This window comes from Scyliorhinus torazame, chromosome 2, assembly GCF_047496885.1.
Source record: "Scyliorhinus torazame isolate Kashiwa2021f chromosome 2, sScyTor2.1, whole genome shotgun sequence".
NCBI lineage: Eukaryota > Metazoa > Chordata > Chondrichthyes > Carcharhiniformes > Scyliorhinidae > Scyliorhinus > Scyliorhinus torazame.
Genome location: NC_092708.1, coordinates 242,756,762 through 242,900,940, shown reverse-complemented (window position 1 = coordinate 242,900,940; position 144,179 = coordinate 242,756,762). Strand labels below are relative to the sequence as shown.

Genomic DNA, 144,179 nt, shown 5'->3' with positions numbered 1-144,179 from the left:
CAGGGACTACATTATTCTTATTGACTACTTCTCAAGTTATCCGGAGGTCATACGCCTGCACGGCAGGAAACCTTTGCTTGCCATGGAATTCCGCTCACCGTCATGTCTGACAACGGGCCTTGCTTTGCGAGTCAAGAATGGTCTTCCTTTGCCACTTCATACAACTTCACACACTTGACGTCCAGTCCTTTGCATCCCTAGTCGAATGGCAAGGCGGAAATGGGTGCCCACATTGTGAAGCGGCTCCTATGAAAGGCTGCTGATGCCGGATCTGACTTCTGTTTAGCCCTGCTGGCCTATCGCTTGGCCCCACTGTCCACGGGCCTCTCGCCAGCCCAGCTGTTGATGGCTCGCACCCTCAGGACCACTGTGCCGTCCATTCATGTTCCTGACCTCGACCATGCTCCAGTATTGCGAAGGATGCAACAACAGTGTGCTCAGCAGAAGATAGCACATGACGCTCGGGCAACTGATCTTCCTGCCCTGGCGCCTGGAGACACCTAGCGGAGGGTGGCTGGTCGGCAACCGCCGAGGTTCTCCGCCACGTGGCTCCCCGCTCATTCCTGGTTCGTATGCCTGATGACTCTATTCGCTGCCGTAATCGGCGGGCCCTTCGTCTGGTTCCGCGCTCGCTATGAGATCATGCACCGGTGCCACGCCCTCCTGTTTTCCCTGATGTCGACTTTGTTGATCTTCCTGCCACTCTGCCTCTTCCTCTCTCGCCCATGGCCAGGCCCATTCCTCAGCCGGTGGATCCTGACCCACCCTTGAGGCAGTCAACCCGAATTCGTCGCCCACCTGAGAGACTTGACTTATGAGCCTGTTAGCACATTGGACTCACTGAATTGTTTTACAGTACTGTTAATGAGTTTCTTTTCTTGTCGTTCATAGTTCCAGACGTTTTCTCTCGTCGTTTGTTGATTGCATTTGTTCTGTTATTGGTACAACTTCGTTGTTCTGTTGCACCGGACACCTTCCTCTGTATATAGTTTAGCCTCATGTACATGTTTTAAATATTGCACACACATACTCAGATGCACTCAGTACACATTTCTATTTATTAGCATGTAGGCACATATCCTTTGTGAAAGGGGGGATGTCATGATATCCACATCAGCATATCATGGTGCAATCACACACACACTGATGGACAGGCAGTTGAACCAACCAGCACACACATAACATCGCAGCCAATCACCAGTGAGAGCACACGCACTATAAAACAGGGAACACCACAGTTCCCGCTCATTCTACCAGGAGATAGCTCAGAGCACAGAGCTCACAGTGCGCCACTCAGACATAGACCATGTGCTGAGTGCCTCACTGAGATAGTGATAGGGCTGGGTCCACAGGTTAGCTGGTGAAGCACGTACCCAAGCCAGCAGTTAGTTGTTACCGTAGTTAAGACAATAAAACAGAGTTGTACCATCTACAGCCGTGTTGGATCATTTGTGCATCGGAACACCCAACACGACACTCTCCACTTTCCTGGATGAGTGCAGCTCCAACAACACTCAAGAAACTCAACACCACCTAGGACAAAGCAGCTCGCTTGATTGGCACCCCGTCCATTACCATCAGCATCCGCTCCCTCCACTACGACACACAGTGGCAGCCATGTGTACTATCTACAAGAAGCACTACAGCAACTCACCAAGGCTCCTGAGACACACCTTCCAAATCCACAACTGCTACCATCTGGAAGAACAAGGGCAGCAGATGCAGGTTCTCCTCCAAGCTAGGCACCATCCTGACTTGGAACTATATTGCCGTTCCTTCACTGTCACTGGCTCAAAATGCTGGAACTCCCTCCTTAACAATACGCTGGGTGTACCTACACCACTTAGCCTGCAGCAGTTCAAGAAGGCAGCTCACCACCACCTTCTCATGGGCAATCAGGGATGGGGAAAATATGCTGACCCGTGAATTAATACATTTTTGAAAAAAACAAGATTGGTTTGCACAGAACTTGAAATGTGAGGTTTCTTCTTCCCTAATAATTGATGTTGACTGTGCTGTTCAATGGTTTAATTTTTCTGCGTTTGATGGTGTGAGTCTGTTTACTATTGATGCTCACAGCGTTTGATGGTGTGATGACTCAGAAAAAAGTTTTTAAGAACTGTAAAAAAAGTTGAAGCCTGAGCTGAAGCATGGGGTAGACATTTTGAAGCACTGTGAATGAAACCTGTTAGAGACATAAACGAGTGTAATCTCTGCATAGTTCTGAGATCTAAAATATACAACATTGACATCTGTCGTAATTGTAAATACCACACAATTCCTAGCATGTAATCTGTGCTGGGCTGGAGTTACTGGCCCTCATGAGCTGGGTTTACAGTGCATTATGTTGTGTTGCCAGTACTGTGTGCGGACGATAGATACTGAGAAATTAACTACAGAGCTCACACTTCACAGGATCATATATTGGAGTGCCCAATGAAATGGAATTATTCCGTTTCTCAGTCAACGGTCAGCCAATTAGGTCTCTAAAATGACAGTGACATCCTGCTTGTCTGCATTTTTAAAAGCCTGCGAATGAACTGTTGTGGGGTCATTCTGACGGAACTTCAAAAAAATGTGGCCTTGGTTCAAAGTTGACGCAGTCCAGGAATTGAACTCATTCGTACCTCAGCTGAGTAAACCGACTTCAGTGTGCCATATGTGAGTGGAAACACAAAGAGGCCAAGTGAGAGGAATTCTAATTTTCTGAGCCCTAACCTAGTATTAAAAAATTAACACAGTTTCATTCTTTGAGTGAAGTTGGGGTTGCTGGTATTTATTGCCCATCCTTAATTGCCCTTGAACTGAACATTTCAGAATGCTATGAAGCGTCAACCACATTGTGTGAGTCTGCGTGTAGGCGAGACATGATAAGGGTGGCAGATTGAGGCAGCCGTGATACATTCAGTTCAATAAAGACACTACGCTAGACATACTGTAGTCTTTGAGCTCGTAACATGGTGTCAGACGTGGAGCTGAGATTGAGTTTTGAAAAGCCGTAAGAGAAGCCACAGCTACTGAAAGAGGAACATTGAGATGTTTCAACCTGCTAAAAAGCTGCTACAATTAAAACCTAACACAGGCTGAAAGCTGCAAGTGAAATACTGCTGAGCCAAAACTGGGTATAAATCTTCCACTTCCAGCTCCTGTCAAAGTGAAAGGTGATGTGCTGTGGCAAATGTTCCACTTTCAATGGCAAAGCTACAAGATGGCAACCGATTTAATTCACAAGACAGAGCTGATACAAGGAGCAACATTTTTAACGCTGCTGGGGAGAAACCAGTACAAACTGTATTCCACCCTATATCTATCCAAAGAAGCGAAAAAAAGATGTTAGAGATTTTAAAATCCTTAAATACGGCCATTGCGTTCGCTTCTCGGACTCTCGCTGTGGCTGAGTGGAATTTCGCCCAGATCGAGAAGGAGATTTGGCCGTGGTATTTACAGTGAACAAGTTCCATCAGTACGTCTATGGGCGTGCTTTTACGGTATGAACGGATCACAAACCCTTGCTCGGCTATTCCTCTCATCGCATCCGCGCAGATTCAAGGTTGGTCTTTACTGTTGGTGGCTTATGAGTATGTGTTGGAACACTGCCCCAGGAAGAAGATCCCTCATGCAGACGGTCTGAGTCAGCTTCCCCTGTTGACCAGGTCATCGTGGCTCTACATTTTGTGGACACGTTACTCGTTACTGCATCCCAAATCCCCGCTTGGACCCAGACGGACGCCCAGGTAGCTCGTGTCCGGCACATCATTTTGTATAGTGCCCAACACCGCGCCTCGCCCAGCGAGCTTAAAGACTTCACGACGAAGATCGCGGAATTCAGTACAGAAACAGTATCTGACCAGGTCAAATAGATGGATGGATGGAACGTTACACACTGCAGGCCAAGCACTAAACCTCATCAAAACTGGACAACAAAAAATTAAAGGGGATGAGCTAATAAAAAGGAGGCAAGAACATAGGATGGATAGACTCAGGAGATGGAACAACGGGTGGGATTCTCTGTTGGCTGACGCCAAAATCGGGAAACGTGATTGGGCAGAGAATCGTTTCCGACGCCAAAATCGCGGCAGGCCTCGATTTGACGCCAAATCACAATTCTCCATTAATTTGACAGCAGCGTCAATGTGTTCACTGGTACTTTTAAAAACTGTGAAACCGGCGTGATGGCTGATGAGGGAGGAAGAGGAGGTAGGACACAGAGAGATGAAACCATGGGCTGCCGGGCCAGATACTGGCCAGGCTGGCTGGAGTGGGGGGGGGGGCCCTGCCAGGGCTGGGGGGGGGGGGAAACAGGCCAAGTGGCCGGGGTGACCCCCAAGGGACTGAGGCGGTGTCCAGGCACGGACCGGCATTACCGTGGCCTTCAAGGCAGCCATCATGCTGCGCACCCCACTGACCATGCACCTTGGGCCCTGGTTCTGCAGAGTGACACCAGCCGTAGAGGTGTCCCATTCCCTCCACCCTCATCCTAACCTGGCCACCACCTGCCGGCGGACGACCGGGTGGGGACCACGGAGCGTCCCTCTGGCATGGGCAGTGCCAGTCGAAGGTACCCCTGGCATCAGGGATGGGCGCCAGAGCCAGCAGCACCCATGGTGCCGAGCAGCGGTGGGCCCAGGGCTGCAGGGATCGGGAGGAGGAGCGGGGGGGGGGGGGGGGGGGGGGGAACATGTGGGGCAGGGTCCACAGTGCTAACCAGGGCCATCGTGTAGCCCAGTGGACCTGGTTGGGCATGGGGCTACTAACCATGCTAACATGCCGGCCTTTCACCCCAGGAAGACAATGGATATTGGAATTCAACCAACAATTGTAGCCTTCCTCCTAGTCGCTGCAGCCCTGGGGGATGCCCTGCAGCTGTACAAGCTGGAGCTGTTCAAGGAGGAGGAAGCTGCAGCAGTGGAGCATGCAGCAGTGGAGCATGCCCCAGAGGAACTGGAGGCAGCCGTCCAGGATGGGAGCCAGCCGCCCAACAGGCCGAAGAGGAGGAAGTGCCAAGGAGGCATCGCGTGGACCGGCAACACCTGTCATTCGAGGACCTGCCGGACCGGGCAAAGACAGTGCGACTTATCTGCCAGATCATGGCACACCTGGCACCGTGGGGACATGGTGGAGGACACCTGCTCCCAGTGTCCGTCAAGGTGACTGTCGCCCTGAACATTTACGCCATGGGGTCCTTCCAGGCGCCAAGTGGGACTTGTCAGGGATCTCACAGACCTCGGTGCACAGGTGCATCAATGCCGTCACAGACGCCCTCGATGCCCAGGCGGATCAATACATCAACTTCAATGTGGACCAAACTCACCAGGATGCCCAAGCAACGGGGTTTCGCTGCCATCAACGGAATGCCCCAGGTCTAGGGGGTGATTGACGGGATGCATGTCCCCCTATGAGCACCGACAGATGACAGGCCGCTCCACACAAATTGAAATGGGTTACACTCGATGAACGTACAGCTGATATGTGACCATCAGCTGCACATCATACATGTTTGCGTCCGATACCCAGGCAGTGTGCTCGACACCTTCATCCTGGCAAACTCGACGATTCCTGATGTGTTCAAGAAGCCCCCCCAGCTGGGGGTTGGCTCCTGGGTGACAGGAGTTATCCACTACGGTCATGGATGATGATGCCTATCCTGAGGCCAGAGGGCAATGCCGAGACCCACTACAATGACGCCCATGCAGCAACCAGGGGTGTGATCGAGCAGTGCTTCGGCCTCCTGAAGATGCGACTCAGGTGCCTGGACCGCTCTGGAGGGATCCTCCAGTATGATGGAGAGAGGGTCGCCTGCATCGTGGCGGCCTGTTGCATCGTGCACAACATTGTGCAGCAGAGGGGCGACGTGCAGGAGGAGGAACATCAGGCCAGGATGGGCAGGACATGGGGTTCAGGCAGGCATGGGAGACCGCACAACGCTTGCGCCAGGGCCAATGTGCACGTGACGCTCTGATCGCCTCCAGGTTCACCAACTAGAGGGGGGGAGGGAACTGTCCAGAGCCCAGACACCGCATCCCACCTCTATACCCCTCACTCCACACTCCACCCCACACTTGAACTGTCCCTGCAGATTAGAGGGTAGCTCACGTCACTCCGATATTCAAAAAGGGAGGTAGAGAGAAAGCAGGGAATTATAGACCAGTAAGCCTAACATCGGTAGTGGGGAAAATGCTTGAATCCATTATCAAGGACTTTATAGCGGAACATTTAGAAAGCAGTCGCATCCTCAGTCAGAGTCAGCATGGATTTATGAAGGGGAAATCATGCTTGACAAATCTGTTGGAATTCTTTGAAGAGGTAACCAGTGCAGTCGACAAGGGGGAGCCAGTCGATGTGATATATTTGGACTTTCAGAAGGCGTTTAACAAAGTCCCGCAGAAGAGATTATTATGCAAAATTAAAGCGCATGGGATTGGGGGAAATGTATTGAGGTGGATAGAAAACTGGTTGGCAGAGAGGAACAAAGAGTAGGGATTAATGGGTCCTTTTCACATTGGCAGATAGTAACCATTGGGGTACCACAGGGATCGGTGCTGGGATCCCAGCTATTCACGATATATATTAATGATTTGGATGAGGGAACAAAATGTAACATCTCAAAGTTTGCAGATCATACCAAATTAGGTGGGAGGGTGAATTGTGACGAGGATGAAGGGATCCTACAGCAAGATCTGGACAGGTTGGGCGAGTGGGCAAACCAAAGGCAGACACAGGATAATTTGGATAAGTGTGAGGTTATTCATTTTGGAAGCAAAAACAGGAAGGCAGATTACTACCTGAATGGTTGTAAATTGGGAGAGGGGAGTGTGCAGCGGGACCTGGGTGTCCTTGTGCACCATTCGCTGAAGGTAAGCATGCAGGTGCAGCAAGCGGTAAAGAAGGCTAATGGTATGTTGGCCTTCATTGCAAGAGATTTTGGGTATAGAAGTAGTGATGTGTTGCTCCAATTGTACAGGGCCTTGGGCAGACTTCCAGTGGCGGCAATGAGTGAGTGAGCCGCACATTCAGGGGCTCTCACTCCGGCGGGATTTGAGGACCTGGTTCCCCGGTTTTGCAAGACTGTGGAGCGCTGAAAGGACGGCCACGCGGGGCTAAGGAGCGAGCAGAGCTGCATGGAACTGCGGAAGAGCAGAAAGCAGCACAAACGGGAGAGGAAGGGACAAAGGCAAGGTGCAGGGGAAGCTGACCCGAGAGCAAAGATGGCGGACCTACAGACCTCAGACCCGGTGATCCAGCAGGCGCTGGAAAACATGCTGCAGGTGATAAAGAGCAGTTTTGAGTGCTTGAAGCGGGATAACTTGGACCCACTCCAGAAGGCAGTGGATCAGCTGAACCAGAGACTGGATGCCCAGGACGAAAAAGTTAAGGAGCTGGGAGAGGTAGTGGAGGAGCAGGCGGTCGCGCAGACGATTGCTGCGCTATAAGTCGACGGGTTGAAGGAGAGACAGAGAAGACTGCTGGACAGAGTAGAGGAGCTGGAAAATAGAGCCCGTAGACAAAATCTGAGGATCATCGGCCTCCCGGAGTGGGCGGAGGGAGCTGATGCCACAGCGTTCGTGGCGGACCTGTTGATGCAGCTGATGGGCGCGGAAGCCTTTCCGCGACCTCCGGAGCTGGAGGGGGCACACAGAGTACAGGCGAGACAGGTGCGTCCGGGCGGTCCCCCCCGTCCGATGGTGGTTAGGTTCCACAGGTTTGTGGAGAAGGAGCGGGTGCTGCAGTGGGCAAAGAGCGCTAAGAGCAGCACGTGGAATAACAGTGTCCTTCGCCTTTACCAGGACCTAAGCCAGGAGGTGGCCAGGCGGCGAGCAGCCTTTAAACAAGTTAAGGAGCTGTTGTTCAAAAAGCACGTGAAGGTTGGTCTGCTCTTCCCGGCCCGTCTTTGGGTTACGCATCAGGGCCAACACCACTACTTCTCCGAGCCCGAAGAAGCGATGAACTTTGTGAGGGATCAGGGGCTGGTCTCGAAAAAAGGACCCACGGACGCACGCTAGGGTCCGAGAATTACTGTTTGAAGGGACACCTATTGTGCCTGGACTGCTGGTCGACTGTTTACTGCTTTAAAGATGCCTTGTGGTGTATTTTCTGTGGGCAGTTTTTGCCTGTGGGGGATGTGGGGGGATGGTACCCGCCCCCCCCCCCCCCCCCCCCCCCCGCCGCTTTTCGAATGGTCTTTTTCCTTTTTTTTGTTGTTTTTTTTTCTCTCTTTTTTTTCTCTTCTGTTGTGGTGGGTACCTTTTGTTGGCCTCTCTGAGTGCGCTGGAGCCTGGTAACAAAAGGGTGGCCGGTCAGCAATGGGGATTAAAGATGTTGGTTGGGGGCTTTTATTTCATTTATGTCTATGTTTTTTATGTTTGTTTCGGATGGGGGATGTACTGGGTTATTGCGGTGTTATATATATATATATTTTTTGGTGCTCAGGAAGGGACGTGGGTTAACACTTTTCTCTGTACATAGCTGGAACTGTATTGTACCTGGAGCAGCCTCGCGGTGCTGTTTGATGTTTACATCTTGTTTGATCTTTCCCATCTTCGTGAGACTGCTCCAGTGGGTCGGAGTGAGGGATGGTGTTCTGGGGAGTGGGGAGAGGAGGTAGGGGAAACAATGGGAGTGAGACAAGGGGGCACCGGAGCGATGAGTCACCAGGCTAGCAGATTGGCTAGTCAAGGGGGGAGGAGAATACAGCCAGTGAATGGCAGGGGTGGGGTTATCGGGGGATATTGCTAGGGGGGGGAGTTATTTTGCTGACGTGGGGGGGATCTGAAGTAGGTAATGGAAAGGAGGTCGGGGGTGGAAGCGGCCAAGAGGCGAGCCAATAATGGTGCGGCGCATGGGCCGGGGGCGGGCCTAAGAAAGGTTATGGCTGACCGGCAGGGAGGGGGGGGGTTGTGCCCCCCAACCAGGCTGATCACCTGGAATGTCAGGGGACTAAATGGGCCAGTTAAAAGGGCACGTGTGTTCGCGCATTTGCGGGCTCTGAAGGCGGACGTAATTATGTTGCAGGAGACACATCTGAAAGTGTCTGACCAGACTAGGCTAAGTTAGAGCTCGATCAGACAGGTCTTCCACTCGGACTTGGATTCTAAGTCCAGGGGGTAGCAATTATGATGAATAAGCGGGTTCAATTTGAGGCGGAGGGCGTAGTCGCAGACGGCAGGGGCAGATTCCTTATGGTAAGGGGCAAGCTGGAGGGGAGAAGAGTGGTGCTGGTGAACATATATGCTCCGAACTGGGACAACGTTGACTTTATCAAAAGAGTGCTGGGGAAGATCCCGGACCTAGACTCACGTAAATTTTTTTAATGGGGGGGGGGACTTTAATACGGTCCTTGACCCGGGGCTGGACCAGTCATGTCCCAGAACGGGTAGACTCCCAGAAATGGCAAGGGAGATGAAAGGGTTCATGGAGTAAATGGGGGCTGTGGACCCATGGAGAGCCAGACAGCCGACGGGAAGGGGCTACTCGTTTTATTCGCATGTTCATAAAGTATATTCTAGGATTGATTTTTTATCGTGAGCAGGGACTGTGTAGGGGAGGTAAAGAATACGGAATACTCGGCAATCACTATCTCGGACCATGCCCCGCACTGGGTGGACCTGCAGGTCGAGGTGGCGAATTACCAACGCCCGCAATGGAGGTTAGACGTAGGTCTGTTGTCGGAGGAGGGGATATGTGAGAGACTTCGGAAGTGTATGCAAAATTTCTTGCAGGTGAACGATACGGGGGAGGTTTCAGCAGCGACCCTTTGGGAGGCGCTGAAGGCAGTAGTGAGGGGGGAGCTGATCTCAATTCGGGCTCACAGGGTCAGGGCGGACAGAGCAGAAATGGACAGATTGGTTAGGGAAATTCACCGGATAGACGAGGAGCATGCGAGGTCCTCGGGGGAGGACCTACTCAGGGAGAGCCGGAGATTGCAGGCGGAACTGGGGGTGCTGTCCACGTGTAGGGCCATGGAACAACTTAGGAAGGCGAGGGGAATGGTGTACGAGCATGGGGAGAAAGCCAGTAGATTGCTAGCGCAGCAACTCAGGAAGAGGGAAGCGGCCAGGGAAATAAGTAGGGTGGTGGACGGGAAGGGGAGCAGAGTGGAGGTTCCGTCAGGACTGAATAAGGTATTTCGGGACTTCTATAGTAAGCTGTACCCTTCAGAACCCCCGAAAGAGCCGGAGGAGATGAAAAGGTTCCTGGATGGACTAACCTTCCCAAAAGTAGGCAGGGAACTAGTGGATGGCTGGGGGCCCCAATTAGAACGGAGGAGGTATTGGGGGGCCTAAAGGCCATGCAGTTGGGGAAAGCCCCGGGACCGGATGGATACCCAGTCGAGTTTTACAAGAAGTTCTCGGAGATAGTGGGATCGGTCCTGACAAGGGTTTTTAATGAGGCAAGGGACAGAGGGGCCCTGCCACCGACGATGTTGCAAGCCACCATCTCGCTGATACTGAAGCGGGACAAGGACCCGGAATCCTGCGGGTCATACAGGCCAATCTCCCTGATCAATGTGGATGCCAAGTTCCTGGCCAAGGTTCTGGCGATTAGAATTGAGGACTGCGTACCGGAGGTGATTGGGGACGACCAAACAGGGTTTGTGAAAGGCAGGCAGCTGACAGCTAAATTGAGAAGATTGCTTAATGTGATCATGATGCTCCCGACGGGCAAGGAGGTGGAGGTAGTGGTGGCAATGGACGCTGAGAAGGCCTTCGACCGGGTGGAGTGGGGCTATTTGTGGGAGGTGCTTGGATGGTTTGGGTTCGGGGAGGGACTGGTTAATTGGGTCAGACTATTGTACCAGGCCCCAAAAGCTAGCGTTAGGACGAACAGGATAATGTCAGATTATTTCAGACTACACCGCGGGACCAGACAGGGGTGCCCACTCTCCCCGTTGCTGTTCGCGCTGGCCACAGAGCCGTTGGCGATTGCGTTGAGAGCTGCGATGGGGTTGAAGGGAATGACTGGGGGGGGGGGGGGTGGAACATAGGGTCTCTATCTAAGCGGACGACCTGCTCCTGTACGTGTCGGACCCACTGGCCGGGATGGAAATATATACTGGAAACATTGAGGAAGTTCGGCCGGTTTTCAAGGTACAAATTAAATATGGGCAACAGTGAGATGTTTGTAGTGCAGGCAATGGGGCCAGGAGAATATGCTGAAGGAGCTGCCATTTAGGCTGGTTGGGTAAAGTTTCCGGTACTTGGGGATACAGGTGGCACAAGACTGGGGCAGGTTACAAAAGGTAAATTTGACTGGAGTGGTGGAACAAATGAGGAGGGAGTTTCGGAGATGGGATGCACTCCCGCTGTCACTTGCGGGGAGGGTGCAGACGGTAAAGATGACAATCCTCCCTAGATTCCTGTTCATCTTCCAGTGCCTCCCGATCTTTATCCCACGGTCCTTCTTCAAAAGGACGGGCAAAATCATCATGAGCTTTGCCTGGGCGGGAAATTCCCCGCGGGTGTAGAAGGCGATGCTTGAAAGGAGCCGTAGCAAGGGTGGGCTGGCATTGCCGAGTCTGATCAACTACTACTAGGTGGCTAACATAGCCATGATAAGGAAGTGGATGGTGGGCACGGGGTCTATCTGGGAGCGAGTGGAGGCGGCTTTGTGCAGGGGCACCAGTTTGGCAGCCCTGGTCACAGCTCCCCTACCGCTGTCGCCGGCCATGTACTCCACCAGCCCGGTAGTGGGGGCGGCCCTGCGGATATGGGGTCAGTGGAGGAGGCATGTGGAGGGGGGTGGGTGCGTCGGTCTGGGCTCCAATATGTGATAACCATCGATTCGCCCCCAGGAACATGGATGGAGGGTTTCGAACATGGCGGCGGGCGGGGGTGAGGAGGGTGGGCAATATGTTCCTGGAGGGGAACTTTGCGAGTTTGAGGGGCTTGGAGGAGAAATTTGGGCTGGTAAAGGGAAATTACTTTAGGTACTTACAGGTGCGGGACTTTGTACGCAGACAGGTCCCATCCTTCCCACGCCTCCCGCCAATAGGGATCCAGGACAGAATAGTCTCTAGAGGAGAAGGGCAGCACGGTAGCATTCTGGTTAGCGCAATTGCTTCACAGCTCCAGGGCCCCAGGTTAGATTCCGGCTTGGGTCACTGTCTGTGCGGAGTCTGCACATCCTCCCCGTGTGTGCGTGGGTTTCCTCCGGGTGCTGCGGTTTCTTCCCACAGTCCAAAGATGTGCAGGTTAGGTGGATTGGCCATGCTAAATTGCCCTTAGTGTCCAAAATTGCCCTTAGTGTTGGGTGAGGTTACTGGGTTATGGGGATAGGGGGGAGGTGTGGCCTTGGGTAAGGTGCACTTTCCAAGAGCCGGTGCAGACTCGATGGGCCGAATGGCCTCCTTCTGTACTGTAAATTCTATAAGGAGCAGAGTCTCGGATATCTACAAGGTGCTCATGAAGGGGGAAGAGTCCCAGACGGAGGAACTGAAACTCAAATGGGAGGAGGAGTTTGGCGGGGAGATGGAGGACGGGCTGTGGGCGGAAGCCCTGAGTAGGGTAAACTCAACCGCAACATGTGCCAGGCTTGGCCTGATTCAATTTAAGGTCGTTCACCGGGCCCACATGACGGTAGCTCGGATGAGCAAATTCTTTGGGGTAGAGGACAAGTGCGCTAGATGCGCGGGAGGACCAGCGAACCACGTTCACATGTTTTGGACATGTCCTAAGCTTAGGGGGTACTGGGAGGGATTTGCGGGGATCATGTCCCGGGTGCTGAAAACAAGGGTGGTGATGAGTCCAGAGGTGGCAATTTTCGGGGTTTCGGAAGACCCGGGAGTCCAGGGGGAGTAAGAGGCTGATGTTCTGGCCTTTGCTTCCCTAATAGCCCGGCAGCGAATACTGCTGGCTTGGAGGGACTCAAAACCCCCGAAGACCGAACTGTGGCTTTCGGACAAGTTTTCTGGGTATGGAAAAAATTAAGGTCGCCTTGAGGGGATCTGTACTGGGGTTCACCCGAAGGTGGCAACCATCCATTGACTTCTTTGCGGGAGAGTGAGCGTCAGCAGGGGGGGGGGGGGGGGGGGGTGGGTAGTGTCTAGGGGAGAGGAGCGGGCATGTGCAGTATGGTTTGACTGAAGTATTGGTTTTATATTGATGTTTGCACATTTTTATTATCTGTAACTGTTTACAATGCCAAAAAAATACCTCAATAAAATTGTTTGTTCAAAAAATTGTACAGGGCCTTGGTGAGGCCACACCTGGAGTACTGTGTGCAGTTTTGGTCTCCTTCTCTGAGGAAGGATGTTCTTGTTCTCGAGGGAGTGCAGCGAAGGTTTACCAGACTGATTCCAGGGATGGCGGGACTGTCATATGTGGAGAGATTCACTAGGTTAGGATTCTTCTCGCTGGAGTTCAGAAGAATGATGGGGGGGGGTCTCATAGAGACTTATAAAATTCTAACAGGATTAGACAGGGTAGATGTTACCAATGATGGGTGTGTCCAGAACCTGTGGTCACAGCCTGAGGATTCAGGGTAAACCATTTTGGACAGAGATAAGGAGACATTTCTTCACACAAAGAGTGGTGAGTCTGTGGAACTCATTACCACAGGAAGTAGTTGATGCTAAAACTTTGAATATATTCAAGAGGCGGCTGGATATAGCACTTGGGGAGAATGGGATCAAAGGCTATGGGGAGAAAGCAGGATTAGGCTATTGAGTTGGATGATCAGCCATGATCGTGATGAATGGCGGAGCAGGCTCGAAGGGCCAAAAGGCCTCCTCCTGCTCCTATCTTCTATGTATCTATGTATGTACTCTCCCCACCGGTTACTCTACTGCCTGCAACCCCCTCTGTGATACATACCTGCCGCACTACGAGCTGTGGGCCTTGGGTGGGAAGTGACAGCGGCTACTTGGATGAAGGTTGATGACAACCTGCTCTGCGATGGGCTCTGATGCTCCGCATCATATGACGAGGTCTGACTCCTACCCACGGTAGCACTTTGCACTGTCCACCTGGGTGATCCCTGCATGCAAGCTGGCCATTCCATCACATCGTCCCATCGGATCCCTGGGGTGGAGGGGGAGGAAGGGGGAGGGGGGAGTCTGGACCACCCACAACGTCCGCCCATTCCCTCCCTGTCGGGGACCTGCAGTGACTTCTGCCCTGCAACAAGGGTCTCGGTTGGCGGCTGCCTTTTGGGGCAGCTGGGCCTCGATGGGCCCAACTGCTGCTCGGGTGACGCAGGTGGCATGGTGCCACCCTGTCGTCCGCCCGCTGACCACCAGATGCACCAGGGACAGGAGGGAGGGAGTCCAAGGTGCTGCGGTGTTCCGGCACATCCCCTGCGGAGTCACTGGCACGGGCCCCATCACCTCCTCCTCCCTTGGGGTGCCTGATGGCCCATGGGCTACTCCATGGGATGGAGGTGCGAGCGGAGCTATCACCTGAGGTTCACCTGCTCTGAGCTCGACCAGGGTCCGCACACTCAAGGCCATGGAGCACGGGGAGTGGACCATCTCCAGCTGGGACTGTGCCACCACCTTCTGGGTTTGTATCACATCAGTCAGTGATTGCACCATCTGACTCTGGGACTGGGCCACCTCCCTCTGTGTCTGCGCCACATCTTTAAGCACCTGGGTAATGCCACCGACGTTCCCAGCCATGGCCTGTTGTGACTGGGCTACGCTCAAGAGCGCCGCTGTGATTTCCAGGTGGCTCTGGCACATGGTTGCCTGTGAGGTGGCAACCCTGTCCTGGGCCTTGGCCAGAGCCTGCACAGAATGACCCAGACTTTGGACATGCTGCTCCATAGCCAAAACCGTCACCCCAATGTCTCGTCACCCGTGCGGTGTTGGCCTGGGTGGCACGCATGGTCGGCACCACCAACGGCTGCTGCACGCGGTTGAACTCCTCCACCTGCACCTGCAGATGCTGGATGCTCGCCGACAACCCCTCATGTAGTCACTGGCTCTGCAACTGCATCGCCACAATCAATAGAATTGTCATTCCAGAAGCCCGAAACCCACCTGGACGGCAGCTAGTCCCTGGGGTTGGTCTGCCGTCCCGACCGCCTGCCCCCTCGGGAGTTCCTACCTCCATCTGCTGTACCGGATCAGCTGTGTAGTGAGCACCAGATAGTGTCCCAGGAGCCTCTTCACTAAAGTGCCCAACCAAGGTGAGTGTCTCTGGGATGGTGGAGGGCGTTGGAGACAGCTGTGACGAGAAATCTGTGTCATCCTCAAGCTCCGAGGTCTCCTGAGTCTCGGGCGAAGGGCTGCCGTCCAGGTTGCTCCCCTCGTCGCTGCTCGGGGATCCAGCTGTGGCACTGGCTGGGGGTCGGGGACATCGGATGGACCCATCCCATCACCAACAGGCCCTGCAAGATGCAAGGCAAAGAACAAAGTACAAAGAAAATTTACAGCACAGGAACAAGCCCTTCGGCCCTCCCAGCCTGCGCCGATCCAGATCCTTTATCTAAACCTGTCTTCTATTTTCCAAGGATCTACTTCCCTCTGTTCCCCGCCCGTTCATATATCTGTCTAGATGCATCTTGAATGATGGTATCGTGCCCGCCTCTACCACTTCCGCTGGCAAAGCGTTCCAGGCACTCACCACCCTCTGCGTAAAAAACGTTCCACGCACATCTCCCTTAAACTTTCCCCCTCTCACCTTGAAATCGTGACCCCTTGTAATTGACACCCCCACTCTTGGAAAAAGCTTGTTGCTATCCACCCTGTCCACACCTCTCATAATTTTGTAGACCTCAATCAGGTCCCCCCTCAACCTCCGTCTTTCCAACGAAAACAATCCTAATCTACTCAACCTTTCTTCATAGCTAGCACCCTCCATACCAGGCAACATCCTGATGAATCTCCTCTGCACCCTCTCTAAAGCATCCACATCCTTCTGGTAATGTGGCGACCAGAACTGCACACAGTATTCCAAATGTGGCCTAACCAAAGTCCTATACAACTGTAACATGACCTGCCGATTCTTGTACTCAATACCCCGTCCGATGAAGGCAAGCATGCTGTATGCCTTCTTGACCACTCTATCGACCTGCGTTGCCACCTTCAGGGTTTAATGGACCTGAACTCCCAGATCTCTCTGTACATCAGGACTCTTCCATTGACCGTATTGTCCGCTCTTGAATTAGATCTTCCAAAATGCATCACCTCGCATTTGCCTGGATTGAACTCCATCTGCCATTTCTCTGCCCAACTCTCCAATCTATCTATATTTTGCTGTATTCTCTGACAGTCCTCCTCGCTATCTGCAACTCCACCAATCTTAGTATCTGATGCACGATCAATGGCCACTAAAGCGAGGTTGTAGTCCAACTGAAGGCTTTAATAAGCTAGATGTATCCGCCAGCAGCTCAGGTACAGAATGAAGGCTGCTGGGGTGGGATTGGTTCTCATACAGGCCCTAGCAAGGCGGAGCTATCGTACATTCTAACCAATAGAAATCATACAGTTTCCACCAATGGTGCTTTAGCCTATCAGGTACCGTAATACCTATAATACCACATTCACCCCCTGTTAAAAAAGAGTCCGGCGGGGGTGGTGTCCTGAAACTACAAAACGTGGCAACGTGGTATAATTAGTTATGGAGGTACCGTAATACCTCCGTACAGAGTTTAGTAACTATTTACAATTCTGATAGCTATGTACATTTGATGGTTTATATTTACAGTTTACAATTAAAATGAAGCAATCAGTCGATCGGGAGCCCTGGTCATCCTCTGTGATCGTCGGAGCTTCGGTGGTGACTCCGGAGGAGACTCGGGCATCTATGATTCCGGGAGCGTGGCTTCAATCTCCATGGCAGCTTCATCACCCCTAGATGGTGCTGGTGGGGAAAACGGTTGACCTAGGAAGGGAGCGCCTGTGGGGGGCGTCGGTGGGTGGGGCGGCCTAGACAGGGCCGGCGGAAGGAATGATCCTCCTGTAAGATGCTGCGGTGGAGGGGACGGTGGGACTGGTGGCTGGGATGTGCGTGGGGTTCCGGCAGGCGCCAGGTCCTGTAAGGAGACCGTATCTTGTCGGCCGTCGGGGTATGCCACGTAGGCGTACTGGGGGTTAGCATGGAGCAGATGGACCCTCTCAACCAACGGGTCCGACTTGTGCAGCCGCACGTGTTTTTGGAGCAGGATGGGTCCGGGAGCTGCCAGTCAGGTCAGGAGCGAGGTCCCAGAAGAGGACGTCCTAGGGAAGACAAGGAGACGTTCGTGGGGTGTCTGATTGGTGGTCGTACAAAGCAGTGACCGGATGGAGTGGAGGGCATCCGGGAGGACTTCTTGCCAGCGGGAGGCTGGGAGGTTCCTGGACCGTAGGGCCAGTAGGACGGTCTTCCAGACCGTTCCGTTCTCCCTCTCTACCTGTCCGTTACCCCGGGGGTTCTAACTGGTCGTCCTGCTCGAGTCGATGCCCTTGCTGAGCAGGAATTGACGCAGTTCGTTGCTCATAAAGGAGGACCCCCTATCACTGTGTATGTAAGCGGGGAACCCGAACAGTGCAAAGATGCTATGGAGGGCCTTGATGACGGTGGTTGCGGTCAAGTCGGGGCAGGGGATGGCGAATGGGAACCGGGAGCACTCATCAATCATGTTCAGGAAGTACGTGTTACGGTCGGTGGAGGGGAGGGGGCCTTTGAAGTCTATGCTGAGGCGTTCAAAGGGACGGGAAGCCTTTATCGGGTGCGCTTTCTCTGGTCGGTAGAAGTGCGGTTTGCACTCCGCGCAGATTTGGCATTCCCTGGTGGCTGTCCTGACCTACTCGATGGAGTAGGGCAGGTTGCAGGTCTTGACAAAATGGAAAAAGCGAGTGACCCCTGGGTGGCAGAGGTCCTCGTGGAGGGCTCGGAGGCGGTCCACTTGTGCAGTGGCACATGTGCCGCGGGACAGGGCGTCAGGAGGCTCGTTTAGCATCCCGGGACGATACAAGATCTCGTAGTTGTAGGTGGAGAGTTCGATCCTCCACCGTAATGGCAGCCCGGTAGCATTGTGGATAGCACAATTGCTTCACAGCTCCAGGGTCCCAGGTTCGATTCCGGCTTGGGTCACTGTCTGTGCGGAGTCTGCACATCCTCCCTGTGTGTGTGTGGGTTTCCGCCGGGTGCTCCGGTTCCTCCCACAGTCCAAAGATGTGTAGGTTAGGTGGGTTGGCCATGATAAATTGCCCTTCGTGTCCAAAATTGCCCTTAGTGTTGGGTGGGGTTACTGGGTTATGGGGATAGGGGGGAGGTGTTGACCTTGGGTAGGGTGCTCTTTCCAAGAACCGGTGCAGACTCGATGGGCCGATTGGCCTCCTTCTGCACTGTAAATTCTATGATAATCTATGATAAGATCTTGTCGTTTTTTATCTTGCCCCGCTGTGCATTATCAAACATGAAAGCAACCGACCGTTGGTCCGTGAGGAGAGTGAATCTCCTGCCGGCCTGGTCATGCCTCCAATGTCGCACAGCTTCTACTATGGCCTGGGCCTCCTTTTCGACTGAGGACTGGCGGATTTCAGAAGCATGGAGGGTACGAGAGAAGAAGGCCACAGGTCTGCCCGCTTGGTTGAGGGTGGCCGCCAGAGCTACGTCGAACGCATCCCTCTCGACCAGGAAGGGGAGGGACTCATCGATGGCATGCATCGTGGCCTTTGCAATGTTTGCTTTGATGCGGCTGAAGGCCTGGCGGGCCTCCATCGACAGGGGAAAAGCTGTGGATTGGATCAGGAGACGAGCCTTGTCCGCGTAGTTGGGGACCCACTGGGCATAGTAACTAAAAAACCCTAGGCAATGTTTCAGGGCCTTGAAGCAGTGAGGGAGGGGGAACTCCATAAGGGGGCGCATGCGTTCAGGGTCGGGGCCTATAACTCCATTTCGCACTATGTAGCCGAGGATGGCTAGGCGGCCAGTGCTAAACACGCATTTATCCTTGTTGTATGTAAGGTTAAGGATTTTAGCGGTCTGGAGAAATTTTCGGAGGTTGGTGTCGTGGTCCTGCTGGTCATGGCCGCAGATGGTGACATTATCGAGATACGGGAATGTTGCCCGTAAACCGCACTGGTCAACCATTCGGTCCATCTCGCGCTGGAAGACCGAGACCCCATTGGTGACACCAAAGGGAACCCTTAAGAAGTGATAGAGCCGCCCATCTGCCTCGAAAGCAGTGTATTTGCGGTCACTAGTGTGGATGGGGAGCTGGTGGTAGGCGGACTTGAGAAGACCTTATAATGAGCCATCCTGTTTACCAGGTCGGATATGCAGGGGAGAGGGTACGCATCCAGCTGCGTAGACCTGTTGATGGTCTGACTGTAGTCGATGACCATCCTCTGCTTCTCCCCGGTCTTTACCACCACTACTTGAGGTCTCCAGGGGCTGTTACTGGCTTCAATGACCCCTTCCCTCAGTAGCCTTTGGACCTCTGACCTAATAAAGATCCGGTCCTGGGCACTGAAGCGTCTGCTCCTGGTGGCGACGGGTTTGCAATCCGGGGTGAGGTTCACAAACAGGGAAGGCGGGTCGACCTTAAGGGTCGCGAGGCTGCAGACAGTAAGGGGGGGGTATAGAGCCGCCGAATTTGAAGGTCAGACTTTGAAGGTTACACTGGAAGTCTAAACCCAGGAGTGTAGCCGCACAGAGGTGGGGAAGGACGTAGAGACGGAAATTTTTGAACTCCCTTCCCTGGACTGTGAGGTTTGCTAAACAAAACCCCTTTATCTCCACTGAGTGTGAACCGGAAGCCGGGAGATTTTTTGATTAATGGGGTGGATGAGGAGAGAACAGCGCCTTACCGTGTCGGGGTGTATGAAGCTCTCCGTGCTCCCAGAGTCGATTAGGCAGGACGTCTCGTGCCCGTTGATGAATACGGTCGTCGTAGCAGTTGAGAGTGTTCGAGGCCGAGACTGATCCAGAGTCACCGAGGCTAATCGCAGCAGTCGAGAGTTCATCCAAGATGGTGGCTCCTATTGGTCGCACATGGCTGGGGGTGCACAAAATGGCGGCGCCCATCCCTCCAACGTGGCGTCCGCGGAACAAGATGGCGGCGCCCGGGGTCCGCATGTGGCCCTGAAATATGAAGGTGGCGGCAACCGCTGGCCGCACGGGGCCCGTGGAGAAGTTTGTGGTTGCTGTCCACATTCGCCGCCGGAGACCGCGGCAACCGCACGAGCCTGACATACCCCCACGAAATGGCCCTTTTTGCCACATACCTTGCAGGTGGATGCGCGGGCCGGGTAGCGCTGGCGGGGGTGCTTGGCCTGCCCGCAAAAGTAGCAGCGGGACCCCTCGGGGTTGCCAGGCCACCTTGCAGCGCAGGCCTGTGGGGGAATGGGGGCAGTCTCGGGGTCAGCCGCGGAGGGGTTCCACACTGCCCAGGGGGCTGCCGCGCGGTCGGGAACATAAGCGCGGGCATTCCTGAGGCCACGTCCTGGGAGCCTGCAAGGGCCCGTGCCTCCCTGAGACCCAGGGTGTCCTTTTCCAACAGACGCTGGCGAATGTGTGACGATAGCATACCTCCACGAAAGCATCCCGGACTAAGAATTCCGTGTGTTCGCACGCCGAAACCTGCGGGCAGTTGCAGCTTCTTCCCACCACCAGGAGTGCACGGTAGAATTCCTCCAGCGATTCCCCAGGGGTTTGTCACCTTGTTGCAAGCAGGTGCCGGGCGTAGACTTGGTTTACCGGGCGAATATAGTGTCCTTTTAGCAGCTCTATTGCTGCACCGAAGTCTTCCGCTTCCTCGATGAGGGTGTAAATCTCTGGGCTCACCCTTGAGTGCAGTACGTGCAGTTTCTGCTCTCCCGTGGGTGCGTTTTCGGCCGTCCCGAGAAACCCTTTAAAGCACCGAAGCCAGTGCTTAAAGATTGCCGCTGAGTTCGCCGCATGGGGGCTAAGTTGCAGACACTCCGGCTTGATTCGGAGCTCCATCTTTTCTTCTTAAAAAACTAGCTTATTAAATTGATGCACGATCAATGACCACTAAAGCAAGGTTGTAGTCCAACTGAAGGCTTTAATAAGCTAGATGTTTCCCCCAGCAGCTCAGGTACAGCATGAAGGCTGCTGGGGCGGGATTGGTTCTCATACCCTGCCTAGCAAGGCGGAGCTATCGTACATTCGAACCAATAGAAAGCATACAGTTTCCACCAATGGTGCTTTAGCCTATCAGGTACTGTAATACCTATAATACCACAGTATCATCTGCAAACTTGCTAATCAGACCACCTATACCTTCGTCCAGATCATTTATGTATATCACAAACAACAGTGGTCCGAGCACGGATCCCTGTGGAACATCACTAGTCACCTTTCTCCATTTTGAGACACTCCCTTCCACCACTACTCTCTGTCTCGTGTTGCCCAGCCAGTTCTTTATCCATCTAGCTCGTACACCCTGAACCCCATATGACTTCACTTTTTCCACCAACCTGCCATGGGAAACTTTATCAATCGCCTTACTGAAGTCCATGTATATGACATCTACAGCCCTTCCCTCATCAATTAACTTTGTCACTTCCTCAAATTAGGTTTGTAAGTCATGACCTTCCCTGCACAAAACCATGCTGCCTATCACTGATAAGTCTATTTTCTTCCAAATGTGAATAGATCGTATCCCTCAGTATCTTCTCCAACAGTTTGCCTACCACTGACGTCAAGCTCACAGGTCTATAATTCCCTGGATTATCCCTGCTACCCTTCTTAAACAAAGGGACAACATTAGCAATTCTCCAGTCCTCCTGGACCTCACCCGTGCTCAAGGATGCTGCAAAGATATCTGTTAAGGCCCCAGCTATTTCGTCCCTCGCTTCCCTCAGTAACCTGGGATAGATCCCATCCAGACCTGGGGACTTGTCCACCTTAATGCCTTTTAGAATACCCAAAACCTCCCCCTTCCTTATGCTGACTTGACCTAGAGTATTTAAACATCCATCCCTAGCCTCAACTTCCGTCATGTCCCTCTCCTTGGTGAATACCGATGCAAAGTACTCATTAAGAATCTCACCCATTTCCTCTGACTCCACGCATAAATTCCCTCTTTTGTCTTTGAGTGGGTCAATCCTTTCTCTAGTTACCCTCTTGCTCCTTATATACAAATAAAAGGCTTTGGGATTTTCCTTAACCCTGTTAGCTAAAGATATTTCATGACCCCTTTTAGCCCTCTTTATTGCGCGTTTGAGATTTGTCCTACTTTCCCGATATTCCTCCAAAGCTTCATCAGTTTTAAGTCGCCTAGATCTTATGTATGCTTCCTTTTTCATCTTAGCTAGTCTCACAATTCCACCCGTCATCCATGGTTCCCTAATCTTGCCATTTCTATCCCTCATTTTCACAGGGACATGTCTGTCCTGCACTCTAATCAACCTTTCCTTAAAAGACTCCCACGTTTCAAATGTGGATTTACCCTTAAACAGCCGCTCCCAATCCATATTCCCTAGCTCCTGCTGAATTTTGTTATACTTGGCCTTTCCCCAATCTTCCTTTAGGACCACTCTCGTCTTTGTCCATGAGTATTCTAAAACTTACGGAATTGTGATCGCAATTCCCAAAGGAATCACCGACTGAAACTTCAACCACCTGGCCGGGATCATTCCCCAATACCAGGTCCAGTATGGCCCCTTCCCGAGTTGGACTTTTTACATACTGCTCTAAAAAACTCTCCTGGATGCTCCTTACAAATTCTGTTCCATCTACGCCTCCAACACTACATGAGTCCCATTCAATGTTTTGCCCTTCCCTCAACCATGTCTCAGTAATACCATAACATCATATTCCCAGGTACTAATCCAAGCCCTAAGTTCATCTGCCTTACCTCCTACACTTCTTGCATTGAAACAAATGCACCTCAGATCACCTGTCCCTTTGCGTTCATCATCTCTTCCCTGTCTACTCTTCCCCTTAGTCACATTGAGTTTCTTATCTAGTACCTTACTGGCTTTAGTTGCTGCCTCTTTACTGACTTCTAACTTCCTAATCTGGTTACCATCCCCCTGCCACATTAGTTTAAAACCTCCCCAACAGTGTTAGCAAAAGCACCCCCCAGGATATTGGTTCCAGTCCTGCCCAGGTGTAGACCATCCGATTTGTAATGGTCCCACCGCCCCCAGAACCGGTTCCAATGTCCCAAACATCTGAACCCCTCCCTCCTGCACCATCTCTCAAGCCACGTATTCATTCTGACTATTCTTGAATTTCTACTCTGACTGTCTCGTGGCACTGGTAGCAATCCTGAGATTACTACCTTTGAGGTCCTAATTCCTTATCTCCTAACTCCCTAAATTCTGATTGTAGGACCTCATCCAGTTTTTTATCCAGTTGGTGCCTATATGCACCAGAACAACTGGCTGTTCACCCTCCCCCTTCAGTATGTCCTGCAGCTGATCTGAGACATCCCTGACCCGTGCACCTGGGAGGCAACATACCATTCGGGAGTCTCATTTTCGACCACAGAAACGCCTGTCTACTCCCCTTACGATTGAATTCCCTATGACTACAGCCCTGCAAGTCTTTTTCCCGCCCTTCTGGGCAGCAGAGCCAGCCACGGTGCCATGAGCCTGGCTACTACTGCCTTCCCCTGGTGAGTCATCTCCCCCAACAGTATCCAAAATGGTATACCTGTTTTGGAGGGAGATGACCGCAGGGGACACCTGCACTGCCTTCCTGAACTTTCTCTGCCTTTTGGTCACCCATTCCCTGTCTCCCTCACCAATCCTAATCTGCGGTGTGACCAACTCACTGAACGTGCTATCCACGAACTCCTCAGCATCGCGGATGCTCCAAAGTGAGTCCATCTGCAGCTCCAGAGCCATCATGCGGTCTAACAGGAGCTGTAGCTGGACACACTTCCCACACATGAAGGAGTCAGGGGCATCAGCCGCGTCCCTGAACTCCCACATTGAGAACGAGGAGCATAACACGGGTCTGGGATCTCCTGCCAGTTGTACACTTTACCTTAACTGATTACAAATATAATATCAAATAATGAATAAGTGAAAGGAATAAAGATTTTACTTACCAATCACAATACTTACCAACACACGAAGAGTTAAATTTCTCCCAGCTACTGCTAATTGGAGCACTTTCCTTACCAGCCAATCAGGTCACTGCTTTGCTGTGATGTCACTCTTCAAGGTAAGTTTTTTAAGTTTTTCAAGAGGTAAACTTACCTTCTCAACAGACCCCTGGCCACTACCCCGCCGAAAATCACGGCGGGTGTCTTGCTCAGGTACACGTTCTGGATGCAGTGACCGCAATGCACTGATGCAAATTTTCCCCGCAACAGCCAATCAGCAGCTCCGCACTGCTCTCTGCAAGATGAATGATTAGATCACGGACCAGGGGCTAGTGGGGGTGGGCGTGTGGTGGGGGTGGGGGGTGGTGAGAGCGGGGGTGGTATAGGTCGAGGGTGGTGTGGAGGTGGTGTTGGGGGGGGGGGGGTATTGACACACGTGTCATGGGGAACCGCAATTCAGCATGGTATCACTTCCTCGCCTGCGGCCGAACTCCACCTCGGCGACCTCCCTTTCCTCCAGGGCCCTTTGCTCAGCCGTAGTTAGGGGCCCCAGGTCCAGCAGTCCTCCTCCTGTCTTCTCCCACTCCCAGTGAATGTGGGCAGCCTTCTCCTTGGAGGTGGGGGGGGGGGGTGCAGAAAATGACAGTGTGAGACAGTCCGATGCATGCAGCCCAGAGGATGGGTGGCTGGTGGCCTCAATGGCCAGGCCACCTGGCCATGGCAGCCAGTATGGGTGCTGAGATGTGGTGCATGGTGGGGATTCTGCTGCCCTCTGGGTGTGGGAGGGAGAGGGGGGGGCCGGGTTACAGGTGTGTGGGACGGGGGTTGATGCCAGGGGCACAGTGCTGCCTTCTCATCCTGGCGGCCTGAGGAGGTCATGCAGTTATTTTTGGCACTGCTGGCCGGTCTGGATGATGTTGCCCACGGCGCCCAGGCACGGCGAATTACGGTGGCTGGCAGCTTCCTTCCTGGGATTGATTTTAAAATGGTTCATGTTTGAATAGATTTGTTTTAGAATAGTTCATGATTGAATTGTTTGGTTTTAGAATGGTTCACGGCTGAATAGATTAGATTTAGAATGGTTCATGGTTGGACTTCCGGTGATGGCCATGGAGTGAGTGGTCGCAAGTTTTGTGGCTCCCGCTCAAGGTGGATTTTGTTGGTCCTTCCCCACCTTTTTGAGGGCAAAAGGTGTGGGAGTGCCCAGAGAAGGTAATATTCCTCTGCTGGGTTTGGTGCAAGGATCAGAGGCCGAGAAGTGCTACAAGAAAGAGAGAGGGCAGTTCTTGTGGTGCGCCACAGGTCACGATGGCGGAAGGCAAGGGGGCAGCACAGCCCTTCCAGTGGTCGACGGAGCAGCGGGTGAAGCTTTTAAATAATACGTTCCAGCAGCAGAGGATGGAGGCCTCGGCGGACCTGGCTAAGGTGGTGGAGCTGCTCAGGGCGGTGATTGAGAAAGTGGGGCAGAGGCTGGAGGCTCAGGGCCTGGCAACACAGAAGGTGGAGGAGGCAGTGGGGGAACATGAGTTAATGGGGGAGGGGGCCTTTGATCAGCCTGTTCAGGTGGATCAGGCGTACAGGGCGCTGAGGAGGAGGCCACAGGTGGGGGAGCAGCCGAGGGTGATGGTGTTGCGGTTGCACCGCTTCTTGGACCAGGAGAAGATTTTGCAGTGGGCGAGGCAGACCAGGAGGTGCACTTGGGAAGGGAGTGAACTGTGGATCTATCAGCACCTGGGTGCAGAGCTGGCACAGAGGAGAAGCGGGTTCAACTGGGTAATGGTTGCCCTCTTCACGAAGGGAGTAAGTTTTGGGTTTTGTACCCTGTCCACTTGTGGGTGACTCATCAGAAACAGAAGTTTTATGTTGACTCGCACGATGAGGCGATGGACTTTATGAGGATCCATGGACTTGGAGGTGTGTGAGGACACAGAACTTTGGAGAGGAGCTTTGGGTTTGTGGTAAAATGTCAGGGGTTGGTATTTTGGGGTTGGTTTTGACGGTGGAGTGGAGATGATCAGTGTGTTTTTTCGTTCTTCTTTGTTTGTTGGTGGCTGGGGGAAGGGGGTAGATTGGAGAGGGATGGGGAGGTTACAGGCAGGGGCCATCATGCTAGCTGGGCGTGCTAGTTAAGTGGGAGGTTGCCAGGAGGAAGGCATGGGGATGTATGGCGTTGTTTCTTTGTTTGAGGGTGGGTTGCTGTTATGGGTATGGTTTGTGTGGTACAATTGGGAAGGGGGAGGTGGTGACGGACATCCGACGGTGAGCCTGGAGGGGCGTGTGACGCGAACTGGGGGCTGGCCCAGGAAGGGGTGTGGCTGATGAGCGGGGGAGGGCGGCAGGGAGCATGGAATGTGACAGGGTTGAATGGGTCACGTGTGTTCACGCACCTGAGGGGTCAGAAGGCAGACGTGGTGTTTCTGCAGGAGACGAACCTGAAGATTGATGATCAGACGAGGCTGAGGAGGGGATGGGTGTGGCAGGTGTTTCATTCAGGGCTGGAGATGATGACGAGAGGGGTGGGGGTGTTGATCAACAAGACGGTGGCGTTTGAGGTGGGGAGCACAGTGGCCGATCTGGGGGGTAGGAATGTCCACTGGTTAGTGGGAAACTGGAGGGAATGCCAGTAGTCCTGGTTAATGTGTATCTCCCAAATTGGGATGATGTGGATTTCATGAGGCAGGTGTTGGGGATGATTCCGGATTTAGATACACATTGGCTGATTATGTTGGGGGGGATTTTAATACTGTCCTGGATCCGAACCTGGATCGGTCGAGCCCAAAGTTATTGAGGAGGTCGGCATTGGCTTGGGAGCTGAGGGGGTTAATGGAGCGCACGTGGGGGCGGACCCGTGGAGATTTGGGGAGCCGCGGCAAAGGAATTTTCATAAACGAAAGAGAAAATGCTGGAAAATCTCAGCAGGTCTGACAGTGACAATATTGAATTCTTTACCCGTCAGTCTGGCCTCAATAAAACGCGAGATGGATTTGTAGGTATAGTATTATTTATTTTTAACCAACTTGCAAGGCTGACTCGCTCCACAGAGATTCAGAACACACAAGCAGTCTCCTGGAGCTCCAGAACCGAGTGAGATCGGAGACAAAGAAATCTCTGCAAATACATTCAAATGGCATCAAGTTTTGCATACAAGATTCTCATCGGTCATCCTATACACCTCCTGACCTAGCCATATATCCTGATTGGCTCATTTCGCATTCCTTAACCCTGGGCCTCTTGTTACCCAGCATCCTTTTCCCCATCCTTGCCATGCTTTCTGAATCCCTTTGTCCTTTGTTTGTGAACTCACTACTATCAGACTGGCTCACATCTACATTATTGTAACTAATATTTGAACTAACTATTTTATATCACATCCGTTTGTTCAATTCCTAAACAGCACCTGTAGGGAGAGAAAAGTGCTAACGTTTCGAGTCCGAAGACTCTTTGTCAAAGATTGAGCTTTGACAAAGCGTCATCGGACGCGAAACGTTAGCTCTTTGCTCTCCCCTCAGATGCTGCCAGAACTGCTGAGATTTTCCAGCATTTTCTCTTTCGTTTCAGATTCCAGCATCCGCCGTAATTTGCTTTTATTAAAGGAATTTTCATACTTCCCCTAAGAGACCAGGTGTATTCGCAGATCGATATTTTTGTCACAGATAAGGCGCTGCTGGTGGGGGTGGCTGACTCGGGGCATTCGCCCATCGTGGCCTCTGACCACGCGCAGCACTGGGTGGATTTGTGGTGGTTCAGGGGGAGGCCCAATGGCCGCAGTGACGACTAAATGTGGGGCTGTTGGCGGATGAGGGGGTGAGTGAGCGGGTGAGGGCTGCCATTCGGGGTTATGTGGAGGTGAATGACACGGGGGAGGTCACAGCCGCCACATTGTGGGAGGCACTCAAGGCTGTAGTTAGGGGAGGTGTTTATTACAATTCGGACGCACAGGGAGAGGGTGGATGGTAAGAGAGAGCAAGGCAGGTCGAGGAGATCTTGAGGTGGATAGGAGGCACTCGGTTGCGCCGGAAGAGGGGTTGTTGAAGGAGAGACAGAGGCTCCAGATAGAGTTTGGATTAGTGCCGATGGGGAAAGTGGTGGGGCAGTTGTGGAGAGCCAGAGGGGCAGTGTATGAATATAGGGAGAAGGCAAGTCGGATGCTGCCCAACAGTTGAGGAAGCAGGCAGTGGCTAGGGAGATTGGCAGAGTGAAGAACAAGGGGGGTAAGGTGGTGATAGATCCGGAGGGGAGAATGGGGTATTTGAGGCCTTCTATAGGAGGCATTAGGAGTCGGAGACCCCGAGCGGAGCAGAGGGGCTGAGGCGGTTCCTAGATGGGTGGCAGTTTCCCAAGGTGGAAGATTGGGGGGTGCAGGGCCTGAAGGCCCGATTGGGCTGTGGGAGGTGATGGATGGCATGGGGGCTGATGCACGATCAATCACTACTGAAGCGAGATTGAAGTCCAATTGAAGGCTTCAATGAACAAGTAGTTACCCCAGCAGCTCCGGTACAGAATGACTGCTGTGGGTGAAACACAGACTCTTATGCTCCGCCTGCTGGGCGGAACCAGCAGGTAGGTTCCACCACTCATACTACAGTATAAGGTACATCCCACCTAGGTACCGCGATACCCCTAATATAGCCTACCACATTCAACCCCTGTTTTAAAAAAGAGTCCAGCGGGGGTGGTGGCCTTGCTTTTACAGTGGTAGAGGTTACACCGGTACCCTTCGGTGCCTTGACATTCAATACACATATTTACAGACAATTAATTACAAGTTCATTTTACAATGAAACTATCAGCCGGTCGGGGGCCCTGGTTGTCCTCTGCGATCGTCGCAGTCCCGGCGGTGATGCTGGCGCCGGCTCGGGCATCCGTGGCTCTGGGAGCGTGTCGTCTTCAGTTTCATCGCATCCGGATGGGGCCAGTGGGAGGACGGATCCTCCTGGGAAGGGGGCTGCGGTGGTGTGCGCTGGTGAAAAAATGGTTGGGGTTGGTGGGGGGGATGAGGGTGGGGATCCCGGAGGAAGACAGTGTCTTGTCGGCCGTCGGGTTGCGCTACATAGGCGTACTGGGGGTTAGCATGGAGGAGATGTACCCTCTCGACCAGTGGGTCCGACTTGTGGGCCCGTACGTGTTTGCGGCGTAGGACAGGTCCGGGGGCTGCCAGCCACATTGGGAGCAAGGTCCCCGAGGAGGGCTTCCTAGGGAAGGCAAGGAGACGTTCATGAGGTGTGTGGTCGTATGTATTAGGGGTCATGTGGGACTGGAAGCCCTAATGTCATTGGCTGACAGATCCCGGGTCCTGGTTGGCCGTTGACCTCTAGCTCCGCCCTGAAGACGGAGTATAAGAAGCCGGAGTCCTCCCCCGCAGGCCAGTCTACTATCGAGCTGCGAGGGAACAAACACGCTTAATAAAGCCTCATCGACTTCACTCTATTCGTCTCTCGGAGTCTTTGTGCGCTACAATTTATTAAGCGTGCCTAAAAAAGGACTATGGAGCTCAGGATCATCCCGGAATGCCTGAGGATCAATCCCCACGCAGTGAATGCGGCAGCAGCCTTCAAGCACTGGCAGACTTGTTTCGAGGCCTACCTCAGAACGGCCACCGGCCGGGTCACAGAAGACCAAAAACTACAGGTCCTGCGCTCGAGGTTAAGCACGGAGATTTTCTCCCTCATCGAAGACGTGGAGGATTTCCAGACAGCGTTCGCAGCACTGAAAAGTCTCTATGTCCGCCCAGTTAACCAAATCTACGCTCACTACCAGCTCGCGACGAGACGGCAAAGTCCCGGAGAATCGATTGACGAATTCTACGCCGCGCTGCTGATTTTGGGACGAGCCTGCAGCTGCCCTTCGGTGAACGCAAATGAACACACGGACATGTTAATGCGCGATGCTTTTGTGGCAGGTATGAATTCCTCCCAAATCCGCCAAAGACTTCTAGAAAAAGAGTCGCTAGGACTCTCAGAGGCACGGGCCCTAGCAGCCTCCCTAGACGTGGCCACGCGGAATACCCGCGCCTACGGCCCCGACCGCGCGGCAGCCCATTGGGCTCCGTACGTACCCGTCGCGACAAACCTACCCCCCCCCGGACACCCCACAGGCTTGCGCGGTCCAAACGCCAAGTCGCACCGGGGGCGCCCACTGCTATTTCTGCGGCCAGGCGAAACACCCCCGGCAGCGCTGCCCGGCCCGCGCAGCAATCTGCAAGAGCTGCGGGAAAAAGGGCCATTTTGCGGTTGTGTGCCGGTCCCGCGAGGTCGCCGCTGTCCCGGGAGAACAGGGAGCCCTGCACGCCGCTTACGCTCCCCAACCCCCCCCCCCCCCCCCCCCCCGTCCCCACGTATGACCCGCCGGCGCTACCAATTTAGGTCCCGACCACCACTGTCCCCAGAGATGAGGGAGCCCCGCGCGGTCCTAACGTTCCCCAACCCCCCCAGCCCCCCATGTGCGACCCGCAGACGCCGCCATTTTGGGTCCCGGCCACGAAGGGAGGAAGGGTGCCGCCATCTTGGACCACCCCAGACCTGTACGACGCATGGGGCGGCCATTTTGTCCACCCCCGCCGCCATCTTGTGACCCCCAGCCATGTGCGATGTATGGGGGCAGCCATTTTGTTCATCCCCGACGCCATCTTGGACGGCAACAACGGACCCCAGTGTCGACGGCTCCACGGGGTTCGAGGAAGACGCTCCACTACTACAACCACGTCTCGCTTCAATAACGCTCGACCAAGCTCGGCCCCGGACACTCCAGACGACGACGACAACGGTGCTAATAAACGGGCACGAGACACCATGCCTAGTCGACTCCGGGAACAAGCACCACCACCACCACCGGGGCCGAGGCGATCGACACGGACGACCAGACCGCCCGACCAACTCGTGGCGTCGATCTAAATCAATATATGGACTTTTCACAAGAACATTTTGCTTTTCTCCCGATACCTTCTGTAAATAGTTGAAACAGGACAAAATTGTACATACTGTATTGCCATATGAATGTTTTCCTCCCAGGACCAGCCCTGTAAACCCTTACCACCATGCGAAGCATCACCCCGCCGGGTTCATTTTTGACAAGGGGTGAATGTGGTAGTATGTATTAGGGGTCATGTGGGACTGGAAGCCCTAATGTCATTGGCTGACAGATCCCGGGTCCTGGTTGGCCGTTGACCTCTAGCTCCGCCCTGAAGGCGGAGTATAAGAAGCCGGAGTCCTCCCCCGCAGGCCAGTCTACTATCGAGCTGCGGGGGAACAGACACGCTTAATAAAGCCTCATCGACTTCACTCTATTCGTCTCTCGGAGTCTTTGTGTGCTACAAGGTGTTTCGTTGGTAGTAGTGCACAGTAGTGATCGGATGGAGTGAAGTGCATCGGGGAGGACCTCCTGCCATCGGGACACTGGGAGATTCTTGGACCGTAGGGCCAGTAGGACGGCCTTCGAGACCGTCCCGTCCTCCTTCTCTACCTGCCCGTTTCCCCGGGGGTTGTAACTGATCGTCCTGCTGGAGGCAATGCCCTTGCTGCGGAGGAATTGGCGCAGCTCGTCACTCATGAAGGAGGACCCCGTATCGCTATGGATGGAGGCAGGGAAACCGAACAGGGTAAAGATGCTGTGGAGGGCTTTAATAACGGGGATGGCGAAAGGGAACTGGGAGTACTCATCAATCACGTTTAAGAAATACGTGTTACGGTCGGTGGAGGGAAGGGGCACTTTGAAATCCATGCTGAGGCGTTCAAAGGAGCAGGAAGCCTTCACCAGGTGCGCTTTCTCTGGCCTGTAGAAGTGCGGCTTGCACTCTGCGCAAATGTGGCAGTTTCTGGTTACGGCCCTGACCTCCTCGATGGAGTCGGGCAGATTGCGGGTTTTAACAAAGTGGAAGAACCGGGTGACCCCCGGGTGGCAGAGGTTGTCGTGGAGGATCCGGAGTCGGCCAACTTGTACACTGGCACAAGTGCCGCGGGACAGGGCATTAGGAGGCTCGTTGAACTTCCCGGGACGATACAAGATCTCGTAATTATAGGTGGAGAGCTCGATACTCCACTGTAAGATCTTATCATTGTTAATTTTGCCCCGCTGTGCATTGTCAAACATGAAGGCTACCGACCGTTGGTCAGTGAGGAGAGTGAATCTCCTGCCGGCCAGGTAATGCCTCCAATGCTGCACAGCTTCGACGATGGCTTGGGCCTCCTTCTCGACGGAGGAATGGTGGATTTCTGAGGCGTGGAGGCTGCGTGAAAAGAAGGTCACGGGTCTACCCGCCTGATTGAGGATGGCAGTCAGAGCTACGTCTGATGCTGGAAGGGGAGGAACTCATCGATTGCGTGCATCGTCGCCCTGGCGATGTCTGCTTTGATGCGACTGAAAGCCTGGCGGGCCTCTGCCGATAGGGGAAAAACCGTGGACTGGATTAGTGGGCGGGCCTTGTCCGCATAATTGGGGACCCACTTGGCGTAATAAGAAAAGAAGCCCAGGCAACGTTTCAGGGCCCTGGGGCAGTGGGGGAGGGGAGACTCCATGAGGGGGCGCATGCATTCGGGATCTGGGCCTATGACTCCATCATGCAGTACGTAGCTGAGGGTGGCTAGGCGATCGGTGCTAAACACGCATTTGTCCTTGTTCTAGGTTAAGTTAAGGATTTTTGCAATATGGTGGTATTTGCGGAGGTTGGTGTCGTGGTCCTGCTGGTCGTGGCCGCAGATGGTGACATTTTCGAGGTACGGGAACGTGGCCCGCAGAACGTACCGGTCAACCATTCGGTCCATCTCCCGTTGGAAGACCGAGACACCATTTGTGACACCAAAGGGAACCCTTAGAAAGTGGTAAAGCTGCTTCGAATGCAGTGTACTTGCAGTCGTCCGGGCGAATAGGGAGCTGGTGGTCGGCTGATTTAAGGTCTACTGTGGAGAACACCTTGTATTGCGCTATCTGGCTGACCATTTCAGATATGCAGGGGAGAGGGTACGCGTCGAGCTGCGCATACATGTTGATGGTCTGACTGTAGTCTATGACCATCCTATTTTTCTCCCCGGTCTTTACAACCACCACTTGAGCTCTCCAGGGGCTGTTGCTGGCCTCGATAATGCATTCCTTTAGTAACCGTTGGACTTCCGACCTAATGAAGATCCGGTCCTGGGCACTGTACCGTCTGCTTCTGGTGGCGACGAGTTTGCAATCGGGGGTAAGGTTTGCAAACAGGGAAGGCGGGTCGACCTTGAGGGGCGCGAGGCCGCAGACAGTGAGGGGGGTATGGGGCCGCCAAATTTGAACGTTAAACCTTGCAGGTTACCCTGGAAGTCCAGTCCCAGGAGTGTGGCAGCGCAGAGATGCGGGAGGACGTAGAGTCAGAAGTTATTGAACTCCACGCCCTGGACCGTGAGGTTGGCTTTGCAATACCCCCGGATCTCCACAGAGTGGGACCTAGAGGCCAGGGAGATCTTTTGTATAATTGGGTGTACAGCGAGGGAGCAGTTTCGTACCGTATTGGGATGGAAGTCGATCAAGTAGGATGTCTTGTGCCCGTTGATGAGTACCGACGTGGAAGCGGTTGAAAGCGTTCGGGGACGAGACTGGTCCAGTGTCACTGAGGCAAGTTGTGGCAGAAACTGAGAGATCTCATCGGGCGATACACGGCCACCCGAGTCGGCGTCCTGAGACGTCATCCAAGATGGCTGCCCCCATGTCCCCGGTCGGGAATGAAGGCCTGGGCGTTGCGGGAGGCTACATCTAGGGAGTGCGCAAGTTTCTGTGCCTCTTTAAGCCCTAGCATGTCGTTTTCCAGCAGTCGCTGGCGGATTTTAGAGGACAGCATGCTCGCAACAAAAGCATCCCGTATTAAGCGTTCGGTGTGGTCATTGGCTGAGACTTGTGTTACAGTTACAGTTTCTACCTAACGCTAACAATGCGTGGTAAAAATCGTCCAGTGATTCCCCTGGGATCTGCCGTCTGGTAGCTAAAAGATGCCAAGCGTATACCTGATTCACAGTGCGGGCGTAGTGCTCTTTTAACAAAGTCATTGCGTCCTCGAAACCGTCCGCGTCTTCGATAAGCGTGTAGATTTCTGGGCTCACCCTTGAGTGGAGGACTTGCATTTTCTGTTCCTCCGTGGGGGTAGTCGGGGCCGTCCTGATGTACCCGTTGAAACATGCCAGCCAATGTTTAAAAGTTGCTACTGCATTTGCCGCGTGGGGGTTGATTTGTAAACACTCTGGCTTGATGCGGAGAGCAGCCATTCTTCAATTCTGTTCATTAAATTGATGCACGATCAATCACTACTGAAGCGAGATTGTAGTCCAATTGAAGGCTTTAATGAACAAGTAGTTACCCCAGCAGCTCCGGTACAGAATGACTGCTGTGGGTGAAACACAGACTCTTATGCTCCGCCTGCTGGGCGGAACTAGCAGGTAGGTTTGTAGCCACCTGGGTTGGCCAGTTCCTGACGTAAAATGGAGAACAGCAAAGGCTGAAGGGAAATTCAGCCAACACAGGCAGAAACTAGCAGGTGCAAGTTACTGTGTATTAAACGCTGCAAAAGCCCAAACAGCATCGATACAAGCAGCCATCTGCATAATAATGTAGCAGCCATCTACATACTAATGAGCGATCCCCGGGAACAATCGAAACATTTGGGATAAACAAGGCCAAGCCAGACTCCTCAGCGCCAGCAGGAGCCAACACAAAAGAGGTTAACGGACACCTCAAGACCGCCCATCGATCAGGGAACCGCTCCAGTGTTGGAGAAATCGAACCAAGCGATTGGAACGAAGTCCAATCACTTGGAACCAGGTACAGGGTCCGCCCCGAAAGGCGGGAAGCCCCTGGGGACTATAAAGTAAAGCCCCCAAGTTTGAATTGTCCTTCTTGACAGGGTCACTCAGCAATGCGAAGCAACCCTTGAGAGTGACCTGTCCAGCTGCCGCTCCAACGAAGTAAGTCTTAAGTCAACTCTCGCTACGAGATAGGCGCTCCTAGCTACCAATCCGTAACAGCTTTTGAATCATAGAATTTATCATAGAATTTACAGGCAGAAGGAGGCCATTCGGCCCATCGAGTCTGCACAGGCTCTTGGAAAGAGCACCCTACCCAAGGTCAACACTGCCACCCTATCCCCATAACCCAGTAACCCCACCCAACACTAAGGGCAATTTTGGACACTAAGGGCAATTTATCATGGCCAATCCACCTAACCTGCACATCTTTGGGAGGAAACCGGAGCACCCGGAGGAAACCCACGCACACACGGGGAGGTGTGCAGACTCCACACAGACAGTGACCCAAGCCGGAATCGAACCTGGGACCCTGGAGCTGTGAAGCAATTGTGCTATCCACAAGGCTACCGTGCTGCCCTACATACTAATGAGCGATTCCCGCAGACTCAGAACCCGAACGAAAGGCCATTTGTTCCCCTGACCTGGTGGGCCAGTCCGAAGTTAAGTATTGGCCTGTTAGTTGTAGAAATAGCTTAGACGTAGAATTTATGCATGAGTAGCGATTTACTGTGTATAATAAATGTGTATTGATTTGAATCTTACTAATTGGTGTGTTGAGTTATTGATCATTACTTGAACTTGAACCTCGTGGCGGTATCATAAAGATACCTGGCGACTCAAGAGCAAAGGTTATAAAACAGAGCTAATTGAACCAACCAAAAGTTAGCAACATATTACTGGCGCCATCCTGACGGGACCCGATCTAGGAGTTGCTTAACCACTCCGGGAGAACCAAATATGTGAATTAGAGATCCAATTGGGAACAGAAAACCACAAGTGTTCAAGCAGTTCTGATCAATCCTCATAATTCGGAAGTGTGTTAAATGCATGCGTAACTAACAGGGCGAAAAGGTAATACTGATAGATTTTTTGTTGCGTCAAAACTGTCGGGAGTTTGTATTCCGGAAAATAGCGAAAGCCGTACCCGTAATTACAGCACCGCCTTAGTCCCCCTCGTTCCAAATTTTAACAGAGTATTTAGAGAGGAAAGATGGCAGGCAATGCAACGCCTCATAATACCAGAAGAATTTGTGGTCGCAACGACCAGCAGCAGTAGAGTAGGACAATGTCCTGTTTGGGAAGAAGAAATCAGGAAGTACCTCAAAGGGCCCCTTTGGAGCGAATTCTGTAACACTGAGGAAACAGGTCCCGGGAGTATAGGACATACTTGGTGGGAGAACCTGAGCGAGATTCACAAGAAGAGCGAAGGAAAAGCTTGCAAGCCGATGGCAATCGTGTCCTGCTTGGCACAAGTGCGAGGCACAGAGGAGATCGTTAGGACGCTCCGGAAAGAGAAAGAAGGCATACATCGAATGAGCAAGGTCGATGTCAGTGAGGTATAAAGAGAGAACGTAGAGTTAAGGAGAAAGTTGGCAGCAAAAGACGGAGAGGTGGATGATGCCAAGTTGGCACACCAGTCTTGTCTGGCACACCTAAGCAGCTTCCAGTCCCAGTACGAAAAGGCCTATCAGGACACGCAACGTGCAGTCCTGGTACGAGAGGAAACCGAGATGCAGGTAGAGGCATTGCAGAGGCAGTGTAGTGACCTGAAGGCAGCGTTAAGAGCAGTCCATGCTGCCACCACGGAGCAAAGACAAAGCTCGTTAGACCACGCAAAGTGCCAGAAGCAGATTGCAGGACTGCAATCTCTGCTTTCAGTTCAAAAAGGATTCCAGGAAACCTTTGGATCAAAGTTAGATGAGGAAGACGGCCCTGATTGGGAAGAGTTAAATGAGACAGCGCAGAGATATGTTCAGGGAACATGTGCGCAGGGAAAGCCCCAGAAGAGAAAAGTGCCCCAACCCCCCACTGAGCAGATAGTTCAGGCTCCAATGAACCCAGTCACCACTCACCGCACAGCCACATCGGACGACACGGAATTTCTGTACACCACCCCCTTAACAGTGACCCAATTACGGGATGCGTGCGAGAAAATCACACCATTCTTCCCCACCTCAGACCCCCACTACTTCTTTGCCAGAGTAAAGCAGCAGGCGGCCATGTATGGCCTGGACGAGCGTGAGCACGGAAAGCTCACAGTTTTGAGTTTAGACCCTTCGGTCGTAGCAGCCCTACCTGTCCCACAGAATGTAGGAGGAGGCACCCTTGCAGAAATGCACGCAGCGATCCTAGACGCGATCGGCTACAACAGAGGTGACCCCGTAGAAGGCCTGAATAAGTGCAGGCAGAAAAAGACAGAACACCCCACAGCGTTTGCTGAACGCCTGTGGATCCATTTCACAGCAGTTTTCGGTAATTTAGAACGCGCCCATTTGTCCCAAGACGGTATGGCCAAATGGACCCGCACCCTTATCTCCCATGCCACAGAGGCAGGACAAAAAGCCTGTACGAATTATGACCCCTCAGAGGAAGCCCACAATGAGAAATGGGTTTTAAAAATATTGTCCCGCACCTGGGAGCAGTCTACAAAATAAACCCGCAGTTAGGAAACCCGAGGAACAGCAGGCAGACATGCATCCAGTTAAAACGCACCAGAACCCCACATGGGTAAGCGAAGGAAGGAACAGCCCCCCCCCCCCCAGAAACCACCGGAATGTTACAATTGCGGACAATTAGGACATTACGCATGAGAATGTCAAGCCCCCCTGAAACTGCAACGGAATCAGCCCACAAATGCCCCCCGAACCAGCGAAGACACCAACAGCCCCGACCCCCCCACCCAGGGAACCATACCCAAGGGATCAATGCACCAGAGAGCCTGCTCCACCTTATGTGCCCCAGGGGTTATGTTACAACTGTGGGCAGCCAGGACACTTCGCCCAAGATTGCAGGAGACCCCCACCAGCTAGACTAGCCCCAGACATGCAAGAGAACATCACCCACAGCAGCTGCAAGGTCTCAGCTGCCCCATGCAAACTGTGAGCGCTTACCCACAACTTCTCCTGGCAGGGACACCTCAGCAAGGCCACTTAATTTTTGTTTCACTCCTCCTTCCTCTCTTCTTCGGTCACGCTGCACTCCCTCCGTATGCTAGTTACACCCCAGTCCAAATGTGATTTACGATGTCCTTTCTGATGAAACCTGCACCATGTTTGTTGTATGTTTGTTCGTTAATGTACATGTTAAATGTTGTTTGTGAATGTAAAAGTTTTCACGGCCCCACACCACCACTCTTTTAACGCCCACTGGCTGTTAAAGGTACAAGTTTGTCCCAGACAATAGTTCAGAGGAACTAGTCTGTCGGCATTCAACAATCACAACTACTCTCCTGATTCGAAGGTAATCACGAGAGGCAGCCCCCCCCGTTGACCACCGGCACTGGTCTCCGCCCTGCCTGGGAACCCCCCCTCTGGTCAGCTACGCTCGGGTAGAGCACACACGGCATTGGTCGCCGTCCTACCCGGGGACTCCATCCAAATCTTACCCGTCGCGGCCCATACGCACCTCATTTCGGCAAGTTTTGTTCAAAAAGTTTTGTTTTGTTTTCAGGTAACCCTTAGGTTGCCAACCCTCTGCTATTTACATCCTGAAACATTGGGATGGTAAATCGCACAGTCTGCGAGACAGCTTGCACTGGTCCAGCATTTGTAAGTGTGTCTTGTCCTGTAATTCGGTTTTTGGAAGAAAAGAAAATGAGGGAGTCACACATAGTGACCAATTATAAAGGGAGTAATTGGCACTAAAGGACATACAGGCTATCATACAAGATATTAAACCAAGACAGTAACAGACACTATGCTTGATCCCACAGAACTCCAGAAGCTCCAGGACCAGAGAAGAGAAGAGAAGAGAAGAGAAGTGAAAGAAGAAGAACCATGAGGACATCCTCCGCATGGCTCATCACCATAATGGACATTTGGTTGCGCGCGAACGCGAACCCCCTGACCTCACCTCCCCCAGCCGTTAATGATTCACTTCCCCACAGTACCCAGAGTCCAGTCACAAGCGACACCACACCATCTTGGTGTGACAGGTTTATAACCTGGTACTCCCTGTCCTACGTGATAGAATCCCTATTGGTATTGGCGATACTCTGCTGCATCGTGCTGACTATTCATCTGAGAAAATGGAGGAGAGCCTACCGCGCTCGCACCCCGGTATATAGGATAAGATCCCCTATTTTCGGATATGACCAGACTCCCGACCCCCACGATCTAAAATAAAGAGCATTCGTTTGCGTTTTTGTTGTAAATAAAGAAATGTTCATGAGCAATTGTACAATCCGGAGCTTGACTGCCAAGCCAGGAAAATGTGTATAAAACTGCTATGATTTTGTTTGTATTGTTTAGGAAGTTAGTGTGATGAAATGTTTGAGTGAGTGTAGTTTATTAAGGATAGTTAGAGATTCCTATTTTCTTATATTGTAATGCATGTCCCTGTTTGACACAGCGCCACTCAGAATTGTCAGTTAAAAATTTCTTGCATAGTTATGGTCAGTGTAGAGGTGATAAAAGAGTGTTCGCCAGATCAGGGAATGAAGAACAACGCAGTTATGTGATCCTTCACGCTTCACGTTAGGATCACAAGGAGGGTGTGTAGCCACCTGGGTTGGCCAATTCCCGACCTAAAATGGAGAACAGCAAAGGCTGAAGGGAAATTCAGCCAACACAGGCAGAAACTAGCAGGTGCAAGTTACTGTGTATTAAACGCTGCAAAAGCCCAGACAGCATCGATACAAGCAGCCATCTGCATAATAATGTACCAGCCATCTACATACTAATGAGCGATCCCCGGGAACAATCGAAACATTTGGGATAAACAAGGCCAAGCCAGACTCCTCGGCGCCAGCAGGAGCCAACTCAAAAGAGGTTAACGGACACCTCAAGACCGCCCATCGATCAGGGAACCGCTCCAGTATTGGAGAAATCGAACCAAGCAATTGGAACGAAGTCCAATCACTTGGAACCAGGTATAGGGTCCGCCCCGAAAGGCGGGAAGCCCCTGGGGACTATAAAGTTAAGCCCCCAAGTTCGAATCCCCATGCTGGTAGGTCGCCCCTGCGCTTTCCTCCACTGTGCCTCCGCCTTCCCTGTGGTCAACAGGTCACACTCCGTCTGGAGCCGTCGTCTTTCCCCAAGTAATCTTTCCTCCGGGGCCTCTGCGTATCTCCTGTCCACTCTCAAAATCTCCCACACTAACCTCTCCCTTTCCATACCCTCTGTCTTCTCCCTGTGAGCCCTAATGGAGATTAGCTCTCCCCTGATCACCGCCTTCAACGCCTCCCATACCACCCCCACCCGCACCTCCCCATTGTCGTTGGCCTCCAAGTACCTTTCAATACACCCCGTCACCTTCCCACACACCACCTCGTCCGCCAACAGTCCCACATCCAGCCGCCACAACAGCTCTCCCAGCTCCAGTTCCACCCAGTGAGGAGCATGGTCCGAAATGGCTATGGCCGAATACTCCGTCCCCTCCACCCTCGGGATGAGCGCCCTACCCAGAACAAAGAAATCTATCCGGGAGTAGGCTTTGTGTACATGGGAGAAGAAAGAAAATTCCCTGGCCTGCGGCCTTGCAAACCGCCATGGGTCCACTCCCCCCATCTGATCCATAAACCCCCTAAGTACCTTGGCCGCCGCCGGCCTCTTTCCAGTCCTTGATTTGGAGCGGTCCAGTGCTGGATCCAACACTGTATTGAAGTCCCCTCCCATTATCAGGCCTCCTATCTCCAGGTCCGGAATGCGCCCCAACATGCGCTTCATGAATCCTGCATCATCCCAGTTCGGGGCGTATACGTTTACCAACACCACCCACGTCCCTTGCAGCCTACCACTCAACATTACATATCGCCCTTCATTGTCCACTACAATAGTCTTGGTCTCAAATGACACCCGCTTTCCCACCAATATTGCCACCCCTCTATTCTTCGCGTCCAGTCCCGAGTGGAATACCTGTCCTACCCATCCCTTTCTTAACCTGACCTGGTCCGCCACCTTCAGGTGTGTCGGTCCCCGCGCCCCCCCCCCCCCCCCCCCCCCCCCCCGCGGCCGACTAGCCATCTCCTTTTCTGGGCCAGTCCCGTGTCCACGCTTCCCTCACCCTCCAGTCCCCCAGAGGGGGGACCCCCGTCCCGACCACCTCTTCTGTGTCCCATTCCCTTTCGGCCAGTGCAGCAGCAACCCTTCCCCCCCCCCCCTCCCTCCCCGCTAGACCCCTGTCTAGCTGTTTTGCTCCCCCCATGTCACTCCCGTAAGTCAGCTGATGCCTGCTGACACCGGCTTCCCCCGCCGTCCCATTGACCTCCCCGTGTGGGAGTCTCCCAATCAATATGCATTCCTTCGTTCCCCTTCCCGCCTTTCTTCCCGCGCGCGGGAAAAAACCCCGTGCTTTCCAAAGCCCGCTCCGCCCCCTCTGGCGCAGCTCCTGTCGCGGCCTTGTCTCTCTCCCCCAGCCCATGTAACATTTCCTGCGCGTGATTGACCCCCTATATACAACAACCATCACACATCAAACCTCAAACATCCCCCCCATCCTCACAAACCCTCAGTTAGAGTCCAACTTCTCGGCTTGTACAAAGGTCCACGCCTCTTCAGGCTTTTCAAAGTAATAGTGTTGGTCCTTGTATGTGACCCACAGTCGCGCTGGCTGCAGCATTCCGAATTTCACTTCTTTCCGGTACAACGCCGCTTTGGCCCGGTTGAAACCCGCTCTCCACTTTGCAACCTCCGTGCTCCAGTCCGGGTATATTCGGATCTCTGCATTGTCCCACTTACTGCTCCACTCCTTCTTGGCCCATCTCAGGACCCACTCTCTGTCCGTGAACCGGTGGAACCTCACCACCATCGCCCTTGGCATCTCATTTGCATGGGGCTTCTTCGCCAGCACCCGATGTGCCCCGTCCAACTCCAGCGGCCTCGAAGGGGCCTTCGTGCCCATCATCGCCTCGAGCATCGTGCTCGCGTATGCCCCGGCATCGGCCCCCTCCACTCCCTCAGGGAGACCCAGGATTGGCAGCTTCTTTCTCCTCGACCTGTTCTCCAGGTCTTCGAGTCTTCCCGCCCACCTCGTGTGTAGCGCCTCGTTCTGCTCCACTCTCACCGCCAGGCCCACGAGCTCGTCCTCGTTCTGACTGACTCTTCTCTGTACCTCCTGGATCTTAACTTCTTGGGCCTTCTGGGTGATCCCGAGTCCTTCAATTGCCGAAAGCATAGGCGCCAACATCTCCTTGCGCATCTCCTCGCGCTGCTCCTCGAAGCAGGGCTTGGTAAACTCCTGCAGCTCCCCTTTGTCCCTGGCCGCCGCCATTTTGTTTTCTTTCCCTCGCTTTTCCCGTTGCTCCAGTGCCGCTCCTTTGGCCGTTACACTTCTGGTCCGTTTCATAGAAGTTGGACGGGGCCCTCTCTCTTCCCTTCCCCACGGGTTGCGTCAAAAAAAAGTTCTGTTGGGGCTCCTCTAACGAGCCCGAAAGTCCGTGGTAGAGGGAGCTGCCGAATCGTGCGGCTTAGTTCCGCATAGCCGCAACCGGAAGTCGAAGGGGAGACAGTTGAACGTGAATGTGCGGAGGCTTTTGAACGTTATCATGATGCCGGCGAGGGAGGCGGAGATAGTGGTGGCGATGGACGCTGAGAAAGCCTTCGATAGGGTAGAGTGGGGGTACCTGTGGGAGGTGCTGAAGAGGTTTGGGTTTGGGAAGGGGTTTGTCAGGTGGGTTAGGCTGTTGTATGAGGTCCCGATGGCGAGTGTGGCCACAAATAGGAGGAGGTCCGAGTAATTTTGATTGCACCGAGGGACGGGACAGGGGTGTCCCCTGTCCCCCCTGCTCTTCGCACTGGCGATTGAACCCCTGGCTATGGCACTGAGAGAGTTGAGGAACTGGAGGGGGTTGGTGCGGGGTGGGGAGGAGCATAGGGTGTTGCTTTATGCGGACGACCTGCTGCTGTATGTGGCGGACCCAGTGGGAGGAATGCCAGAGGTAATGAGGATCCTTAGGGAATTCAGGGACTTTTCGGGGTACAAGCTCAATATGGGGAAGAGCGAGCTGTTCGTAGTTCAGCTAGGGGACCAAGAGAGGGGGATTGGCAAGCTCCCACTAAAAAGGGAGAGGAGCTTCAGATATTTGGGGGTCCAGGTGGCCAGGAGATGGGGGGCCCTGCATAGACTTAACTTTAAGGTTAAAACAAGGTTTTTGTTCCTGTTCCATCCTGAAGGCTTTTTTCAGGCGGGTTAACAGGAGTATAATGAGGTTTGTGTGGGCGCGAGGGACTCCGAGGGTGAGAAGGGTGTTCCTGGAGCGGAGTAGAGATAGGGGGGGCTGGCGCTGCCCAACCTCTATGGGTACTACTGGGCCGCCAATGCGACGATGGTGCGCAAGTGGGTGATGGAGGGGGAGGGGGCTGCATGGAAGAGGCTGGAGACGGCGTCCTCTGTGGGTACGAGTCTGGGGGCACTGGCAACGGCGCCGCTGCTGCTCCCTCCAAGGAGGTGTACCACGAGCCCGGTGGTGGTGGCGGCCCTCAAAATTTGGGGGCAGTGGAGGCGGCATAGGGGGGAAGTTGGGGCCTCGGCGTGGACCCCATTACGGGGGAACCACCGGTTCGCCCCAGGAAGAACAGGTGGAGGATTTTCGGGGTGGCACAGGGCAGGGATACGAAAGTTGGGGGACCTGTTTGTGGACGGGAAGTTCGCGAGCTTGGGTGAGCTGGAGAAGTACGGGCTCCCCCCGGGGAACAGCTTCAGGTACTTACAGGTAAGGGCGTTTGCCAGACGGCAGGTGGTGGAATTCCTGCGGCTACTGCCACACACAGTACAGGACAGGGTGCTCTCGGGGGGGTGGGTGGGAGTGGGGAAGATCTCGGAAACTTACCAGGTGATGCAGGAGGAGGAGGAGGCCTCGGTGGTGGAGTTGAAAGGTAAGTGGGAGGAGGAGTTGGGAGAAGAGATCGAAGAGGGGACGTGGACAGATGCCCTAGGGAGGGTGAATTAATCCTCTTTGTGCGCGAGGCTCAGCCTCATACAGTTTAAGGTGCTGCACAGGGCACACATGACCGGGACAAGGATGAGCTGGTTCTTTGGGGGTGAGGACAGGTGTGCTAAGTGCTCAGGGAGCCCAGCAAATCACACTCATATGTTCTGGGCATGCCCAGCGCTGGAGGAATTTTGGAAGGCCGTGGCGAGGATGGTGTCGGGGGTGGTAGGATCCAGGGTCAGACCGGGCTGGGGGCTCGCAATATTTGGGGTGGCAGAGGAGCCAGGAGTGCAGGAGGCGAAAGAGGCCGGAATTCTGGCCCTTGCGTCCCTGGTAGCCCGGCGAAGGATTCTCCTTCAGTGGAAAGATGCGAGGCCCCCAAGCGTGGAATCCTGGATCAGCGATATGGCAGGGTTCACTAAATTGGAGAAGGTGAAATTCACCTTGAGAGGGTCGGTACAAGGGTTCTTTAGGCGGTGGCATCCGTTAGACTTTCTGGCAGAACGATAGACATTGGTCAATGGCAGCAGCAGCTCGGTGGGGGGGGGGTTTACTTTATTTTTGTTTATGTTATTTACACTGGAGGGTCTAAGGGGGTGTATACACCTGTTGTGTTAAGTCGGGGTGTTAATGTTAATTTATTATTTATGTACGGGGGGGGAGGGGTTTGGGGGGTTGCTTTTTTAGAAAAGTGTTTTGTACTTAACCCTGTTGGGTTCTTTTTTCTTTCTCATTTTGTTATTGATATTTTATGAAAACCTTTAATAAAAATTTTTTTTTTTTTTTTAAATCTGCCTCTTGAACGAGCTTTTAGTCACCTGACCAAATACCTCCTTATGTGGCTCAAGGCCAAATTTTGTTTGATAACACTCTTGTGGAGTTCTTTGGGACCTTTCACTGTGGTAAAAAGGCAAATTACCGTAGGCGTTGATTCCTTTGGCAGGGCCATCAAGGAGATACTAAGTGCTAATCCAGTTAATTGAAAGAAAGTTTTGCAAACTGCAATAATCTGCTGGAAATCAGTTCATCTAAGTCATATACCAAGCGTTTGGTAGTTTCACAACCAATTCGCAGGATTTATGGTTAAGGCAGCTCAGCAAGTGAGAGCAGCAATAAAATCACACCACATTCGATTTGAGTCTTTCTTCATGGGGGCTGGGTCAAAATCCTGGAACTCTCTCTTAACAGCATTGATGCCACACACCACAAAATACAACAGCGGACCTCAAGGAGGAAGCCCACCACTGCTTTCTCCGAAACAACTAGAGATGGGCAATATATGCTGGCACTGCCCGAAAGAAAATGTTTCTGTATATTTAGAAATTAGTTATCCCTCACCAATATTCCAACAATCAGAGAGAAATTCTGCTTGCTGATTAGGCTGACGTATCTTTGAATCTTACAGTCACATGAGTGTGCCTACATTAATACTTAAGGGTATTTGTCATATTAGAATGATGCAGCATTATCATGCATAATTAAATGGTGAGAACATGGCTTTTTGCAGTCAATTACAGGCCGGGAAAAGCCACTCGATTTATCCAATGTGTTACGTAACTGGTGATTATTTTGTTACTGAAGAATTGAAAGTTGTTCCAGCACACAAAGGATGTGGATTTGGATGGTTTCCAACCAACAGTGCATCTACTTCACACGCCAAAATCATTATTTTGTTTCCAATGAGGAAAACAGTTTTGGATGCATGTTCCCACGCCCCAGGAGAAATCATCAATGGATTGTCAACATAAAACTGTGCAAAACTTCAGCCTGGGCTCCAGCTCACTGTGGCTCACATTCGAGATGAAAAGAGACTGTTACCAACTTGACAAACCTTTTTGAACAACCAAAGAATTATAACACCAATTTTAAAGAGGCAATGTCTTAACAATGAAAATGGAAAAAGCTTGAAAGATACAAGAACTTGGGGATTCATAAGAGACAGATTCAACTATTTTGGCGGCATATAGAATCTTACATTGCTTTCAGAATAAAAGGCTCGAGTGCAGTCATTTTCAAACTGAGGGTCGCGAGCAACGGGTCGGTCACGGGTAGGTGTCTGGAGGGTCGCAGTGCCATCGGTCGCAGCATTCCCAATTGCGGGAAGAAGTGCCCAATGGCTGGGACCAGCTTTGAAAAATGCCAGCCACAACCGGCTTTCAGAATACCGCCCATCCCACACATGCATGCCCCCTCAGTAGCGCACTGGCCCGGAGCCCAGCGAGGCAGACCGCCTCCTCCTGACATCAGCGCACTGACCTAGGGTCAGGTTTTTTTAAAGATCAATGGGCTTTTGCTGCCAGAACCAGCAGATAGCAGGTCACGTGCCCCGTAGACTGACATCACCTGCTCTGGGTGTGAGAGCGATTCCTCCATTTTGAGCTGCCAGCAAGCAAGTAACAGGACTGAAGAATTGAAAATGGATCATTTTGTAATAAGGAAGAGAGGGCCAGAGACACAAACTGGCCAGGATCTCACAACTAAATCTGCTGGATATAGCTGCTTAGGAGAGTCCACGGCAGAACAAAGCAGTGGCGGTGTGAACTGCTCAGGAGAGTCCACAGCAGGACAAAGCAGTGCTGGTGTGAGCTCTCGGGCCTCTGGTGAACAAGCCATTAAGAAAAAGCTGAAATCAGAACAAAGCAGTATAAAGATGATTCCTTAAAGTATGGCTTTATTAATAAATCAGGATGCAAAGCCCATGTGTGTTATATGCAGGGAAGTACTGGCAAATGAAAGTTCAAAACCCTCAAAACTTCAAAGGCAGTGGAAGACTAAGCATGGCAAGTTCGAGGACAAACCTTTTGATTTTTTTTCAAAGGATGCAGCGAGAATCTAAATCATCAACTGAAGTCCTTAGCAAAAATGTAACATTGAATGTCAAAGCAAGTGAGATGATGAGGACCAAGCAGGCTCACTTGTCACATTTAAGGTAAGCAATAATGGTGTGTTATGAAGATCAGCCAGCGTGGATGGCGAAGGTCAGCCAGCATGGGTCGCAAAGGTGGGCATGGGTGCCAAAGTGTGGTGATATGCCTCTGAGCAATATCATGGCTGGTGGTACGACCTCCAACCAGCAGGTGGCGGTACAGACACACCATACGGTCTCAAGACAGTGGTCATGTGACAATGATTCCCCGCCGGCGGGATTCTCCATTTTGCCGGCGCCTGGGGGCTTCCCGACATGGGGCTGCCCCACAATGGGCAACCTCATTGACCGGCTGGCATAACGGAGAATGCCCGGCGGGTCGAGGCAGAAATGTGGCACGGCGGGGCGGAGAATCCAGCCCATCTCTTTGTGACCGGATGTGCCCCCACTTATATTGGAGTGCCTTGTCCAATTGCATCTGGTTCACTAATGTCCTTTCAGGAAGGAATTTGTTTTTCAAATAATCTTTATTGTCACAAGTAGGCTTACATTAACAATGCACTGAAGTTACTGTGAAAATCCCCTAGTCGCCACATTCCAGCACCTGTTGAGTACACAGAGGGAGAATTCAGAATATCCAATTCACCTAACAAGCACGTCTTTCAGGACTTGCGAGAGGAAACTGGAGCAGCCGGAGGAAACCCACGGGGAGAACGTGCATACTCTGCACAGACAGTGACCCAAGCCGGAATCGAACCCGAATTCCTGTCGCTGTGAAGCAACAGTGCTAACCACTGTACTACCATGCCACCCGGTATTTGCTGTCCTTACCCGGTCTAGCCTACATGTGACTCAGGCTCGCAGTAATGTAGTTGACTCTGAACTGCCCTCTGAAATGGCCACCCTGGGTTTGCATCTCACTCAAGGACTTGATGGCCATGGATACACAACTCGTTGATCAGCAGCCTGAAAATCATTCTAATTGGCTTATGGCAGGTAGGCCGAGTCTCCTGGTCAGCCATGTTTTCACATGGAGTGGTGCCCCTCCAGTGACAGACTGGCAAACAGTTCCAGATAAACTAGCGATGAAAACAGACATAAAGACATTCTTCATTTGCCTATAGGAGAGAACCAAGGAAGGAAGATGTGAGATGGGAATTAAAATGTTATATTAACATTAGCAAAATTTTCAATTTCGAGAGATAGATCAGTGAACAATGACACAGATCGATTAAACAATTCAGCTGTACAGGTGAGGTGAAAAGTGCTAGCATGAATTGACAAGGGAAAGAGTGCCAATGTAAATTGGGAGAGAACAGCGGGAGAACTGTATTAACATGAACTGGGCAAGGCATAGCTAGCCTGAGGCACCTCTGCTAATTGACTGGAGTTGGTTAAAAGGACAGAGTGACCCCGTGATGTAGAAGGCAGGAAATATTTAATGAATTGGACAGTCTGTTGAGATAGCTTTTGTGGAAGTAATGTCATGGTTGCTTTGTTAAGTAAGGAAAAATCCAAATATCACTTAATTTTCCCAGAACTTCAAAATTTAAGTGTTTAAATGAGTCTAAATTTTTTAATTAATTTTTGAAAAGGGTGTGTTTCATTGCTTCCATAAAAATGCATACAACAGCTGATGGTGATTCACAGCCAGTTAGGCCTGTATAGATTCATCGGGCAACTATCTTGAGGTAAATATTGGGCTGTCACACAGTACTATGCCTACTGAGAATGACACCTCAGCTCAAGATTCTTCCTAAACCTTTCAGGCAGGGATGTATAAAACGAAAATATGAATAAAAAAGGAAATACTCAACATTTCTGACTTCCATAAGTTGTTATTTCCTCACAGTGATACACAGTAACATTTAATTAGCAATCTGACAACCTTGTTGCTCTGGTTGGTACAGCAGTCCCTTAGCACCTCAAATTGTTACTACGCTCGATATTATTGAAGCCGTTTCTGCATTGTAATAAAAGAAATCAACATTAACTGCCACTTAAGACTTTGAAAGTGTTCTTTGCACCCAGGGGGAGGGGGGGGGGGGGAGAGAGAATCGGACGGACTCTCAGGGATGTTATTGTATATGTATAGGCACTTGTTTTAGGCAATGTATATTGGACTGTTGGATTGTATCTTTGGAGAGTATTTATTTTTGACAAGTCAGTTGCCATTTAGTTTGGTTTTTGTTTCTGTTCATATATTATTTATTTATTTGTTTAAAACTGGCCACTGTTATTTATATTGCTTTATTGTTGTTTAAAGAAACACTACGTATTGTTATGTTTGGCCAAAAAATCTTGAATAAAATATATTTTTTTTAAAAAAGAAAGTGTTCTTTGCAAAGTTCAGATATAAATGCTTAATAAAATCCAAATTGTCCTGTTGTTCACGGAAGTGTAGGTCCCCAGCTTGTTGGAAAATAACACATGACTCCACGTGATCCCTTCCCCAATTCAAAAATGGAACACCAGTTTCTCAGGCTAATATCAACAGGAAGCGTTAATTAACGTTAAATGTGGGGAATGCAGTACAATCAGTATATTTGCTGAGATTACAGACTTTACTCATCTCCTCATCGCAATTACACTTCAACAATGCTAACTCTCAACCAAAAATTGACCCTTGAAATTCAATTGATCACACAGTGAAGTGCTATGGCAATATCCCTGAGTTATTGATCAATGTGGTCCCAATGTGGACCCAGAGCGACATGTCTTGGTGTGGACAGAGGGCGACATGTCCCAGTGTGAATCCAGAGAGACATGGTCCAGTGTGGACAGAGGCAGACATGTCCCAGTGTGGACAGAGGGAGACATGTCTCGGTGTGGACCCAGAGAGATATGTCCCAGTGTGGACCCAGAGAGACATGTCCAAGTGTGGACCCAGTGAGACATGTCCGAGTGTGGACCCAGTGAGACATGTCCCAGTGTGGACAGCCGGAGAAATGTCTCAGTGTGGACCAGGAGAGATATGTCCCAGTGTGGACCCAGAGAGATATGTCCCAGTGTGGACCCAAAGAGACATGTCCCAGTGTGGATCCAGAGAGATATGTCCCAGTGTGGACCCAGTGAGACATGTCCCAGTGTGGACCCAGTGAGACATGTCCCAGTGTGGATAGAGGGAGACATGTCTCAGTGTGGACCCAGAGAGACATGTCCCACTGCAGACCCAAAGTGACATGTCCCAGTGTGGACCCAAAGAGACATGTCCCAGTGTGGACCCAGGCAGGCATGTCCCAATATGGACCAAGAGAGATATACCCCAGTGTGGACCCAGAGAGGCATGTCCCAGTGTGGACCCAGAGAGACATGTCCCAGTGTGGACCAAGAGAGATATGCCCAATCTGGACCCAGAGAGACATGTCCCAGTGTAGACCCAGAGAGATATGTCCAAATGTGGACCCAGTGAGACATGTCCCAGTGTGGATCCAGAGAAATATGTCCCAGTGTGGACCCAGTGAGACATGTCCCAGTGTGGACCCAGTGAGACATGTCCCCGTGTGGATAGAGGGAGACATGTCTCAATGTGGACCCAGAGAGACATGTCCCACTGCGGACCCAAAGTGACATGTCCCAGTGTGGACCCAAAGAGACATGTCCCAGTGTGGACCCAGACAGGCATGTCCCAATATGGACCAAGAGAGATATACCCCAGTGTGGACCCAGAGAGGCATGTCCCAGTGTGGACCCAGAGAGACATGTCCCAGTGTGGACCAAGAGAGATATGCCCAATCTGGACCCAGAGAGACATGTCCCAGTGTAGACCCAGAGAGATATGTCCAAATGTGGACCCAGAGAGACATGGCCCAGTGTAGACCCAGAGAGACATGTCCAAATGTGGACCCAGGAAGACATGTCCCAGTGTGAACCCAGAGAGACATGTCCCAGTGTGGACAGAGGGTGACATGTCCCAGTGTGGACCCAGAGAAACATGTTCCAGTGAGGACCCAGAGAGGCATGTCCCAGTGTGGACAGAGGGTGACATATCCCAATGTGAACCCAGAGCGACATGTCTTGGTGTGGACAGAGGAAGACATGTCCCAGTGTGAACACAGGGACAGACATGTCCCAGTGTGGACAGAGGGAGACATGTCCCAGTGTGGACAGAGTGAGACATGTCTCAGTGTGGACCCAGAGAGATATGTCCCAGTGTGGACCCAGAGAGACATGTCCTGTGTGGACAGAGGGAGACATGTCTCAGTGTGGACCCAGAGAGATATGTCCCAGTGTGGACCCAGAGAGACATGTCCTGTGTGGACAGCGGGAGGCATGTAGTGTGTGGACAGCGGGAGACATGTCTCAGTGTTGACCTAGTGAGAGATATGTCCCAGTGTGGACCCAGAGAGATATGTCCCAGTGTGGACCCAGAGAGAGGTCCCGATGTGGACCCAGTGAGACATGTCCCAGTGTGGACCCAGTGAGACATGTCCCAGTGTGGACAGAGGGAGACATGTCTCAGTGTGGACCCAGAGAGGTATGTCCCAGTGTGGACCCAGAGAGATATGTCCCAGTGTGGACCCAGAGAGAGGTCCCGATGTGGACCCAGTGAGACATGTCCCAGTGTGGACCCAGTGAGACATGTCCCAGTGTGGACAGAGGGAGACATGTCTCAGTGTGGACCCAGAGAGATATGTCCAAGTGTGGACCCAAAGAGGCATGTCCCAGTGTGGACCCAGAGAGGCATGTCCCAGTGTGGACCCAGGGCGACATGTCCCAGTGTGGACCCAGAGAGACATGTCCCACGTGGGCCCAGAGAGACATGTCCCAGTGTGGACCCCGAGAGATATGTCCCAGTGTGGACCAGAGCTACATGTCCCACTGCGGACTCAGAGAGACATGTCTTAGTGTGGACCCAGAGAGGCATGGCCCAGTGTGGACCCAGAGAGATATGTCCAAGTGTGGACCCAAAGAAACGTGTCCCAGTGTGGACCCAGAGAGATATGACCCAGTGTGGACAGAGGGTGACATGTCCCAGTGTGAACCCAGAGAGGCATGTCCCAATGTGGACAGAGGGAGACATGTCCCAGTGTGGACAGAGGGAGACATGTCCAGGTGTGAACCCAGAGAGGCATGTCCCAATGTGGACAGAGGGAGTCATGTCTCAGTGTAAACAAAGAGAGACATGTCACAGTGTGGACACAGAGAGACATGTCCCACGTGGACACAGAGAGACATGTCCCACGTGGACCCAGAGAGACATGTCCCAGTGTGGACCCAGAGAGGCATGTCCCAATGTGGACAGAGGGAGACATGTCCCAGTGTGGACAGAGGGAGACATGTCCCAGTGTGAACCCAGAGAGGCATGTCCCAATGTGGACAGAGGGAGTCATGTCTCAGTGTAAACAAAGAGAGACATGTCACAGTGTGGACACAGAGACATGTCCCACGTGGACCCAGAGAGACATGTCCCAGTGTGGACCCAGAGAGGCATGTCCCAGTGTGGATCCAGAGAGGCATGTCCCAGTGTGGACCCAGAGCGACATGTCCCAGTGTGGACCCAGAGAGACATGTCCCACGTGGGCCCAGAGAGACATGTCCCAGTGTGGACCCCGAGAGATATGTCCCAGTGTGGACCAGAGCTACATGCCCCACTGCGGACTCAGAGAGACATGTCTTAGTGTGGACCTAGAGAGGCATGGCCCAGTGTGGACCCAGAGAGACATGTCCCAGTGTGGACCCAGAGAGGCATGTCCCAGTGTGGACCCAGAGAGACATGTCCCAGTGTGGACCCAGAGCGACATGTCCCAGTGTGGACCCCGAGAGATATGTCCCAGTGTGGACCAGAGCTACATGCCCCACTGCGGACTCAGAGAGACATGTCTTAGTGTGGACCCAGAGAGGCATGGCCCAGTGTGGACCCAGAGAGACATGTCCCAGTGTGGACCCAGAGAGTCATGGCTCAGTGTGGACCCAGAGAGACATGCCCCAGTGTGGACCCAGAGAGGCATGTCCTTGTGTGGACCCAGAGAGACATGTCCCAGCGTGGACCCAGAGAGGCAGGTCCCAGTGTGGACCCAGAGAGACATGTCCCAGTGTGGACCCAGAGCGACATGTCCCAGTGTGGAGCCAGAGAGACATGTTCCACGTAGACCCAGGGAGACATGTCCTAGTGTGGACCCAGAGAGACATGTCACAGTGTGGACCTAGAGCAACATGTCCCACTGTGGACCCAGAGAGACATTTCTCAGTGCAGACCTAGAGCGACATGTCCCAGTGTGGATCCAGAGAGATATGCCCGGTGTGGACCTAGCGCGACATGTCTTGGTGTGGACAGAGGGAGACATATCCCAGTGTGAACCCAGAGAGACATGTCCCAGTGTGGACAGAGGGAGACATGTCCCAGTGCGGCCCAGAGAGACATGTCCCAGTGTGGACCCAGAGCGACATTTCCCAGTGTGGACCCAGAGCGACATTTCCCAGTGAGGACCTAGAGCGACATGTCCCAGTGTGGACCCAAGGGAGACATGTCCCAGTGTGGACCCAGAGAGACATGTCCCAGTGTGGACTGAGGGAGACATGTCCCAGTGTGGACCCAGAGAGACATGTCCCAGTGTGGACCCAGAGCGACATTTCCCAGTGAGGACCTAGAGCGACATGTCCCAGTGTGGACCCAAGGGAGACATGTCCCAGTGTGGACCCAGAGAGACATGTCCCAGTGTGGACTGAGGGAGACATGTCCCAGTGTGAACCCAGAGAGGCATTTCCCAATGTGGACAGAGGGAAACATGTCCCAGTGTGGACCCAGAGAGGCATTTCCCAATGTGGACAGAGGGAGACATGTCCCAGTGTGGACCGAGGGAGACATGTCTCAGTGTAAACCAAGAGAGACATGTCCCAGGGTGCACCCCAAGAAATATGTCCCAGTGTGGACCCAGAGAGACATGTCCCAGTGTGGACCCAGAGAGTCATGGCTCAGTGTGGACCCAGAGAGACATGCCCCAGTGTGGACCCAGAGAGGCATGTCCTTGTGTGGACCCAGAGAGACATGTCCCAGCGTGGACCCAGAGAGGCAGGTCCCAGTGTGGACCCAGAGAGACATGTCCCAGTGTGGACCCAGAGCGACAGGTCCCAGTGTGGAGCCAGAGAGACATGTTCCACGTAGACCCAGGGAGACATGTCCTAGTGTGGACCCAGAGAGACATGTCACAGTGTGGACCTAGAGCAACATGTCCCACTGTGGACCCAGAGAGACATTTCTCAGTGCAGACCTAGAGCGACATGTCCCAGTGTGGATCCAGAGAGAAATGACCCACGTGGACCCAGAGAGACATGTCCCAATGTGGACCCAGAGAGATATGCCCGGTGTGGACCTAGCGCGACATGTCTTGGTGTGGACAGAGGGAGACATATCCCAGTGTGAACCCAGAGAGACATGTCCCAGTGTGGACAGAGGGAGACATGTCCCAGTGCGGCCCAGAGAGACATGTCCCAGTATGGACCCAGAGCGACATTTCCCAGTGAGGACCTAGAGCGACATGTCCCAGTGTGGACCCAAGGGAGACATGTCCCAGTGTGGACCCAGAGAGACATGTCCCAGTGCGGACTGAGGGAGACATGTCCCAGTGTGAACCCAGAGAGGCATTTCCCAATGTGGACAGAGGGAAACATGTCCCAGTGTGGACCCAGAGAGGCATTTCCCAATGTGGACAGAGGGAGACATGTCCCAGTGTGGACCGAGGGAGACATGTCTCAGTGTAAACCAAGAGAGACATGTCCCAGGGTGCACCCCAAGAAATATGTCCCAGTGTGGACCCAGAGAGACATGCCCCAGTGTGGACCCAGAGAGATATGTCCCAGTGTGGACCCAGAGAGACATGTCCCAGTGTGGACCCAGAGAGACATGTCCCAGTGTGGACCCAGAGCGACATGTCCCAGTGCGGACCTAGAGCGACATGTCCCAGTGTGGACCCAGGGAGACATGTCCCAGTGTGGATCCAGAGAGGCATGTCCCATGTGGACAGAGGGAGACATGTCCCAGTGTGGACCCAGAGAGGCATGTCCCAATGTGGACAGAGGGAGACATGTCCCAGTGTGGACCGAGGGAGACATGCCTCAGTGTAAACCAAGAGAGACATGTCCCTGGGTGCACCCCAAGAAATATGTCCCAGTGTGGACCCAGAGAGACATGTCCCAGTGTGGACCCAGAGAAATACGTCCCAGTGTGGAGCCAGAGAGACATGTCCCAGTGTGGGCCCAGAGCGACATGTCGCAGTGTGGACCCAGAGAGACATGTCCCAGTGTGGGCCCAGAGCGACATGTCCCAGTGTGGACCCAAAGCGACATGGCCCAGTGTGGACCCAAAGAAACATATCCCAGTGTGGACCCAGAGAGACATGTCCCAGCGTGGACCCAGAGAAACATGTCCCAGTGTGGACCCAGAGAGACATGTCCAAGTGTGGACCCAGTGAGACATGTCCGAGTGTGGACCCAGTGAGACATGTCCCAGTGTGGACCCAAAGAGACATGTCCCAGTGTGGATCCAGGAAGATATGTCTCAGTGTGGACGCAGAAAGACATGTCCCACTGCGGACCCAAAGTGACATGTCCCAGTGTGGACCCAAAGAGACATGTCCCAGTGTGGACCCAGAGAGATATGTCCCAGTGTGGACCCAGAGAGATATGTCCCAGTGTGGACCCAAAGAGACATGTCCCAGTGTGGATCCAGGGAGATATGTCCCAGTGTGGACCCAGTGAGACATGTCCCAGTGTGGACCCAGTGAGGCATGTCCCCGTGTGGACAGCTGGAGACATGTCTCAGTGTGGACCCGGAGAGATATGTCCCAGTGTGGACCCAGAGAGATATGTCCCAGTGTGGACCCAGTGAGACATGTCCCAGTGTGGAACCAGTGAGACATGTCCCCATGTGGATAGAGGGAGACATGTCTCAGTGTGGACGCAGAAAGACATGTCCCACTGCGGACCCAAAGTGACATGTCCCAGTGTGGACCCAAAGAGACATGTCCCAGTGTGGACCCAGACAGGCATGTCCCAATATGGACCAAGAGAGATATGCCCCAGTGTGGACCCAGAGAGGCATGTCCCAGTGTGGACCCAGAGAGACATGTCCCAGTGTGGACCAAGAGAGACATGTCCCAGTGTAGACCCAGAGAGACATATCCAAATGTGGACCCAGAGAGACATGTCCAAATGTGGACCCAGGAAGACATGTCCCAGTGTGAACCCAGAGAGACATGTCCAGTGTCAACCCAGAGAGGCATGTCCCAGTGTGGACAGAGGGTGACATGTCCCAGTGTGGACCCAGAGAAACATGTTCCAGTGAGGACCCAGAGAGGCATGTCCCAGTGTGGACAGAGGGTGACATGTCCCAATGTGAACCCAGAGCGACATGTCTTGGTGTGGACAGAGGAAGCCATGTCCCAGTGTGAAGACAGAGAGACATGTCCCAGTGTGGACAGAGGCATACATGTCCCAGTGTGGACACAGAGATACATGTCCCAGTGTGGACAGAGGGAGACATGTCTCAGTGTGGACCCAGGGAGATATGTCCCAGTGTGGACCCAGTGAGACTTGTCCCAGTGTGGGCCCAGTGAGACATGTCCTGTGTGGACAGCGGGAGGCATGTAGTGTGTGGACAGCGGGAGACATGTCTCAGTGTTGACCTAGTGAGAGATATGTCCCAGTGTGGACCCAGAGAGACGTCCCAATGTGGACCCAGTGAGACATGTCCCAGTGTGGACCCAGTGAGACATGTCCCAGTGTGGATAGAGGGAGACATGTCTCAGTGTGGACGCAGAGAGACATGTCCCAGTGTGGACAGGGGGAGACATGTCCCAGTGTGAACCCAGAGAGGCATGTCCCAATGTAGACAGAGGGAGACATGTCCCAGTGTGGACAGAGGGAGACATGTCCCAGTGTGAACCCAGAGAGGCATGTCCCAATGTGGACAGAGGGAGTCATGTCTCAGTGTAAACAAAGAGAGACATGTCACACGTGGACCCAGAGAGACATGTCCCAGTGTGGACCCAGAGAGACATGTCCCAGTGTGGACCCAGAGAGACATATCCCAGTGTGGACCCAGAGAGGCATGTCCCAGTGTGGACCCAGAGAGGCATGTCCCAATGTGGACAGAGGGAGACATGTCCCAGTGTGGACAGAGGGAGACATGTCCCAGTGTGGACAGAGGGAGACATGTCCCAATGTGGACAGAGGGAGTCATGTCTCAGTGTGGACCCAGAGAGGCATGGCCCAGTGTGGACCCAGAGAGACATGTCCCACTGCGGACCCAAAGTGACATGTCCCAGTGTGGACCCAAAGAGACATGTCCCAGTGTGGACCCAGAGAGATATGTCCCAGTGTGGACCCAGAGAGATATGTCCCAGTGTGGACCCAAAGAGACATGTCCCAGTGTGGATCCAGGGAGATATGTCCCAGTGTGGACCCAGACAGGCATGTCCCAATATGGACCAAGAGAGATATACCCCAGTGTGGACCCAGAGAGGCATGTCCCAGTGTGGACCCAGAGAGACATGTCCCAGTGTGGACCAAGAGAGATATGCCCAATCTGGACCCAGAGAGACATGTCCCAGTGTAGACCCAGAGAGATATGTCCAAATGTGGACCCAGAGAGACATGGCCCAGTGTAGACCCAGAGAGACATGTCCAAATGTGGACCCAGGAAGACATGTCCCAGTGTGAACCCAGAGAGACATGTCCCAGTGTGGACAGAGGGTGACATGTCCCAGTGTGGACCCAGAGAAACATGTTCCAGTGAGGACCCAGAGAGGCATGTCCCAGTGTGGACAGAGGGTGACATATCCCAATGTGAACCCAGAGCGACATGTCTTGGTGTGGACAGAGGAAGACATGTCCCAGTGTGAACACAGGGACAGACATGTCCCAGTGTGGACAGAGGGAGACATGTCCCAGTGTGGACAGAGTGAGACATGTCTCAGTGTGGACCCAGAGAGATATGTCCCAGTGTGGACCCAGAGAGACATGTCCTGTGTGGACAGAGGGAGACATGTCTCAGTGTGGACCCAGAGAGATATGTCCCAGTGTGGACCCAGAGAGACATGTCCTGTGTGGACAGCGGGAGGCATGTAGTGTGTGGACAGCGGGAGACATGTCTCAGTGTTGACCTAGTGAGAGATATGTCCCAGTGTGGACCCAGAGAGATATGTCCCAGTGTGGACCCAGAGAGAGGTCCCGATGTGGACCCAGTGAGACATGTCCCAGTGTGGACCCAGTGAGACATGTCCCAGTGTGGACAGAGGGAGACATGTCTCAGTGTGGACCCAGAGAGATATGTCCCAGTGTGGACCCAGAGAGATATGTCCCAGTGTGGACCCAGAGAGAGGTCCCGATGTGGACCCAGTGAGACATGTCCCAGTGTGGACCCAGTGAGACATGTCCCAGTGTGGACAGAGGGAGACATGTCTCAGTGTGGACCCAGAGAGATATGTCCAAGTGTGGACCCAAAGAGGCATGTCCCAGTGTGGACCCAGAGAGGCATGTCCCAGTGTGGACCCAGGGCGACATGTCCCAGTGTGGACCCAGAGAGACATGTCCCACGTGGGCCCAGAGAGACATGTCCCAGTGTGGACCCCGAGAGATATGTCCCAGTGTGGACCAGAGCTACATGTCCCACTGCGGACTCAGAGAGACATGTCTTAGTGTGGACCCAGAGAGGCATGGCCCAGTGTGGACCCAGAGAGATATGTCCAAGTGTGGACCCAAAGAAACGTGTCCCAGTGTGGACCCAGAGAGATATGACCCAGTGTGGACAGAGGGTGACATGTCCCAGTGTGAACCCAGAGAGGCATGTCCCAATGTGGACAGAGGGAGACATGTCCCAGTGTGGACAGAGGGAGACATGTCCAGGTGTGAACCCAGAGAGGCATGTCCCAATGTGGACAGAGGGAGTCATGTCTCAGTGTAAACAAAGAGAGACATGTCACAGTGTGGACACAGAGAGACATGTCCCACGTGGACACAGAGAGACATGTCCCACGTGGACCCAGAGAGACATGTCCCAGTGTGGACCCAGAGAGGCATGTCCCAATGTGGACAGAGGGAGACATGTCCCAGTGTGGACAGAGGGAGACATGTCCCAGTGTGAACCCAGAGAGGCATGTCCCAATGTGGACAGAGGGAGTCATGTCTCAGTGTAAACAAAGAGAGACATGTCACAGTGTGGACACAGAGACATGTCCCACGTGGACCCAGAGAGACATGTCCCAGTGTGGACCCAGAGAGGCATGTCCCAGTGTGGATCCAGAGAGGCATGTCCCAGTGTGGACCCAGAGCGACATGTCCCAGTGTGGACCCAGAGAGACATGTCCCACGTGGGCCCAGAGAGACATGTCCCAGTGTGGACCCCGAGAGATATGTCCCAGTGTGGACCAGAGCTACATGCCCCACTGCGGACTCAGAGAGACATGTCTTAGTGTGGACCTAGAGAGGCATGGCCCAGTGTGGACCCAGAGAGACATGTCCCAGTGTGGACCCAGAGAGGCATGTCCCAGTGTGGACCCAGAGAGACATGTCCCAGTGTGGACCCAGAGCGACATGTCCCAGTGTGGACCCCGAGAGATATGTCCCAGTGTGGACCAGAGCTACATGCCCCACTGCGGACTCAGAGAGACATGTCTTAGTGTGGACCCAGAGAGGCATGGCCCAGTGTGGACCCAGAGAGACATGTCCCAGTGTGGACCCAGAGAGTCATGGCTCAGTGTGGACCCAGAGAGACATGCCCCAGTGTGGACCCAGAGAGGCATGTCCTTGTGTGGACCCAGAGAGACATGTCCCAGCGTGGACCCAGAGAGGCAGGTCCCAGTGTGGACCCAGAGAGACATGTCCCAGTGTGGACCCAGAGCGACATGTCCCAGTGTGGAGCCAGAGAGACATGTTCCACGTAGACCCAGGGAGACATGTCCTAGTGTGGACCCAGAGAGACATGTCACAGTGTGGACCTAGAGCAACATGTCCCACTGTGGACCCAGAGAGACATTTCTCAGTGCAGACCTAGAGCGACATGTCCCAGTGTGGATCCAGAGAGATATGCCCGGTGTGGACCTAGCGCGACATGTCTTGGTGTGGACAGAGGGAGACATATCCCAGTGTGAACCCAGAGAGACATGTCCCAGTGTGGACAGAGGGAGACATGTCCCAGTGCGGCCCAGAGAGACATGTCCCAGTGTGGACCCAGAGCGACATTTCCCAGTGTGGACCCAGAGCGACATTTCCCAGTGAGGACCTAGAGCGACATGTCCCAGTGTGGACCCAAGGGAGACATGTCCCAGTGTGGACCCAGAGAGACATGTCCCAGTGTGGACTGAGGGAGACATGTCCCAGTGTGGACCCAGAGAGACATGTCCCAGTGTGGACCCAGAGCGACATTTCCCAGTGAGGACCTAGAGCGACATGTCCCAGTGTGGACCCAAGGGAGACATGTCCCAGTGTGGACCCAGAGAGACATGTCCCAGTGTGGACTGAGGGAGACATGTCCCAGTGTGAACCCAGAGAGGCATTTCCCAATGTGGACAGAGGGAAACATGTCCCAGTGTGGACCCAGAGAGGCATTTCCCAATGTGGACAGAGGGAGACATGTCCCAGTGTGGACCGAGGGAGACATGTCTCAGTGTAAACCAAGAGAGACATGTCCCAGGGTGCACCCCAAGAAATATGTCCCAGTGTGGACCCAGAGAGACATGTCCCAGTGTGGACCCAGAGAGTCATGGCTCAGTGTGGACCCAGAGAGACATGCCCCAGTGTGGACCCAGAGAGGCATGTCCTTGTGTGGACCCAGAGAGACATGTCCCAGCGTGGACCCAGAGAGGCAGGTCCCAGTGTGGACCCAGAGAGACATGTCCCAGTGTGGACCCAGAGCGACATGTCCCAGTGTGGAGCCAGAGAGACATGTTCCACGTAGACCCAGGGAGACATGTCCTAGTGTGGACCCAGAGAGACATGTCACAGTGTGGACCTAGAGCAACATGTCCCACTGTGGACCCAGAGAGACATTTCTCAGTGCAGACCTAGAGCGACATGTCCCAGTGTGGATCCAGAGAGAAATGACCCACGTGGACCCAGAGAGACATGTCCCAATGTGGACCCAGAGAGATATGCCCGGTGTGGACCTAGCGCGACATGTCTTGGTGTGGACAGAGGGAGACATATCCCAGTGTGAACCCAGAGAGACATGTCCCAGTGTGGACAGAGGGAGACATGTCCCAGTGCGGCCCAGAGAGACATGTCCCAGTATGGACCCAGAGCGACATTTCCCAGTGAGGACCTAGAGCGACATGTCCCAGTGTGGACCCAAGGGAGACATGTCCCAGTGTGGACCCAGAGAGACATGTCCCAGTGTGGACTGAGGGAGACATGTCCCAGTGTGAACCCAGAGAGGCATTTCCCAATGTGGACAGAGGGAAACATGTCCCAGTGTGGACCCAGAGAGGCATTTCCCAATGTGGACAGAGGGAGACATGTCCCAGTGTGGACCGAGGGAGACATGTCTCAGTGTAAACCAAGAGAGACATGTCCCAGGGTGCACCCCAAGAAATATGTCCCAGTGTGGACCCAGAGAGACATGCCCCAGTGTGGACCCAGAGAGATATGTCCCAGTGTGGACCCAGAGAGACATGTCCCAGTGTGGACCCAGAGAGACATGTCCCAGTGTGGACCCAGAGCGACATGTCCCAGTGCGGACCTAGAGCGACATGTCCCAGTGTGGACCCAGGGAGACATGTCCCAGTGTGGATCCAGAGAGGCATGTCCCATGTGGACAGAGGGAGACATGTCCCAGTGTGAACCCAGAGAGGCATGTCCCAGTGTGGACCGAGGGAGACATGTCCCAGTGTGGACCCAGAGAGGCATGTCCCAATGTGGACAGAGGGAGACATGTCCCAGTGTGGACCGAGGGAGACATGCCTCAGTGTAAACCAAGAGAGACATGTCCCTGGGTGCACCCCAAGAAATATGTCCCAGTGTGGACCCAGAGAGACATGTCCCAGTGTGGACCCAGAGAAATACGTCCCAGTGTGGAGCCAGAGAGACATGTCCCAGTGTGGGCCCAGAGCGACATGTCGCAGTGTGGACCCAGAGAGACATGTCCCAGTGTGGGCCCAGAGCGACATGTCCCAGTGTGGACCCAAAGCGACATGGCCCAGTGTGGACCCAAAGAAACATATCCCAGTGTGGACCCAGAGAGTCATGGCTCAGTGTGGACCCAGAGAGACATGCCCCAGTGTGGACCCAGAGAGGCATGTCCTTGTGTGGACCCAGAGAGACATGTCCCAGCGTGGACCCAGAGAGGCAGGTCCCAGTGTGGACCCAGAGAGACATGTCCCAGTGTGGACCCAGAGCGACATGTCCCAGTGTGGAGCCAGAGAGACATGTTCCACGTAGACCCAGGGAGACATGTCCTAGTGTGGACCCAGAGAGACATGTCACAGTGTGGACCTAGAGCAACATGTCCCACTGTGGACCCAGAGAGACATTTCTCAGTGCAGACCTAGAGCGACATGTCCCAGTGTGGATCCAGAGAGATATGCCCGGTGTGGACCTAGCGCGACATGTCTTGGTGTGGACAGAGGGAGACATATCCCAGTGTGAACCCAGAGAGACATGTCCCAGTGTGGACAGAGGGAGACATGTCCCAGTGCGGCCCAGAGAGACATGTCCCAGTGTGGACCCAGAGCGACATTTCCCAGTGTGGACCCAGAGCGACATTTCCCAGTGAGGACCTAGAGCGACATGTCCCAGTGTGGACCCAAGGGAGACATGTCCCAGTGTGGACCCAGAGAGACATGTCCCAGTGTGGACTGAGGGAGACATGTCCCAGTGTGGACCCAGAGAGACATGTCCCAGTGTGGACCCAGAGCGACATTTCCCAGTGAGGACCTAGAGCGACATGTCCCAGTGTGGACCCAAGGGAGACATGTCCCAGTGTGGACCCAGAGAGACATGTCCCAGTGTGGACTGAGGGAGACATGTCCCAGTGTGAACCCAGAGAGGCATTTCCCAATGTGGACAGAGGGAAACATGTCCCAGTGTGGACCCAGAGAGGCATTTCCCAATGTGGACAGAGGGAGACATGTCCCAGTGTGGACCGAGGGAGACATGTCTCAGTGTAAACCAAGAGAGACATGTCCCAGGGTGCACCCCAAGAAATATGTCCCAGTGTGGACCCAGAGAGACATGTCCCAGTGTGGACCCAGAGAGTCATGGCTCAGTGTGGACCCAGAGAGACATGCCCCAGTGTGGACCCAGAGAGGCATGTCCTTGTGTGGACCCAGAGAGACATGTCCCAGCGTGGACCCAGAGAGGCAGGTCCCAGTGTGGACCCAGAGAGACATGTCCCAGTGTGGACCCAGAGCGACATGTCCCAGTGTGGAGCCAGAGAGACATGTTCCACGTAGACCCAGGAAGACATGTCCTAGTGTGGACCCAGAGAGACATGTCACAGTGTGGACCTAGAGCAACATGTCCCACTGTGGACCCAGAGAGACATTTCTCAGTGCAGACCTAGAGCGACATGTCCCAGTGTGGATCCAGAGAGAAATGACCCACGTGGACCCAGAGAGACATGTCCCAATGTGGACCCAAAGAGATATGCCCGGTGTGGACCTAGCGCGACATGTCTTGGTGTGGACAGAGGGAGACATATCCCAGTGTGAACCCAGAGAGACATGTCCCAGTGTGGACAGAGGGAGACATGTCCCAGTGCGGCCCAGAGAGACATGTCCCAGTATGGACCCAGAGCGACATTTCCCAGTGAGGACCTAGAGCGACATGTCCCAGTGTGGACCCAAGGGAGACATGTCCCAGTGTGGACCCAGAGAGACATGTCCCAGTGTGGACTGAGGGAGACATGTCCCAGTGTGAACCCAGAGAGGCATTTCCCAATGTGGACAGAGGGAAACATGTCCCAGTGTGGACCCAGAGAGGCATTTCCCAATGTGGACAGAGGGAGACATGTCCCAGTGTGGACCGAGGGAGACATGTCTCAGTGTAAACCAAGAGAGACATGTCCCAGGGTGCACCCCAAGAAATATGTCCCAGTGTGGACCCAGAGAGACATGACCCAGTGTGGACCCAGAGAGATATGTCCCAGTGTGGACCCAGAGAGACATGTCCCAGTGTGGACCCAGAGAGACATGTCCCAGTGTGGACCCAGAGCGACATGTCCCAGTGCGGACCTAGAGCGACATGTCCCAGTGTGGACCCAGGGAGACATGTCCCAGTGTGGATCCAGAGAGGCATGTCCCATGTGGACAGAGGGAGACATGTCCCAGTGTGAACCCAGAGAGGCATGTCCCAGTGTGGACCGAGGGAGACATGTCCCAGTGTGGACCCAGAGAGGCATGTCCCAATGTGGACAGAGGGAGACATGTCCCAGTGTGGACCGAGGGAGACATGCCTCAGTGTAAACCAAGAGAGACATGTCCCTGGGTGCACCCCAAGAAATATGTCCCAGTGTGGACCCAGAGAGACATGTCCCAGTGTGGACCCAGAGAAATACGTCCCAGTGTGGAGCCAGAGAGACATGTACCAGTGTGGGCCCAGAGCGACATGTCGCAGTGTGGACCCAGAGAGACATGTCCCAGTGTGGGCCCAGAGCGACATGTCCCAGTGTGGACCCAAAGCGACATGGCCCAGTGTGGACCCAAAGAAACATATCCCAGTGTGGACCCAGAGAGACATGTCCCAGCGTGGACCCAGAGAAACATGTCCCAGTGTGGACCCAGTGAGACATGTCCGAGTGTGGACCCAGTGAGACATGTCCCAGTGTGGACCCAAAGAGACATGTCCCAGTGTGGATCCAGGAAGATATGTCTCAGTGTGGACGCAGAAAGACATGTCCCACTGCGGACCCAAAGTGACATGTCCCAGTGTGGACCCAAAGAGACATGTCCCAGTGTGGACCCAGAGAGACATGTCCCAGTGTGGATCCAGGGAGATATGTCCCAGTGTGGACCCAGTGAGACATGTCCCAGTGTGGACCCAGTGAGGCATGTCCCCGTGTGGACAGCTGGAGACATGTCTCAGTGTGGACCCGGAGAGATATGTCCCAGTGTGGACCCAGAGAGATATGTCCCAGTGTGGACCCAGTGAGACATGTCCCAGTGTGGAACCAGTGAGACATGTCCCCATGTGGATAGAGGGAGACATGTCTCAGTGTGGACGCAGAAAGACATGTCCCACTGCGGACCCAAAGTGACATGTCCCAGTGTGGACCCAAAGAGACATGTCCCAGTGTGGACCCAGACAGGCATGTCCCAATATGGACCAAGAGAGATATGCCCCAGTGTGGACCCAGAGAGGCATGTCCCAGTGTGGACCCAGAGAGACATGTCCCAGTGTGGACCAAGAGAGACATGTCCCAGTGTAGACCCAGAGAGACATATCCAAATGTGGACCCAGAGAGACATGTCCAAATGTGGACCCAGGAAGACATGTCCCAGTGTGAACCCAGAGAGACATGTCCAGTGTCAACCCAGAGAGGCATGTCCCAGTGTGGACAGAGGGTGACATGTCCCAGTGTGGACCCAGAGAAACATGTTCCAGTGAGGACCCAGAGAGGCATGTCCCAGTGTGGACAGAGGGTGACATGTCCCAATGTGAACCCAGAGCGACATGTCTTGGTGTGGACAGAGGAAGCCATGTCCCAGTGTGAAGACAGAGAGACATGTCCCAGTGTGGACAGAGGCATACATGTCCCAGTGTGGACACAGAGAGACATGTCCCAGTGTGGACAGAGGGAGACATGTCTCAGTGTGGACCCAGGGAGATATGTCCCAGTGTGGACCCAGTGAGACTTGTCCCAGTGTGGGCCCAGTGAGACATGTCCTGTGTGGACAGCGGGAGGCATGTAGTGTGTGGACAGCGGGAGACATGTCTCAGTGTTGACCTAGTGAGAGATATGTCCCAGTGTGGACCCAGAGAGACGTCCCAATGTGGACCCAGTGAGACATGTCCCAGTGTGGACCCAGTGAGACATGTCCCAGTGTGGATAGAGGGAGACATGTCTCAGTGTGGACGCAGAGAGTCATGTCCCAGTGTGGACAGGGGGAGACATGTCCCAGTGTGAACCCAGAGAGGCATGTCCCAATGTAGACAGAGGGAGACATGTCCCAGTGTGGACAGAGGGAGACATGTCCCAGTGTGAACCCAGAGAGGCATGTCCCAATGTGGACAGAGGGAGTCATGTCTCAGTGTAAACAAAGAGAGACATGTCACACGTGGACCCAGAGAGACATGTGCCAGTGTGGACCCAGAGAGACATGTCCCAGTGTGGACCCAGAGAGACATGTCCCAGTGTGGACCCAGAGAGGCATGTCCCAGTGTGGACCCAGAGAGGCATGTCCCAATGTGGACAGAGGGAGACATGTCCCAGTGTGGACAGAGGGAGACATGTCCCAGTGTGGACAGAGGGAGACATGTCCCAATGTGGACAGAGGGAGTCATGTCTCAGTGTGGACCCAGAGAGGCATGGCCCAGTGTGGACCCAGAGAGACATGTCCCACTGCGGACCCAAAGTGACATGTCCCAGTGTGGACCCAAAGAGACATGTCCCAGTGTGGACCCAGAGAGATATGTCCCAGTGTGGACCCAGAGAGATATGTCCCAGTGTGGACCCAAAGAGACATGTCCCAGTGTGGATCCAGGGAGATATGTCCCAGTGTGGACCCAGAGAGACATGTCTCACGTGGACCCAGAGAGATATGTCCCAGTGTGGACCCAGAGAGATATGTCCCAATGTGGACAGAGGGAGACATGTCCCAGTGTGGACCGAGGGAGACATGTCTCAGTGTAAACCAAGAGAGACATGTCCCAGGGTGCACCCCAAGAAATATGTCCCAGTGTGGACCCAGAGAGACATGTCCCAGTGTGGACCCAGAGAGTTATGTCCCAGTGTGGACCCAGAGAGACATGTCCCAGTGTGGACGCAGAGAGACATGTTCCAGTGTGGACCCAGAGAAACATGTCCCAGTGTAGACCCAGAGAGATATGTCCCAGTGCAGACCGAGAGCGACATGTCCCAGTGTGGACCCAGAGAGACATGTCCCAGTGCGGATCTAGAGAGATTTGTCCCTGTGTAGACAGAGGGTGACCTATGCCAAGATGGGTCATGACCTTCAGGAATGGAGGGGAGAAACATTGAAGAAAAAATTTGAGAAAATATGTAAAGCTCGACTGATGTTGTAATATTAGTGACAAACTTACTCTTACTGTCCTACTCCAGAATTTGAAGAAACTGAGTCATACACTAGCGAGGGGGTCATATATTTTGTTTGCTCTGCAGTTCCCAAGGAATTAAATTAGAGACATTGCAGAGGATTTTAAACTGCTTTCCAAAAGAGAGCTGAATGACTGGTTCTTTGTTGCTGCCCAGACACTGGGCTGAATACAGTCACTTAACGCATAGTCCAATCGCAAAACATGACCTTACAGAGTTTGTTCTGTTGTAAATTCAGAGCAATTGGCAGATTTTGTCAAACATCCTGCTATCTGGAAGCACTTGAAGTGAATACCCTGAAAGTTTATATTGTACAACATCATCTCCCGAATATCGATAGTGCAGCAAATGTTTAATTTTTTGTGAGGTGGGGAAGGAGTGGTGTTTATTTTCACCAGGAGAGCAGAAGAGATTTGGGGATAAACAACAAATCCTGGATTCAAAATGAATGTCACCGGTGAGGAATATTTGGTGGACGATGCTTGGAATTCGCTTCTGAACTTAACACCAGTCTCAAACCGAACTGTGGGATGGATAGAGCAGCCAAAAGGAAGGCTAATGGATCAAACCATCACTGTCATCTCAGTCATTGTCCTGTTCATCACAATGATCTCACTGGGGTGCACGATGGAGTTGCCAATGATCAAGCTTCACACTTTGAAACCTAAGGGGGTGTTGATTGCAGTGTTTTCTCAATATGGGATTATGCCCTTTACAGCTTTCAGCCTTGCCAAGATGTTCAGGCTGTCCACCATGGAGTCTCTGTCTGTCCTTATCTGTGGCTGCTGCCCGGGAGGAACACTCTCCAATATCTTCTCACTGGCACTGAATGGAGACATGAATCTCAGGTATGAACAGCCAGTCAACTGAAGCTTAATGTGTTTCAGGGAATTAGAATTGGTCTTCTATAACATTGCAAAATATTTGAAAAAGGGAACCGGGTGCTGTGTAAAACAGTCTTTCCATTCGCCCTTTCACACATGCTTTGAAGACCAGTTTAAATTTTAAAGAATGCTATCTTCATGGGGCAGCACGGTGATGCAGTGGTTAGGATCGCTGCCTACGGCGCTGAGAACCCGTGTTCGATCCTGGCCCCGGGAAACTGCCTGTGAGAAGTTTGCACATTCTCCCCATGTCTGCGTGGGTTTCATCCCCACAACCCAAAGATGTGCAGAGTAGGCGGACTTGCCACGCTAAATTGCCCCTTAATTGGAAAAGAAAATAATTAGGTACTCTAAATTTATTTTTAAAAAAGGATGCTGTCTTTATTAAAAAGAGAGCCAGCGATTTTTGTATTTGTTTACAAATGCATTTTGCAATAGCACTGTTCCCCTCAAAGTCCTTTTTTTGATTGCACCATCACTATTCTAAAAATTGAAACATTTGCCTGTATTCGTACCTGAGCTAAAAGAAAATTGCCAAATATTTTCTGCCAAGAATATAGCATCATTTAAACTTGGAGCCTTAGTTCAAGTGAATGTTTAACAATGTTTGACAGCCAATTTAACTTCTCAGTTATCAGCATCCTCAGAAGAGCTGAACAATTCCACTCCCTGGTGGTTTCCTGCTGGCATCCACAGCTGCTGGTGGGGACACCGTCAACCACTGTCATGGCAACCACCAGGACCCAGTGCAAATCAGGGGGACACAGTGAGAGTTAGGAAAACAGAGTTGTAGTATTAAGGGTTCATAGTAAATAAATAAATAAATACATTGGACTCGATTCAGCGGCCTCGCGCGTCCAACTTGGTGAATCTGACGAGAGGCCTCCCGCGAGATTTGCAATGATCGAAACATGAAATGAAAATCATTTATTGTCACAAGTAGGCTTCAAATGAAGTTACTGTGAAAAGCCCCTAGTCGCCACATTCCACTGCCTGTTCGGGGAGGCTGGTACGGGAATTGAACCGTGCTGCTGGCCTGCCCTGGTCTGCTTTCAAAGCCAGCGATTTAGCCCTGTGCTAAACAGCCCATCTTGTTAGATTCAACGGAGCTGAGCTCACCAGTGCAGAAAATTAGTAAAGTGTGGTCTCAACGGGGAGTTCCTTGCCGAGGCCAAAAAAAGACAAAGTGCTGTTGAATAGCGGGGTCTTTCTGGGCGCTGCAGGTGCCAAGAAACACCCTGCTAAACCCGCCTGAAACCGGACGTTAGGATATTATGGGAGAACCCTGAAACGGAATTTGCGCTGGGCACCAAGTGGTGCATGATGTTCCCGGACTCACCCCCATCCCACACCCCCAGCAAATGGAACCCCCATATTAAAAATCAAATTTAAATATTTAGAATTAGCTATAAACCAGATTTTCTCAGCTCCTGAAATTCTCCCACTAACTAGCACCATGTGAAGCTGGCGCGAATCACTACTCGTCTCCACAAATGGAGACCAGGCATGATGATCATGTCAGGCGGCTCAGAGGCCATCGTAACCCTCAAGTGGTCAGGAATATCGCAGAGCAGTGCCATGGTATTTCCCCTGGCACCCTGGCAATGCCAACAGTGCCAAGGAGCACTGCCAATGGATGGGGCATGAAGGGGCAGGACATGAAGCGGGCAGGGCCTTTGGCGATTTGTTATGGGCCAGGGATTAGAGAACCCAAAAGTGCATCATGGAGTTCACCTGACCCACAACTTTTAATATGTGGTTTGGGGAGCACTTGGCCCACTTTACAGGTGTGGTACAGCAGAAATGGAAAAGTATTTTTTAAAGCAAAACAATGTTTATTCTATGAATTCAAGTTAACCTTTTTAAAACAAACAGTGAACATCTTAGCAACCATTATTTCAAATACAACCCCCAAAGACTACAACATTAAGTAATCCTATAAGCTTTCCTTTTAACATCCATACGAATTAAAAATAAAACCTTTAACAGAAGCACATCAGGTTAAAGTCACTACTGAAAACATTTATAATTCTGAATTCACCAAATGATCAAGATATAGTCTTTTGATGGCAGAGAGAACAGCAGTACACCTGCTTGGTCTGGCTTCAGCTCCAACAATGAAAACGAAACTAAAACAAACCCTGCAGCAAACAGCCTAAAACAAAAGTTAAAAGCTGACAGACAGCCCAGCTACACCCACACTCTGACATCACTGATAAACACCCATTTCTTAAAGATACATATCTTTTTTTTTAATAAACATTTTATTGAGGTATTTTTTGGCATTGTAACAGCAGCAATATAAACAATGTACATAAAAAATATAAACATAGTGCAAATACCACCTCCCTCCCCCACAGGTCCCACCATTACTTAACCCCCTACTCTACCTACCCCCCCCCCCCCCCCCACCCTTCTGCTGACGATTAATTCCCTGTGAAGAAGTCGATCAATGGTTGCCACCTCCGGGTGAACCCTAACAGTGATCCTCTCATGGCAAACTTAATTTTTTCCAAGCAGAGAAAGCCAGCCATGTCCGATAGCCAGGTCTCCGACTTCGGGAGCCTTGAGTCCCTGCATGCTAGTAATATCAGCCTCCTGGCTACCAGGAAAGCAAAGGCCAGAACATCTGCATCTTTCTCCTCCTGGGTTCCCGGATCCTGCGACACTCCGAAAATCGCCACTTCTGGACTCAATGCCACCCTTGTATTTAATACCTTGGACATGATGTCAGCAAACCCCCGCCAAAATCCCCTCAGCTTTGGACATGCCCAGAACATGTGGACATGGTTCACCGGTCCTCCCGCACATTTTGCGCACCTGTCCTCCACCCCAAAAAATCTACTCAGCCGGGTCACTGTCATGTGAGCCCGGTGAATGACCTTGAATTGAATCAGGCTGAGCATGGCCCACGTTACGGTCGCGTTGACTCTACTCAACACGTCCGCCCCAAAGGCTCTCCTCTATCTCTCCCCTCAGTTACTCCTCCCACTTTCGCTTCAGCTCCTCGGTCTGCGTCTCCTCTGATCCCATAAGCTCCTTATAAATGTCAGAGATGCTCCCCTCTCCTATCCATCCTCTAGACACCACCCTATCCTGAATCCCCCTTAGCAGCAGGAGTGGAAAGGTTGGCACCTGTCTACGCAGAAAGTCCCGCACCTACAGGTATCAAAATTCGTTTCCCCCCACCAATGCAAACTTCTCCTCCAGAGCCCTCATGCTCAGAAAGCTTCCCTCTATAAACAGGTCCCCCATCCTCTCAAACCCTGCTCTCCGCCATATTCGGAACCCCCCCGTCCATCCTCCCCGGGGCATTCCGGTGATTATCGCAGATTGGGGACCAGACCGATGCTCCCTCTGCTCCCACATGTCTCCTCCATTGCCCCCAGACTCTCAAGGCCGCCACCACCACGGGGCTGGTGGAGTACCGTGCCGGTGGGAACGGCAGAGGCGCAGTTACCAGCGCCCCCAGACTTGTGCCCATGCAAGAAGCCGCCTCCATACGCACCCATGCCGACCACCACCCCCCCCCCCCTCCACCACCCCCCCCCCCTCCCCCCCTCCCCACCAGCCACTTCCTAACCATGGCTATATTAGCCGCCCAATAATAATTGCTAAAGTTTGGCAGCGCCAGCCCGCCCTTCCCCCGACTCCGCTCAAGCATTACCCTCCTCACTCGCGAGGACTTGCCCTCCCATACAAATCCTGCTATAACTTTATCGACCCGCTTAAAAAAGGGACCGCGGAATGAAGATGGGGAGACATTGAAAAACAAACAGGAATCTCGGGAGGACCGTCATTTTCACCGTTTGGACTCTGCCCGCCATAGACAACGAGAGCGCATCCCATCTCCGGAAATCATCCTTCATCTGATCCACCAACCGGGCCAAGTTCAATTTATGTAGCCGGTCCCAATCCCGTGCCACTTGAATACCTGGGTACCTGAAACTGTCCCCTACCAATCTAAACGGCAGTTCCCCCAGTCGCCTCTCCTGACCCCTCGCCTGGACCACAAACATCTCGCTCTTCCCTATATTAAGCTTATACCCTGAAAACCGGCCAAATTCCCCTAAGATTCCCATAATTTCTTCCATCCCCTCAAATGGATCCGAAACATACAAAAGCAGGTCATCCGCATACAGCAAGACTCTGTGCTCCACCACCCCTCCAAAAGAAGGACGGCGTAACCAGAACAAGGCGAAGGTTTCTGTGAGGGAAGGGAGTTGGGGTGAAAACCTAGAGGTCTACAATTGCACCATCTATAGCTTGCTGATCAGGCCAGATAGCAGGATGAGAATGAACTGGAGGTTGAGAGCCAGGAACATACCATCACACTCAATAATCTGAGTGATGTTGAATAACACGGGCCCCATTGCAGCTGGGCTCAAAATGCTGAGGACCATTTCCTCTGTAGGATTCAGAGCATGTAGGCATCTTTGCCTTCCACTGGCCCTGCATTACTCCCTTGTGTGCCATCTTATCCTGCTGAAGAGACAGCAGAAAGGCAGTGGTTGTGTTGTACTGTGTTCAGGTGTTTTGCCCACCATTGCTGGATAGCTAGACATATGTGGAGGCAGTGGGAGATGGGTGTGAAGCTGGAAGCATGGGTAAGTATGTGAGGGCGAAGTAAAGTATCTGGATGTTAAGCTTGAGTCCTGAATGCCAGGGAGTGCTGCTTGGTGAGCGGAGGGTGTATGGTGTATTGAGCAGTGTGAGAAGTTGGTGGTGTGGTGGATAGAAGATGTCATTGTGAAGATGCAGTCATTGACCTTGACCACTAATGTGGAGTTATTAGACTCCTTGTGGCATTAGCGCTAGGTTCTCGGCCCTAAATTCAGTTACTCAGCTTCCTTGTCACCCCCTCCACCCTTTTCTGAGGATGACATATGAGAGTCTCCTGGTCCCCCCTTAGACAACTGGCACCTCTCCTCCAGCCCATCTGCAGTATGAACCACATCCGTCAATCTGGAACCCTCGGTTTGTCTTGATCTTCACTTTGAAATCATTTATATTGCAGCAGTATTGTTGAGTGCAGCTTTCCTTCCAGGGACAGCCTGCCTTTAAGAAGAGCAGACTCTTTGCACCACATGATCTGCAAATAATGCTGCTGGGTCCCCCTCTAATTCACAGAGGCTGAAGGCAGAAATCGGCAGTAGAAAGTTGTGCACAAGCTGCTCGGGTCAATGTGACAATCATTCAGATGAGGTGGGCACACCAAGTTTGCCTGTTGCCCGCCTTGATCTGAACTGGTGTGGCAAGTTGCGAATTACAACCAATACTGCCGTGCTCGAATAATATGGCAATCAAAATTTTAGCACATTGTGGTCTGAATTTTACTATCCAGGAGTGGTAAGAATAAAGACAGGGGCCAGTAAATGCCACGTGTGCCATGACAGATAGGCTCCCTGGCGCCGTGTCCGGCCATGGGAGTTTTCCAGCCATGAGCTGGTGTGCAGATTGGCTGCTTGCTCCAGGGAGGTGGACAGCTGATTTGCATATTTAAAGCCCCTCTTTGAGGCTTTTACATTGACAGCTGGGGGACCTCTGCCACAAGAGGAGGTGGCTAGCTTCCTGTGGGTTAAGGGGGGGGGGGGTCACAGACAGGCGAGGCGGTCCCCAGAACTCCAATAATCCTCCCGTTTGGGCTCCTCCTCTGTTCAGCAGACCTTCCCACCGTCCTCGGCCTTCCAGAGTTTTAAATAACTGTGACCTCTCTGAGGTCTCCCTCGCCTCAGAACAGTGGCCACCTCTCCCCCACCCTGCTGAAGCTTCAGTGTTGCCCGCCCTCTGATTGGGCAGTCAGCATCCACAGTCCCCCTCAACATCGTTAATTGGACAATCGCCCAGCTGAAGTCATTCAATAGACCTTTGTTGAAATGGCTGAGCCGGGCTGGCTCCAGACGAAGACAGACTCAGGATCCCCATTTGATCCCAATATAGCAGTCACGAAGCTCACCAGGAAATTCAGCCCATTGTCTCCGTGAATTAATATAGCATGCCGGAGGAAGAGAATGATCGTCAAGGTAGCTCTTGGATAAATGATGGAATGTTTGAAAACCCAGATAGCACAGGTTTCCTTTCTGAAAATTATAAATCTTATCGATTGTGATGTGCTAAAATTAACCAAGAGGCACATTCAGAAATACTCCTGAAAATTGCACCACCAACTACAACTGAGTAAGGCTGGCGCCTTCAGCCATTGAAAGACTGGGTCCAGTTAAAGCGGTGCCAGAATAGAGCAAGCACAGAGTGCTAAATATTCAGAGAGTTTGCCCCCATTCCATCGAGTAGGTGTTACAGTCCCTCTGCACAGATTGCACTATCAGTAAAGAGATAAATATTACTCAGCACTGTTAGAGTCAGTAACATAGTATCTCAGAAGTGCCAACTAAATTGTCTTTGCTTGATCGTTGCTAAAACTTTATCTAATATTGTCTCCTTCATTCTCCTTGCAGTATTGTGATGACCACGTGTTCTACAGTGCTGGCACTTGGCATGATGCCACTTCTCCTTTATCTCTACTGCAAGGGCCTATCGCTGGCAAATAAAGTCCCATACAAGGAAATCTCCACAAGCCTGTTCTTAACCCTCATTCCTTGTGGCATTGGCATCTTCCTCAATAGCAAGTACCCAAAGTACTCAAAGATCATAACTAAAGTAAGATATTTGTCATTGTGTTGCCACATGTCTTACCCTTTCTGTTCATTTTCTGTCAAAGAAATGTTTGCTAATTAAGCAAATCTTCACGCGAATGACATCTTTGAATGAGAACATTTGATTGCATCTGGTGTGGCAATCTTTCACAAGTTCTGACCAAAGGTTATTGACTTGGAACATTAACTTTGGGCTGGATTTGGTAGGACTGCAGTCTCACGGTGCCGAGGTCCCAGGTTCGATCCCGGCTCTGGGTCACAGTCCGTGTGGAGTTTGCACATTCCCCCCGTGTTTGCGTGGGTTTCGCCCCCACAACCCAAAAGATGTGCAGGGTAGGTGGATTGGCCACGCTAAATTGCCCCTTAATTGGAAAAATAATGAATTGGATACTCTAATTTTTTATTTTTTTAAAACTTTGGGCTGGATTTTTGCACTCCCCTGCTGGTGGGTTTGAAGGTGAAGGAGCACCTAAATCCTAGCACTTGGCCTTCCCATCGCTGACTCGCCCACCTCCAACGTGTCTGGAAGTTTACCAGGGGTGGGGTAAGCCCCGAGCAGCCTGCTATCTCTTCACTGATCCTGAGCTGCAGACTACTCAGAACACACAACGCAGGAAGAGGCCAATTGGTCCATCCAACCCGTGTAGATATTTCTCCTCCAGGAAGGCATCATACTTTGTTACCACATTGATCCTAATCCTTTTACTTCATCCACCTATCCAATGCACTCTTGAATGTGGCCATTGTTTCTGTCTGTTTTGTTTAAATGTATTTTATTTCAATCATAGTCAAAGGTACAGAAACATAAATACATCAAAAAACTCTCGCCACACCTCACAGTTCGTGCAAGTTTTCCCCCTTTTCACCTCTTCCCCTCCCATCCCTGCAATGAACAAATTCTCAAACATGGTCATGAATAGTCCACACTGTGTCTCAAAGCCCTCCGCTGATCCTCTCAATTTGAACTTGATCGTTTCCAGCTGGAGAAAGTCTGACAGGTCCTCCAGCCAGCCAGCCACTCCCAATGGCGTTGTCGATCGCCATTCCAACAGAATCCTTCGCCGGGCAACTAGAGAGGCGAAGGCCACAATGTTGGCATTCCTCCCTTTCATCAGCTCCGACATTTCCAATACCCCAAAATTCACCACCTGAGGGTCCAGCCCGGCCTCTACCCCCCACAATCTTCGATAACGTCCCAAATACTCCCCCCCAGTATTTCTCCAACTTCTCACAGCCCCAGAACATATGCATGTGATTTGCTGGTCCTCACCCACACTTCTCACACTCGTCTGCCACCCCCTGGAAGAACCCACTCATCCTCGCCCGAGTCAAATGCACCCTGTGTGCCACCTTAAACTAAATCAAACTCATCCTCACACAAGGTCGAATTCACCCTGCGCATCACCTCACTCCACACTCCCCATCCTATCTCAGCCCCAGCTCCTCCTCCCATTCATCCTTCATCCTCACCACCTGTGCTCCCCCTTGCTCCCCCAACCACCCGTATATATCCAAATCCTACCCTCCCCGTCCACATCTGGGAGCAGCAACTGCTCCAGCAGGGTATACTCCGGCAGCTTGGGAAACCCTCTCCATTCCTTCTGCGCAAAGTCCCTCACTTGCATTTCCCTGAACCCGCTTCCCTACAGAAGCTCCACCCCCTCCCGCAGCTCTTCCAGACTTAGAAACCTCTCCTTCAGATATAAATCCCTCGCTCTCACCAGCCCCACCTCACTCCACCTCCTATACATGCCATCCGTCTCTCCCGGCTTAAACCCATGATTCCCACACAGCGGTGTCAGCACCGACATCCCCTCCATCCTAAAGTGTCTCCTCAACTGGTTCTACACCTAACCCACTCCGACTCTCCGTGTATCTTCTTGGCGCCAGCAGAAGCATTACTGTCACCCTGGCCCTCAGGCTGGAACCCTACAGGACTCCTCCTCCAAGCTAACCTGATCTAACCCCTCTCCTTCCCATCACCATCTCACCTTCTCCGCATTTGCTGCCAAGAAGTAGTGCAGCAGGTTTGGCAACGCCAACCCCCCCCTTTCTGCCTCTGCCTCTGTAGCAGGACTCTCTTTACCCAAGGTACCTTCCCCACCATATAAACTCCAAAATCGCTCCATCCAGTTTCCAGAAAAATGCCTTTGGAATGAAGATTGGGAGCATCTGGAATATGAACAGGAGCCTTGGTATAACTTTCCTTTTTACCACTTGGACCCACCCCACTAATGTTAGGTGTAGCGTATCCCATCTCCTAAAGTCCTTCCTAACCCCCTCTACCAACTTTGTCAGGTTCCATCTGTGCATCGTCGCCCACACCCCCGTCACCTGAACCCCCAAATGCCTAAATCTACCCCTGGCTCCCCTAAATGGCAACACCCAGATTGGCTCGCCGACACGCTGCATTCACCGGAAACACCTCGCTCTTTCCGGCATTCAACTTATAGTCCGAGAAGGCCCCGAACCTCTCTAATGTGTCCATAATTCTCCCCATGGTTTCCAATGGGTCTGACACGAACAGCAGCAGGTCATCTGCGTACAGCAACACCTGGTGTTCCCCACTCCCCCTCACAAACTCAGCACTCTACTGACCCCGTAAGGGCCATCGCCAAGGTCTCTATCGTCAGCACGAATAGCGGCGGGGACAGCGGACATCTCTGCCTCATTCCCCTGTGAAACCCGAAGCTCCGTGAACGCATCTCGTTTGTCTGTACACTCGCACCCACGCCACAAACTTCGGTCCAAACCCAAACCCTCCCAAAATCTCAAGCAGATACCGCCACTCGACCTGGTCGAAAGCCTTCTCTGTGCCCATAGAGACCACTGCCTCCGGTACCCGTCACTTCGACGGGTCATGATCACATTTCATAACGCCTAATGTTACTGGAAAGCTGCCTGACCTTTACAAAACCCCTTTTGGCCATTTATTCTGTCTCAACTGCTACCGCCAGAAGTCACATCCACAGCTTCATGATCATTTAGAATATATACGGCTCCTTGTCCTTGACTGCTTAACTCTATCTTTGCCGAGTAGCCTTTTATCAGTCTAAGCCTTTACATCATATCATCCTTTAATTTGTGTTGCTTAAAAAAAAAGCCCCACATTTTCTTTCTTTGTATTGGCACTTACACATTTCAGACAGTAACCAAATAAATCAATGTTGTATCCCCTCCCTCCTCCTTCAGGGACCATGCCCCAAGATGCCATTAACAACCACAGGTTTCCATGATTATATTTGGGAAAGTACTGCCACGGTTTGCCCTTGCCTCTACAGTACTGGCTAAGCAGGAAACCCTCCCACTTTTACCACCAGCCATCAGGTTTAATCAGAAATTTTTTAATGCTGATAATCAACCTGTTTAACCACATTATGAATACACATTGCATGGACATACATGGGGTGTGAACCTGGAGCTTTTGGCCGAGAGGTAGGGACACTGCCACTGCGCCACGAGAACCCTGTTACAGCCTTCTATAGCATTAGCTATAGCATCAATCTTTAGTGTGAAGCCCATTCCTGCATATGGGTCTTATTAAGGTTTTATATCAGCTCCCGACTATTTCTTAACATTTGTAATAATGTGGAGATGCCGGTGTTGGGCTGGGGTGAGCACAGTAAGAAGTCTGACAACACCAGGTTAAATTCCAACTGGTTTGTTTAGAATCACTAGCTTTCGGAGCGCAGCTCCTTCCTCAGGTGAATCACCTGAGGAAGGAGCAGTGCTCCGAAAGCTAGTGATTCTAAACAAACCTGTTGGAATTTAACCTGGTGTTGTAAGACTTCTTACTGTTAACATTTGTATTCAGTGTTTCTTGAGGTAAAACCTAGAACCAGATTGTCTTGTTTTATCACTGTTAGATGCTGTCATTCAAATCATAGAATCCCTACAGTGCAGAGAGTGGGCCATTCAGCCCAACGAATCTACACAGACTCGATGAAAAAGCACCCTACCTAGGCCCACTCCCCCACCCTAGCCCCTAACCCTGTTACCCCACCTAACCTGCATATCTTTGAACACTAAGGGGCAATTTTCTTTTAGCATGGCCAAGACACCTAACCTGCACATCTTTGGACTTTGGGAGAACCCAGAAAAAACCCATTCATATCCTGTGAACGCAAATCCCTCTACTTATCCAACCAAAAGCCTACTTCCATTTAGTGTATAACTACTATTATTTTTTGACAAGATGCATCATTTCACACTCACTGGCATTGAAGTCCATCTACAACTTTTTAGCCCATTCTCCCAATTTACCTATTTTTTTTGCTGTTTGCTGTGGTCTTCCAGATATTTAACTATCCCTCCTAATGACTTCCGGTTGCGGCTATGCAGAGCTAAGCCGCACGAATCGGCAGCTCCCGCGAAGATGGACTTTCGGGCTCAATAGAAGAGCCCCAGCGGAACTTTTCACACAGCCAAACCGTGGGGAAGAGAGGAGAGAGGTCCCCCACTAGCCTGTATGGACCGGACCCGCAGCGAAACGGCCAAAAAATCGGCACTGGAGCAGCGGGAGAAGAAGGGTAAAACAAACAAAATGGCAGCGGCCGGGGGACAAAGAAGAGATGCAAGAATTCATCAAGCGCTGCTTCGAGGAGCTGCACAAGGAGATGGTGGCGCCTATGCTGGCAATAATTGAAGGACTTGGGGCAACCCAGAAAGCCCACGAGGTGAAGATCCAGGAGATCCAGGACAAAGTGAGTGAGAATGAGGACGAGCTCTTGGGCCTGGCGGTGAGAGTGGAGCGGCACGAGGCGCTACACCAGACGTGGGCGGGAAGACTCGAAGACCTGGAGGTCGAGGAGAAACAATCTGAGGATCCTGGGCCTCCCAGAAGGAGTGGAGGGGGCCGACGCCGCGGCATATGCGGGCACAATGATCGGGGCGCTGATAGGCGCGGAGGCCCCCCCAGGGTTGCTGGAGCTGGAAGGGGCGCACCGGGTGCTGGCGAGGAAGCCCAAGGCAAACGAGCCGCCAAGGGCGATGGTGGTGAGATTTCACCGGTTCACAGACAGAGAGAGGGTCCTGAAATGGGTCAAGAAGAAGCGCAGCAGCAAGTGGGACAATGCTGAGATTAGAATATACCCGGACTGGAGCACGGAGGTCGCTAAGCGGAGAGCGGGTTTCAACTGGGCCAAAGCGGTGCTGCATCGGGAAGGAGTGAAATTTGGAATGTTGCAGCCAGCGCGACTGTGGGTTACACATAATGGCCAACACCACTACTTCGAAACGCCCGAAGAGGCGTGGACCTTTATACTAACTGAAAAGTTGGACTCTAATTGAGGGTTTGTGAGGGTGGGGGGTATTTGAGGGTTGAAGTATGATGGCGGTTGTATATAGGGGGGCAAGCACGCGCAGGGAATGTTATATGGGCTGGGGACGAGAGAAAAGGCCGCAACAGAAGCTGCGTCGGGGGGGCGGGGCAGGCTCTGGAACACGCAGGGTTTTTCTCCCGCACGCGGGAAGAAAGGTGGGAGGGGGAACGTAGGAACGTCTACTGATGGGGAGATTCCCACACGGGGGGGTCAAAAGGATGGCACTGTATGGATTGGACCAGGAGTGGAGCAGTTAAGAAAGTGATTCTGGTGCAGCGGAAAGTGCGAGGGAGGAGAAGCAAGATGGCGGCGGGTGGAGACCAAGCAGCGTGGGCGCAGTGGTCGCAGGAGCAGCAGGAGTTCCCTGAACGCTGCTTTGCGGAGCTGAAGACAGAAATGCTGGCGCCAATGAAGGCGGCAATTGAGGAGCTTGTGGAGACCCAGAAGGCCCAAGGGAGGTGCGGCAAAAACCTTGGAGAACGAGGATGAGATCTTGGGCCTGGCGGTGAAGGCGCTGCACAAGAGGTGGCAGGAAAAATTTGAGGACCTGGAGAATAGGTCGAGGAGGAAGAATCTTCGGATTCTGGGTCTCCCTGAAGGAGTGGAGGGGCCCGAAGCCGGGGCATATATGAGCACGATGCTCAATTCGCTGATGGACACGGGAGCTTTTCCAAGGCCGCTGGAGCTGGATGGGGCTCATCGGGTCCTGGCAAGGAGACCCAAAGCCAACGAGCCGCCAAGGGCTGTAGTGGTGAGGTTCCACCGCTTTATGGACAGAGAGTGTGTCCTGAGATGGGCCAAAAAAGAACGGAGCAGCAGGTGGGAGAACACGGAGATCCGAATCTACCAGGACTGGAGTGCGGAGGTGGCTAAGAAGAGGGCTGGTTTTAACCGAGCTAAGGCGGTGCTCCATCGGAAGGGGGTGAAGTTCGGGATGCTGCAGCCAGCGCGATTGTGGGTCACGTTCCAAGATCGGCACCACTATTTTGAAATGCCTGATGAGGCATGGAACTTTATCCAGTCTGACAAGTTGGACTCAAATTGAGGGTTTGTCGTGGAGGGATGTTTACTGTGTTTACCGCGTTTGGGGAATGTTCTTTTTGTTTTGGTGCTGGGTGGGGATGTGTGGATAGATTTGATGTGGGGGCTGTGGGAGAGTGTGGGCGTCGGTGTTGGAGGGGCAGGGCCCTGTGGAGGAAGAGGGGGAGCGGAGGCCCAGGGATGGGGAGTTGGGGTAAGGCCGCAAAAAGGTGCCAGAGGGGGCGGGGCGGCTCAGACAAAAAGCGCGGGCTTTTTCCCGCATTAGGGAAGGATGGGGGCTGGACCGGGGGCGAAGGGCGGTGCTGGAGAGGAGCACACACTGACTGCCAAGGGGTGGGGGAATTCTCACACTGGGGGGTCGATGGAATGGCGGGAGAGGCCGGGGTCAGCAGGAGTCAGCTGACTTACGGGAGTGACATGGGGGGAGCAAAATGGCTAGATGAGGATCTAGCGGAGGGGAAGGGGGAGGGAGGGAGGAGGGGAACTTGGTTGCTGCTGCATTGGCCAATGGGGAGCTGGAAGTAGGGGAGGTAGTCGGGGCGGGGGTCCGCCACCTGGGGGACTGGAGGGTGCGGGAGGCGCGGGCACGTGGCTGGCCTGGAAAAGGAGATGGCTAGTCGGCGGGGGGGAGTAGCCCCCTGATCCGGCTGATAACTTGGAATGTGAGGGGCCTGAATTGGCCGGTCAAGAGGGCCTGGGTGTTCACGCACTTAAAGGGACTAAAGGCAGACATGGTTATGCTCCAGGAGACACATCTGAAGATGGCAGATCAGGTTAGGCTGAGAAAGGGATGGGTAGGGCAGGTCTTTCATTCAGGGCTGGATGCGAAGAACAGAGGGGTTGCAATACTGGTGGGGAAGCGGGTGTCGTTCGAGGCACTGAATATTGTAGTGGATAATGGAGGTCGAAATGTGGTGGTGAGCGGTAGGTTGCAGGGGGTGCGGGTGGTACTGGTGAACGTATATGCCCCGAATTGGGATAATGCCGGATTTATGAAATGCATGCTGGGTCCGATTCCGGATCTGGAGGTAGGAAGCTTGATAATGGAGGGGGGGGGGATTTCAACACAGTGCTGGACCCAGCACTGGATCGTTCTAGGTCCAAGACGGGTAAGAGGCCGGCTGCGGCCAAGGTGCTCAGGGGGTTTATGGACCAGATGGGGGGAGTGGATCCATAGAGGTTTGCCAGGCCGCAGGCCAGGAATTTTCCTTTTTTTCCCACGTCCATGGAGTCTACTCCCGGATAGATTTTTTCATTTTGAGCAGGGCGCTAATCCCGAAAGTGGAGGGAACGGAATATTCGGCCATAGCCATCTCGGACCATGCCCCGCATTGGGTGGAGCTGGAGTTGGGGGAGGAGAGGGACCAGCGCCCGCTGTGGCGCCTCGATGTGGGACTGTTGGCGGATGAGGGGTGGTGCGGCCGGGTGCGGTGGTGTATTGAAAGATACTTGGAGGCCAACGACAACGGGGAGGTGCAGGTGGGGGCAGTCTGGGAGGCATTGAAGGTGGTGGTCAGGGGAGAGCTAATCTCCATTAGGGCCCACAGGGAGAAGAGAGAGAGGAGGGAGAGGGAGAGGTTGGTGGGGGAGGTTTTAAGGGTGGACAGGAGTTATGCAGAGGCCCCCGAGGAGGGGCTACTTAGGGAGCGACGGAACCTCCAGACGGAATTCGACCTGTCGACCACGGGAAAAGCAGAGGCACAGTGGAGGAAAGCGCAGGAGGCGGCGTATGAGTTTGGGGAGAAGGCGAGTCGGATGCTGGCACATCAGCTTCGTAAGAGGGAGGCAGCGGGGGAGATTGGTGGAGTTAGGGATAGAGGGGGGAATACGGTGCGGAGTGTGGTGAGAATAAACAAGGTATTTAGGGACTTCTATGTGCATCTGTACAGGTCTGAGCCCCCAGCGGGGAGGAGGGGATGCGATGATTCCTAGATCAGCTGAGGTTCCCGAGGGTGGAGGAGGAGCAGGTGGCTGGTTTGGGGGCGCCGATGGGGCTGGAGGAGCTGGTTAAAGGATTGGGGAACATGCAGGCGGGGAAGGCCCCGGGGCCGGATGGGTTCCCGGTTGAATTTTACAGGAAATACGAGGACCTGCTGGGCCCGTTGCTAGTGAGGACTTTTAATAAGGCGAGAGAGGAGGGGACCTTGCTCCCGACAATGTCCAGGGTGCTCCCGACAATGTCCAGGGCGCTGATTTCTTTGATCTTGAAGCGGGACAAGGGTCCATTGCAATGTGGGTCGTATAGACCGATCTCGCTCCTCAATGTTGACGCTAAGTTGCTGGCGAAGGTGCTGGCTACAAGAATTGAGGACTGTGTCCCGGGGGCGATTCATGAGGACCAGACGGGATTTGTGAAGGGTAGGCAGCTAAATACTAATGTGCCTCCCCTACCCTATCTCACATCAGCCACCGCCCCCCCCCTGCCCACAGACTTCCCCAGCCCCAAAAGCCTGAACTCCCAGGTCAGCCATCTGCTTGGCCCTAGCTCGCCCCTCCTCCTACGCTCCCTAGTGCCCCCTACGCTAGTCTCGCTGACCCCTACCCTTGCCGCCTGTCTGACTACCACCCGACCACTCGGGCCCTTCCCCCCACACAGAAAAGACCCATTAGCCTGATTGCATACCTTAGTGAGTAAACAGCTACTCTCTAAAGCAGTGTTCTTCAAACTTTTTTTCCCAGGGACCCATTTTTACCAACCGGCCAACCTTCGGGACCCAACCCGGCTGAACTTCGCAACCCACACCGGCCGACCTGCGCGACCCACCATTTTCTCTTACCTTGTTTGCTGCTGACAAAAATGGAGGAAATGGTTTGGGTCTCTTTGGCCCTCGTACACGCTCCTCCAATGGAACCTGTTGGATGAAGGTGACGCCTTCTGGTGTCGGAAAGTATGGAGTCTCCATCTGTCCAACGTTCTGAATTTATTTCCTGTAAAATTTTATAAAATAAACCCCACCCCGGGGTTTGATGAAATATAAAATGAATAAAATAAATGAAAAAAATGAATAAAATCCCCCCGGAACTTGTAAAAAAAAAATGAATAAAATAAATGAAAAAACTGAATAAAATCCCCCCGGAACTTGTAAAAAAAATAAAATGAATAAAATAAATGAAAAAAATAAAAACTAAATGAATAAAATAAATGAATAAATGAGTAAAAACCACTACAGAACCTGTAAAACAAAAAGCTACAACCGTTTAAAAAAATAGCGACCGCACTGCGCATGCGTGGCCGATTACCGTGTGCGCATGCGCAATGCGGCCAAATTTCTTTTTTAACGCGTTCGCAGCCACTTGCAGCCGGCATTATGAAAAGCCGGCTCGCGCGGGGATTTGCGCGATCGGGAGCGCCGCGGACAACGGCTCCGTGCCCCTCCTGACAGCCGCCCGCGACCCACACATGAGTCGCGCCCCCGACTTTGAAGAACACACTCGAAAGGACATTTACATAGCCCTTAACCAGCCCAGAGCCAGTCCCCCAGAACAGAGGCTCCGCTCTCCCGCCGAAAGATACTGACTGCAGGACCTCCCCCCCCCACCCCCCGATGCAAACTCCCGAAGCAATGCGCCCTCCAACCGTCCTCCAGTCCATATTCTCTGCCAAGACAAAATACCTTCTTGAATGGAGCAGTACAGTACAGATTAAATTACCAAACCGCCGCCACATTACATCTCTGGAAGCCAAAAGTCCTTTAGTTCAAGTCCAGTTTCTTCTCTTAATAACAGTCCAAACCTGATTGAGACAAATTAGATGAACAAACCGCCACCACCGTACAACACTGGAAACTAAGTGTACTTCAGTTCAAGTCCAGTTTTTTCTCTTTAATAAAAGCCCAAACCTGATCTGGCGACTCAAAGTAGTAGTGATGCTCTTCGAATGTTACCCAAAGCTTTACAGGATACAGCATTCCAAACCTCACCTTTTTAAAGAGGGCCGCCTTTACCTCGATGAACCCCGCAGCCTCTTGGCCAGCTCCGCTCCCAGGTCCTGGTACATGCGCACCTCACAGTTCTCCCACCTGCTGCCCGCTCCGTCTTGGCCCACTGCAGCACACGTTCCTTATCTGAAAGCCGGTGGAAGCGAACCACCAGGGCCCTTGGTCGGTCTCCCGCCTTGGGCTTCCTTGCGGGGGCTCTGTGCGCCCCATCCAGCTCCAGGGGTCGAGGGAAGGCCCCCGGCCCCATCAACGGCTCCAGCATACCCGACGAGTATGCTCCCGCGTCCGATCCCTCACTGCCTTCGGGAAGGCCAACGATCCTTAGGTTCTGTCTTCTGGCTCTGTTTCCCAGCTCCTCAAGCTGCTCCTGCACCCTCTTTTGGCGGCCGTTCAGTTCCTCCACCTCGTGCTCCAGCACCGTTATCGTGTCTTCCTGGCTGGAAAGTTTCAACTCAACCTCCTTGATTGCCCTCTCCTGGAGCGCCTGTGTCTCGACCATTCGGTCCATCACCACTCTCATCGGGTCCAGCGTGTGTCTTTTCAATTCGGCGAAGCAGTTCTTAAAAAACTCCATCGGCTCTCTGGTCCCTGCCATCCGCCATGCTACGCTGCCCGGTCTGCTGTCCTCACTGCTCCCGCGTCGATCCAAGCCGCTTCACTCGACCACTTCTTTTTTTTAAAATCTTTTTATTGGCATTTCCCATATTTATAAACAGTTGTATATATACACAACACATTTTTCTCTCCCCCCGCCCCCCCCGGGTTGCGCAATCTTTTGGTAACTCATCTATCTTGGTGTTTTAATAATAAATAAATACATCTTATTAGGTTACTCCTCATTGTTGGCCTCGAACAGGTTTTGGAACAGACCGACAAACTGCCCCAAGTATCCAGGAAGCCTTCCTCTGACCCTCGCGTGGCGTACTTAATCTTCTCCAGGTGGAGAAATTCCGAGAGGTCAGCGAGCCAGTCTGCAGCTGTGGGTGGTGCTGCCGATCGCCAGCCGAGCAGGATTCTCTGGCGTGCGATTAGGGAAGCGAAAGCGAGGGCGTTGGCCCCCTTCCCCATGTGGAACTCTGGCTGCTCCGATACCCCAAAGATTGCCACTATTGGGCATGGCTTCACCCTCATCCCCACAACCTTGGACATTGCCTCGGAAAAGGCTGTCCAGAACCCAGCAAGCTTAGGGCAAGCCCAAAACATGTGGGTGTGGTTGGCCGGGCCCCTTTGGCCTCTCACATTTGTCCTCCACCTCCGGGAAGAACCTGCTCATTCGGGTTCTGGTCAGGTGCGCTCTGTGCACCACTTTGAGCTGCATTAGGCTTAGCCTTGCGCAGCAGGAGGTGGAGTTCACCCTGCTCAGTGATTCGATCCAGAGTCCCCATCCTACCTCTGTCCCCAGTTCGTCCTCCCATTTTTCTCTGATCTTGTCTAGTGGTGTTCGGGCTCTGTCCAGTAGCTGTCCGTATATTTTCCCACATAGCTCCCCTTCTCACTGCTTGTGCCTATCAGGTCCTCTAGTAGTGTGCTTTCTGGGGCCCCAGGGTACCCCACAGTCTCTTTGCGGAGGAAGTGTTTTATTTGGAGGTGTCTCATTTCCTGTCCTTTTGCTAGCCACTTCCTCGTCAGTTCGTCTAGTGTCACCAGTCTGTGCCCTACGTAGAAGTCCCCGACCGTCAATGTGCCCCCGTCCCGCCTCCATCTTTTGAAGGTGGTATCTAGCATGGCAGGGGGGAATCTGTGATTGCCGCAGATGGGGGCCATGGGGAACATTTTGGTTATCCCAAAGTGTTGTCTGAGCTGGGTCCATGTTCTCAGCGTGGCCGCTACCACTGGGCTCGTTGTGTATCTTGTTGAGGGGGATGGGAGTGCTGCTGTGGCCAGGGCCTGGAGGGTCATTCCTTTACAGGATGCCTCCTCCATTTGTACCCAATCTGTGTCAGGTTCTTGTACCCATCCCCTCACTCTTTCTGCCGTTGCTGCCCAGTGGTAGTATTGTAGGTTTGGTAAGGCCAAGCCCCCTTTGATTTTCCTTCTTTGCAGTGTCTGTTTTGGGATTCTCGAGTTCTTAACCCCCCACACAAACGCCATGATTAGACTGTCTATGTTTTGGAAAAAGGCCTTGGGGATGAAGATCGGAATGGATCTAAACAGTAAGAGGAACCTTGGCAGTACGTTCATCTTGATCGTCTGCACTCTCCCCGCCAGGGAGAGTGGGAGTGAGCCCTACCTTTGAAGGTCTCTTCTTACTTCCTCCACCAGGCTGGTCAGGTTCCACTTGTGGATCTGTGTCCAGTCTCTGGCTATCTGGATCCCCAGGTAGTGGAATCTGTTCTGGGCTGTTTTGAACGGGAGCCCCTCCAGCTCTCTCCCCCCCCCGTTTGGGTTCACTGGGAATGCCTCGCTTTTCCCCAGGTTAAGTTTGTAGCCCGAGAAGGTTCCAAACTCTTTCAGCATTTGCAATATTGTCTTCAGTCCCTCCTGTGGCTTTGAGACATAGAGGAGCAGGTCATCTGCATAGAGTGAGACTCTGTGCTCTCTGTCTCCTCTCCGGATTCCCTTCCAGCTTTTCGCGTCCCGCAGGGCTATCGCCAGGGGTTCAATGGCTAGCACGAACAAGAGTGGGGACAGAGGGCAGCCCTGTCTTGTTCCTCTCTGCAGCTGGAAGTATTTAGAGCTGGTGGTGTTAGTTCGGACGCTCGCTTTGGGAGCGTTGTACAAGAGCCTCACCCAGGCGGTGAACCCCGCTCCTAGCCCAAACCGTTCCAGTACCTTGAGGAGGTATTTCCATTCAACTCTGTCAAAGGCCTTTTCTGCGTCCAGGGAGACGATCACCTCTGGTGTTCTCTCCCCAGAGGGGGTCATTATTACGTTCAGCAGCCGCCTGATGTTCGCTGTGAGCTGCCTGCCCTTGACAAAGCTGGTTTGGTCCTCTGCGACCACCTCTGGTACGCAGCCTTCCAGCCTTTTGTCCAGGACCTTTGCCATTATTTTCGCATCCACGTTCAGCCATGAAATGGGTCTGTATGATTCGCATTCCGTCAGGTCTTTATCTTTTTTGGGTATCAGTGAGATTGTGGCCTGCGCTAGCGTTGGGGGCAGGGTGCCCCTTGCCAGTGAGTCCGCGAACATGTCCCTTAGGTGTGGGGCCAGGACTGGTGCAAATTCTTTGTAGAAGTCCGCCAGGAATCCGTCGGGTCCCGGTGCCTTCCCCGCCTGCATGGAGCTGATGCTCTCCATGATTTCTCCCAGGTCTATTGGTGCTTCCAGCTCCCCCCGTCTGTCTTCCCCCACAACTGGTAGTTCCAGTCCGTCTAGGAACAGTTTCATCCCCGCGTCCCCGTTGGGGGGCTCGGAGGTGTACAGTCCCCGGTAGAAGGTCTCAAATGCCCGATTGACCTCCTTTGGTTCTGTTACCAGTCTGCCTCTGCTATCCTTTACCTGCCCTATTTCCCTTGTGGCTGCCTGCTTTCTCAGCTGGTGAGCCAATAGGCGGCCAGCCTTGTCTCCGTGGTCGTAGAAGGTCCCCCGTGTCTGGCGGAGTTGGTACACTGCTTTCCTAGTGGATAGCAGGTTAAAGTCCATTTGCAGCTTTTTCCTCTCCGCCAGCAGCCCTACGGTCGGGGCCTCGGAGTATTTTCTGTCGACTTCCAGGATGGAGTCCACCAGTTGTTGCCTGGCCACCCTCTCTTCCCTATCTCTGTTTGCCTTGTAGGCTATGATCTCTCCTCTAATCACGGCCTCCAGTGCCTCCCAGAACATGGAGGGTGAGACCTCCCCATTTTGGTTGTTACTCACGTAGTCGCCTATGGCCCGCGATGTTTTCTGACAGAAGGCCTTGTCGGCCAGAAGGTCCGTGTCCAGCCTCCATGTGGGGCGCTGGGCACGGCCTGTCTCCAACCTCACATCCATATAATGTGGAGCATGGTCAGAGATAACGATCGCGGAATACCTCGAGGAGGTATTTCCCGTGATCCCTGGAAGCACCGATTTCCCCACTGCAAAGAAGTTGATACGGGTGTATACCTTGTGTACTTGTGAGAAGTATGAAAATTCCTTCTCTCCCGGGTGCAGGAACCTCCATGGGTCCACTGCCCCCATCTGCTCCATAAATGCTCCTAGTTCCCTAGCCATGCCAGTCTTTTTCCCTGCTCTGGGGTTTGATCGGTCAGTCAGTGGGTCCTGTACACAGTTGAAATTCGCTCCCCATGATGTCGGGGTGTGTCAAGGTCAGGGATTTCTGCCGTGGTCTTCTTTATAAATTCTGTGTCGTCCCAGTTGGGAGCATACACATTTACCAGTACGACCGATGCCCCTTTCAGGACACCGCTGACCATGACGTACCGTCCCCCTGGGTCCGTAACTGTCTTGGTTTCCGTAAACCTCGTCCTCTTACTAATTAATATTGCTACTCCCCTAGCCCTCGTCCGGTAGCATGAGTGGTATGTCTGTCCCACCCAGCCCTTCCTTACCAGCCTTCGGTCCTTCTCCCTCAGATGCGTCTCTTGTAGGTAGATTATGTCTTCTTTCAGGCTTCTTAGGTGGGTGAAGACTCTGGATCTTTTGACCGGGCCGTTGAGTCCCCTTACATTCCAGGTAACAATCCTAGTGGGGGGGGTTTGACCCCCGGTCCTGCGGGGTCACACATACTTACCTGGTGGATGCACCCCTGCCCTCTGGGGTTTCCCTTCGTTAGGGGGGCATACAGAATGGCCGCGGTCACCGCTCTCACCATGAGGTCGGGCCCCAGGGCTCCGGGGTTTCCTTTTGTCCAGGGGGCACCCACCATGGCCGCCAGCTATGTGTACGCCACATGGCTGCGCCCCTGCACTCCAGGGTCTCCCTTCGTCCTGAAGCCCTTTTGAGTGGCTGTTTGTGGCACCGTCTTGGTTCTTCGCCCTGCTCCATGCCTGCCGAGGCCTGTGTTCGTGCTGCTTATCTACCTCACCCTTCCCTTTGCTTCTCTTTTGTTCTGCGCTCTCCCCCCGACTCCTCTTCCCCCCCCCCCTTAGTCCCTGTTCCTCTGTCCACCCCCCCTGTGTTCTTCCCCCACTTCTGCCCTGCCACTCCTGCCAGGCGCTCCCTCTCCCCTGAGAAGCGCGCCGCGGCCCTCCTTTCTTCCTGCCCTCCCGTGTTAGCCCTCCTCACTAGCACGGTGGCGCCCCTCCCGGCACTTGCCCTGTTCTGGTCCTGTTTTACCTTCCTTTTGCTAGCCCTTGTCTCGCCCTCCTGACCGTCTTTTTCACCCTCATTCACCTTGCTTCGTCCCCCCCAATTGAATTGAGAGGTGGAATGAGCCCGGGAACGAGTCAGCACAGTCCCGCACAGTGTCCCAAACACGTGTGTACAGTTTGTGATCTTATTGTCTCTGTTTGCGGTCTGCTGCTCTTTGTTCCGATTCTTCCTTTCCTTTACATCCCCGTCACTTTCATGATGGCCGTTGGGCTGTCCCTCCCCCAGTTTGTTCGCTGTAACGAACTCCTCCGCTGCCGCTGGGGTGTTTAAAAAACAGCTCCTTCCCCTCAAATGTTACCCAAAGTTTGGCCGGAATAACATCCCAAATTTCACATTTCTTTTGTAGAGTGCTGATTTGGCCCTGTTGAATTCAGCCCTTCTTTTGGCCAGGTCCGCCCCAATGTCCTGGTACACCCTTATAGTCTTTGCTTCCCACGTGCTCGCTTTCGTCTGCCGGGCCCAGTTTAGGATTTTTTCCCTGTCTTGGAACCTGTGCAGCTTCACGAAAATCGCTTTGGGCTGCTCCCGGGCTTTGGGCCTGGGTCGGAGCGACCTGTGCGCCCTGTCGATTTCTGGGGGGTTTGGAAACTTCTCCCTTCCCACTAGCTTGCCCAGCATTTGGGTGACATAGCCTGTTGGATCTCTGCCCTCCATCCCCTCTGGCAGACCCACTATTTTAACATTCTGCTGTCTGGACCTATTTTCCTGGTCCTCCCACTTTCCCTCTTAGGCTCCCCTGGGTCGTTACCAGCCTTTTCACCTCGGTTTCCTGAGTTACCATCCTGTCGTTCTGGTCCGAGGCGGCCCTCTCCAACTCCTGAATAGTTTTCTCCTGCACCTCCACCTTCCTTTCCAGGCCGTTGATGGTTCGCTGCATTTTTTCTGTTGTCTCCGCCAGCATCTCCTTCATCATTGTGTGGAGCTCCGTCCTGAGTGCCTCCCTCATGGCGTTTATCTCTGTTTTCATCTCATCCTTTATGGCGTTTATTTCCGTTTTCAGCACACTTCTCCATTCCTCCCGCAGGACTGGGGGGGGATGGTCGCCACGTCCTGTTCCGGCTCCGCTGCTCAGCTCGCCAGCTTTTCCACTTCCTGATTCGCCTGAACCTTCGCCTCGCCCCGTGGGGTCATCTGCCTGCGCGGCCGCAGCTCCTGCTTTTTTCCTTCGCTGCTGTTCCTTCTTACATCTCGCCATCCCCCCAATTTATTATTTGGAGGCATATTTCTGTCTGTGCCTTTCTCTTTTTCCTGGGTTTTGGTGCGAAAAACTAATTCTTTTTTTTTGTTCCCCCTAAAGAAAAAAAAAACCCCGAAGGGTTTTTTTTAAATCCTTTAAAAAACGATTTTATTTTTAAATATAAAAAGGGATTTTTTTTTTTTTAAAGTTTTTTTTTCCCTTTAAAAAAGTTTCTTTTTTTTTAATTTGCAGGAGAGGAACAAGGAAGGTTGAATTTAAAAATTCTTATTTTGTTGTTGTGATCCTCTCTGTGCTCTGACTTTCAGGCCGTTTCTGAGCGTTCCCCGCTCCTCCTCCACGTGCAGTTCACCGGGGCCAGTCTCTCCTTTTTTTTTCTCTCCCTCTCCAGCTCCGTGGATCGGAGCTTTGGTGCTTAGGCAGGGGCAAATTCGCGGGGCCTAAGGAATTTTTTTTTAAAAAATCCCCCAGGAAAACCCCCCCCCCCAAAAAAGCCGTGTTTTCGTGGCTGTGCGGGAGCGTCTTTGCTGCGGCCGCTCCGTTCGCGATCACCACCGGAAGTCTTCGCTCGACCACTTCTGGCCCAGTCGTCCATACCCCGGGGGGGGGGGGGGGGGGAACCTCTTCCCTGTTGCTTCCTCCACCGATTCAGGTCGCCGGTAAATTCAATCTTAAAGAATGGGTGCAATTCTCCAGCCACAATGCACTCGACGCCGATCCCACTAATCCCGGTGAATAGTGGCGCGCGACATGATCTGCTCCACGCCCTCACTAGGCGTGATCCAGACTCAGATATTTAAATGAGTCTTAAAACTCATTTAAATATGTGAAGCCCATTCAAGGTCGGCGCCTCCTGGCTCCCGGGATTCACCGGTCCCACTGGCGTAGCATGAGACCGATGTCAATTATTATTTGCTTCCAAAAATGGAAACCAGACATGCTGACCATGCCAGGGTGCTCGGAGGCCATTGGAGCACCTGCCTGGTTGGGGACAGGGTAATACAGTGCCCTGGCAGCTGGGCAATGCCAATGTGGCACCCTGGCAGTGCATGGGGTGGCAGGTTACACTGTCTGGGTGCCAGGGCCATGCCAGGGTGCCAAGGGACACTGTCAAGGGACTGGACCTGGGGTGGGGGGGATGAAGGGGTGCATAGAGAGGTCTGAAGGTGGGAGGCCTAGTGGAGTTTAAATTCAATAAAATAAAATCTGGAATTGAAAGCTATTTTTGATGACTGTGAAACTAGAATTGATTGTCATAAAAACCAACCTGGTTCACAAATGTCCTTTAGGGAAGGAAATCTGACAACCTTACCTGGTCTGGCCTACATGTGACTCCAGATCCACAGCTATGTGGTTGACACTTAACTGGCCTCTGAAATGGTGTGACAAGCCAGTCAGTGCAAGGGCATTTAGGAGTGAGCAGGTCACTCTGCAACCCACCACCCTCCAATCCTGCATTTGCATAAACTATGGCATGATGATGATTGGCAATCAGACATCATCCCATCAATCTCCGTTAATAGGGATGGTGAGCCGGACCAAAACCTGAGGCCTGCCAGCCATTTTGAAAAAAACAATTAACAAGCAATTGAGCTTGATAAGGAGCCAGTTTTCGTTGCTTATCCCATTTATTTATGAGTGATCCAAGGAGGAGGATTCCTTGCCTGTCACGGCATCGCAGATCCGTGAGTGGACCCAGACGGATCCAGTCCTGTATGGTGGGCAGCAGAGACAGTTTCCAGGCGAGTTGCGGGCATTTTCCTCCAAACTGTCAGAATTTAGCGTGGAAGACAGTATCCTCTTGTGGGGCACACGTGTGGTCATCCCGGAAAAAGGACAGGAGCTGATATTAAAGGACTTGCACAATGGGCAGCCGGGTGTGACCAAAATGAAAATGTTGGCCCTGAGTTATGTCTGGTGGCCAGGCCTCGACGCCCACATTCAGAAGGTGGCCCAAAACCGCTCCATTTGCCAGAAGCATCAGAAGCTTCCGCCAGTTGCGCCCCTATATCACTGGGAATGGCCAGGGCAGCCTTGGGCACGCTTTCATGCGGGTTTTGCCAGCCCTTTTCAAGGATCCATGTTCCTTTTAATAATCAATGCTAAATGCTAACAGTCTAAATGGTTAGAGGTGCATAAGATGGTGGGCACAACGTCCTGCCCAACGATCGAGAAGATGCGTTTGTCTTTCAGTATGCATGGCCTCCCTGAGGTGCTCATCACGGACAATGGCACTCCTTTCACAAGTGAGGAGTTTGCGAGGTTCATGAAGAGGAATGGCATACGCCATATCCGCACTGCCCCTTACCACCCGGCTTCAAATTGGTTGGAGCAGCTCGCAGTGCAGACATTCAAACGGGGCCTAAAGAAACAGTCTTCCGGGTCTATGGACACTAGACTGGCTCGTTTTTTGTTTTCATATAGGACGACTCCAGATGCGGAGACTGGGGTAGCTCCCGTGGAACTCCTAATGGGCCAGAGACTTTGCACCCACCTTAGCATGGTTTCCCGGACATTGGCGCAAAAGTACGCCGCACACAAGAACGGCAGGGACATGGTTTTTCTTGGCATTGCCCGATTCGGCAGTTTGCGCCTGGTGACCCAGTGTTCGTTCGGAATTTTGCTGGCGGTGCCCAGTGGGTCACCGGCATAATCTTTCACCAAACAGGTCCTATATCTTACCAGGTGCAAGCCCAGGGTGGTCTCCAGCGCAAACCTGTAGACCACATTCGGTCCAGAAGACTATCCCTTCCAAAGATTCCCCGCCCCCGGAGCTCACTTCTACAGCCGTAGAGACCAGGCACAGTGGAGGATCATCCTCACGATTTTCCTCTGGTGCTGCACTCAAAAGCAGGTCATTGCATAACTGCGTGGAGATAGGGACGCTGAGATGACAGAGGCAGTGGACTCCGACTCCGAGATGGAAACACAGGACGCCTCCGAGGGGGAGTCTTCGGTCCTATGGGCAGCATGGTAGCATTGTGGATAGCACAATTGCTTCACAGCTCCAGGGTCCCAGGTTCGATTCCCTGCTGGGTCACTGTCTGTGCGGAGTCTGCACGTTCTCCCCGTGTGTGCGTGGGTTTTCTCCGGGTGCTCCGGTTTCCTCCCACAGTCCAAAGATGTGCAGGTTAGGTGGATTGGGCAAGCTAAATTGCCCTTAGTGCTGGGTGGGGTTACTGGGTTATGGGGATAGGGTGGAGGTGTGGACTTGGGAAGGTTCTCTTTCCAAGAGCCGGTGCAGACTCGATGGGCCGAATGGCCTCCTTCTGCACTGTAAATTCTATGTAATTCTATGGCCCATGGATGTACAACCGTTACGCCGTTCATCGAGGAAGCACCGGTCTCCTTCTCAATACACGTCGCCCAATCCAGTGCCTCGTGCAAATGGTGTCCGGTCTGCAACAAAACGAGTCTGACACACTCCTTCGCCAGGGTCTTCGGTGGATTCCTTGGACTTTGTGGGGATGGATGTTATAACCTACCCCTTTACTACTAGCTGGGGACTAATGGCAATCCCACAATGAGCTTCCCCAATGAGGGAGGCGGAAAAATCATTAGCAGTCACCTGCATGAATAGAGCTGGCCAGTCTGGAACCACTTTAGCAATGAGGGACATGCTCTGGGCATTTGAGCCTTTGAGAGATTGTTTCCTTGGAAGTGTTTTGTTTTATTAATCTCACACATTTCTCTTTCAGACAGGCCTGTTTATTCTCCTCCTCGCAGCATTAATAATTGGCATCCTGTCAGGAATGTCAATTGGGACTGCTCTCTGGATGTTTTTCTCCTCTCGCCTGCTTGTCACCACTGCCCTAATGCCTGCTATCGGGTATACTTTGGGATATGCCCTCTCATGCTTATGCAGGTTATCAGAAAGGTAATGTGTGTAATTAATTGAAGTGCAACTATTTTTTGTCTTAACAATCAAAATAGTATTCTTTTGTCCTTTCTTTTTAAGCAGTTGTTTTGAATTCACCATTTGAATAATAACAAATATTTTGCATCTATTTAGACTCTGATTGGTGGGGACTTTGCTTGGTGAATACAGCAGGATACAGTTAGCTGCCAAGCCATTGTACAAATTCAAATCAGGATGGTCGACTGATTTATCAAGGCATTGCAATGGGGAATGACAAAGGCTTGGGGGACAGCATTCCCTGGTTCATTCCCCATGCCCATGCCTTGTCAAATCAGAACCAACCTTGCTGGTTCAACTTTGAACAATATCTTGGTAGTCAGTTGGTCCCTGCTGCATTCTGCATGGCAATGCATCAACCAATCAGAGTCCACTTGCCAACCAATCAGCACACCCATTCCCATGCAGTATAAATTGTTGCTCCCTTTACTGTTGATAATCTTGATGTGGAGATGCCGGCGTTGGACTGGGGTGAGCACAGTACGAAGTCTTACAACACCAGGTTAAAGTCCAACAGGTTTGTTTCGATGTCACTAGCTTTCGGAGCGCTGCTCCTTCCTCAGGTGAATGAAGAGGTATGTTCCAGAAACACATATATAGACAGATTCAAAGATGCCAAACAATGTTTGGAATGCGACCATTAGCAGGTGATTAAATCTTTACAGATCCAGAGATGGGGTAACCCCAGGTTAAAGAGGTGTGAATTGTGTCAAGCCAGGACAGTTGGTAGGATTTCGCAGGCCAGATGGTGGGGGATGAATGTTATGCGACATGAATCCCAGGTCCCGGTTGAGGCCGCACTCATGTGTGCGGAACTTGGCTATAAGTTTCTGCACGGCGATTCTGCGTTGTCGCGCGTCCTGAAGGCCGCCTTGGAGAACGCTTACCCGGAGATCAGAGGCTGAATGCCCTTGACTGCTGAAGTGTTCCCCGACTGGAAGGGAACATTCCTGCCTGGTGATTGTTGCGCGATGTCCGTTCATTCGTTGTCGCAGCGTCTGCATGGTCTCGCCAATGTACCACGCTTTGGGACATCCTTTCCTGCAGCGTATGAGGTAGACAATGTTGGCCGAGTCGCACGAGTATGTACCGCGTACCTGGTGGGTGGTGTTCTCACGTGTAATAGTGGTATCCATGTCGATGATCTGGCACGTCTTGCAGAGATTGCCATGGCAGGGTTGTGTGGTGTCGTGGTCACTGTTCTGAAGGCTGGGTAGTTTGCTGCAAACAATGGTTTGTTTGAGGTTGCGCGGTTGTTTGAATGCAAGTAGTGGGAGTGTGGGGATGACCTTGGCAAGATGTTCATCGTCATCAATGACGTGTTGAAGGCTGTGAAGAAGATGACGTAGTTTCTCTGCTCCGGGGAAGTACTGGACGACGAAGGGTATTCTGTCGGTTGTGTCCCATGTTTGTCTTCTGAGGAGGTTGGTGCGGTTTTTCGCTGTGGCGCGTTGGAACTGTCGATCGATGAGTCGAGTGTCATATCCCGTTCGTACGAGGGCATCTTTCAACGTCTGTGGATGTCTGTTACGCTCCTCCTCGTCTGAGCAGATCCTGTGTATACGGAGCGCTTGTCCATAGGGGATGGTTTCTTTCATGTGTTTAGGGTGGAAGCTGGAGAAGTGGAGCATCGTGAGGTTATCCGTGGGTTCCAACGACCGTTCCAACGCGCCACAGCGATAAACCGCACCAACCTCCTTAGAAGACAAACATGGGACACAACCGACAGAATACCCTTCGTCGTCCAGTACTTCCCCGGAGCAGAGAAACTACGTCATCTTCTTCACAGCCTTCAACACGTCATTGATGACGATGAACATCTTGCCAAGGTCATCCCCACACCCCCACTACTTGCCTTCAAACAACCGCGCAACCTCAAACAAACCATTGTTTGCAGCAAACTACCCAGTCTTCAGAACAGTGACCACGACACCACACAACCCTGCCATGGCAATCTCTGCAAGACGTGCCAGATCATCGACATGGATACCACCATTACACGTGAGAACACCACCCACCAGGTACGCGGTACATACTCATGCGACTCGGCCAACATTGTCTACCTCATACGCTGCAGGAAAGGATGTCCCGAAGCGTGGTACATTGGCGAGACCATGCAGACGCTGCGACAACAAATGAACGGACATCGCGCAACAATCACCAGGCAGGAATGTTCCCTTCCAGTCGGGGAACACTTCAGCAGTCAAGGGCATTCAGCCTCTGATCTCCGGGTAAGCGTTCTCCGAGGCGGCCTTCAGGACGCGCGACAACGCAGAATCGCCGAGCAGAAACTTATAGCCAAGTTCCGCACACATGAGTGCGGCCTCAACCGGGACCTGGGATTCATGTCGCATAACATTCATCCCCCACCATCTGGCCTGCGAAATCCTACCAACTGTCCTGGCTTGACACAATTCACACCTCTTTAACCTGGGGTTACCCCATCTCTGGATCTGTAAAGATTTAATCACCTGCTAATGGTCGCATTCCAAGCATTGTTTGGCATCTTTGAATCTGTCTATATATGTGTTTCTGGAACATACCTCTTCATTCACCTGAGGAAGGAGAAGCGCTCCGAAAGCTAGTGACATCGAAACAAACCTGTTGGACTTTAACCTGGTGTTGTAAGACTTCGTACTGTGTTGATAATCTTGTAAGCTGTTCTGATGAGTGCAAGATGAAAAGATTTGACAGCATCATGGGCGAGATTCTCCACTCCCGGGTCGGTTGGGAGAATCGCCTGGGCCGCCAAAACTTCCCGGGACGCCAGTCCGACACCCTCCCGCGATTCTCCCAAGCTGCGGGAACGGCTCCGTCGAGTTCCGCAGGCCAGGGAATCGCCGGAGACACCCAAAATGGCGATTCTCTGGCACCCTCGCTATTCTCAGGCCCGGATGGGCCGAGCGCCCAGGCCAAAACGGCGGGTTCCCCCCGGCGCCGTCCACACCTGGTTGCTGCAGTCGTGAACGGTGCATGAACGCTGGGGGGGCGGCCTGCGGGGGGGGGAGGGGGGATCCTGCACCGGGGGGTACCTTAAATGTGGCATGGCCCGCGATCGGTGCCCACCGATCGTCGGGCCGTCCTCTCTGAAGGAAGACCTCCTTCCTTCCGCGGCCCTGCAAGATCCGTCCGCCATCTTCTTGCGGGGCGGATTTAGAGAGGACGGCAACCACGCATGCACGGATGACGCCAGTTATGCGGCGCCGGCCGCGTCATCTATGCGGCGCCGCCTTTACACAGGCGACAAGGCCTGGCGTGTGTAGATGACACGGCCCCGATCCTAGCCCATTGTCAGGGCCTAAATCGGTCGGGATCGGGGCCGTTTCGCGCCGTCGTGAACCTCAATGGCGTTCACAACGGCGCGGCCACGTTGGAGTGGGAGTGGAGAATCCCGTCCATTGTTTTTCAGCAATACTCAACTTCTGCACTACCAAACAACGGTTTAATTACCTGCTTGTAAAATAGAAGCTGAAGTATGTAGATGTTTAGTGTCCAGTGGGGACTATCAGTAACACAGTCAAAGCACTTTGAGTGTTATGATGAGTGAAAATTCCTGACTCAAAGAAAAGTAGAAACTATCTCTAAACTAAAACACATCTATTTATATCTGTGTCAGATGACCCAGAGGGAATATCTTGGGTGAAGGAATAGAGAGTTGTATATCCATATTTGTAGATGACACAAAGTTAGGAGATGCACTAAGTAGATGGGAGCAGAAAATTACAAAGGAACGTTCTATAGACAGATTAAATTAGTGGACAAAACTAGAGTTGATGTTACTCAGTGTGGGCAAGTGTAAGGCTTTGATCCAAAAAAGAGAGACATAGTATTTCCTAATGACAGGAGATGAGAAGCTATGGAGGAGCAATTAGATTTTTTTTAAATGTATTCTTATGTGGGATATAGGCATTGTTAGCAATGCCAGCATTTTCTGCCAATTCCTACTTGCTCTTTGAGAGCAATTAAGAGTGAACCGCATTGCTGTGGGTCTGGAACAACATGTAGGCCAGAGCAGGTAGAGATGACAGATTTCCTATCCTGAAGGGAATTCAGAGAAACAGATGTTATGACAATCGATGATCACTTCATGGACATGTGCTCAGTTTTCAATCCATTATTTTTAATTAATTAGTTGAATTTAAATTTACCAGCTGCCATCATGGGATTTGAACCCTTGCTCTAGGGCATTAGCCTGTGCCCCTGGATTGCTAGTCCAGTGGCAATACCACTACGTCATATTTGCTCCTTGATTTAGGTGTCCACGTGAAAAAAAGAGCAGAGCGAGAAAATAATCAGTGATTTAATGAAATGTATCATTCTATATATCATATAATCACTCAAATCAAATTATTGCTTGGTAATATAGATCTTGAATATTGCTGAAAAGATAGAAATGTTGCAGCAAGAAGATTTTAATCTTGCACCCATCAGGAAAAATACAAGAATACAAAATTTCAAACCCTCACAGCAATTTATACCACAGGAGAAAAGGGTGCTGATTAGGTCACAAGTCAACTATACGCTGGGGCCTATTCTCTGAAACCAAAGGAATATGTTCAAACCGTGCATCCTTTTGAATTTCCCGGAAACCTATTGTTCCCTGTTGTTTTCTCCATGGGGCAAAGCCTCAGTCAATGAGAATCTGCTTACCAACCGACCAGCACACTTTTGCAATGTAGTATAAATTGTTGTGATTATTTGAAATTTAGCATTCTTACATTTGTCCTTGTGGTTGACAAAAAGCTTCAGAAACTTGTCTCCCGCCAGCAATATTTATTTTTGTTTTATAAATTTAGAGTACCCAATTAATTTTTTCAAAGGCAATTTAGCGTGGCCAATCCAGCTAACCTGCACATCTTTTTGGGTTGTGGAGGCGAAACCTACGCAAACACGGGGAGAATGTGCAAACTCCACACGGACAGTGACCCAGAGCCCGGATCGAACCTGGGACCTCGGCGCCGTGAGGCTGCAGGGCTAACCCACTGTGCCATCGTGCTGCCTCGCCAGCAATATTCATATCACATTCTTTTTTCTGTTATATAAGTGGAGGTGTTAATGCAATAAGTACTGGAATGTTAATATCTCAGATAATAATTTATATGGTATTAATTTTTTAATTCAGCCTTTAGTTATGAAGCAGACTGTACCATCTCCAAGCTGGTCATTCTATTTGCTATAAATTCAACTTTAGCCCTAACAGTACAAAAACCCAAACCATCATTATGGACCATCCACTTGCAATAGCACACCGAAGATCAAAGTACAGAGGATCTCTTTCAACCTGTTTACTCTCTTTTAACAGATGCAAACGGACCGTTTCTATGGAAACCGGATGCCAGAATGTTCAGTTGTGTGCCACCATCCTCAAAGTTGCTTTCCGCCAAGAAGATATTGGTGCTCTTTACTTATTTCCATTCATTTTCCTGGCGTTTCAACTTTCTGAAGCATTAATCCTTATAGTGATCTATCAAAGTTACGAAAGGATAAAAAAATCGAAGGAACCGAGTAAGTAACCGACTTTCTGTCGTAGAATCATTTGCCTGCTCATTCAAAGAGTTTTTTAAAAATAGTTTTATTCAAACAAAGTTCTCATTGTAACAAATACAACGATACAACAACTCCAACCCCACCTTATTATCAAAATGCACCCACAGTCCTGCCAATCCCCCTCCCCCCTTCACCCCTCATAAAGAAAACAAAATCTTAACCCAAATAAAAAGATAACCCCCCCCCTAACAGCTGTCGGTAACGAGTTCCCTGAAAAAGGAGATGAAAGCCTGCCACCTCGAGAAGAGCCCTTCCACAGACCCGCTCATGGTATACTTGATCTTCTCAAGGTGCAAAAATTCCATCAGGACACCCAACCATGCCGAGGCCCGAGGCGGCACCGGGGATTTCCACCCAAGCAGAACTCACCTCCATGCTATTAGTGAGGCAAAGACTAGGACATCTGCCCTCGTCCCGGTCTGCAGCACCGACGAGTCCGACACTCCAAAAATGACCAGCAATGGGCACGGCTCCGCCAAATACCCCAATCCCTGACATTGTATCAAAACAGGAGACCCAGAGACTAACGAGGTTGGGGCGAGACTAAAACATGTGCATGTGATTTGCCGGCCCCCGAGAGCAGTGCTTACACCTGTCCTCCACGCCCGGAGAAGAACTCACTCATACGCTTCCTAGTCTCCCCAGATCAGTTCACCTCCGTGGGGTTCACAGGATAAAAGCCACTCTTACCCAGATTAAGCTTGAGCCCGAAAAGGAACCAAACTTCCTGAGCAGTTCCATTATTTCCCCCACATTGGAGGGAGGGTCAGTAATACATAGAAACAGATCAGCCACATATAAGGCACGCTCTATCCCCCACCATGGGGTAGACGACCGCTATGCAATGGCTACTGGCTCGATTTCTAAGGCAAACAAAAGCGGAGACAATGGGCATCCCTGTCTTGTACCCCTGTTCAGTTGGAAGTAATCCGAGTTCAGGGCGTTAGTGCATACATTTGCAATGGGGGCCTTGTACAAAAGCCTCATCCATTAAATAAATTTTGGCCCGAAGCCAAACTGCCCCAGGATCTCAAAGATGTGCCCACACTCAACCCTATCGAATGCCTGCTCCGCGCCCATCTGGCTTAGTCTCAAAGGAGGGCGACAACATTTAACAACCTCCTTCCTCCTCTTGTGCAAGTGTGAGCCAAGGACAGTTTAAGGTGGTGCACAGGGTGCACATGAGAATGAGTGGGTTCTTTCAGGGGGTAGCAGATGAGTGTGCGAGGTGTGGGCGGGGGCCAGCGAATCACGCGGGGGCCAGCGAATCACACGCACATGTTTTGAGGTTGCAAAAAAGTGGGAAAATTCTGGGCGGGAATGTTCGCGGTCTTAGCCAGGATATTGGAGGAGGGAATGGACCCGGTCCCTTTGGTGGCGATATTTGGGGTTTCAGAGAAGCTGGAACTCATGGAGAGGAGGAAGGCCGATGTCTTGGCCTTCGCCTCTCTGATTGCACGGTGACAAATTTTGCTGGAGTGGCGGTCAGCATCACCACCGGGGCTAGCGGCTTGGTTGGGTGACCTGTACAACCTCCTGCAATTAGAGAAGATAAAGTATGAGTTAAGGGGCTCAGCAGGGGGGGTTTGAGGAAAGGTGAGGGATGTTTGTGACCATGTTTGGGGGGCTGGTCATTGCAGGGGAGTGGGTGGAGGAAAAGGGAAAAATCTGTACAGGCTGTATAGTTGATTGTTGAACAACGATTAGGCTGACATGACCCACATTCCATAGAATCCTTGTCCTTCTTCAGGATCAAGGAAATCGATGCCAGGGTCAGTGGTGCCAGCGACACCCCCTTGGACACAGAATCAGTAACATATCCAACAGAAGTGGGACTAACCGGCCAGCAAACTATTTGTAAAATTCAATGGGGAACCCATTCGGACCCGGTGCTCTGCCCGTCTGCTTTAACCAAATACAACTCGTGATCTCCTCCTGCCCTATCGGCATCTCCACCTTCTGCCTTCTCTCCTGCTCCACCTCCGGGATGGTCAACCCATCCAAAAGTTGCCTCATTGATGAACCCTCCACCGGAGGCTCTGACTCGTATAATCAAAAATAGCAGGCCTCCAACACCCCCTTCTCTGGGGCAGAAAGTATCCTGCCTGCACTATCTCCCGGGAGGCAGCCTGCCGCCTCAGCTGGTGAGCCAACAGACGACTGGCCTTCTCCCCGTACTCATAGAAAGACCCCTCTAGCAATGCAGCCAGGTCACCGTCTTACCTGTTGCCAACAACTCAAACTCTATTTGTAACTTCTTTATATCTGCCAATCGAGGCAATCGAGTACTGGCAGACCTCCTCAAGAATGGAGACCACCAGCCTCTGCCTTTCCACCTTCCCAGAGTTATCCCTATGCGCCTTAAAAGAGATTATCTCCCACCTAGCCACTGGCTTCAGAGCCTCCCAGAGTGTGGGATGTGAGACCATCTCCTTCCTGTTGAACTCTACATTCTCCCAATGGCAGTAGATACCCGCTTACAAAATCTCTTAAACGTGAGCAGTGCCATGCCCATTTTCCACGGGGTTGCTGAGAGTGGCCTGGCTCCAACATCAGGTCACAAAATGCGGAGCATGATCCAATATAGCGATCGCTGTCTCTGGGCCCAGTCCAATTCAGGAGGGCCCCATCAACTTTCCGAACATCCTGGACATATAGTCCATGGAGTTGGAACCTTCCAGGACACCCGACATCATGACCAGCGATCCTTATGTTTTGCCATCTGGGGCTGTTCTCCAGACTGTCAAGCTTGAACTTTAGCACTCCCCCTCCTCCACCAACACCGCCATCTCTGCCTCCAAGGAAACAATCCAATCATTGTGGTCTGAAAGAACCGCCTCAACCTTCCAAATCGTCGCCCCGTGTACCTCTATCTGCCGGGCCATCGTGTCCACGGCTGCTGGAATTGAGGCCAAAGCCCTCTCTATTGCCTTCACCAGATCCTCAGCGACCACCTGCCGCTGTTTCTTAAATTCATTGGTCAAGAAGCTACCCAACATCTTGGTTGTCCGCTGAGGGTCCACCATCTCTTTTTTTTCTCAATTTAAAGTACCCAATTCTTTTTTTCTCAATGAAGGGCCAATTTAGCGAGGCCAAGCCACCTACCCTGCACATCCTTGTGTGTGGGGGTGAGACCACAGGGAGAAGGTGCAAACTCCACACGGAGAGTGACCCGGGGCCGGGATCGAACCCGGGTCCTCAGCACCGTGAGACAGCAGTGCTAGTCACTGTGCCACCTTGCCGCCAGGGTCCTCCATCTCAGAAGGAGCCGCTGCTATGGTTCCCCCGACTGAGGATCAAGGAACTTTTGATTCCAACGCTGCTCCCTTGCCTGACTTCTGCTTTGAACTATGTTTACCAGACATTACTCGAACGAGAGTGTCTTAATCCCCAAATTACATCAATTTTCTCTAAGAAATTGCTCCAAATCGGGCCGAAGGGCTGAAAACCAAGCACCCAGGCAGGAGCCACCACGTGTGTGACTGCTCACCACATCGTCACCACCGGAAGTCTCCTCATTCGAAGAGTTAACTGACCAGTCTCGTTCTGTTGCACTTTCCTTTTAGTCCTGCATTTTCTTCTCTTGTTAGTAACATGTCCAATAATGTTTTGAAAGTTACCAATGGTCCATTTCCACCACAATTTCACGCAGTGCATTCCAGGTCAGAATAGCCTACTACATATACAAAAACAAAATCTTCTCATCTCCCACCTGGTTCTTCTTCCATTTCCTCTTTGTTAATTCTATCAAGGAACTTCATAATTTTGACCACCTCTATTAAATCTCTCCTCTTTCTCAACTCTGAGGAGAGCAATCTAAGATTCTCCACAAACCCGTAACCCCTCATCTCCGGTAGCATTTTGCTAAGTCTCCTCTGCACTCTCATTCCAAATGCCTTGTGAGATCCTTCCTGAAGTGTCCCTCATAAAATACAGCAGTTTGAGTTTTCCTGGCAGCAAGTTCACAGAATCATAGGATTCCTACAGTGCAGCTGAAGGCCATTCGGCCCACCATGTCTGCACCGACGTTCTTTAAGAGCACCCTACCTAGGCCCAATCCCCCACCCTGTCTCTGTAACCCCAACAAGGGGCAATTTAGCATATGCAATCCACCTTACCTGCACATCTTTGGACAGTGGGAGGAAACCGGAGCACCCGGAGGAAACCCACACAGACACAAGGAGGATGTTCAAATTCCACACGGACAGTCGCCCGGGTTTCTGGCACTGTGAGGCAGCAGTGCTAACCTCTGTGCCACCCCACGACAAGTTAACCATGCCTGACTTCATTTCGAGCTTCCGCTCCAGCATACAGGCATCAGGTGGTTTCCAAAACAAACGCAAAATACTGCGGACACTGGAAGTCTGAAATAAAAACAGAAACTCAACAGGCCTGGCATCAGCTGTGGAGCAAGAAACAGTTAGCGTTTCAGAATTAAAGAAGTAATTTTTTTTTTTAAATCTTTTTATTGGTATTTTCAAGCATTATAAACAATTATGTACATTGCTGGACATGTTCATTCACTGCACAATACAGAAAGGTTTGCCTTTTCCTTCCCTTGAGTTTTCCTATCTACATTCTGCCGCCAGCAGGCTTGGTGTCCGGTCCCTCCTGCCCCACTCCCACCCCCCCCCCACCTCGTGTTCTCCCTGGTTGGTCTCGGGGGGGGGGGGATATTTCCCCCCTTCCTCTCCCCTTCCCTTAACCCCCCCCCCCCTTTTTCTCCAGGCGGCTTCGGCCGTAATTCTCCTGTGACTGAGAGTGGCTGCCCCCTCCCTCCTGTGTTGTCTCTTTTGCATCTCTCCATTCCCCCACCCCCACATCAAAATTACTTCCAGGAGGGGGGTCGCGTGATGTGAGTGCGGGAGCCCTTGCGTTTTTGCGAGCCCCAGCTCCGTTGTTTCATCCTCATGCACATTTCTTACTTGTCTTTTTTTGCTTGCACCACATCCCAGAAAGTTCCTCATTTGTCTTCTTGTGAGCAAACTCCAAGAGAAAATGCTGAAAGTCCTTTTCTTTTCTTTGTGACGGCTGTGGGGAGCTGGGATGGGGCCCAGTTGACAGTAGCCAGGTACTGCTGAGGGGGCTCTTGCCTTCGCGGTGCTGTGTGCATCAAATGATGGCCACCATCAAAGATGTTGGGCACAATCGAACCGCCATAGTGCGCCTGAAAAGCTGCACGCCGTGGCGCAACTTGGCCGATAGGAGCCGGGAGATCTCACTCCTCGGATCTTCTTGGCTCCCAATGCCTCGCGAGACCTAACGCGATCTTGCCAGAGGTTGCAGGCAGGATCACTTTTTGACAAATCTGTGTATTAGAGCGAGACAGCTAGTCTCATTTTAATATGCAGTTGTTTGAGGCAGCCAAGGTGTTGGGATCAATCCTCTTCACCTCAAAGACCTCAGGTATGCACTGTTCAGTACTGATCTTCACAAACAGGGACCAGACAGAATCACACTCGTAGGGGTCTTTCAAGCGATCGGAGGCCCCCAGGTGCTTACCCTCTGAGCAGGGTGGTACCCTGGAATTCTGGCACAGCCAGCCTGTCACCCTGGCAGTGCCACATGGGTATCAGCCTGGCACTGCAGGTGCCCAGGTGGCACTGCCAGCTGGCAGGGCCACTGCCAAGTGCCAAGCTGGTATTTTGTGCACAGCAACAATTGGGCTGAGGGTGCCCTGCACGGATGTTGAGGGACCCCCTCAGTTGGGACTTGGAGGGGGGGTCTGGGGTGGCATCGAGGGCTCTTGCTACATTGAGGTATTCCGGCGAGCGCAGCTCCTCAGTGCAAAAAACAACCCCGCTGAGGCCTCCTATCTAACTCGGTGGGGGGTGTTAAATAGCGGGATGTTTTTTGGTGCTGCAAGCACCAGGAAACACGCGGCTAAATGTGCTCACTATGGGACTTTGTTCCCATTTAGTTAAATCGTGCCCGTTGCCGTGACTGGAAATGTTGGCTCTGCGGTGCAGGTCGTCATTCGAGAGATTGTAGGGCACCTTTAGAAGTGTGTTGGAGGCGCATGGGAGGGTTCATGCACTTGAAAGAGCAGCATCCCTGGTTAGGGACCACCTTAGTGTTGTCGAAAACCTGCTGCATGGTGTGCCGTTTATCCTGACAGGTTTGGGAGATGGATGCCGGGCAGGATGTCGCCTGAGCCTGGTCCCTGGTGAGAGATGGGAGATGGGTTCCTGATTGAGTTCAAGAATTGACTGCCATTCTTTGATAATCTTGATTTGGTGGCTGGGTGCATCAGATTTGATGGAGCACAACTTATCCTGTCTGCGACGGCAAGTGTTGGTCAGATCCACAGATCACAGTTGTCCTGTATCGTCCTGTTCGCGATGCTCATCATGAGGGGTTGGAGGTGGTTGAGTGAGTCGAGCCGTTCCGTCTAGCCTGGGCCTCGCTGTGCACTGGAATTCAGGAGAAGGCTGTGCTGAATCACTGAGTGATGGTATTAAGGCCACTGTGATGTATTTCTCCTGTTCCACGCTGTGCTCATGCAGGTTGAGCCACATTTGGCTTTTTTTTTCCTTCCTTGCTTTGGGTGCGTTATTTTATTTAAAATGTAAAATCTCAATACACATAGTTAGCAAAGGGCGGCATGTGGCGCAGTGGTTAGCACTGGGACTGCGGCGCTGAGGACCCGGGTTCAAAACCCAGCCCTGGGTCACTGTCCATGTGGAGTTTGCACATTCTCCCCGTGTCTGCGTGGGTTTCACCCCCACAACCCAATGATGTGCAGGGTAGGTGGACTGGCCACGCTAAATTGCCCCTTAAGAAGGCAGCACGGTGGCGCAATGGGTTAGCCCTGCAGCCTCACAACGCCAAGGTCCCAGGTCCGATCCCGGCTCTGGGTCACTGTCCGTGTGGAGTTTGCATATTCTCCCCGTGTTTGAGTGGACTATGCCCCCACAACCCAAAAATGTGCAGGCTAGGTAGTTTGGCCACGCTAAATTGCCCCTTCATTGGAAAAAATGAATTGGGTACACTAAATTTATAAATAAATAAATAAAATTGCCCCTTAATTGGAAAGAAAAATAATTGGGTACTCTAAATTTATTTAAATAAACATAATTTGCAAAAACAAATTACTTCCAGCCCATACTCCAGCCAGAATGAACCTCAGCTTTAAGCTAGTTTTAACGTGTGTTGGCTCTGTCCACATCAGAAACAGCTGGGTTGCCTGTCCCCATTTTTTGATCTTGTCTAATTTTTCCCCTTTAAGTCCTTACAGGCTGTGCATTGGTGAAATAATAGTATTCTCGCTCAAAGTGGCACCCAGTCCTTTTTTTTTTGCAATCTACTTCTTTCCTTAAAAGCCCTGACTTTAATACCTCACTCTGGATGGCCAGATTCACTATTAGAAATGTGCCTCCGTGCCCCAATTTGCATTCCTCCAGGCATTGTGAATTTGGAATTTGCTGGTTGGGTACAAACTGTTGTGAGTAAATACAAGCTTATGTTCCACATAAAATGAGGCTCATCATTGTGCTTCTCTCCTGGCCTGCTACAGTACAATCCTCAAAGTTACCTTGGTGCTTTGCAATTTGGTAGAAAATTGTTGTTTCTTTTTACATTGGTCACTTTTGTATTTTTGAACAGTGCATTTCTGCAAAACAATTCACTTTGGCAGGCTAGACTATCCTACAGACTTCATTTGATATTGCCACTAACTACCAACAATGTTTTCAGGCTTAATTGCACCACTAACTGTTTTTTTTTTAAATTCAAATTAAGGGACGATTTAGTGTGGCCAATCCACCTACCCTGCACATCTTTGGGTTGTGGGGCGTTAGACCCACGCAGACACGGGGAGAATGTGCAAACTCCACACCGACAGTGACCTGGGGCTGGGATCGAACCCAGGTCGCTGTGAGGCAGCAGTGCTAAGCACTGCACCACCGTGCCACCCACGGCTGTAGCATTAATGATCCATAATTACGATGAGCAGGATGATTTCATGAGGTGAGTCCAGAGGTAATGAGGGTTTTAGCAGCAAATGAGCTGAAGCAAGGACGGAGGCAGATGATGTTATGGAGGTAGAAGCAGGTGGTCTTAGTGGTGCACAGGGGATGGGTTGGAAGCTTTCTTTTTCCTTATTCTTTCATGTGTTGTGGATGTTACTGGCAAAGTCAGCATTTGTTACCCATCCCTAATTGGCCTTGAAGTGAGTGGCTTACTGTTGCTAACTGTGCTTCTCTCTTAATTTGGTTCTGTTTAATGACGTTTGCTCAAGAGTCGCCAGGTATCTTTCGACACCGCCACAAGGTTCAGAACCGAATACTGATCAAAGACTCGATACACCAGTTAGTAAGTTCAAAAGCAATGCTCATTTATTTACACACAGTCAAATCTACTCGTGCATAAAACTCTACAACCTAAACTATCACTTTTACTAAAGCCTATACTTAGCTTCGGGTGCCCACTCAGTCAGAGGAACAATGGCCGTTGCTCGGTTCTGAGGCTGCTGGATTGAGCTGTTTACAGGATAGCAACTAGGAGCGTCTATCTCGTAGCGTGCGTTGACTTGGAACTTACTTGGTCTGGCATAGCTGCTAGGCTGGTCTCTCTTCGCTGAGAGCCAAGGCCAAAGAAGAAAGATTCTCTCTTGGGGAATACCCGAAAGGGCTTCGCGCGCTTTTGGGCGGGCCTTGAACTTGGCCTCAATTAATTGGGCCTTTCCCAATCATTCTTATCGATCTTCCTCCAATAGAGGGGTGGGTTCCCTGATTGCTGGGCGTGTCCTAGGTGGCCATTGGTTTGCTTTATCTGAGTCTCCTCTGGTGCCGGGGTGTCTGCCTTAACATTGTTTATCTAAATGTTTCCCTTTTGTCCCCGGAGATGGCTCATTAGTATGTAGATGGCTTAGCAGTTTCTGTCCTGTCTGAGAGCGAAGGCTCTAATCAACAGACAGACCTTGCACCTGCTTGTTTTTCAGTATTGTCCAATTTTCCCTGCATTCTTTGCAAATGTCCATTTTGTAATCGGGACGTGGCCATCCCAGATGGCTACATTACTCAGCCATTTCAGAGAGCAACCTTATTATTGTCGCCGACCAACAAATCTTGGCAGATTTCCTTCCCTGAAGGACATTAGTGAACCAAATAGGTTTTTACAACAACTGAAGATAGTTTCATAGTTATCATTACTGAGAGTAGCTTTCAATTCCAGGTTTTATTGAATAAATTTAAATTCTACCAGCTGCCATGGTAGGATTTGAACCCGTGTCCTCACACCATTAGCCTAGGCCTCTAGAGTGCTAGTCCAATTACATCATCACTACACCATCCTTTTAGGATTAAGGAGGGTGCCACAGTTGTGAACCTCAGATTGGTTCAGCCTCAGATTGTGGCCAGGGAGAGGAATGCAGTCAGCAGATGGGTATTGGAGATTGTGATGAAGACCAGACACTTTGGTCTTCTCAGTAGTTACCACTTTAAAATGGCTGCGCATCAACAGACCACAGATGCAGGTCGGCGCGGTGGTGCAGTGGTTAGCACTGCTGCCTCACGCCACCGAGGATCCGGTTTCGATCCCGGCCCTGGGTCACTGTCTGTGTGGAGTTTGAATATTCACCCCGTGTTTGCGTGGGTTTCACCCCCACAACCCAAAGATGTGCAGGGTAGGTGAATTGGCCACACTAAATTGCCCCTTAATTGGAAAAAAAAGAATTGGGTACTCTAAATTTATTTTAATAAACAGTCCACAGATGTAATGAGGCCCATTGTTATTTTTTAAAATTCATTCTTGGAATGTGGGTATCGCTGGGCTGCATTTGTTGCCCATCCCTAATTGTCCTTGAACTGAGTGGCTTGTGATGCACTATCAATTACGACGGGACGAGAGTAGAGAGTAATCGAGGCTTTATTACGCACAGATGTGTTGCCTCCTACAGCTGCTGCCAAACATACAATTTGGGGAAGTGCATGTTCAGCACGAACCATCCTTGGCTATGTGGTGCAAAATGGAGTTCTAGGGCCCGACCCCGATCGCAATAGCCTCCTCATGGAAATCCCTCCCCCCCCCCATCTGACCCGGTGCCACCCATCCACCCCCCCCCCCCCCCCCCCCCCCGCAGCGCACCTCACCACAGCCCCCGCTCCAGGACGATCCGTCCTCCCATTGGTTCCACCTGGGGATGAGCTCTCTGTGCTCCCGGAGTCGAGAAGACAAGGTGTCTTGTGGCCATCGACTTTCACCGTTGCGAGGTTGTGTGGCCGGGATTGGTCGAGCGTGATGGAGGCGAGCTGCGGCTGGTGTTGGTGGGCCCCGGGCTGGTTGGAGGCGGTTGCGGGTGATGAGTGGCTCGATGAGGTGCCCGATAAGCAGGGGTCCTGAGGCGCCGTCCAAAATGGCGCCGAAGATGGCGGCGCCCATGGCGGGCGGCGTTAAAGATGGCGGCGCCCACGGGCCGCATGAGGTCTGATGAGGGGAAGATGGCAGTGCCCACGTGCCGCATGTGGGTTGCGGGGGCGAAAATGGCGGCGCTCACGGGTAGCACATAGGGGGTGCAGGAACAATGGGGCTGGTTAGTGGCGATCGAGCGGACCTGACACACCGCAGCGAAATGTCCTTTCTTCCCGCAGGCCTTGCAGAGCGCTCCGCGCCGGGCAGCGCTGGCGGGGGTGCTTTGTCTGCCCGCAGAAATAGCACTTGGGCCCCCCGGGGTTGGCTGGCTGCCACGCGGTGCAGGCTTGGGATTGGTTGAGGGCGGTCGCTGGTGGGGTCCACGATGTCCAGGATGGGGTCGCCATGCGTCGGGGGCATACGCTTGTACATTACAGGAGGCTACCGTTAGTGAGCTCGCGAGTTTCTTGATCGCCACGAGGTCGATCGTGTACCCCCTTCTAAGAGGCGCTGGCGGATGTACGCCGACCCTATGCCCGTAACGAAAGCGGCCCTGATTAGGAGTTCAGAATGTTCAATGGCCGAAACTGCCTGGCAATCACAGTTCCTCACCAGTGCGTGCAGGGCAGGCCAGAAATCTTCCAATGACTCACCGGGGAGTTGTTGCCACGTGGACAGGAGGTGCCTGGCGTAGAGTTTGTTGATCGACCGGGTGTAGTTCTCTTTCAGAAGCGCCATGGCCTCAGTGTAGTTGGGCACATCCCGGATAAGAGGAAAAATATCAGAGCTCAACCGTGTGTACAGGATCTGGAGTTTCTGTGCCTCTGAGGGTGGTTCTGTCGTTGATCCGATGTAGGCTTCAAAGCAAGCTAGCCAGTGGTCGAAGGCCGATGTGACATTGTCTGCTTGAGGGTGCAGCTGCAGGCGATCTGGCTTGATGCGAAGGTCCATCGCTGTAAAATCTCTGCGTAATAAATTGATGCACTCATATGTGTACTATATACAAACAGTGGTGACTACCACAGCTTGTTCAGCCAGTTCAGTGGGTCAAGAGTCAACCATATCGCTGTGTGGGTCTGGAGCCACATGGATGCCAGACCGGGTAAGGAGGGCAGATATGATCCAAATGCGACAATCAGCAATGGTTTCAGCATTAGACTTTTAATTCCAGATTTTTATTGAATTTAAATTTCACCATCTGCCATGGTGGGGTTTGAACCCGGGACCCAGAACATTACCGTGGGTCTTTGGATTATTAGTTCAGTGACAATACCACTATGCCATCGCCTCCCCATTGCTATGAAACAAGTGATTGCGGTGCACACTTTCAACACATAGTTTCTATTGTTTGAACTGCTTTGCTGGCATAATGTTCCAGCCAAGTCTGCAATGTAAGAACTGTCTGCTACATCTTGCATCGTTTTGTATCGGGAGTGAAGTCAGGATGAAGAGCAGTCTGGAGGCCAGGAAAACAAGGGTGTAGAAAAGTCAACATGGAGTTATCCAAAGTGTAACCCACGAGATGCTGTTAAACGAGAATTAATTTGAGATCCTGGATTCCGGGTTTATCTCAGACTCTGTGTCCTGAGGTTTAATGCTGCTACCATCTCTAGACACACAATAACCTGGAGCAACCTGACATCCCAGATAACTCTTCTCAGCCATGACTTCATGAAACACAAGATTGGACAGTTGAAGAAAGACACATTATGGGTTTCCTTAAAAGGGAAACACGCTGATAGAGATTTGAGCACCGCTTATTGTAAGTATCAACATGTTAATGATAATCATTTTATTATGCAGTGCAGGTCCAACTCCACCTATAGGTTTGGTGATGACACGACCATAGTAGATCGGACCTCGAACAACGATGAGTCAGAGTACAGGAGGGATTAGAAAATCTAGTGGCATGGTGTAACAACAACAATCTCTCCTTCAATGTCAGCAAAACTAAGGAGCTGGTCATTGACTTCAGGTGGCAACGTACTGTCTGCATCAATGGTGCCGAGATGGAGATGGTTGACAGCTTCAAATTCCTAGGTGTACATATCACAAAATTGGGTCTTGGGCCACCCACAGAGTGCTACGACCAAGAAAGCACAATAGCACCTATACTTCCTCAGGAAACAAAGAAAATTCAGACTGTCCACATTGACTCTTACCAATTTTTACAGATGCACCATAGAAAGCATCCTATCAGGCTGCATCACAGCCTGGTATGGCAACTGCTCGGCCCAAGACCATAAGAAACTACAGAGAGCTGTGTACACCACCCAGTCCATCACACAAACCTGCCTCCCGTCTATTGGCTCTGTCTACACCTCCCACTGCCTGGGGAGGGCAGCACGGTAGCATAGTGGTTAGCACAGTTGCTTCACAGCTCCAGGGTCCCAGGTTCGATTCCCGGCTTGGGTCACTGTCTGTGCGGAGTCTGCACGTTCTCCCCGTGTGTGCGTGGGTTTCCTCCGGGTGCTCCGGTTTCCTCCCACAGTCCAAAGATGTGCAAGTTAGGTGGATTGGCCATGCTAAATTGCCCTTAGTGTCCAACATTGCCCGTAGTGTTGGGTGGGGTTACTGGGTTATGGGGATAGGTTGGAGGTGTGGGCTTGGGTAGGGTGCTCTTTCCAAGAGCTGGTGCAGACTCGATGGGCCGAATGGCCTCCTTCTGCATTGTAAATTCTATGAAAGCGGGCAGCATAACCAAAGACCCATCCCACCCGGGTTATTCACTCTTCCTACTTTTTCAATCAGGCAGGAGATACAAAAGTCTGATAACACGCACTAACAGCTTCAAAAACAGTTTCTTCCATGTTGTTACCGGAATCCTGAATGACCCTCTTATGGATTGATCTGATTTCTTCACACATCTTCTCTGCTGAGTAGTACTGCACTCCACATGCTTCACCTGATGCCTGTGTCTATGTAATTACATTGTGTATCTATGTAGGTGCTATGGGTCTTTTCATGTTTGGAACGATCTGTCTGGACTGTCGCAGAACAATACTTTTCACTGTATCTCGGTACTCGTGACAATAAAACAAATCCAATCCAATCCAATCCAGGGTAAGGTTTGGAAAGGTAATTAACGATGAGAGGAGGCTGAAAGATGACTACTGAGCGTCAACAGCAGAAAACAGAAAATATGCTGACCATCGTTTGACATTGAAAACTTCTTCTACTTTCATTCAAGAGGCAACACGGGCTGAGAACAGGCACATCCGATACTGAAAGTAATTCTCGATCACAAGTTAACAAGCCTATCTTGCGGCCTGCGCATCATGTCACTCCACATCATCCTCCTCTTCACGTTCCTCCTCACCTTCCTCTTCCTGCTGACTTGAAATGATCAGCATCACAACTGGTCTGCGATCTGGGGGGGGGGGGGTTCCTTCACACAGGTGGAGTGTTAATGTGCCCAGTTGCAAGGTATCCCTTTATCATCGATCATGATCCTAGGAATAGCCCAGAGTAAGGGAGAAATAAAATTGGCAAGGGAGCAAAGAGAGGGAAGGGTGCAGTCAAAGATAGGGAAAGATGGGGTCTGATGTGCAATCAATTACTCTCGAGACAAGGTGAGTCATAACTAATAGGCTTTAATCAGCTAGAACTGTGCCCAGCAGCTTCGATACAGAAAGTGAAGGCTGCTGGGACGGCATTGGTTCTTATACTCCGCCTCTCAGGGCGGAGCTATGTACATTAGCCAATGGTCATCCACCTCTCAGGTATTGCAATACCTGGTATTACCACATTCACCCCCTGTTAAAAAGAACCCGGCGGGGTGATGGCCAGCGTTAATGTTGCCTTTTGCATGGTAGGACCAGGTATGGCGGTACCGTGATGTTGAGGGTAACAGAGAAGTGTTTATGGTGCAGCAATCAGTTGATCGGGTGGCCTGGTCGTCCTTCTGGAGCGTCTGGGCTTTGGCGATGATCCGGGTGGGGGCCCCGGCGGTTGCAACTCCAGGAACGTGGTGTCTTCCTCACAGGCAGCTTCGTCACCCCTAGGCAGCGCTGTTGGGGCAAAAAGTGGGCAGGGGGAGGGGCGCCTGTAGGGGGCGTCGGTGCTTGTTCGGCGCTGGGTAGGGACGGCAGCAGTACTGACCCTCCGGTCAGGTGCTGCGGGGAGGGTGGGGGTGGGGGCAATGGTGCGGGTGCGCGTGGGGCTCCGGTGGGCGCCAGGTCCCGAAGGGAGACCGTGTCTTGGCGGCCGTCGGGGAACACTACGTAGGCGGACTGGGGGTTGGCATGCAGCAGGTGGACCCACTCGACCAACGGGTCCGACCTGTGCACCCTCACATGTTTCCACAGCAGGATGGGTCTGGGTGTCGCTAGCCAGGTTGGGAGCGAGGTCCCTCTTTGGAGGACTTCCTGGGGAAAACAAGGAGACGTTCATGAGGTGTCTGGTTTGTGGTAGTACAGAGCAGCGACCGGATTAAGTGAAGGGCTACCCGGAGGACTTCTTTCCAGCGGGAGACTGGGAGATTCCTGGACCGTAGGGCCAGCAGGACGGTCTTCCAGACAGTTCCGTTCTCCCTTTCTACCTGCCCATTTCCCCGGGGGTTGTAACTTGTCGTCTTACTCGAGGCGATGCCCTTGCTGAGCAGGAATTGACGCAGTTTGTCACTCATAAAGGAGGACCCCCTTTCACTGTGAATGTACGCGGGGAAACCGAACAGTGTAAAGATACCCTGGAGGGCCTTGATAACGGTGGTTGTGGTCATGTCTGGGCAGGGGATGGCGAATGGGAACCGGGAGTACTCGTCAATCACGTTCAGGAAGTACGTGTTGCGGTCAGTGGAGGGGAGGGGGTCTTTGAAATCCATGCTGAGGCGTTCAAAGGGACGGGAAGCCTTTATCAGATGCGCTCTCTCTGGCCGGTAGAAGTGCGGTTTGCACTCCGCGCAGATTTGGCAGTCCCTGGTGACTATCCTGACCTCCTCGATGGAGTAGGGCAGGTTGCGGGTCTTGATGAAATGAAAGAAACGAGTGACCCCCAGGTGGCAGAGGTCCTCGTGGAGGGCTCGGAGGCGGTCCACTTGTGTGGTGGCACAAGTGCCGCGGGACAGGGCATCGGGAGGCTCGTTCAGCTTCCCGGGACGGTACAAAATCTCGTAATGGTAGGTGAAGAGTTCTATCCTCCACCGCAAGATCTTGTCGTTCTTAATCTTGCCCCGCTGTGCATTATTGAACATGAAGGCAACCGACCGTTAGTCCGTAAGGAGAGTGAACCTCCTGCCGGCCAGGTAATGTCTCCAGTGTCGCACAGCTTTTACTATGGCCTGGGCCTCCTTTTCGACCGAGGAGTGGTGGATTTCGGAAGCGTGGAGGGTGCGGGAGAAGAAAGCCACGGGCCTGCCCGCTTGGTTGAGGGTGGCCACCAGAGCTACGTCGGACGCATCGCTCTCAACCTGGAAGGGGAGGGACTCGTCGATGGCGCGCATCGTGGCTTTTGCGATGTCCGCTTTGATGCGGCAGAAGGCCTGGCGGGCCTCCATCGACAGGGGCAAGTTTGTGGACTGGATCAGTGGTCGAGCCTTGTCTGCGTAATTAGGGACCCATTGTGCATAATAGCTGAAGAAGCCGAGGCAGCGCTTTAGGGCCTTGGGGCAGTGAGGGAGGGGGAACTCCATGAGGGGGCGCATGCGCTCAGGGTCGGGGCCTATGACTCCACTTCGCACTACATAGCCTAGGATGGCTAGACGGTCGGTGCTAAACATGCATTTATCCTTATTGTAGGTCAGATTAAGGATATTTGCGGTCTGGAGAAATTTTCGGAGGTTGGTGTCATGGTCCTGCTGGTCATGGCCGCAGATGGTGACGTTATCAAGACACGGGAAAGTTGCGCATAAGCCGTACCGGTCAACCATTCGGTCCATCTCACGTTGGAAGACCGAGACCCCGTTCGTGACACCGAAGGGAACCCTTAAAAAGTGATAGAGCCTCCCATCTGCTTCGAAGGCAGTGAACTGGCGGTCACCATTACGGAGGGGTAGCTGGTGGTAGGTAGACTTGAGATCCACCGTGGAGAAAACTTTGTATTGCGCAATCCTGTTCACCAGGTCAGCGAGACGGGGGGAGAGGGTACGCATCCAGCTGCGTAAACCAGTTGATGGTCTGGCTATAGTCGATGACCATCCTATGTTTCTCCCCGGTCTTTGCCACCACTACTTGAGCCCTCCAGGGGCTGTTGCTTGCTTCGATGACCCCTTCCTTTAGCAGCCTTTGGACCTTGGACCTGATGAAGGTCCGGTCCTGGGCACTGTACCGTCTGCTCCTGGTGGCGACGGGTTTGCAATCCGGGGTGAGGTTCGCAAACAGGGAAGGTGGGTCGACCTTAAGGGTCACGAGGCCGCAGACAGTAAGGGGGGGTATAGGACCGCCAAATTTAAAGGTCAGGCTTTGCAGATGGCACTGGAAATCCAGCCCAAGAAGGGTGGCTGCGTAGAGGTGCGGCATAACGTACAGGCGGAAATTGCGGAATTCCCTGCCTTGGACAGTGAGGTTCGCTAGGCAGAACCCCTTTATCTCCACTGCGTGTGACCCGGAGGCCAGGGAGATCCTTTGGTTTACGGGATGGGTGACAAGAGAACAGCGCCTTACCATGTCGGGGTGGACAAAGCTTTCCATGCTCCCGGAGTCGATCAGGCACGACATCATGTGGCCATTGATGGCGATCGTTGTAGTGGCTTTTGCTAGCGTCCGGGGCCAACTCTGGTCCAGGGTTATGGAGGCCAGCTGCAGTAAGGAAGAGTTCAGGTCGGGCAGCGTGTAGTCGGCTGTGCTGGGGGCCTGAGGCTCCATCCAAGATGGTGTCAGCCACGGGTCGCACATGGAGTCTGGGGATGCCGAAAATGGCGGCGGCGAGGGACAAAATGGCGGCGCCCACCCATCCAGCATGGTGGCCAGGGGGCAAAATGGCCGTGGCCATGGGTCACACGCGGCCTGGGGATAGGAGGGCGGCGGTGGGCCTTGGACCGTCGGGACCTGAAAGAAAGGCTGCTGATAGTCACTGGAGACCGCGGCCACGGCGCGGGCCTGGCAGACCACGCCATAGTGGCCTTTCTTGCCGCATTCTTTGCAGGTGGCGGTGCGGGCCGGGCAGCGCGGGCGGGGATGATTCGCCTGCCCGCAGAAGAAGCAGCGTTGGCCGGCGGTGATAGCGGGCCGGCTCACCGCGCAGGCCTACAGGGTTAGCGGAAATGTCTGGGGGGCTGCCGCGATGGGGTGCCACGCAGCCCAGGGGGGCGCCGCGCGTCCGGGAGCAAAAGCGAGCGCGTTTTTATACGCAACGTCCATTGACCCCACCAGGGCCCATGCCTCAGTGAGCCCCAGTGTGTCCATTTAAAGGAGCCTTCGGCGGATGTCGGGGGATGTAATACCTGCCACGAAAGCATCCCTAATTAAAAGTTCCATGTGCTCGTTCCCCGAAACTGGTGGGCAGCCAGTTTCGGCCCAGCACTAGCAGTGCCCGATAGAAGTCTTCCAGTGTTTCTTCAGGGCTTTGCCTTCTAGTTGCCAGCAGGTGACGGGCATAGACCTGGTTCACAGGACGGATATAATGTCCTTCTAGCAGCTCGATAGCTGCAGCATAGTTCGCCGCCTCCTCGATCAGAGGGTAGATCCCAGGGCTGACCCGCGAGCGTAGAAGGTGCATTTTTTGCCTTTCCGTGGGGGTGTCGGCGGCCGTGTCGAGGTAGCCCTTAAAACACGCCAGCCAATGCTTGAAGATAGCAGCGGAGTTTTCTGCGTGGGGGCTGAGCTGAAGGCGGAGATCCATCCTTTCAACTGAAGTAATAGCTGATTAAGTTGATGCGCAATCAATTACTCTCGAGACAAGGTGAGTCATAACTAATAGGCTTTAATCAGCTTGTACTGTTCCCAGCAGCTTCGATACAGAAAGCGAAGGCTGCTGGGATGGCATTGGTTCTTATACTCTGCCTCTCAGGGTGGAGCTATGTACATTAGCCAATGGTTCTCCTAGGTCTAGCCAATGGTCATCCATCTCTCAGATACTGCAATACCTGGTATTACCACAGGGTCAGAGATAGACAATGTTGCGATCAAAGAGAGGGAAGGTTGCAAATCCTGTTGTGCATCATTTTCCAGCTGTTTGATCCTGGACTGATGATTTAATAGAGTATAGGAATTATATTAATAAATAGGGAATACATACTGTGACTTCACACCCACCTCCAAACCCGTCCTCGTACGTATCCTCCCTGGATTTACAACCAGATTGGGCTCAGGTCATCTCTAGAAATTGTACAAGTTAATATGACATAGCTGTTCTCTCGGTCCTCCATTTTATGGCCAATAGTGACAGAGGAGCAAACTCAAGTTTGCCACCGTAGCCAAATATTGACTAGCACCTACCCTCTTCCCCTGACGCCTACCCCAGTGCCCAGTGTAACTGCTCCCCAATACAAAGATACTGCAATGCATAATGTATGTTGCTTCTGGTAGCGGTGTTCCAACACAGGACCACTTTGCACAGTTGTGCCTCAATAGAATTGTGTGTCAACTTCAATGCATTAAAAGTAAATGCAGAAATTGTAAAAAGATTGTTTCCATTCAATTTCCTTGAGAACAATGAGATGAACATTTACATTTATATCATGCCTCCCACACCCAACAGCAATAACTAAACAGGGCAGCAAGGCGGCACAGTGGTGAGCACTGCTGCCTCACAGAACCAGGGACCCGGGTTCAATTTCAGCCTTGGGTGACTGTGGAGTTTGCATGTTCTCCCCGTGTCTGCGTGGGTTTCCTACGGGTGCTCCAGCTTCCTCCCACAGTCCAAAGATGTGCAGGTCCGGTGGATTAGCCATGCTAAAATACCCCTTAGTGTCCAAAGGTTAGGTCGGGTTACGGGTTGGGGAATGGGCCTGGATGGGTTCTCTTTCACAGAGTCAGTGCAGACACAATGGGCCAAATGGAATCCTTCTCCACTGGAGGGGCTCTATAAACAAAGAGTGTCTTAACCTTTGCACTTCTCCGAAAATTATCTCTGAGGTATTTTAGCTCACTGCTCTACCTCCAACCTTGAATCTGTATTTTAATGGGCAGGGGGGCTTTCTGAGAGTCAATTGCCTTTGCGCAACCTCCAGCAGCAAGAAGCTCAATGAATCCTCCCTAACTACACACATTTTAGACAATGAATTTACTTCCTGCCTGTCCTCGAAACAGTGCTTGTGCTTTGCCCGCTGTCCTGTTCCCTTTAATGGCAAACAGCCGCTGCCTAGTCACCTTTAAAACCTTCACACCATAGATCAGCCAAGTGCAGAGAGCTTACGGAAAGCAGGGGCAAGAGCAAGGTTCCCAAAATTTGTCCAGGCTAACCCTTCCCATTGACAGTGCACATGCCATGGATGAGTCCAGCTACTAGCCGTTGTTTGGCAGTAAGTGTGATCAGATCATGAACATAAAGTGTGCGGTCATGATGGCATCACCTTGAAAAGGATAAGATCAGGACTGGGAGCAGAACTAAAACATGGTTTTGAGAAAGGACTATTTCTGTGAACATAATAGACTATTGCATTAAGGGGGAATTGAACATGGGGTGAGGAGGGGAGTGGGGGGGGGGAAGGTGGTAGTTTGATATAAAGTAGTTTTCCTATGTTTTACAAGCAAGAATGACAAATGTGCGTTTCCCACTATAGGGTTTGTGACAGAGAGATTCGGTATAAAGACAGCGTGGTCGATTTAAGATGTACAGGTAGCAGTGATTTGAACTTTGTTGTTTTTTTTCTCCAAAATAATAAGGATTTTTGATAAATCAAGTTATTTAATTTAACCTCTGTTTGTTATTCACTTTACTAGTTTGATTCTTTTTTTTAATCATCATTACTTTTTTAACATGGTGCACACAGACATGCATTCATTGTCACCATAGCTGAACTTACTTGGCAAGCATTCTACATTCAGGGAACCAACCATATGTCATGATTAATCAGGCAAAGGAAGAGAAGGTGTTTGGGGCTGACACTGATTCAGGCTGTTGTTCTTTTCAATGTTGTTGAGTATTGAATATTGTTGCACTGTACTCACTCTGTTCAGACTGGTCTACAGCCTTCTTGTAGAGGCAGTGAGCAGCATCATGTAACAAGGGCCATCAGAGGAATCAGCCTGACTCCTGACTTTATAGGGAGAGACCATACAGCACTCATTTTGTTGACCGGCAGGATATTAGGAAATAGAGAGGACCAGAGGGACCTTGGGATACATGCCCAAAGATCCCTGAAGGTAGATAAGGCAATTAAGAAGTCATATGGGATATTTGCCTTTATTACCCGAAGCATAGAAAATAAGAGCAGGGAGGTTATGATGGAGCTATATAAGACGCTCGTTAGGCCACATAATACTGTGCAGGTCTGGGCGCCACACCAGATGTGACTGCACTATAAAGGGTGCAGAGATGATTCAGCAGAATGATGCCTGGGCTGGAGCGTTTCAGCTATGAAGAGAGGCTGGTTAGGCTGGGGTTATTTTTCTTGGAGCAGAGAAGGCTGAGGGGGGACATGATCAAAGCGTACAACATTATGAAGGACATAGAGGTAGACACGAAGGATCTTTTCCCCTTTGTAGAGGGGTCAATAACCAGGCTTGAGGAACAGGACATTGAAGGGATTTGAGGAAAAACGTTTTTACCCAAAGGGTGATGGGAATCTGGAACTCACTGCCTGAAGGGTGATAGAAGTGGGAACCCACATAACATTTAAGAAGCATTTAGATGAGCACTTGCAACACAATAGCTTACAAGGTTACGGACCAGGTGTTGGAAAACGGCATCAGGAGAGATAGGTGCTTGATGGCTGGCGCCGACTATAGCACAATCAATCACTCATGAGACGAGATGAGAAGGAGTCAATCGATGGCTTTATTACGCAGACTTGTTCCCCAGCAGCACAGTTACAGAATGCGGCTGCTGGGAGAACCCGGGCTCTTATACTCCGCCTTACTGGGTGGAGCCAGTAGTTGGCTGATCCAATCGGGACCCGGCGTCTATCCACCAATAGCCTCTCGGCATCACAGGGTACCTTAATACCCCTAATGCATACCACCACACCGACACAATGGGCCGAAGGGCCTCGTGTTGTGCTGTAAAACTCTATGACTATAATTTACTGACTAGGCAATAGAAGCAGGACTCCAGCCACCAGGAAATAGTACCTCAGACAGTAGTCAATGGTAATGGGAGAGTATACAATTTTTCAAAACCTTTTTTTTTAATAAACATTGTATTGAGGTATTTTTGGTGTTATAACAACAACAAAATAAACAATCTAGATGAAACTATAAACATAGTGCAAAAGTCTCCCTCCCTTACAGGTCCCACCTTTATTAACCCCCTACTCTAAGCTAAACTTACCCCCCTTCCTTCGCCTGACGATTAATTTTCCGCAAAAAAGTCAACAAACGGTTGCCACCTCCGGGTGAACCCTAACAGTGCCCCTCTCAAGGCGAACTTGATTTTCTCCAAACAGAGAAAGCTAGCCAAGTCCGATAGCCAGGTCTCCGACTTCGGGGGCTTTGAGTCCCTCCAAGCTAATAGTATCTGTCTCCGGGCTACCAGGGAAGCAAAGGCCAGAACGTCTGCCTCTTTCTCCTCCTGGATTCCCGGGTCTTCCGACACCCCGAAAATCACCACCTCTGGATCCAGCGCCTCCCTTGTTTTTAACACCGTGGACATGACATCTGCAAACCCCTGCCAAAATCCCTAAGCTTCGGACATGTCCAGAACATGTGGACATGGTTCGCTGGTCCTCCCGCACATTTTGCACACCTCTCTTCCACCCCAAAGAATCTGCTCATCTGGGCCACTGTCATGTGAGCCCGGTGAACGACCTTAAATTGTATCAGGCTGAGCCTGGCACATGTTGCGGACACGTTGACTCTACTCAACGCATCCGCCCAGAGACCATCCTCTATCTCTCCTCCCAGCTCCTCCTCCCACTTGTGCTTCAGCTCCTTGGTCTGCGTCTCCTCTGACCCCATAAGTTCCTTGTAAATGTCCGAGACGCTCCCTTCTCCTACCCACCCTCTGGAAACTACCCTGTCCTGAATCCCCCTTAGCGGTAGGAGCGGGAAGGTTGACACCTGTTTACGTAGGAAGTCTCGCACTTGCAGATACCTGAATTTGATTCCCCTCGCCAACCTAAACTTCTCCTAAAGCGCCCTCATACTCGGAAAGCTCCCCTCTATAAACATATCCCCCATCCTCTCAATCCCTGCTCTCCGCCATATCCAGAACCCCCCCATCCATACTTCCCGGGGCAAACCGGTGATTATTGATTGGGGATCTGACCAATGCTCCCTCTGCTCCCACATTTCTCCTCCACTGCCCCCAGACTCTCAGGGCAGCCACCACCATGGGGCTGGTGGAGTACCGTGCCGGCGGGAACGGCAGAGGCGCAGATACCAATGCCCCAGGCTGGTGCTCTTGCATGAAGCCGCCTTCATTCGCTCCCATTCCGACCCTCACCCACCACCCACTTCCTGATCATGGCTATATTCGCCACCCAGTAATAGTTACTAAAATCTGGCAGCGCCAGCCCGTCCTCTCCCCAACTTCGCTCAAGCTTTACTTTCCTTACTCTTGTGGTCTTGCCCGCCCAAACGAAGCCAGTGATCACTTTGTTGACCCGTTTAAAAAAGGACCGCGGAATAAAGATGGGGAGACACTGAAATACAAACAGGAATCTCGGGAGTACCGTCATCTTCGCTGTCTGCACCCTTCCAGCCAGTAACAACGGAAGCGCGTCCCACCTCCGAAAATTGTCCTTCATTTGGTCTACTAGTTTACGGTCTACGGGCCAGGTTTAATTTATGCAGCCGATCCCATTCCCGCGCCACTTGAATACCTAGGTACCTAAAGCTTCCCCCCACTAATCTAAACTGCAGCTCCCCCAATCGCCTCTCCTGTCCCCTCGCCTGCCCCACAAATATCTCACTTTTCCCCATATTTAGCTTATACCCCGAAAACCGGCCAAATTCCCCTAGAAGCCTCATGATTTCTTCCATCCCCTCTATTGGGTCCGATACATACAGAAGCAGGTCGTCTGCATAGAGCGAAACTCTGTGCTCCACTCCCCCTGTCCGTCCGTCCGTTCCCCCCCCCCCCCCCCCCCCCCCCCACCCCCATCCCGCCCCCGGACCAGCCCCTTCCAGCCCCTTGAGGCTCTCAGAGCAATTGCCAATGGCTCTACAGCTAGCGCGAACAACAGTGGGGAGAGGGGGCATCCCTGTCTCGTCCCCCGGTGCAGTCTAAAATAGTCCGATGTTGTCCTATTCGTCCGTACGCTTGCCACAGGAGCCTGATAAAGCAACCTGACCCAGTCAATAAAGCCCTGCCCAAATCCGAACCGTCCCAGTACCTCCCACAGATAATCCCATTCTACCCGAGCAAAAGCTTTTTCTGCATCCATTGCGATCATTACCTCCACCTCCCTACCTTCCAGGGGCATCATGATCACGTTTAACAGCCTTCTTACATTGGCCACCAACTGCCTACCCTTAACAAACCCCATCTGGTCCTCCCCAATAACGTCCGGAACACAATCCTCAATCCTGGAGGACAATATTTAGGCCAGCAATTTGGCATCCACATTCAACAGGGATATCAGCCTGTAGGACCCACACAGCTCCGGGTTCTTGTCCCGCTTCAGAATCAGCAAAATCGTGGCCTGTGACATCGTCGGGGGCAACACCCCTCTTTCCCTTGCCTCATTGAACATCCTCATCAACACCGGCCCCAATATCCCAGAGAACTTTTTATAAAACTCCACTGGCTACCCGTCCGGCCCCGGTGCTTTACCCACCTGCATGGCCTTCAGACCCTCCACTATCTCTTCCAACCCAATCGGGGCCCCCAGCCCTTCTACCACTTCCCCGTCCACCTTTGGGAAATTCAGCTCCTCCAAGAAGTTCCTCATCCCCTCTGGCCCCGTAGGGGGTTCCGACCTATACAGTCTACTATAGAAATCCTTAAACGCCTTATTCACCCCTGCTGAATCTCCAACCAGGTTCCCATCTCCGTCATTTACTTTCCCTATCTCCCTGGCTGCCTCCCTCTTTCTAAGCTGCTGTGCAAGCATTCTGCTGGCTTTCTCTCCATGCTCATAGATCGCCCCCCCTCGCCTTTCTCAGCTGCTCCATTGCCCTCCCTGTGGTTAACAAGCCTGTAGCCTCCGCCGTTCCCTTACTGGGGGCTGGTTTAGCATACTGGGCTAAATAGCTGGCTTTTAAAGCAGGCCAAAGCAGGCCAGCAGCACGGTTCAATTCCCGCACCAGCCTCCCCGAACAGGCGCTGGAATGTGGCGACTAGGGGCTTTTCACGGTAACTTCATTGAAGCCGACTTGTGACAATAAGCAATTTTATTTATTTTATTAAAAGCTCTGCCTAAGGGGTCTCTGCATACCTCCTATCGATATGTAGTATCTCCTTTACCAGTTGGTCCGTCTCTGCCCTGTCCACCTTCTCCCTATGGGCCCGTATTGAGACCAGCTCCCCTCTGACCACTGCCTTCAGTGCTTCCCAGAGCATCGCTACTGAAATCTCCCCCATGTCGTTGACCTGCAGGTAACTCTGAATACATTTCCTCAGCCGCTCGCACACCCCTTCATCCGCCAAAAGTCCCACATCCAACCTCCAGTGCGGGCGCTGGTTACTGTCTTTACTAACCTGCAGGTCAACCCAGTGCGGAGCATGGTCTGAGATTGTGATCGCCGAGTACCCAGTGTCCACCACCCCAGCCAGTAAGGCCCTGCTCAAAATAAAGAAATCAATCCGGGAGTACACTTTATGCACGTGTGAGTAGAAGAACTCCTTCACCCTCGGCTGCCCAAATCTCCATGGATCCACACCCTCCCCCCCCATCTGCTCCATGAACCCTTTTAGTTCCTTTGCCATTGCTGGCATCTTGCCCATTTTCGAGCTTGACCGATCCAAGCCAGGGTCAGTAACTGTGTTGAAGTCCCCTCCCATGACCAACCTGTGCGAGTCCAGGTCCGGTATCTTTCCCAATATCCTCTTTATAAACACATCATCCCAATTTGGCACATACACATTTACTAATACCACCTGCACCCCTTCTAGCTTCCCACTGACCATAATGTACCGACATCCCACATCCGAGACTATTCTACCCGCCTCAAACACCACCCGTTTATTGATAAGGATCGCGACCCCTCTGGTCTTTGAATCTAGTCCCCAGTGAAAGACCTGACTGACCCAGCCTTTCCTCAATCTAATCTGGTCAGTTACTCTAAGGTGCGTCTCCTGCAACATTACCAAGTTCAGTCCCCTAAGATGCGCGAACACATGTGCCCTCTTGACCGGCCCACTTAACCCTCGAACATTCCAGGTGATCAGCATAGTTGGGGGGGCTCATTGCCCCCCCACTTCGCCGATCAGCCATCCCTTTTTTTAGGCTCGCCTCCAGCCCATGTTCCGCACGTCCACCGGCCCATCCCCAGGCAGCCTCCGCCCCCAACCTCCTCTCTGTCCCTTAGCCCAAGTCTCTCCCTCGTTAGCAGAACATTTATCCCCCCTCCCCCCCCTAGTAACAACACTCTATAACCCAACCCCTTTAATAAACCAAACATATGCACACCCCCCATTGCGCTTCTGTGAGCTGGCTCACCCAGCTAGCTTGGTGACCCCCATCCCTGGTGCTGGATAGGCTCCCACCTATTGTTCCCTTCCCACCCTCCCCCCCGCTCATACAAACAAACTCCAACATCAAACAATCCCCACACAATTGCCCGACAGAAAACACCAAGATCTAAACAAGCACACCGCCATCCCCCAACAATGCAAATGAAAACCTTAACTCACTCAGCTCTGCCGCTGGTCCCAAATCAATGTAAAAGGCATTACAAACAGCTGCCATGAAACAATAAACGAGAAACTATTTTTTAAAAAAAAGAACAGAAAAACAAAAAGAAAAAACAAGAACGTTGCAGCAAAGTTCGAAAGTTCTCAGTCCACCACCAGTCCTTTCCTTTTCGCGAAGTCCAGCACGTCCTCAGGCGACTCGAAATAAAAATGCTGTTCCTCGTGCGTGACCCAGAGACGGGCCGGATACAACAGTCCGAACTGCACCTTTTTCACAAAAAGGATTGACCTAATCTGGTTGAAGCCTGCTCTTCTCCTGGCCGCCTCCACACTCAGGTCTTGGTAAACTCACAGGATACTGTTGTCACACTTACAGCTCCGGGAGCCCAACAATTCTCAAGTTCTGCCGGCGGGACCTATTCTCTAGGTCCTCCGCCTTCTCCAGGAGCTTCTTCTGCTGGTCTCTCAGCATCCCCACCTCCAACTCCACCTCAGTTTGATGTTCCTCCTGCTCAGCCAGCGCCTTCTCTACCTGTCTTGATATTCATGTGAACATCACAGCACATACACACACACATAATGATGGACAGATCAACGGACCAATCAACACACACAACACGACAGCCAATCACGGACAAGAGCATACACAGTACAAAAGCAGGGAACACGACACTTCCTGGGCACTCGAGCAGGAGAGAGCTCAGGGCACCTACCTCATTGCCAGCCACTCAGAGGCTCACCATGTGCTGAATAGTTTACTATGTTTATAGTTCAATGAAATAAAACTGCGTTGTACCATACGCAACCGTGTTGGTTCATCTGTGTCAGAGTACCCAACGCTTCACTACCTTCTGGATCGCACGATCTTGGGCATCCAATCTAAGCTCCAGCCGCTCAATTGACTCTTTTATCGGGTCCAAACAGTCCCGTTTCTGCGTAGCAAAGGCTTCCTGAATGACTTGCATCAGCTGCTCCGTTGACCGCTGAGTCGAGAAACCAGAGGTCCGGTCCTCCGCCATGCTGTCTCCTGCTGCAGCTGCAGCCCAAGCCTTTTCTGTCTTTCTGTTTCTGCCTTTACGAGCACTTCTAATCCTTCTCTCCATGCACCGATGTGAGAATTCAGTACACAACTGCCTCTGTCATCAGTTTTACAATTCAAGTCTGGTAGAAAATCGGGGGGAAAAGGTCCAAAAGTCCGACCTGAGCGGGAGCCACCAAATGTGCGACTTACTCCTTCATAGCCGCCACCGGAAGTCCAATTTTTTAAAATCTAAAAGTTTGTTCACAATGCCATAAACATCTGAAATCGTCTGTTGATAAAATACGCAAATACAATAGTAGATGGTGGACATTGTGTCAGGATTTTAGGCAGCATTCAAGATAGTTGAATAGCTGCAGAACTGGTCCAGAAAACATAGTTGGGTGTGAACACGAAGGAGGAGCCAATTTTCTGGGGTCCTTGCGCATGAGTCACAGAAAACTAGCATGCAGGTACAGCAGATAATAAAGAAAGTGAATGGAATGTTGGCATTTATATCTAAGGAATAGAGTATAAGGGTAAGGAAATGTTGGTGCAACTATACAAGGCATTGGTGAGACTACACCTGGAGTACTGTGCACAGTTTTGGGCCCCTTATTTGAGGAAAGATGTATTAGTATTGGAAGCAGTTCAGAGGAGGTTCACTAAGTTGATTCCAGAGATGAGGGATTTGTTGTATGAAGACAGATTAAGCATTTTAGGCCTATACTCTCTGGAGTTTAGAAGAATGAGGGGAGATCAAATTGAGGTATACAAGATCAGAAAATCATAGAATCCCTACAGTGCAGAAGGAGGCCATTCGGCCCATCAAGTCTGTATTGACCCTCTGAAAGAGCACCCTACCTGGGCCCAAACCCCACACAATCCCCATAACCCCACCTAAGGCCAATTTATCATGGTCAATCTACCTATCCTGCACATCTTTGGACTGTGGGAGGAAACCGGAGCACCTGGAGGAAACCCACGCAGACACGGGGAGAAAGTGCAACCTCCACACAGTTACCTGAGTGCAGTGGATGTGGGTCAGTGAATAAGCTTAAGAAAGAGTTAGACAGATTTCTAATCTTAATGGGTTGAAGGGTTATGGAGAACGGCAGGACGGTGGAATTAAGGCCAGAATGAGTTCAGCCATGATCGCATGGCAGAGGAGACTCGATGGGCCAAATGGCCTAATTCTGTTCCTATATCACATGAACTTATGAACTAATTGCTGAAGAATAATTGTTGGTTTCTTTTAGGTGCCAAAATGACATACGTGCCAGTGGAGGACACGAGGGAACAGCTTACACTTCCTGTACGAGCAAAGCCTTGTGACCCCGTGGTGACCTTCAAGAGCGGTGAAACAGAGTGTTCCAAATAAGGATGCAGACAAAATAATGAAAAGTTCAGAAATTCATTACAACTATTTGTTTTTGTGCAAAAGTTCATTTTTCTTAGATACTCCCTTCGTCATATAATATGGACTTGTCTTCCAAGTGGTTTGTAAACAGTTAGAAAAATAACGGAATCTAAATAGTGTAGACCTGCATAGAGTTTCTATGGGGGAGGCGGGATCAGGGTATTAAACTTGATAATCAGCCATGATCATAACGAATGGCGGAGCAGGCTCAAAGGGCCGAATGGCCTCCACCTGCTTCTATTTTCTAAATATGTTTCTATGAGTACATGTACGTTGTTAATTGACAGTGAATTTTCTCTCCCAGGTTTTTCGCTCAGATGTCAAGCTGGCTCAATAGTCCCTCTCTTATCTCAGAAGGTTTTTCGCTCACGTTCCACTCCAGTGATGAGGAGATCATCATGGGTACTTCAGTGTAGAATTAAAGGGCCATGACCCTTTCCGATGTTGGATTGAGACCCCGTCTACTTTATCATCTGACCGTAAAAGATCCCTGGACACTATTTGAAGAAGAGTTGGGGAGTTATCACAATATTTTCCTCAATATTTACACACACACCCCCCCCTAATGAACATTACTAAAACTCCAGATTGTTTGGTCATTGTGGGAATAGGGACTCCTGTTAAACATTAAATTGGCTGCTGCATACCTTCCAGTGGAGGCTGCACTTCAAAAGTGCTTTATTGGCTGTGAAGCACTTTTAGGATGTGCTGCCTTAAAAAGGCAGGATTATAAATGCCAACATTTTGAAATCATCTTCTCCATGAGTTTATATTGTCATTGAGGATGGGGATCAAAAACGTTCAGCCAGCCATGGTCCAATATAAAAACTGTGTCAAAATTGGGTAAGACTGAATACCCCAGGTTATCATATTTTTATTATTTTAACATAACCGAAGGAAGATAGAAATATGGGGTGGGATTCTCTCAGCCCACGGCGGGTCGGAGAATCACCGGACCGGGCGCAATTCGCGCATCGCCACCCCGACGCCGGTCCGACCCCGGCGATTCTCCGTCCGGGATGGGCCGAGCGGCTGTCCAAAAAAGCCCGAGTCCCGCCGGCGACGTTCACATCTGGTCTTACCCAGCGGGACCTCGGCGTCCATCCTGTCGGGGGTGGCCTGGTGGGGAGGAGGGGGGGTCTAACCCCTGGGGGGCCCCCACTGTGGCCTGGCCTACGTCAACACTCTGCCTTCAGATGGGAGAATCCCACCCATTGTGCTTTAGTGGTGCCGTTCTTTGCCTACTTCAGATAGCAATGGTTGCCAACTTTGGTTGGACATATTATTCCTGGAGGTTCCACCAGGTGACCACCCATATCTCATAGCTCTAACCCCACCATTCATCCAGCAACAGGACGATCCTGATTTTGCACCTTCCCAGCACCAATTCAGATCGAAGATGACCTTCAGAAGCAATTCTTCATTACCTGACTGATGGAATGATTTTTAACTTAAATCAAACAGCTCTTGTTCTTATCACCGGTGTTTTTAAAAATAACTAATAAATGAAAGAGAACAAAGAAAATTCTAAAGTGCTTCCCATTTGTTGGCTGTACCGATGGCTTTTCTCCAGGATTGATGGAAAGAGACGGGGATGAGGAGGAATCTCTTCTCTCAGATGGCAGTGAATCTGTGGGCTAGGTTGCTGCGTATGTTCTGTATGATAGACAGATTTTTAATCAGTAAGTAAAGGGTTATGGGATAAGGCGGGAAAGCGGAGTTGAGGATTATTGTATCAGATCAGTCAGGATCTCATTGAATTGAGGAGCAGACTCGATGGGCCAAATGGCCTACTTCTGCTCCTATGTTTTATGGTCTAATGGTCTCAGAGTTCGAGAAGTCAATCTCCTGCAGACGTCCAGAACACCCTGAAGCATTAGCCACTCAGTCCAAAGATGTGCAGGTTTGGTGGATTGGCAATGCTAAATTGCCCCTTAGTGCCCAAAAGGTCAGGTGGGGTTACGGGGATAGGATGGCAGCGTGCCACCGTTACAACCTGCCCCAGTGCTCTGTCTGATGGGTGTGCGGGGTAGGCTGGTGTGGGCTGGCCATGGGGGGAAATGGGAGGGTGTTGGGGGGGTGGGGGGAGAATGGGGGGACCCTCTGGGTGGCCCCGGCTCCCCACCCCCCTGCATCCCCCCACCACCGCCACCTCAGGGATCCGATGGGACCATGTGATGGAATGGCCAACTCCCATGCAGGGGTCACCCAGATGGACGGTGGAGAATGCTACTGTGGGCAGGAGTCAGACATTGTCAAATGATGTGGAGCACCAGAGCTCATTGCAAAGCGGGTTGTCATCATCCTCCATCCCATGGACCTGACCCACTGTTACTGCCAACCCAGGGGCCTCACCCCATAATGTGAAAGGTAGGAATCACAGATGGGGCTGCAGGCGGGGGGGTGGCCGGGGGGAGGGGTGGGTGGTGAGGGAGTGTGGGGTTGCGATGCGGTGTCCATGCCCCATACACGCACATGTGTATGATGCTCAGCTGGTGGTCACAAATAAGCTGCATATTCATTGAGTGGAACTCCTTTCGGTTTGGGCATCCATGACTGCACGGACGCACCTGTGCACTGAGGCCTGTGAGATCCCAGACAGGACCCCACTCGGCGCCTGGAAGGAACTCATGCGTAGACATTCAGGGCGACTGTCACCTTGACGGTCACCAGGAGCTGGTGTCCTCCCCCATACCCCACGGTGCCATGTGCGCCATGATCTGGCAGATATTTAGCACTGTCTCTCTGCTCAGCCGGAGTCTTCGATGGAATGGCTGGTCCGGCAGGTGCTCGAATGACAGGCGTTGGCAGTACACACAAGGCCTCTTTGACACCTCCTCCTCCTCAGCCTGTTGGGCAGCAAGCTCTCCATTCTGGGTGGCTGCCTCCTGTTCTGCTGCGTCCCGCTCCGCTGCTGCATGCTCTGCTGCAGCAGCTTCTTCCTCCCCCTCGAGTAACTCCATCCAGCCCATACAGCTGCAGGGCATCCCCAGGGCTGCGGCGACTAGGAGGAAGGCCACCATTGCTGGTTGAATTCCAATATCCATTGTCTGCAGGGGGTGATAGGCCGACAAGTTAGCATGGTGTGTACCCCCATGCTCCACCATGGTGGCCTTGGTTGGCACTGCGGGCTCCGCCTCCGCATGTCCCTCCCCCACCCCCCATCCCTACACCCCAGGCCCCGTCAGTGGCCGCCACAGTGGGTGCCTCTGGCCCTGGTGCTCGCCCCTGATGCCAGGGGTACCATTGACTGGCATTGCCCCCGCAAGTGTTAGGCACCACAGCCCAGCTGGTGACTGCTGGGTGGGGTGTGGTGGGGATGGGGGGTGAGTGGGGGTGCCCATATGGTTGGTGTCGCTCTGCAGAACCAGGGGCCAGGATGAGTGGTCAGTGGGGCGCGCAGCAAGATGGCTGCCTTGCAGGCCACGGTAAAGGCAGCCCGTGCCTGCACATCGCCCAGTCCAACGGGGGGTCACCCCAGCCACTCAAACTGTTCCCCCATCTCCCCCATCTCCCACGGCCCTGATAGGCCCCCCCCCCCCCCCCCGCCGCCCCCGCCCACCCCCAACGAGCACGGCCAATGTTTTACCGGGAAGTATGCAATCGCTCCTCTCCGGGTCGTACCCCCTCTCTCCCTCTCTCTCCTTCAGCAGACATGCGATTCAGCGTCAAACCGGCGCCTGTCGCGATTGTGGCGTCATAACTGATTCTCTGCCCAATCGCCTTTCCCGATTTCAGTATTGGCTAACGGAGAATCCTGCCCCTTGTGTCTTACCTGCATTGAAAATACTCAAAGCTTGTGATCAATTGTACTTAATCTTCATTATTCTGCAGTCCAGAATAGCTTACAATGCATCTAGAACAATAATGAATAGTAAATCATTTTAGATTTTCTACTAATAGGTTTACCATCTCGCTCCATCCCTACAATCAAAAATTGATTAACATCAAGGAATGAGCAGACTAAATGAGCAGACACCCAATTTGTAGTTAGCGAATAGATGTTAGAGGAGGACTATGCCTGTGCATAGCTTCCTGGCTCCCCTCCAGAACATGAATTTTCAGTGTGAGCGTGAAATTTGCTCTCAAACTTCTGAAATGGCCAGTGAAACATCACCAGATAGATTTAAGCATTCCTGCCAACAACTAGAATTATCTTGCAAGGTTGAACTGTCAACACCACAGAAATTATTTATTAGCCAACAGTGCTTAGCACCTTATTCCCCTGACTAATTGCTTGCTCTATCTGTAAGTGTAACTGATGCACTATCAATTACGACGAGAAGAGGGTAGAGAGTAATCGAGGCTTTATTAAGCAGAGATGTGTGGCCTCCTACAGCTGCTGCCGAAATGGCTGCAGTTCGGAGAGCACACACATTTATACTCCGCCTGCGGAGCCAGCAGGCAGGGATCTACCCCCGTACCTGTAGTACAGGGGCCTTACCGTAATACCCTCGTATGCAGTGCAGTATATACAATATAATACAACAGTGGTGACTACCACATTCACCCCCTGTTAAAAATGAGTCCAGCGGGGGTGATGGAAAACTATTTACATACAGGTTGTCCTTAAAATTTCAGAGAAGGTTACAAATTTAGACGGTCAGGCGCCTTGATCCGTCGTTGAGAGCGCCGCAGTGCTGGTGGCGAGTCAGGCGTCAGCTCGGTCGTCGGTGACTCCGGGAGCATGTCGACATCCTCTTCATCCCCGGGTGGGACCAAGGGGAGGATGGATTGTCCAGGAGCGGGGGCTATGGTGGGGTGCGCTGGGGGAAGGGAGGTTGGCGCTGGGGCAGAGGGGGGGGGGGTATGGGGACCCAGCTGGTGCCAGGTCCCTGAGGGAGACTGTGTCTTGGCAGTACGCTATGTAGGCGTACTGCGGGTTTGCGTGGAGTAGCTGTACCCTCTCAACTAACGGGTCCGCCTTGTGGAGCCACATGTGCTTGCGGAGGAGAACGGGTCCTGGAACTGCTAGCCACATTGGAAGCGAAACCCCGGAGGTGGGCTTCCTGGGGAAGGCAAAGAGACGTTCATGGGAGGTTTCGTTAGTCGCCGTGCACAGGAGTGACCGAATGGAGTGAAGTGCGTCGGGGAGGACCTCCTGCCAGCGGGAGGCCGGGAGATTTCTGGACCGTAGGGCCAGCTGGACGGCCTTCCAGACCTTCCCATTCTCCCACTCCACCTGCCCATTTCCCCGGGGGTTGTAGCTGGTCATCCTGCTCAAGGCAATGCCCTTGTTGAGCAGGTACTAGTGCAGCTCATCGCTCATAAATGAGGATCCCCGGTCGCTGTGGACGTAGGCGGCGAAACCGAACAGAGCGAAGATGGTGTTGAGGGCTTTGATGACGGTGGCAGACGTCATATCGGGGCATGGGATGGTGAAGGGGAATCTGGAATATTCGTCGACCACATTGAGAAAATACGTGTTGCAGTCGGTGGAAGGGAGGGGCCCTTTGAAGTCCACGCTGAGGCGTTCAAAGGGGCGGGAGGCCTTCACCAGGAGCGCACGGTCTGGCTGTTAGAAGTGCTGTTTACACTCCGCGCAGACCTGGCAGTCTCTGGGGACAGCCCTGACTTCCTCGATGGAGTAGGGCATATTGCGGGACTTAATGAAGTGCTAAAAGTGGGTGACCCCTGGGTGACAGAGATCGTCGTGCAGGGTCCGGAGTCGGTCCACTTGTGCGCTGGCACATGTACCTCGCGACAGGGCATCGGGGGGCCCGTTGAGCTTACCGGGGCAATACAAAATCTCGTAATTAAAGGTGGAGAGCTCGATCCTCCACCGCAAGATCTTATCATTTTTTTTTGAACAAACAATTTTATTGAGGTATTTTTTGGCATTGTAAACAGTTACAGATTACAGAAATATGCAAACATCAACAAAAAACCAACACTTCAACCAAACCATAATGCACATACCCGCTCCTCTCCTATTGACACTACCCGCCTATTTATCCCTCCTACTCTACTCTAATCTCCCCCCCACCCTGCTGACGTTCACTCTCCCGCGAAGAAGTCAATGAATGGTTGCCACCTTCGGGCAAACCCCAATATAGATCCCCTCAAGGCAAACTTGATCTTTGCCATTCCCAGAAAACTTGAAGTGTCCGAAAGCAATAATTCGGTCTTCGGGGGGTTTTGAGTCCCTCCATGCCAGCAGTATTCGCCGCCGGGCTATCAGGGAAGCAAAGGCCAGAACATCGGCCTCTTTCTCCACCTGGACTCCTGGGTCCTCCGAAACCCCGAAAATTGCCACCTCTGGACTCATCACCACCCTTGTTTTCAGCACCCGGGACATGACCCACGCAAATCCCTCCCAGTACCCCCTAAGCTTGGGACATGCCCAAAACATGTGAACGTGGTTCGCTGGTCCTCCCGCGCATCTAGCGCACTTGTCCTCTGCCCCCAAAACTTTGCTCATCTGAGCCACCGTCATGTGGGCCCGATGAACAACCTTAAACTAAATCAGGCCGAGCCTGGCACATGTTGCGGTTGAGTTTACCCTACTCAGGGCTTCCGCCCATACCCCGTCCTCCATCTCCCCGCCAAGCTCCTCCTCCCATTTGAGTTTCAGTTCCTCCGTCTGGGAGTCTTCTCCCTTCATGAGCACCTTGTAAATATCCGAGACTCTATCCTCTCCTCCTTCTCCTCGAGAGATTATTCTGTCCTGGATCCCTATTGGCGGGAGGCGTGGGAAGGATGAGACCTGTCTGCGTACAAAGTTTCGCTCCTGTAAGTACCTAAAGTCATTTCCCCTTTCCAGGCCAGCTTTCTCCTCCAACTCCCTCAAACTCGCAAAGTTCCCCTCCAGGAACATATTGCCCACCCTCCTCACCCCCGCCCACCGCCATGTTCAAAACCCTCCATCCATGTTCCCGGGGTGAATCGATGGTTATCACATATTGGAGCCCAGACCGACGCACCCATCTCCCCTGCATGCTTTCTCCACTGGCCCCAAATCAGCAGGGCCGCCCCCACTACCGGGCTGGTGGAGTACCTGGCCGGCGCAAGCGGTAGGGGAGCCGTGACCAGGGCTGCCAAACTGGTGCCCCTGCACGAAGCCGCCTCCACCTGCTCCCAGATGGACCCCGCGCCCACCATCCACTTCCTTATCATGGCTATGTTAGCCACCCAGTAGTAGTTGATCAGATTCTGCAATGCCAATACCCCCTCGCTACGGCTCCTTTCAAGCATCGCCTTCTACACCCGCGGGGATTTTCCCGCCCAGGCAAAGCTCATGATGATTTTGCCGGTCCTTTTGAAAAAGGACCGTGGGATAAAGATCGGGAGGCACTGGAAGATGAACAGGAATCTAGGGAGGATTGTCATCTTTACTGTCTGCACCCTCCTCGCAAGTGACAGCGGGAGTGCATCCCATCTCTGAAACTCCCTCCTCATTTGTTCCACCACTCTAGTCAAATTTACCTTTTGTAACCTGCCCCAGTCTCGTGCCACCTGTATCCCCAAGTACCGGAAATTTTCCCCAACCAGGCTAAATAGAGGCTCCTTCAGTCTATTCTCCTGGCCCCTTGCCTGCACTACAAACATCTCACTCTTGGCCATATTTAATTTGTACACTGAGAACCGGCCAAACTTCCTCAATGTTTCCAGTATGTTTTCCATCCCGGCCAGTGGGTCCGACACGTACAGGAGCAGGTCATCCGCATAGAGAGAGACCCTGTGCTCCACCACCCCCCTAGTCATTCCCTTCCACCCCTTTGCAGCTCTCAGCGCAATCGCCGACGGTTATATGGCCAGCGCGAACAGCAATGGGGAGAGTGGGCACCCCTGTCTGGTCCCGTGGTGTAGTCTGAAATAATCTGACATTATCCTGTTCATCCTTACACTAGCTTTTGGGGCCTGGTACAATAGTCTGACCCAATTAACCAGTCCCTCCCCGAACCCAAACCGTCCGGGTACCTCCCACAAATAGTCCCACTCCACCTGGTCGAAGGCCTTCTCAGCATCCATTGCCACCACTACCTCCACCTCCTTGCCCGTCGGGGGCATCATAATCACATTCAGCAATCTTCTCAAGTTGGCTGTCAGCTGCCTGCCTTTCACAAACCCTGTCTGATCGTCCCCAATCACCTCCGGTACACAGTCCTCAATTCTAATCGGCAGGATTTGGCCAGGAGCTTGGCGTCCACATTGATCAGGGAGATTGGCCTGTATGACCCGCAGGATTCCGGGTCCTTGTCCCGCTTTCATATCAGCGAGATGGTGGCTTGCGACATCGACGGCGGCAGTGTCCCCCTGTCCCTTGCCTCATTAAAAACCCTTGTCAGGACCGGTCCCACTATCTCTGAGAACTTTTTGTAAAACTCAAGATCTTATCATTTTTGATCTTACTCTTCTGTGTGTTGTTAAACATGAAGGCAACCGACCGTTGGTCTGTGAGGAGAGTGAATCTCCTGCCAGCCAGGTAATGCCTCCACTGCCGCACAGCTTCAACGATAGCTTGGGCCTCCTTTTCGACGGAGGTGTGCCGAATTTCGGAGGCATGGAGGGTGCGGGAAAAGAATGCCACGGGCCTGCCTGCCTGGTTGAGGGTGGCGGCCAGAGCGATGTCTGATGCATTGCTCTCGACTTGGAAGTGGAGCGTCTCTACGGTTGAAGGCCTGGTGAGCCTCGGCCGTCAGTGGGAAACCGGTGGAGTGGGTGAGTGGGCGGGCCTTGTCCGCATAGTTAGGGACCCACTGGGCGTAGTATGAAAAGAACCCCAGGCATCGTTTGAGGGCCTTGGGGCAGTGGGGAAGAGGGAGATCCATGAGGGGGCGCATGCGATCGGGGTCGGGCCCTAGAACTCCGTTCTGAACCACATAGCCGAGGGTGGCTAATCGGTTCGTGCTGAACACACACTTCTCCTTGTTGTAGGTTAGGTTGAAGAGTTTGGCGGTGTGGAAAAATTTGGAAAGGTTAGCGTCGTGGTCCTGCTGGTCGTGGCCGCAGATGGTGACGTTATCCAGGTACGGGAAAGTGGCTCGCAGTCCGTACTGGTCAACCATTCGGTCCATCACCCGTTGGAAGACCGAGACCCCGTTAGTGACACCGAAGGGAACCCTAAGGAAGTGGTAAAGGCGGCCGTCTGCCTCAAATGCGGTGTACGGGCGGTCCGCCTTGCGAATGGGGAGCTGGTGGTAGGCAAAATTCAGGTCCCCTGTCGAGAAGACCCGGTACTGCGCAATCTGATTAACCATATCAGATATGTGTGGGAGGGGGTACGCGTCGAGCTGCGTGTACCGATTGATGGTCTGACTGTAGTCAACGACCATCCTGTTTTTTCCCCCGTTTTCACCACTACCACTTGGGCTCTCCAGGGGCTGATGCTGGCCTCGATGATACCTACCCGCAGCAGCCGCTGGACCTCAGACCTGATGAAAGTCCTCCTGGGTGCTGTACCGTCTGCTCCTGGTGGCGCGGGGTTTGCAATCCGGGGTGAGGTTTGTAAACAGAGAAGGCGGGTCGACCTTTAGGGTCGTGAGGCCGCATACAGTAAGGGGTGGTAGGGGCCTGCCAAATTTCAGGGTTAGGCTCCGGAGGTTGCACTGGAAGTTCAGGCCGAGTAGCAAGGCAGCGCAGAGGTTGGGGAGGACGTAGAGCCGGAAGCCATTGAACTCTACGCCCTGGATGGTGAGGGTGGCGATGCAGTACCCCTGGATCGCCATGGAGTGAGATCCGGAGGCCAGGGAGATTCTTTGGTTAATGGCGTGTACCACGAGAGGAGCAGCGCCTTACCGTATTGGAATGGATGAAGCTCTCAGTGCTACTGGAGTCCAGAAGGCAGGATATCTCATGCAGGATATCTCATTCACCTTTGTCGACGCGGTCGCGAGGTTGTGCGGTCGGGACTGGTTGATCGTGACGGAGGCGAGACGCGGCTGGTCGGCGGCGGTTGCAGGTGATGAGCGGCCCAATGAGGTGCCCAACGGGCAGGGGTCCTGAGGCGGGGAAGATGGCAGCGCCCACGGGCCGCACGCATCCTGAGGCAGGCAAGATGGTGGTGCCCACGGGCCGCACGCAACCTGAGGCAGGCAAGATGGCTCTGCCCACTGGCCGCACGTGTTGTGAGGGGAGCAGGATGGCGGCGCCCATGGGACGCACGTGGTCTGAGGCAAGGAAGATGGCGGCGCCCACTGGCCGCACGCAGGGACAATAGCGGCGATTGAGAGGGCCTGGCACACTGCAGCGAAATGTCCTTTCTTGCCACAGGCCTTGCAGAGCGCGCTCCGTGCCGGGCAGTGCTGCCGGGGGTGTTTTGTCTGTCCGCTGAAGTAGCATTTGGGTCCCCCGGGGTTGGTTGGCTGGGGGCTGTCACAGTCGTGGGGTTGGCTGGGGGCAGTCTCTGATGGGGTCCACGATGGGGTGGCCGCTGGCGGGTCTACGATGTCCAGGAGGGGTGGGCCGTGCGGTCGGGGGCATACGCCTGTACGTTGTGTGAGGTGTGTGAGCGAGATTGCTAATTTCTTGGTCGCCGCGAGGTCAAGCGTAGCCCCTTCTAAGAGGCGCTGGCGGATGTAGGCCGACCCTATACCCGTGATGAATGCGTCTCTCATTAGCAGGTTAGAATGTTCAGCGGCCGAAATGGCCTGGCAATCACAGTCTCTCACCGGGGCGAGCAGGGCACGCCAGAAATCTTCCACAGACTCACCGGGAAGTTGGTGCCGTGTGGACAGGAGGTGCCTGGCGTAGATCTTGTTGATCTGCTGAGCGTAGTTCTCCTTCAGTAGCGCCATGGCCTCTGCGTAGGTAGGCGCGTCCTGGATGAGGGGAAAGACATCGGAGCTCAGCCGCGTGTACAGAATCTGGAGCTTCTGTGCTTCAGGGATTGGGTCTGTCGCAGATCCGATGTAGGCTTCAAAGCAAGTTAGCCAATGTGTGAAGTCCTTTTTGGCATTGTCTGCTTGAGGGTGCAGCTGCAGGCGATCCGGCTTGATGCGGAGATCCATCGTTGTAAACTCTCTGTGTAATAAATTGATGCACTATCAATTTCGACGAGACGAGAGTAGAGAGTAATCGAGGCTTTATTACACAGAGATGTGGAGCCTCTCGCAGCTGCTGCCGAAATGGCTGCAGTTCGGAGAGCCCACACATTTATACTCCGCCTGCGGAGCCAGCAGGCAGGGATCTACCCCCCGTACCTGTAGTACAGGGGCCTTACCGTAATACCCTCGTATGCAGTGCAGTATATACAATATAATACAACAGTGGTGACTATCACAGTAACCAAGTAATTTGGTTTTTTTTAAAGCACATTGTCACACACATTTTTCCTCCCTGGAGGGTAGGTCATAGATGGTGGAAGGATTCCCAGCAGTTTAGCAACCCATTGAATCACGTCATGCAAGCTCCTTCCACCACCAAGTCCTGGCCTGGGGCTTGAACCCAAAGCTTCTGGCCCAAAGATAGGCACCCTACTGCTGCACCACAAGGTCACCCATATGGGGCGCAGTGAAAAACAGGCATTAGTTAATTTAATGGAGATGATTTTCACACGACTTTTGAATCTAGCCTTAGGCATGGGCAAGGCACATCAGTTCTTTTCATCTCACTTTTGCCTTGGGTCCCTGTGGGTGCTACAGAGGCAGGCGTTCAGATTTGCCACCGGGACATAGGAGATTAAAGTACTGCTGAAGATGTTACAATACCCTGGGCAAGTGTGCGGCCAATTCCAGCCTCACGTGACCCGAGTAACAACGCAAATGAATTAATCACAATCGAAATTCCAGAAAGGGCAGCACAGTGGCGCAGTGGGTTAGCACTGCTGTCTCACAGCGCCGAGGTCCAGGTTCGAGCCCGGCTCTGGGTCACTGTCCGTGTGGAGTTTGCACATTCTCTCCGTGTTTGCGTGGGTTTCGCCCCCACAACCCAAAGATGTGCAGGCTAGGTGGATTGGCCACGCTAAATTGCCCCTTAATTGGAAAAGATTTATATATTTTTAAAAAAGAATAAAGATGAAATATGCAGTAAATGCATCTGAATAACAACAAGCTAACCTGCGACCCGCTTTAACTGTCCCACCCTCTACCCACACATACAGGACAGACAAACACAGAGGTAGGAAAGACATGCCTTTGCTTCAAATGGTGGTTCTTTAGCATGCTTTCCTCACAGCATGCTGGTTGACTAAAGTCCTTGGTTTGCAGCCTGTAATGATCTTCTCTGAAATTTAGAAATGTATTAGTCACAGCTTTTCCTGAAGAGGCCCCTTTGCTTCATATCAAACTTTGCTTTCAGTTTGTGGTTTAGTTCCAGGCCTCTACCTTTTCTGAAGAGAGAGTGGATTTGTTTACATCAGTCTTTTCTGCAGAAAAGGTTGGTTGGTTCTCCCTTGCTTGCACAGCCTATAATGGTTCTCCTGTACATACATTCATCCAGATTCCCTGCCAGTTCAGAAACACAGCCTTTTGTGAGAAAACCAGAGAGGGGCGAGGACAGCAGTCCTTCCTCTGAGCAACCAGGAGAGAAATTGAAACCCTCGAAGCTCTGAAACATTCCCGTGGGATCAGATCCAATCTCCACCTGTTACTGGGCAGAGCACAGCAGTCCCAACCAATTCATTAAATCAAACCGCAGCATCAGCCAGTCTGAAATCACCAGCCTAAAACAGCACAACCTTCCGGATCCTTCTGTTAGCATTATACGTACAGGCTGATTTGCCTTAAAGTTACAGTTCCATTGAACATGCATGGGTCAAAAATGTAACGGCAAAAATAAAAGAAAGGGGGCGGCATGTGGCGCAGTGGTTAGCATTGCTGCCTACGGCGCTGAGGACCCGGGTTCGAATCCCGGCCCTGGGTCACTGTCCATGTGGAGTCTCCCCGTGTCTGCGTGGGTTTCACCCCCACAACCCAAAAGCTGAGCAGGTTAGGATGATTGGCCACGCTAAATTGCCCCTTTAATTGGAAAATAAATAATTGGGTACACTAAATTTATAAAAATAAATAAATAAAAGAAATGGGAAATAAGGAAATAAACAGTGAATAAACAGAACAAAGATTGCCTCGCGGCCATCTCCCCTATCTCACTTACCTGCCAGCTTGGCAACTCCTGCCTGAAGGCTCCTCCTGCTAAAGCCCCCCTCCTCTCATCCTCTCCTTTTAGATCTATTGGAGCCCTCCCCCTCCCCCATCCAAACAAAGGCACATCCCAAACCACAGGTCGCGTCCTCCAAAAATAAACACCCGCACAGGCAGCAGGGGCGGGGGGGTGGGGGGAGAGAGCTATCCCGCTTACAAACGTATTACCCCTACAACAAATAATCAACCCAGTAAAAATCCTCCACCTAGGAAGAAAAGAACCCCCCCCACCCTCCAACCCCGCACTATCTGTATCCACCGAACTCCATAATGCCAACTCCTCCGTCTCCCATGAAAGTTCTGTTCTCCCCCCAGATTGTGCTCTTTAATGAAGTCACTGGCCACCTCTGGGGTCTCAAAGTAATACTCCCGGCCTTCAGAAGTCACCCCGAAGAACACCCCAAACCTGATCTGTCGTCGATAAAGCACTGCCTTGGCCCTGTTAAATCCAGCATGCCATTTTGCCAGTTCTGCTCCAATGTCCTGGTAAATTCCGACCTTGTTCCTCTCCTATTTACAATTCCGTTTCTTCCTGTCCCACTGCAGAATCTTTTTCTTTTCCACAAACTTGTGGAGTCTTACGATCACCCCTCGCGGTGGCTCCCCTGCTCTTGGCTTCTGTCTCAGAGACCAGTGTGCTCTAACCACCTCCGGGGCCTTGTCCAGCACCCCCTCCGCCACCAGCCCTGCCAGTATCCTCGAGATGTACCTCGTGGCATTCGTGCCTTCCACACCTTCAGGCAGGTCGGCGATATGCAGGTTCTGCCTTCTAGACCTGTTCTCTTGCTCTTCCATCTTTGCTCTTAACATCTTGTAAAGGTCTCCCAGGAGCCCCACCTCCGTCTCCAACGCCACCACTCGATTGCTGTGGTCCAACATCACCCTCCGGAAGTCGATCAATTCAATCGGACAAGTGATGGGCAATTTAGGCTGGTCAATGAGCCGTAAGTTTGAAATCCAGCTTGTTCACTAAGTATGACCCCCATGAATAAGATTAAATACATTTAATACACGGCAAATATTCCATATCAAGTTGCAGAAAATGCGTAATCATATATATATTAATAGATCTACCATTAAACTCAAATGGTGAAAGCAAAAGACGTATTTACACTTTGGACGCAAAGGGAGCACACGGCTCTCCCAGCCAATGCTGTGAGCAATCAGTACGCATCTTGCCTTCACAATGCATTTCATTTCAGTTGTACCGGTAGGAAAACAACTATGCGATGGAAATCAGCAGAATGTGACAACCCTGCATCGAGACAACGGTCAATAAAATGTCTCATGGGCTGCACTCAGAACCCAGATGAGCTGCATGTGGCCCTGGGCCAGAGGTGTCCATCAGTGGTATAAACACAAGGAGGTTATAGTGAACTTTATAAATCACTGGTTCAGCCTCAACTGACTGGTGTATACAATTCTGGGCACCGAACTTTAGGAAGGATGTGAAGGCTATAGAGGGGGTGCAGAAAAGAAATATGAGAATGGTTCCAGGGATGAGGGATTTCAGTTGTGTGGATAAATTGGCGAAGCTGGGGCTGTTCTCCTTGGAGAAGAGACGGTTAAAAGGAGGTTTTAACAGAGGTGGTCAAAATCATGAGGGATCGCAATAAAGTAGACAACAAAAATCTTTCCCATTGGTGGAAAGAATCAGAGGCTGCAGATTTTAGATGGTTGGCAAAAGAAAAACAATGTGGTTTTTTTAAGAGTACCCAATTCAATCCCGGCCCTGGGTCACTGTCCGTGTGGAGTTTGCATATTCTCTACGTGTTTGTGTGGGTCTCATCCCAAAACCCAAAGATGTGCAGGGTAGGTGGATTGGCCATGTTAAATTGCCCCTTAATTGGAAAAAAAGAATTGGGTATTCTCAATTTATTTT

At 52.1% G+C, this 144,179-nt stretch overlaps 1 protein-coding gene across 3 annotated transcripts; it reads left to right on the top strand.

The window, feature by feature from the left end:
* Positions 1-67,085: 67,085 nt before the first annotated feature.
* slc10a1 (solute carrier family 10 member 1) lies at positions 67,086-130,753 on the top strand. Of its 3 annotated transcripts, XM_072485762.1 has the most exons (6): positions 67,086-67,714; positions 74,206-74,407; positions 94,832-95,010; positions 100,352-100,554; positions 129,058-129,202; positions 129,523-130,753. In XM_072485762.1, the coding sequence occupies exons 1-5, from the start codon at positions 67,311-67,313 to the stop codon at positions 129,177-129,179; spliced, it is 1,110 nt and encodes a 369-aa protein (XP_072341863.1). In that variant the 5' UTR covers positions 67,086-67,310; the 3' UTR covers positions 129,180-129,202; positions 129,523-130,753. The 3 variants fall into 3 exon arrangements, with proteins under 3 accessions (XP_072341863.1, XP_072341854.1, XP_072341873.1); XM_072485753.1 differs by having other exon boundaries at positions 129,058-130,753; XM_072485772.1 differs by lacking the exons at positions 129,058-129,202; positions 129,523-130,753 and adding an exon at positions 120,605-120,661.
* The last annotated feature ends 13,426 nt before the right edge of the window (positions 130,754-144,179 follow it).

Excerpts from the sequence above, each read along its gene's own strand:
- slc10a1 (XM_072485762.1), top strand. The coding sequence starts at position 67,311 with ATGAATGTCACCGGTGAGGAATATTTGGTGGACGATGCTTGGAATTCG. Across the intron at positions 67,715-74,205 it reads AATGGAGACATGAATCTCAG|TATTGTGATGACCACGTGTT; the intron begins GTATGAACAGCC and ends TTCTCCTTGCAG. Across the intron at positions 95,011-100,351 it reads TTATGCAGGTTATCAGAAAG|ATGCAAACGGACCGTTTCTA; the intron begins GTAATGTGTGTA and ends CTCTTTTAACAG.